This window comes from Oncorhynchus keta, chromosome 15 (genome assembly GCF_023373465.1).
Source record: "Oncorhynchus keta strain PuntledgeMale-10-30-2019 chromosome 15, Oket_V2, whole genome shotgun sequence".
NCBI lineage: Eukaryota > Metazoa > Chordata > Actinopteri > Salmoniformes > Salmonidae > Oncorhynchus > Oncorhynchus keta.
This window is the reverse complement of record NC_068435.1, coordinates 44,570,056-44,693,621: the sequence shown is the minus strand read 5'-3', so window position 1 is coordinate 44,693,621 and position 123,566 is coordinate 44,570,056. Positions and strand designations below refer to the sequence as shown.

Sequence of the window (123,566 nt, the reverse complement as noted above, 5' to 3'; positions counted from 1 at the left end):
AGTCATTTACAACATTAACAATGTCTACACTGTATTTCTGATCAATTTGATGTTATTTTAATGGACCAAAAAAATGTGCTTTTCTTTCAAAAAACAAGGACATTTTTAAGTGACCCCAAACTTTTGAATGGTAGTGTAATATGCCAAGAGCATGATGGCTACAATATTGAAAGATGCAACAAAAGATTCCTCTGAGTCTGGATGGTACTGTGGATAAACAGACAAGTAACATCTTATTGTAGTCTTTTGACTCACACACCCTCACGCTGGTGCCCCTGACATGCACAAGTCCTGGGGTTGCAGGTAACAAGGAACATGGGCCTCTGACTAACCAGCAGCAGCCCACAGGACTTAAAGACACAACATGAAGAGGAAAAATAGAAATAGAAGCGTGTGATCAGCTGTTGTAAATCAATGCTTCCCGCCAGGACCTGGAGAGACACAGCAGCAGGAAGTGCATTCTGACCTGAAATCCAACTTTCTACAGAGCTCACTCATCACTTCAACGTTGACATGATTTTGATGCGTGTCTGATGGAGCTGATGACGTGAAAGAGATTGAAGGCAAGTGATGGAGAGAAAACTCAAATTGGAAATGGATTACTGCAAATCCAATCCTATCTGTTTGGTACGTAGCGTGTTGCTTCTCAGATTTCTTGCACAGGATTGGTTCATATTTTATACTGAAGACTACTGAGAACCAGGTCGACGTTCTTCAGAACCAATCTAAGACCTAGGCCTACCCAGAGGCATTGGTTTCAGTTTCACCAGCTGTATCTGTCTCCCCATAAAAAAAAGTCACCAAAAACCAATCTGGAAGAGAGATGGTTCATGGGAGAAAGCTCCTACTAGAAGTGCAGTACACAGAGTTCTAACATGTAATCTCACTGTAACTGTAAAAACACTTCTCTGTATTACTGTCTGAGTAGGTTTACTTTGTGCGGCTGATGACATCTTCATCTCTTTACAGGGAAATGGAGAAAAAAAAGATTGAGAAAAAAACGCCTAAATATAGCTGGTCATAGTGTCTCATTTGCCAGATGTAAATATTTAGTAAACATCTATCAGTTTAAAATTCAAATCTAATTCAGCATATGAATGGGTGCATGGGTGTGAATTTGCACCAATTAGAGACGTGGAAAGTGGTTGGAATGAACACCAGCCTACATATGATGCCCCTCAAGGGATGAAGAGACCATCTGTTTAAAGAGAAAGGAAGGAGGGGGGTGGGGGACAATTAAACCTAAACTTGGATTTGATATGATAGGATCTATCCAAACTGCTGCCTGAAGGCCTGGTGGTTGCATTGTCTGCAAGGAATTAAAACACCAAGAAAACTATGGTGGCTAGTTTAAGTATTCAAGGTGCGCTTTTTTTTTGTCAATGCAAGCACAGCCTGCGAAAATGTGTCAAGGTAAATCGATGCCAGCATTATATTTCAGAAGCATAGAAGCTTCCTGAATGTGTGGTCGCATTTTTCTGGCCTTATAGGATTTTTTTAAATGGGTCAACACATCATATTAACGTGTGTAAAAATAAAAAAAATCTGTGAATATTTCATGTTTTTTCCAACAATGCTAATGGGAAAAGCAGGTGCCTAATAGGCGAAGCGACCCAATAGTCTGTAGAGTAATCTAAATAGACTATCCGCCCCGCCACCTGGTGTCATGTCATCGCCCGATTTATGGCAATTGGGTGAACTGACGCTCGATATATGCCTATAAAGGAAACAAAAAAAACGAGCATAATATAGGCGCGATTGGTTATTAAGAATAAATAAAGAATACATACGATGACAGACGTGCCGAAAGCACCGGCTGGTGTCAACACAAACTGATGAGGAACAAAGGGGCGACATATCGCCAACCAGCGAGGGGTCCCTTATAAAGCCTCTCCGGTGAACAATGAGGCGCAGGAGAGAAGCTGGGTGGCAAGAATGCTTGGTACCGCCGACGAAAACCTGCAAATTATATTATTCTCAACCAGAAAACCCAAGCTCAACAGTTGCATGCAAAGTCTAAAGTAACCCAAAACAACACAAAACATTGTATTATTGTTTGAAGGAGAAATTATCCAAATTGACCCATATGTTTTAAAATCGAGTCGGTAAACAGCAGCCGAGCACACGACAGCCAAACTGCCTACCGAGCTCCACCGATCAGGGCGCGGTGTTTAATAATAAATAAAGGAAACGAATCCCTCGCGCATATGGCAAAACAACCTATTTTTAATCGATTTCATATTTACCTTTATGGAGAAAGTGAGTGCTCCGTCTTGTTTTTGATCGGATAAATTAATGTGCATGGACTTGCAGCTGGCAGCTTCCCTTTAACCCCCGGCAGAAATAATAATCCCATTTGACAGGAGAGATCCTCTGAAAGGTTAGATTTTTCGGAAGTGAACGCATGCATCGCCGGCGTCCTCGGCTGTCCTCTTGCCTCCTCAGAAGCCTTGCACGACCACTATTCTGCGCCCGTGTTTGGGGGGACCATCTCCGGTCGAGCGCCTTTAGACACTGCTGGTTGTCAATTGATACTCACTGTCTTCCTCCTCAATGCCCTTCCTCCCTCTCTATACCCCCCCCCCTCTCTCTCTCCTGTTCGCTCTCTCACACACGGATGAGCTCCCCCTCCCTCCCATCATGACGTGATGGAGTCAAGATCTCCAATAGCAACCGCATCCCCCTCATCACCCAAACCTTTTTTTGTCATCTCAGTGGACCGCTGACTGGTGCTGAAGAGATGGTGCTGGTGCTGAGGTAGCCTGTCTACTGTAACTCGTATGTTAGAGTGAGCTCTTACATGTCATGATGGACTAGATGAGGTTATATAACAATACGAACAAAGGAGAATATTCAGAACTTTAATTTAAGAATCATTAGGGTTACAGTCATGGGAGTAGTATTTAAACTGTCTCATTAGAACAACTCACCTCTCCACTGCAAATCATCCGCAGCTCGTTTCTTTTTTTTGTTGCAAAAGTAGGTCCTTTTGAACTATGAAAATATGCATAGAAGTAGCCTAAGTGTTTTTATAGAATAGAACATTCAGAGTCAAATATATAACACTCAAACCCTATAAACATATTGCCTTCATAAAAAAAGAGAGAATACGTGTTGTCTTGTCTTGACACTGGGCCGGAGGAGATGTAGAGAACCAGGTGGATGTTGAAGCTCGTTAACCCAGAAATAAAGTCTCGTGTAATTGGTCAGCTGCTCGATTAAGTTCTGGATCCATACTTGTTGAGAAAGGGGATCAAGAGATGCTAGATCGAGGAACTGGAACCGGAACGAGGAGCTCCACCCTCTCTATCGTTGCAAATTATCGGCTGAATGTCCCCTCCTCTTCCGAAATTCGAGAGACGCTAACACCTGCTAAATTGTGATTTGTCCAAATAACCAGAGACGAAAAACCCAAACACCGGAATTTACTGCTGCTCGTTAGCCCACGCATCACATTCCATCCCGACAGATTATACGATACCAGGCTTGTTTATGTAGATCTATCCACTAGAGGGAGCGCAAACCTTTCCCGACTTTAGCTGTTTACACGCATACAAACACGCACACAACCTTTCAATTCATGATATGAGTGAGATGCGGAGCACACACACATATTCAAACCTGTATGCCCTGACACAGAATCAACCCAACTAAAACACACATTGTCTTTTCTCCATCATCTAGGCATAATCTGCTTTCACCAGACCAATTCTTTATATGTGTTTATCTCTTCACCTAACCATCATTTATCCATGTAGTCTCTTTAATGTTAGGGACAGAAGGTAATTAGATGAAGAGGGGTTTAGGGGAGCCCTTCAATGCCATATCGCTATCTATCCAGTTCCTTCAGGTCTGCTAACACAGCACGCTTGGGGGCTAGTGAAGATGGTCGGGGCTAGGGCAGGTGGTACCGGGTTGGTTTGTGGACTAGGTCTCTTGTCTGGCATGACTGAATATGACCATCTGAGCTGCTCTCGAACAAAGGAGGCTAAGCGGTATTTCCTTTGTTACTGCTGACACCTTGTGGGTGAAAAGAGAAGTACCACTGTAGTTACATCAGCTTTCCATATTGTCTTACATTAGTCAGTAGTGCTGTACGTTCATAACGTATAATGAATCAAACAAATGTCATTCTAACACATGTAATGGAGAAACGTGTCCGCTCTATATATAATGTACGAAGTGTATACATATTGCCTATAAACAGAAAGGTTTCATCAGAGGTCTTATATGGGTTGTTCCACGAAATGAGTCCCTTTTGCATCCATATTTTAAGTAGAAATTGTGCACCAATATTAATTTTAAACGCCTGTTATATTAAATTAAGTCGTATTTAATATAGACCACACGGGAAATTCAATATTTTGGATTATTGTGGCATAGTGGTCTGTGCGTTCTATGCGACTAGGAATACTTTAGCCCAATTAACCTCAACCTCAATCACTAACCACATTTCTATGCACAGTTGTTATGCGAGTAAAGTATTTTTTGGTAATTTATTCCACATCCCCATATGCTGCTGCCAAGGCAGAAGCTACTCTTCATGCAGTCCAATCACAATTACAAACAATAAAACGATACATAACACATTATTACACACTACCGGTACTCTACCATAACATATCTACAATACAAAATCAATACAGCAAAACAACAATATTTAAAATGTACGTGTGTGCAGTGGAGGAAAAAGTACCCAATTGACATACTTGAGTAAAAGTATAGGTACCTTAATAGAAAGTTACTCAGGAGGGGCCTCCCGGGTGGCGCAGTGGTTAAGGGCGCTGTACTGCAGCGCCAGCTGTGCCATCAGAGTCCCTGGATTCGTGCCTAGGCTCTGTCGTAACCGGCCGCGACCGGGAGTTCCGTGGGGCGACGCACAATTGGCCTAGCGTCACAGTCCACGCTGTTCCATAAATTGTAGTTTTATCCGTTTTTTAAAATCTGATTTTACTGCTTGATTTGGTTTGATTTGGAATAGAATTCCTTGTATTCATGGCTTTGTGTAGTACTTTGCATTTCCCGTAGTCTGTTCTGGAGTGTGAAGAAACCTCTGGTGGCATGTCTTGTGGGGGGTGTCTGAGCTGTGCACTGGTCGCTTCAACAGACAGATCGGTGATTTTAACATTTCAATAACTCTCACAAAGACAAGCAGGCTCCACCCTGAGCCAGGAGAGTTGCTGGCTCTCCGTGTACATCTAAGGGCCAGCCGTACTGTTCTGTACTGTTCTGCCAATTGTAATTGTTCCGTACTGTTCTGCCAATTGTAATTTGCCTGTGTCCCTCTTTGTGGCACTTGACCATATGATTGGACAGTAGTCCAGGTGCGACAAAACTAGGGACAGAAGTACCTTTTTGTCATAGCAACGTCGAGAAAGCAGAGCTGCACTTTATTATGGACAGGCTTCTCCCCATCTTAGCTACCGTGGCAGCAATATGTTTTGATCATCAAGTCTCCTCAACTTGATACTTTTCCACATTATTCATAACATGATTTAGTTGAAGTTTAGGGTTTAAGTGAATGATTTTTCCCAAATACAATGCTTTTATTTATTTATGTATTAGGAACAACTTATTTATCGCCATTCTGAAACTGACTGCAACTCTTTGTTAAGTGTTACAATGATTTCACTTGCTGTGGTAGCTGATGTGTACAGCATACCGTACACAGACAGACAGGCTTTACTCAGTGCCAGCGGCAGGTCATTAGTGAAGATTGAATGAAGTGAAGGGTCCTAGGGAATTCCTGATTCTACCTGACTTCTGTTGGAGAGGCTTCCAAATAAAGAACACCCTCTGTGTTCTGTCAGACAGGCAACTCTCGATCCACAATACAAGGAAGGGATAGAAAGTCATAACACATGCATTTTCCCAGCAAGCAGATAATGATGGATAATGTCAAAAGCTGCACCGAAGTCTAACAAAACAGCTCCCACAAGCTTAGCAATTTCTCTCAGCCAATCATCAGTCATTTGTGTAGGCTAAGTGCCTCGGGCCTACATTTGGAACGCCTTTCCCTATAAGCATGTTGAAAGTTGTTCATTTAGTTACTGTGAAATAGCATTGTATCTGGTCAAACATCATTTTTTTCCAAAAGTTTAGTAAGGGTTGGTAACAGACTGATTGGTCAGCTATTTGAGCCGTGCTTTGCTATTCTTGGGTAGCAGAAGTACTTTTTCTTCCCTCCAGGCCTGAGGACACAAACTTTCCTGTGGACTTAGATTGCCATCTCTTCAAAATCATATCATATAAATAAAAAAATCACAACAGCTGTGATGGAAATTGGAAGTTTCGGTGCAATTGTAGAAATGCCGACAGATAATTTGTTGGTTCAACATGGTGGGATCTTTCTATTTCGGTCAAATTAATTATGAGGGAAATGGCGGTGGAAACGTCTTCATGCACAAATATTGATATAATAACCATCATATCGAAGTCAATTTGGAGTCACGCGATGATATGGTGAGTGGTCCTCCCAATACGACTCAGGAAACCATGTTGTTATTAAGCTACAGATTAAATAAGTTATGAACTTCACAGGGTAGAGAGTGCACAGTGGTGAGCTTGATGCTGCTTTCCAATAGAGCGTTCTGGTGACATGATGATCAATGCTTGACTGCCATTTGACAAAAACAAATATTCTCACTTATCCATAATAAACTCATCATGTAGACTAGACCAGTTGTTCGCAACCTTTTTTGGTTACAGTACCACCAACTGAATTTTGCTCTTCCCGGAGCACCCCTGAAGTACCCTTCATGTCCCATTTGACCAGTAAAGCCTATGGTCTCATAAGTCTTCTCAAGTACCCCCATGACTCCCAGTACCACTGGTTGGGAAGCACTGGGCTAGACAATCTGCACAGTCTACCCACACTGTGTCTGCAAGCTGTTGGCTAGAGTGCAGGTGACAAGACCAGAGTAGCACATTTGCTATTTATTTGTTTTTTTTTTAATGAAAAACTATAGGTAGAGTTGAAAATGTAATGGAAACATATTGAACTTTAGATTTGAATTAGGTACATGAAAAAATGTCCCGAAAAAAAGTACATTTTGTGTGTACTACATCATCACGCACTGATTTTGATCCGCAACAAGTCCATTCCGTGGAAACACACCACTGGTGGGAAAATGTGCATATTTTCTTTTATGCGGATTGTAGAATATTCACATTAAAATCTATTGCCAAATGGATGAACACCTAGCTACTGTAAAGCCCTAGGTAATTTGTTTGGCTTAAAAAAAAAGTATTTTCTGAAGATTATTTCACGTGATTAGTGATTCATTTGAAGGAAAACAAAAAAAAAAATGTCCCTAATTTTAAAGTCAAACCCTGTTACGTGAACTAACTTCTCGATTCAACATGGCAAAACTTCCTTTTTAAAACATGTTTTTCAAAAGGAACATTGAATATCTAATCGTCAAATCGTTGTAAAATCAGGTGAACTGGTTCAATTAAAAAACAAAAACATTTTCAGGTGTTTTGTGGTGGAAAACTGAATGAGTTCAAGCAGAACAAGTCAACCCTGTTACCCATAACAGACAGATCAACCCTGTTACCCATAACAGACAGATCAACCCTGTTACCCATAACAGACAGATCAACCCTGTTACCCATAACAGACAGATCAACCCTGTTACCCATAACAGACAGATCAACCCTGTTACCCATAACAGACAGATCAACCCTGTTACCCATAACAGACAGATCAACCCTGTTACCCATAACAGACAGATCAACCCTGTCACCCATAACAGACAGATCAACCCTGTCACCCATAACAGACAGATCAACCCTGTTATACCCATAACAGACAGATCAACCCTGTTACCCATAACAGACAGATCAACCCTGTTACCCATAACAGACAGATCAAGTCACCCATAACAGACCCTGTCACCCATAACAGACAGATCAACCCTGTTACCCATAACAGACAGATCAACCCTGTTATACAGACAGATCAACCCTGTTACCCATAACAGACAGATCAACCCTGTTATACCCATAACAGACAGATCAACCCTGTCACCCATAACAGACAGATCAACCCTGTTATACCCATAACAGACAGATCAACCCTGTTACCCATAACAGACAGATCAACCCTGTTATACCCATAACAGACAGATCAACCCTGTTACCCATAACAGACAGATCAACCCTGTCACCCATAACAGACAGATCAACCCTGTTATACCCATAACAGACAGATCAACCCTGTTATACCCATAACAGACAGATCAACCCTGTTACCCATAACAGACAGATCAACCCTGTTATACCCATAACAGACAGATCAACCCTAACAGACAGATCAACCCTGTTATACCCATAACAGACAGATCAACCCTGTTACCCATAACAGACAGATCAACCCTGTCACCCATAACAGACAGATCAACCCTGTTACCCATAACAGACAGATCAACCCTGTTATACCCATAACAGACAGATCAACCCTGTTACCCATAACAGACAGATCAACCCTGTTATACCCATAACAGACAGATCAACCCTGTTACCCATAACAGACAGATCAACCCTGTTATACCCATAACAGACAGATCAACCCTGTCACCCATAACAGACAGATCAACCCTGTTATACCCATAACAGACAGATCAACCCTGTTACCCATAACAGACAGATCAACCCTGTTATACCCATAACAGACAGATCAACCCTGTTATACCCATAACAGACAGATCAACCCTGTTACCCATAACAGACAGATCAACCCTAACAGACAGATCAACCCTGTTATACCCATAACAGACAGATCAACCCTGTTACCCATAACAGACAGATCAACCCTGTCACCCATAACAGACAGATCAACCCTGTCACAATCAACCATGTTATTTAATTTAGACAATTACTATGGTCATTTTTTGAATTAACCTCTTGAGATGGGAAAATGTTTTTTTAATAAGCTAAACATTAGCTCTTCAAGACAGAATGTTAAAATTAGTTACACTATATATACCGAGACTTGATGGAATGTATCACAAAATATCAGCCTCGTATTTTTTACTCAAGACGAAGGCCCTCTACAAAACAGTCCCGTCCCACAGCCACTGGTGGAGAGTCAGTCAGGCAAGTGATACTACCTATAACAGTAACCTTCCAGGCTACTGCTGTTTCCTAAATGCGGTCTGAGCAGATATAGTGTGTCCAGTCATAAATGGAAACCCTAGCCCTTCTCCTAAGCCGTAAGGGAGTCAGCAGGCTCGGGGGTGAATTCCATTCCAGATCAACTCAACTCAGGAGGTGAATGCAAATTCCCAATTCAATAAGTCCTTACTGACTGAATTTAACTTGAATATATTGTAACCCCAGGTGTCAGAAATAGGCCTATGGTGGAAACACCTTGCATACCAGAGAGCTAGCTGCAGGAGCAATTAGCATATGGTTTGCCTCGGATTCATTTTCTTTCTCTGCTTTCTAGGGGTTGACTAGACCAGATGGGTCTATGGACAGAGAAGAGCATCAGCTACAGTATCCTGTCCAGTTCCACTAGATCTGCAGACGCCACAGGGGAGCAGGGAGTCAGGGACTGGGGGTTGTTGTTTCAGGCTGGGGTTTATTGACACTCCTGTGACCTCTCTAAAGTTCAACTCCATGGCCTCTGACCTTTCAAAGAAAACAGATACTAACTGTGAATTTAACAAAAACAACAGTTTAACACTGGATAACAATAATAAATCACTAACATGAGGGATAGCCCCATAGCGATTAAACAGTAGGCAGTGGAAGCGCAGAGTCAAATATGGCAGTGTCATAAATGTGATGATCAATAATCATCATTTTCAATAGGCTAATGTGCAGTAGAGTCAAAAATAGATATTTTACAAAATTGGTTCAACAAAGGACCAAACTCAATGGACTGGTTCCGGGACATTGTCCCTGCCAGTCATCCAGTGACCTGACCTGACTGTGTGTATTACCTTAGTGGAAGCCTGTTTACAGGGCAGAGACTGGGGTGAAAGCACCCTAAAATAGCAGGGGAAATAGCCTCGTCTCCACCGCTGCCCGCAGTGATGTCGATTGCTCTCTATTTATACTTTTAAGAGCTTGGCCCACTGGAAGATCCAGATTTGTACACCTCACGTTCTGTAACCACAGAGAGTAAGAAAGAGTATGTTCTGTTTGTCACTTAAAGGGGGAAAAAAATATGAGTAATAAACCGTATAAGGGATTCACTCGTTTTTACTGGAATTTTAGAAACATAATAAAAATAGAGATACTTCAACGCCTAAAAACCACAGGCATTGGACTGCGATGACAACCCAAATATGACACTCAGGTTATTTGCAAAGTGCTGTGATAAAGGGTGGGGGGTATAGAGTCAGGTGTTATTCCTTACCATGTGACCTAACCAAGGGGAAATGCCTAGGACACCTGGCAATAGACTATAACTAGGGCCCTAAGTTTTTCCTGGCCAGGAAAGAAATAACCAAACCAGCACGGAAGGCCCAGAGCTCAAAGGCCTAATGCAGTCATTTTTAACTCGATATCAAATCATTTAAAAAATAAACAAAAATAGCTTCTTAGCAAAAAGCCATTTCTCAAGCAAGAATTTAGCTAGGACTATCTGGGGGTAGGGAGGGGAAAACTGAAAATGAGCAATTATTGGCAGAGAGGTTTGGACATTTTTCTTATTAGTCTAGTAACCAAAACTCCATCCCATCAAAATAGGAAGAAATTTCAGGCGTTCTTTTCAAACAGCTCTTACACTGGAAAGGTCATTATCCTTTTCATAATACTATTCCAACCACAGTGTGGGAAATATATAGAAAACACAGGTAAATCAAGTTAAGGCAAGCTGCGTGGGAACCCGGCGAGCAGGGAGGGATAGTGTGTTCTTCCATCACACCTATTTAAATCCATCTAAGGGCCTCCGTAATATGAGTCAGTGTTATGAGTTAGTCCAGCTGTCTGTTACCCCTTCATATACACTCTGCCCAGCCCTCTCACAGCAGAGCACTGGGGTGGTGCTAGCCTAGCCAGCCCTGTACATGCTGTACACAGTAGAGACAGGAACACAGTGAGGTCTAAAGGTGAGAAAAGATTACAGTCCACTGCTAATGATCAGCGGCTTGGGATTTGTTCTAACAGTGTGAACTAAGCAGTTATCAGAAGCAATTTAAAAAAAATACTGTCATTGAATTGGGACTGGAGTACTGTATCGCACTGAGATTTTGCACTCACGTCAGAGTTTGTAACATTAGCCTAACATCTAAAAGACTCCTATGAAAAATACACCTCTTTTCTCAAAGGCTCAACAACAGGTACAAGAGCAACACAGTGACAGACAGAGAAAAGGAGAGGGAAGAGAGACACAAAAGAGATTCAAAGCATTCCCTAGCCAACACACGAACCCACTTGCTGCAGGGACACTGAATTTTATTCAAGTATCTCAACACAGTTTTGTTCTGAAGTTATCATCATCAGTTAAATTAATCAATCCGTTGAGAGAGAGGCTGCGAGAGTCCATAGCCTGGATGTTGTACAGTGACACTTTAGGATTCATGGAGGTTTTTCAAAGTGCATTCAATTAGGTGTTTTTTTTTGTTTGTTTACATAGGGGACAGACAAACAGAAAACAAAAACAAAAGAAAGCATGTATGAAAACACAAAACTGAAATTGTAAAAAAAAAAGAGAAAAAAAAAACAACTAAAATGCAGTGTGCGATTTGTTCCTCATCACCTGCATCTGTGCTTAATCGGGTCACCCCTGGGTTTTGATATCGTCACACTGAGTGACTGCATAGATTCCAATGGTTCTGCAAGGACTGTAGATAGACGAGAATAGATGATCTGATACTGGGATCAACATAAACTTTCACTCAAGAGGAGATGAAGAGAAATCTCCATCTTTCCTTTCCCACTTTGTCCAAGTTGCCCAGAGGGAAACTTCACGACATTGACCAGGTTGTAAAACACACACAGTCTAAAAATACAGAGTAAACGAAGAGATGTAGGCTAGGCTAAAACAAACTGTATCCTTATGAGAGTTCCCATGCTAGTCTGCGCTCTACAGTTGTGAGTTGCTCCATTTGTAGTAAGCGAGTTCAGTAGGTTCGGGCTAACCTGCAAGATTACACGTGTAGAGAAACGATATAAGGCTGAGTTTTGGCACAAATGGGTTTTCAAACACTCCTTAAAATGTCAAAGTAGGGATTAAATAACGCTAAATGAATTATAAGAAAAATAAAATCCATTGATACCAGGCAGCCAAGCATACAATGTGTACTTTGTTTGTTCAAAGGATGCTTCTGGATAACCTTGCAAAACAAGACCGATTTAACAAATAAGCTATCCTATTCACTCTTAAGCCTCTCATGCAGTTAACTGTCAATATTTGATCATGTACTATCAAGTAATACAGCTTCCATTCCCACCTTAAAACAAGCCACCACCCAATACATATATAGGCACTGCCATACTTTCCTTTCTGTTAGGAGTCTTCCTTGCTTATCAAGAGAAACAGGAGAAGAAAAAGAAAGCTTCAAATCCTAAAATCAAGTCCAAAGGTATTTTTTCCCCCACCTGCAAACAAATAGCAACCTAGCACTTAGAAAGTGTCCATGTCTTAATAACAGATAAGGGCAAATCCACGATACAAGAGCAATGCTGAGACTCAGATTCTTCACTGTTCTTAAGAGTGAATATGTTCTTGTAAGATGTTCTGTGGAAATAGTTAAAACTATTCCTTGTGCAATTGCGTTATATGGATTGTTTAACTTTGCTATCATAGTTTTTTGTTTGACATACATTTTAAAAGTGAAATATCTGAATCTCAGCATCACTCGGTTACCGTGGAATTGCCCATAACCTAAAGAGAGAGCACTGACCGGAGGCATCTAGCCACAGCTAAAATGCTCCCAGTCTGTTGTTAGTGTAACGTTTAGAAACCAGGAGAATTATTGCTGGGATTTGGTCTGAGACAGAGCTAATAGTCTGGTGTTAGAAGGGGTACTGAGAGGGGAAAGGCCATGGGGAAAGGGGGTGGGCTGGGGTATGGTGACAATGAGGGGAGTCGGGTGGGTAGTGGGTGAGGTGGGGTGAAGGGGGTCATTGTTGGGTGGTTTAGAGGGGTCTGAGGGAGAGTGAGGGGACAGGGTGGGGATTTTAAGGGGGAGGGGCGTGTCAGTGCAGCTCAATGAAGGTCTCCATCTCCTCTGAGATGAGGCCCTTGTAGGGCAGTCTGTGCCTCTCAATGGCACGCGCTGCCAGGCACTGCAAAGTGACATAGTTGAGGGGGTAGAGGGCCGGGTGTCCACTGCTCTGATCCTCCAGCAGCTCGTACGCAGTTTTCCTCTGGGCATTGGTGGCATCGAAGTGTGCCCCTGCCCTCACCAGCAGTGCCATGATCTCCGGGCAACCGTTGCTAGCAGCGACGTGCAGGGGCGTGTTGTTGTCGCAGTCCCGGGAGTCCACGTCCGCTCCGCACTCCAGCAGCAGCGAGGCCACGGTCTGAGAGGGGAAGCGACCCACAGGGTAGCGGCCCACCGACGTGGTATCCTTGTCCACAGACATATGCAGGGGGGTGAAGCCACTCCGTGCCCGCGGGTTCAACTTCAGGAGGCGGTACACTGTCTGCTTCTTCTGGTGCTCCTGCTCCGTGGTGCACTCCAGCTTCTCCAGCAGGAACACCAGGTGGAGGATGATGGACAGGGCCTTAGTGAACTGGGGGGCTTCGGGGGGGCTGTCCCTCTGGGCCACCGCCCTCTCCACCTCCCTCACACTCTTCCCCAACACCCCCATCAGGTCGTGAAAGGTGACGCGAGTGGCCAGGGTACCTTTGGCCCGGTCCTGCAGCACGAAGGAGAAGAGCTCAGCGAAGGACAGGAAACTGCTGGCCGTCATGGGGCTGAGGGGGTCCAGGTTACTCTGCTGCATGTCTAGGGCGTACTTCCACAGGCTGATGCAGCGTTCAAAGTTACCAGAGTCGGCGTAGACGGCCCCTCTGTAGCGGATATAGTAGGAGGTGTCGGGGTGCGAGGGCCCCAGGATTCTCTCACGGACCAGCAGGGCCTGCATCCGCATCTCGTCAGGGTCTGTGATCAGAGCCTCCAGCTCCTCGGCTGTGCTCACCTCTCGGGCACAGTCGTAGGCAGGGACAGGTGGACCCGGAGGGGGCTTGGCCAGTAGTCCCACCTTGTCAGCTGGTTGTCTCAGCTCCATGGCTCTCCTCCAGTATCTCATGGCCCCCAGGAGGTCTCTCTTCTTATCTACAAAGGTGGCCCCCAGGAGTTCGAGTGCATCAATGCGTTCTTCTCGTGAAGAGCGGGGCTGGTGGGCGAGGTACTCCACGATGTTGGTGTGCCCCGTGACGCTGGCAGCTAGAAGAGGGGTCATGCCGTATCCATCCCTCTCCATGCGGGCATTACATTTCAGCAGCATCTTCATGATGTCCAGGCTACCGGACTCAGCGCAGTCGTGGAGAGCGGTGTTGCCTTTCACACTCTTACGGTTGACATCGGCACCACGCTCCAGGAGGAACTTTGCTATCTCTTTGTGGCCCTTGTAGCAGGAGATCATCAGGCAGGTATGGCCGTGGCGGTTGGCTACCTCCATATCGGCTCGGTGCTCCACCAGGTAACGGACAATCTCCAGGTGACCATCGAAGCAGGCAGCGCGTAAGGGCGTTGAGTTGGTCAGCGTAGTGTTGTTGACAGAGGCACCGTGTTTGAGGAGTGTGCGGACGACAGGGAGGTGACCAGCCGCCGAAGCCGCCCATAGCGGGGGAGCCCCTTCAATCGTCTCGCCGTCAAAGTTCACCGAGCCTCCTAGTTCCACGTTAGCTTTGCAATGCTCAAGCAAATAGTCCACAACCTCTAAGTGTCCGTGTCGAGAAGCAATGAGGAGAGGTGTGCCTCCCTGCGTTTTCTCCTCGGCGAGAGCTTCCAACTCCTCCGGACTTTTGTTGCTCAGCAACTTCTGGATAAGTTTCAGCTTACCATCTCTGGCCGCGTTGAAAACCGCCGTCGTGATATCCATTTTAACGTATTTCGTCTCTCTCACTGGCCATCAACTCCCTAGCTACGTTTTTAGAAAAACAGGGAAGGGACAGTCTTTTCAAAATAAGAAAATAAACCCTGTCAGTAGTTCGGTTTCTCCCTGGCATTTTTCTGCCATTTTAAGGCTGCTGTCAAGATGGCGTTTGTGTTGTTTGACAGCTCAATGTTGACAATTTACGCTTAGCATCTTGGTTATTGTAGTCTTTAATAAATCATTTCACTAAGATGAAATTGCACTTTCCTTCTGATTATAAATATAATTCCCATGAGGCATTTCGAACACGTGAACTCAGCAATAGTTGAAACGGGAAGAGTAGTTTTTAGGCGAACGTGTGTTCCATTCACTGGAATGCATTACTAGCTTGTAGTTAAACGTATTTAAACTACAATCCCCAACCACCCCGAAACACAATGCGCAGGATCAACGCAAACCTCAAAATGAAAGTGGCATCACTTCTAAATCTTACAGAAATATTAATGGTACTGTATTTCTGTTGCCTGGCTTTTAGGCATAACACCCTTCCCACATCTACACTGATACAAAACATATTTCAATAGAGTGAAAATAGTATCTTGTTCCGTCTGTCAGCGAGTATGTGGGTGTGCATTAGGCCCCCACAGATCATTCCCAAATACTTGTTTTTGTTCATTAACCATGACATGCAAATACAAAAAAATGTATATTTATATATATATACCATCAATTCACGACACTAATGAAAAGCAGCGTGGCATAGCTTGGCTCTAATTTAATGATGTGTGGGTAGTAGATCCCTAGGCGGCACTATAGTCCATTTACATCAAATAACTGGTGCATGTATGACATATATACAATAGGTTGTTGGCTATTACCATACGCTACTTATCCAGTCTGCGCATGTGGTGCAAAACAAGTTATGTAAAAAAAATATGTTCTTATGTTTTCCAAGTTGTGCTATAACTGTGCCATAATAATCCCATAACATACTTTATTTTATGTTGAGAAATTGGTGTCACTGGCCGGTTGTAAATGTAATGCGTTGTAAACTAGCAGATAGTAAACAGCAGAGGGCAGCAAAAACACATTTATTCACTGCTGGGGTTAATGGTCACCGCAGAAAGGATTTTGAGATGAGATATTAAGGTACTATTAGAATATTTTATTGTAAAATTGAAAAAGGAGAAAGAGAAAAAAAGTCCCAGTAAGCAATCTGTATCATTCATATCTGAAGAAAAAAAACATGAAATAAAAATAAATATCATAATAATGATAGGTAATAATAAATAGAAGGACACATTTAATTAAATATGACCTAATAAATAAGTAAATAAATTAAACCATATGAAAATTGTAATTGTCAAAGCAGCAAGTATAGAAGAGACATGGGCAGGATAAGAGAGCTGTGGTTTCTCAGACATCATCATGTCCACCTTTTCTACCCTCAGCATTACCCACAAGTGTCCTTGTCCCTGTCTCTCAATCATCTATACATTTTGTATATTGTGCTAAGAAACCACTGAAGCTAGACACCATCTTCAAATGTCAACCCCACCCACTGACAGTATCTCCTTAAACACCCCACCCCCTCTCCATCCCTCTTCCACTCCTCGCCCCATTACCTGAAAAGATGTGTGTGCTGACAAGATTATGAAATTAAACAGATCTCCTATTTACATCAAGCTATGTTGTATTTTCCCACTGCATTCAAAACACAGTACATGATCATACAGTGTCATTCATAAGAATGTCATGACCCCCTACTCCCTCCTGTCATCCAAGCCTCCAGTTGAGCAGTAAGAATGGACGTAGGTGGATTTTGGCAGTAAACACATCAAAATCCATCATCTTAAAATGAAAATTGAGGTCTTGTTTTTCTTAAAAAGATTTATACACATCCACCTTATAGAGGTAGTGCAGTAGGAATGTTAAGTATACATGTACCCACTGAGAACAGACATCAGTTAAACGTCAAGTTTGGATTTACATTTAGTTGAGTTGTCAACTAACATGAATTCAACCTGAAATCAATAAAAAATGTCACCATGTCATTGGATTTAGGATAAAGGTTGGATGAAAAAAAGACAAGATTCCCTTACTTTGACGACTTTTTCCAAATCCAATCAGATTTTCCGGTTGTTTCAACCTCATCACATTGATTTTTTTTTGGGGGGGGGGGGTGAAATGACGTGGAAACAACGTTGATTCAACCAGTTTTTGCCCAGTGGGGGGTCATTTGATAGAAAGTAACATGGCTTCATTCAGGTAGTTGTTAATAAATGTACATAGAAAAAGCACAGTAAACTATCTTCATGTCCCCCAACACCTGAAAAAGCACATAACACCAGAACCTGAATAGAACATAGAAATATACAAGTACATTTCCAACCAGCTGCTTGGCAATAATAGCATTCGTTTGAACCTTTAGGCTACTGCTTTATGTTTATAGGACAAGCAAAGGTCAAAGGACTTGTCAGGGTTACTGTAGTGCACGGCTTGTCTCTTAGTGCAACTAGGACTATTGCTGTTACCTAAGGATCTAGATCAAACATTAGACTGACTGTCTTCCTGCATCGGTCGCAGGCCAAGCTCTGCTTACCGTAGAAATATCATCCAGAGAAGGGTTAAAGCCTGTCAGACCATAGCAATTTGACAAATGACAAACTCTCGATTTCGATGCTGCTGACAGTGGTGAGAGGCTGCTGGTCAGTAAACATTTCACAGAGGCATCATCAAAACCAACATTGGTGTCTTTACAGTCAATATAGGAATTTAACTACATTCCTATAGAGAAATTATAATGTCCAGTTCAACTGACAAGTGATTGAAATGGAGTTGACCCTTGACTCTAATCAAAATGGCAGTTTCTTCCTTTGAATACATCTGTGTGAGGGGAAACAACATGCAGATAAAAACGAATAGGCTGGCAGTTAGCTAATGAGAAGTAGGCTAAATTTAGGCAATGATTAAAATCCATGAAAATAAATACAAATGTGCATTGGTATATCCATGGTTGGTTTAGGATTCTGTGCACAGTGAATAAACTAATGTCGATAAAACTAAAATAGCCAACTTCATATTTATCGCTCGGCTGCCAACTGGCCTGGAATGTTACAAGATAATTAAATGTACATATTAGAATTCATAGAACGATTAAACATTACTTTTGCAAATTCACTTATATGAGGGTCAGGAATGGTCTGTAAGTAAAACAGGCAGTAATATTCACTAGGAGTTAGTGAAAATATGGTTCACTATTGAATATGTGATGATGACCAAATAAATGAAGGAAACAGAGAGAAAACATCCCTTCCTTCCCTCCCTCCATCCCTGCATTCTAGAGTGTCTCTTGGAATCATCCTCCAATGTATTCTAGAGTGTGTTTTGATGTTCCTCCATTGGTTTCCTGTGTTCCCTGAGGGAGGTACTGTGACAGCATTCCCAACCTGTCCTGCACAGCACAAAGAATGACTCGTGCTCAAGATTTGACCTTGTATAGCTCTTTTAAAAGCAGATTTGAAGTCTACTCCCAGTAAAGTAGTCTCCGCTCCCTCTCTCCATACTGAATAAAACATTCACCCAAATGCAAGTGAGAGGGGGCTGCAGGCACCTCCTTAAAATGTAATGGAGTCAGACTCAAATGGATCAGAAGTCTTTCGACTCTAACGCTGCGCCGCTCTGTGCTGCTGACGATGACGCCTCCCCTCACAAGATAACTGGCTGATATTCAATCAGTCTTCTCCATCAAAATGGCACACATCTACGCGAGGGGAGGCTTTCTAGCATATGAGCATCTATGTGAGAGGAGTCTGACTTACTTGAGAAAAGCTAGTCCTGTTTTAATGTGTGTGAATAGTACTGCAGTGCGGACTCAAATTGATATGAGCCATACAGTTATATATGTTGAAAAGAAAAAGTCACAGTAACGTTATACAATGATAAAATAGCTTGTGCCATAAACAAATTCTAACCTGTGCCATACAGATGTAGGATCTTCATTTCATCACCCTGTTGCAGGAGAACCTTCCTGCAATGCGGTACATTTGACGTTTAAAAAGGCTTCTGAAGTTTGTCATTTCCACTTTGAAATTTCAGACTTGATTTTCTCTTACTACAAATGTTATCAACCCCTACAAAAATGTCCATTAATTACAGTATAATCCACATAATAATTAAAATGTCCTGTTGCTGCAGGACTATTTTCCTGCTGTAGAAAACTGGCTCAAATTAAGATCCTACATCTGTACTAGTGGTTTTTTGTGTTATGGTAAGGTAAAGGAGTTTTTCCGGAGCATGTGACCTGACCAGAAAAATCTCCTGGCCCTCGTTAAAATAATCCCTGAAATGTAAATACACAAATACTTTCTTTGTCACAGAACAGACCCAATGAACGAAGCAATGCATCCTGCTAAATCTACTGGCTAATCAAAGTGGACACACAGATCTTGGATCAGCTGGCCCTCCCCAAATCCTAACTTTAACCATTAACCACCTTAACCAGAAAACTGACTTAAGATCAGTTTCTATGGACAATCTCATCCGAACATTAGGCACACCTGACTCGAGACCTTTTAACCCCTGAGCCGAGAACTGTAGTAAGCTTCTGAAACGGAATGTGAGCCAATGGCCTTGGCTTTATAGGCAGAATATAATTAAGTAGGAAGACATAGCCCCTTCAGACTGATCTAAGTACAGTTTAGCATTTTCTTCCTAATGCTTAAGGTTAGTATTTGGGCAAAGTGAGCTGATCCTACATCTGTGCCTATGGGCAACTTTGAATAGAATGGAGGCTCAGAATGGTTGCTGCACAGAGGGAGACAAAACTAAAAGTTCAAGGGTCAAACTGAGTGCCCAAAGAGGAAGTGTAGCCTATCAGTAAAATTATGATAAAAGGTGGCTTTCAAACAAACAAACAAACACTTCATAATGTATTCCATCCCACAGAAAGAGCTCGGGGCAACATTCTTCTTCACTAACCTCTCCAACTGAATTCTACATGATCCCATTTTACATTGACATACTCCTTAGTAGTCAGCAGTACACTGATGGTGAATAAATCCAATGCCGACCTGAAGTACTTCTCTGTCACTATTATGTGTACTAAACTAAAGGTAGAATACTGCATTTAAGTATTTAATGATTGTTAATTAGTACTAGACTAAACATTATACTGTATTGTATTATATGATTGTTAGTATTTTGTACAAGACTGTTAAAGAGAAAAACATTTGGTCCTCAGATCCCAAGGGGGTGCAGTTTGTTCGGTTGCTATGGAAACTTGAGAAAGAGCAGGTTCAGGACTCACAGAGAAAGAAATATTTTTTTCCCCCCAGATATACTTAGAATCCTCAAATCAAGTTTGAACCCTCATTTGTCCATTTCATGGTAGGAAAAACCTGAAGCCTCTTTTTGTTCACTAGACTCCTCTGAGTTCATCATAAATCCATATTATTTTTTAAACACTGTTTCTCAGTCTGTCTGTGGTGTTCTTCTTCACTCTCAAGTCTCCAAAGATTCTAAATTGTTTTTTTTGTGTGTGTTTGTATCTTTTAAAAAAGTTTTCTGTTTGTTTTTGAAAGTCTTGTTCTATCCTTATGCATCATCCCGTTGCTCTCTCATCTGTGATGCCAAACCTTCACTGGTGCAGAGCTGTGAGTCCTCCCTCTGCCAGTCAGATATGATTGAAGATAAAAAGAGATCCCTTCCCAACTCCCATATGAAGTCTATTTTCCATTGTTTTAAAAACAGAATAACTTTTTCCTTTTTTCCTTTCCCAAAATGTCTTATTCAACACAAAATGCCTTATTCAATCAAAGACGTCCTCCATACCTCTGATTAAACCTATGGAGGAAGAGAAAGGAAGAGGGAGAAAGTGGAAAGAAGAGGGAAGAGAAATACAGATACTGAGAAGGGGAGGGGAAGGGAACAGAGGGAAGTAGAAACATTTGAATCTGACTCGAGAGACTTACTGTGGAGTAGAACTTTGCTATACAGTTTTTGATCAATATAAAATCACGGTGAAACAGCATCGATAACAACACTAATAACTTCATTACATTATGTATAACAGTGGACAGTATCTTACCTGTACTGGGGGGTGTCAGTAGGGGCGGCTGGCGTCTTTGGGACGTTTGAGTTGCACCTTGAGTCTCTTCATACCAATCTGGAAACCATTCATGGCTTGGATGGCAGCCTGGGCACTACCCGGGTTATCAAAGCTCACAAAGCCTGCGTACATACAGACACAGACAGATGCTCTGAATGGTCAGTGGTAGTGTCAATCAGTCAGGTGCTTGCTACGACTGTTTAGAAGTAGTGTCACTCACCGAAACACTTGCTCTGATTGGTCGCTCTGTCCATGAATACCTTGGAGGAGATAACATTGCCGAAGGGCAGGAACATCTGCATCAGTTCGTTATCGCCAAACTCCTGGGGCAGGTGGTAGATGAACAGATTACAGCCCTCTGGTCCTGGAATACAGACACACACAGACAGACACACAGGCACACAGACACACACTGTTGGAGGCACAGACGCTGGAATCATGATGGTGCAGTACATTTTTAATACACACAAAATCACAATGATGACGACACTCATGACGTTGTTGACAATGATGGTCATGATGATAAAGAATTAGTAAATATAGTTCCTCACCCTCACCTTCCCTCTGCTGTTGGCCAATGACCTGAGGGTGCTGTGAAAGTGACTGACCTAGAGGGGTCAGTGTAGTTGCTGGGTAGATGGCTACAGAGGAGAGAAAGTGTGAGAGAGACCGAGAGAGCGAGAGACAAAAGAGAAGAGAGAGAGAGAGAGAGGCATGAAGGGGGGATGAAGTGAAAAAGAAAAGAGAGTGGGGATTGAGTTGATATTTTATGAGTCACATTCAACAGACTCTGGTGAAGACCCGGAGGTATCAAGGTCAGGGGATAGAGATCAGAGATGCGTAGTGTACTGTACCTGTGTATTGCTGTACCCCAGTAAAGGCCTGTTGCAGTGTGTCCGCAGCAGTAGGGCTCTGGGTGGAGTAGGTCGGCAGGCCATTGGTGTAGAGGGTCTCGAGAGGGTGCCCGTTAGCCTGGTGGGTGAGGCCGGTGTACCCGTTCATCATTGGGGCCACCAGGCTGGTCAGGGAGGAGGGCAGGGCGGCTGGAGGAGAGCTCAGACCTGCAGGGGGGGAATAAAAATTCACTACACCGCACAGGGATTGGACTTAATGTCTATGAGAGAGGAAGGGAGAGAGAGAGAGGGATAGACAGAATAGAGAGAAAGAGAGTGTGCATGTGTGTCTCTCGTGTGTGTGTGTGTGTGTGTGTGTGTGTGCGCGTGTACGCGTGCGGGTGTGTGTGTGTGTGTAACAGCAGGCATCTCAAAGCTCACATGATGATAAAATCACTGCGATGTCAGAATAGCAACACAATGACACGCTGCTGTAAGACAGAGCAACCCAGCTCTGCTCACTAAAGGCAGCAGCAGGGCCATTTTACTGTGCTCACTGCTCACTGCCTTATCTACAGCTGGGACAAATAAAGACATTCTCCCACAGTGAAGGGGATTGGATGTTTGCCTGTCCTAAACTGATACAGCCTCGGGAGGGAGATAAGGGCCTACAATTTGCATTATAATTTCGCCTGCACGATTCTGTGTGTACTGTGTAGGCATCCCAAATACTGTATTTGTGATAGGATAATCTTTAGCGATGTGTGTGTAAGAGAGAGGGAAAGACAGAGTGAAAGCAATACAGTAGAGTATAGGGAGGAAGGGACAGAGAGAGAGAGAATGATAGAAAGCGTTAACGAGATACAGTATCTGTTCATTAATGGACTATAAAACATGATACACTTTCAAGGACCACAGAGATTCCCCCACAGTAATTCGAACCATGTGATCTATAAAACCAGACTAGAGAGAGAGAGAGAGAGAGAGAGAGAGAGAGAGAGAGAGAGAGAGAGAGAGAGAGAGAGAGAGAGAGAGAGAGAGAGAGAGAGAGAGAGAGAGAGAGAGAGAGAGAGTAGGCTGTAACAACCATAGTAGAATACATTTCACTAAAGGTATTTTCCTCGACATAGTTTATAGACCACACAGAAACTGATTTAAACCTAGAAACCAGGTGTGAACACTCTCTCAAGCAATTCATTGATCACAACTGACTTGAGGGAGAAATCTCAAACTGTCACACCCTGGTCTGTTTCACCTCATTGTTATTCTCCACCCCCTACAGATGTCACTTGTTTTCCCCAGTGTATTTATCCCTGTGTTTCCTGTCTTTCTGTGCCAGTTTGTCTTGTATGTTCCAAGTCAACCAGCTTTCCCCCCCCCATTCTCCTGCTTTTTTTCTATTCTCCTTATTCTAGTCCTCCCGGTTTTGACCCTTGCCTGTTTCTGGACTCTGTACTCGCCTGCCTGACCATTCTGCCTGCCTTGATCACGAGCTTGTCTGCCACTCTGTACCTCCTGGACTCTGATCTGGTTTTGACCTTTCACCTGTCCACGACCCTTCTCTTTCCTACCCCTTTTGGATTAACAAACATTGTAAGACTCCAACCATCTGCATCTGGGTCTCGCCTTGTGCCATGATACAAACATCTACAGTACACTAAGTAGGAATACAAAAGCAGTCTGTCTATAATGTGTCTCCAGTGCAGAATTACACTGTATTGATGCTGTGGGATCAATGGTGAATTGTAAAACTACTAGGGTTTGATGGTATCTAGATTTTTAGACCGTTTCTGTGCCTTACTAGGGTTTATGGTGTTACTGGAAGTGCACACAAAGGGGCCTTTTTTTTAAAGCAACAGGAAGCTTGATTCAGGAGGGGATTGAATTTCTCTGCTGTAACCAAGAAGCTTGATCTTGACATCGAGCCACTTAGCTAGCCAGTTAGCAAACCACATGCATAGCTGGACCCCTGAGCTGGATATCAGTTATTTGATACATCTTAGATTTCTTATAGTTATAAGCAGTAGCATAGCACGCACCCCCCAACCCCTAATTTTGTATTATATATTTTGAAATATACTGTACAAACGGTATATCGCCCAAGCCTAAAAACGACCCCCAGTCAGAGCGATAGATCCCAGTACTGCGCAGTGAAATGTGATATCACATATTTCCAAGACTCATATGTAACTGACCAGGTATTGAACCCAGGTTGTCTGAGCAACTCAAGACTGTTAGCCCACCGAGCTACAGCCTAGCACTAGCTCTGGGAGCTAACATGAGTTTCCAGGTCTCCCACCTTACTCATCATGAATATTGCTGATTTATCCGACATGACTGACCTGACACGAGATTGAGGGGGTTGGGCGGCAGACCGTTCATTGCTAGCGCCCCCACCTGGTGGATCTGGGCAGAGGGGAAGGAGAGGCTGGGGGCCAGGTAGCCCCCCTGAGACATGGCCATCACCGCAGCCTGCTGCTGCTGCTGCATCAACTGACAGGGAGAGGAGGTGGATCAGGGGAGGAAGGGGGGGAGAGGGAGGGAGAAGTGGAATGAGAGCAAGCTGTCAGTGAGGCGTCAGAGTGACAGATACCAAATTGCGTGTATGTGTGTGTGTATGTGCTTACGGCGTGTGCATAGCTACTGTAGCTGCTGAACGTAGGAAGGGCGACAGAGGGGTTGAAGATGCCAAACTGTCCAGCCATCTGCTGCATGCGCCGTATGGTCCTCTCCTTATCTGTGTCTGCAAACTTCACGACGAGGCTGGACGACGCTCCCTAGAGAGGAGAGGAACACAGCATGGATGTGTGTGTGTGTGTGTGTGTGTGTGTGTGTGTGTGTGTGTGTGTGTGTGTGTGTGTGTGTGTGTGTGTGTGTGTGTGTGTGTGTGTGTGTGTGTGTGTGTGTGTCTGTTTTCGTGTATTGTACTTACCGGCATGGTCTGACTCCCATGAAGGGAACTGATGGCAGACTGCGCTTCTGAATGAGTAGAGAACTTCACAAATGCACAACCTAGAGAGAGAGAGAGAGAGAGCAAGATAAATCCAATAATTACAAGCAGATAACCTATGAAAATGAACATCAATGACAAATGAAGAATGATGAATGACAGATGACAGATGAAGAATGCAAAAACCCAAGAAAGAAATTGAGAAACCTGTCTAACCAAAAACATAGAGACCCAGAAAACCTGAGCCTTACGCCTTCATTATGGTGAATCACTAAAACAATACAGAAATACACTACGGAAAAAGAAGGAACAGCAGGTCAGAAATCTGCTCAATGTAATTGAAGATTCTATAGAATCGAACCACTTCTAGGAAAATTGGAAAACACTAAACTAACAACAACAACACGAAGAGTTATCTATCCAAAACAGAGATCTATGGATAAGTCACTTCTCTGATCGGTTTGGCTCTATAACAAAGAACAAAGAACTAACAGCAAAAACATATACATGATCAAATGCAAATCTTAGAACCGACTATTAAAGACTACCACAATTCACTGGATTCTCCAATTACATTGAATGAACTACAGGACAAAATACAAAAAACCCTCCAACCCAAAAAGGCGTGTGGTATTGATGGTATTGATGGTATCCTAAATTAAATGATAAAATATACAGACCACAAATTCCAATTGGCTATACTTTTTAAAAACTTTTTTCATCCTCAACTCTGGCATCTTCCCCAATATTTGGAACTACATTTACATTTTTACATTTAAGTCATTTAGCAGACGCTCTTATCCAGAGCGACTTACAAATTGGTGCATTCACCTGATGACATCCAGTGGAACAGCCACTTTACAATAGTGCATCTAAATCTTTTAAGGGGGGGGGTGAGAAGGATTACTTTATCCTATCCTAGGTATTCCTTAAAGAGGTGGGGTTTCAGGTGTCTCCGGAAGGTGGTGATTGACTCCGCTGTCCTGGCGTCGTGGGGGGGTTTGTTCCACCATTGGGGGGCCAGAGCAGCGAACAGTTTTGACTGGGCTGAGCGTGAACTGTACTTCCTCAGTGGTAGGGAGGCGAGCAGGCCAGAGGTGGATGAACGCAGTGCCCTTGTTTGGGTGTAGGGCCTGATCAGAGCCTGGAGGTACTGAGGTGCCGTTCCCCTCACAGCTCCGTAGGCAAGCACCATGGTCTTGTAGCGGATGCGAGCTTCAACTGGAAGCCAGTGGAGAGAGCGGAGGAGCGGGGTGACGTGAGAGAACTTGGGAAGGTTGAACACCAGACGGGCTGCGGCGTTCTGGATGAGTTGTAGGGGTTTAATGGCACAGGCAGGGAGCCCAGCCAACAGCGAGTTGCAGTAATCCAGACGGGAGATGACAAGTGCCTGGATTAGGACCTGCGCCGCTTCCTGTGTGAGGCAGGGTCGTACTCTGCGGATGTTGTAGAGCATGAACCTACAGGAACGGGCCACCGCCTTGATGTTAGTTGAGAATGACAGGGTGTTGTCCAGGATCACGCCAAGGTTCTTAGCGCTCTGGGAGGAGGACACAATGGAGTTGTCAACCGTGATGGCGAGATCATGGAACGGGCAGTCCTTCCCCGGGAGGAAGAGCAGCTCCGTCTTGCCGAGGTTCAGCTTGAGGTGGTGATCCGTCATCCACACTGATATGTCTGCCAGACATGCAGAGATGCGATTCGCCACCTGGTCATCAGAAGGGGGAAAGGAGAAGATTAATTGTGTGTCGTCTGCATAGCAATGATAGGAGAGACCATGTGAGGTTATGACAGAGCCAAGTGACTTGGTGTATAGCGAGAATAGGAGAGGGCCTAGAACAGAGCCCTGGGGGACACCAGTGGTGAGAGCGCGTGGTGAGGAGACAGATTCTCGCCACGCCACCTGGTAGGAGCGACCTGTCAGGTAGGACGCAATCCAAGCGTGGGCCGCGCCGGAGATGCCCAACTCGGAGAGGGTGGAGAGGAGGATCTGATGGTTCACAGTATCGAAGGCAGCCGATAGGTCTAGAAGGATGAGAGCAGAGGAGAGAGAGTTAGCTTTAGCAGTGCGGAGCGCCTCCGTGATACAGAGAAGAGCAGTCTCAGTTGAATGACTAGTCTTGAAACCTGACTGATTTGGATCAAGAAGGTCATTCTGAGAGAGATAGCGGGAGAGCTGGCCAAGGACGGCACGTTCAAGAGTTTTGGAGAGAAAAGAAAGAAGGGATACTGGTCTGTAGTTGTTGACATCGGAGGGATCGAGTGTTTTTTCAGAAGGGGTGCAACTCTCGCTCTCTTGAAGACGGAAGGGACGTAGCCAGCGGTCAGGGATGAGTTGATGAGCGAGGTGAGGTAAGGGAGAAGGTCTCCGGAAATGGTCTGGAGAAGAGAGGAGGGGATAGGGTCAAGCGGGCAGGTTGTTGGGCGGCCGGCCGTCACAAGACGCGAGATTTCATCTGGAGAGAGGGGAGAAAGAGGTCAGAGCACAGGGTAGGGCAGTGTGAGCAGAACCAGCGTTGTCGTTTGACTTAGCAAACGAGGATCGGATGTCGTCGACCTTCTTTTCAAAATGGTTGACGAAGTCATCTGCAGAGAGGGAGGAGGGGGGAGGATTCAGGAGGGAGGAGAAGGTGGCAAAGAGCTTCCTAGGGTTAGAGGCAGATGCTTGGAATTTAGAGTGGTAGAAAGTGGCTTTAGCAGCAGGGACAGAGGAGGAAAATGTAGAGAGGAGGGAGTGAAAGGATGCCAGGTCCGCAGGGAGGCGAGTTTTCCTCCATTTCCGCTCGGCTGCCCGGAGCCCTGTTCTGTGAGCTCGCAATGAGTCGTCGAGCCACGGAGCGGGAGGGGAGGACCGAGCCGGCCTGGAGGATAGGGGACATAGAGAGTCAAAGGATGCAGAAAGGGAGGAGAGGAGGGTTGAGGAGGCAGAATCAGGAGATAGGTTGGAGAAGGTTTGAGCAGAGGGAAGAGATGATAGGATGGACGAGGAGAGAGTAGCGGGGGAGAGAGAGCGAAGGTTGGGACGGCGCGATACCATCCGAGTAGGGGCAGTGTGGGAAGTGTTGGATGAGAGCGAGAGGGAAAAGGATACAAGGTAGTGGTCGGAGACTTGGAGGGGAGTTGCAATGAGGTTAGTGGAAGAACAGCATCTAGTAAAGATGAGGTTGAGCGTATTGCCTGCCTTGTGAGTAGGGGGGGAAGGTGAGAGGGTGAGGTCAAAAGAGGAGAGGAGTGGAAAGAAGGAGGCAGAGAGGAATGAGTCAAAGGTAGACGTGGGGAGGTTAAAGTCGCCCAGAACTGTGAGAGGTGAGCCGTCCTCAGGAAAGGAGCTTATCAAGGCATCAAGCTCATTGATGAACTCTCAGAGGGGACCTGGAGGGCGATAAATGATAAGGATGTTAAGCTTGAAAGGGCTGGTAACTGTGACAGCATGAAATTCAAAGGAGGCGATAGACAGATGGGTAAGGGGAGAAAGAGAGAATGACCACTTGGGAGAGATGAGGATCCCGGTGCCACCACTCCGCTGACCAGAAGCTCTCGGGGTGTGCGAGAACACGTGGGCGGGCGAAGAGAGAGCAGTAGGAGTAGCAGTGTTATCTGTGGTGATCCATGTTTCCGTCAGTGCCAAGAAGTCGAGGGACTGGAGGGAGGCATAGGCTGAGATGAACTCTGCCTTGTTGGCCGCAGATCGGCAGTTCCAGAGGCTACCGGAGACCTGGAACTCCACGTGGGTCGTGCGCGCTGGGACCACCAGATTAGGGTGGCCGCGGCCACGCGGTGTGGAGCGTTTGTATGGTCTGTGCAGAGAGGAGAGAACAGGGATAGACAGACACATAGTTGACAGGCTACAGAAGAGGCTACGCTAATGCAAGGAGATTGGAATGACAAGTGGACTACACGTCTCGAATGTTCAGAAAGTTAAAATGATTAAAATGATACAGTACTGCTGAAGTAGGCTAGCTGGCAGTGGCTGCGTTGTTGACTTTGTAGGCTAGCTGGCAGTGGCTGCGTTGTTGACACTACACTAATCAAGTCGTTCCGTTGAGTGTAATAGTTTCTACAGTGCTGCTATTCGGGGGCTAGCTGGCTAGCTAGCAGTGTTGATTACGTTACGTTGCGTTAAAAGAACGACAATAGCTGGCTAGCTAACCTAGAAAATCGCTCTAGACTACACAATTATCTTTGATACACAGACGGCTATGTAGCTAGCTATGTAGCTAGCTACGATCAAACAAATCAAACCGTTGTGCTGTAATGAAATGAAATGAAAATGTGATACTACCTGTGGAGCGAAGCGGAATGCGACCGGGTTGTTGAGTGCGGAAGTTCTATTCAGTAGACGTTGGCTAGCTGTTGGCTAGCTAGCAGTGTCTCCTACGTTAAGGACGACAAATAGCTGGCTAGCTAACCTCGGTAAATTAAGATAATCACTCTAAGACTACACGCTCTAAACTACACAATTATCTTGGATACGAAGACAGCAAAGACAACTATGTAGCTAGCTAACACTAAACTAATCAAGTCGTTCAGTTGAGTGTAATAGTTTCTACAGTGCTGCTATTCGGTAGACGGTGGACGTTTGCTAGCTGGCTAGCTGCTGGGCAGATAGCAGTGTAGACGACGTTAGGACGACGAAATACGAAGTTGCAATAGAAGTGCTGACTGTTTCACTTTGTTGTCCTCTTTCTTTTCCTTTTTCTTCTGTCCTTCTTTTGTCCTTATTTTGTCTTCCTTTCTTCTGTTAACTAGATATTTTTTGTTGTTATTCTTTGTAAGCTAGCTAGCTTCTTCCAGGAGAGTCCCTAGCAACTGCTTAGCAACAAGTAAACAATTCTGCTAGCAATTCAGCTAGCTAAGATAACTGTACAATTTTATGAAAAATAGTTACTTTTTCAAAAGCCTGTCTTTTTTGGTTTGTTCCTTGTTTTGTCTTCTATTGAGTCTTGCAGTTTTCTCTTGATTTTTTTCGATGTACTTCACTCTAAAAAAACATTTAAATCTCAATATATACAGGAGCTAATTTTTCAGCAGGTGCTCAATTTAGAACTCCGGAACTAAGGAGTGATCACCCCAATCCATAAAAGTGGAGACAAATTTGACCCAAATAACTACCGTGGGATACGCGTCAACAGCAACCGTGGGAAAATCCTCTGCATTATCATTAACAGCAGACTCGTACATTTCCTCAGTGACAACAATGTACTGAGCAAATGTCAAATTGGCTTTTTACCAAATGGCCATATGACAGACCTCGTATTCACCCTGCACTCCCTAATTGACAAACAAAGAAAATAAAACAAAGGCAAAGTCTTCTCATGCTTTGTAAATTTCAAAAAAGCTTTTGACTCAATTTGGCATGAGACTCTGCTATACAAATTGATGGAAAGCGGTGTTGGGGCAAAAACATATGTCCAAACAGTTTGCAGTTAAAATTGGCAAAAAAAACACACACATTTCTTTCCACAGGGCCGTGGGGAGAGACAGGGATGCAGCTTGAGCCCCACCCTCTTCAACATGTATATCAACGAATTGGCAGGACACTAGAACAGTCTGTAGCACCCGGCCTCATCCTACTAGAATCTGAAGTCAAATGTCTACTGTTTTCTGATGATCTGGTGCTTCTGTCCCCAACCAAGTACAGCCTACAGCAGCACCTAGATCTTCTGCACAAAGTCTGTCAGACCTGGGCCCTGACAGTAAATCTCAGTAAGACAAAATAATTGTTTTCCAAAAAAGGTCCAGCTGCCAGGATGGCAAATACAAATTCCATCTAGACGCTGTTGCCCTGGAGCACACAAAAAACTATACATACCTCGGCTTAAACGTCAAGGCCACAGGTAACTTCCACAAAGCTGTGAACGATCTGAGATACAAGGCAAGAAGGGCCTTCTATGCCATCAAAAGGAACATCAAATTTGACATACCAATTAGGATCTGGCAAAAATTATTAAATCAGTTATAGAACGTATTGCCCTTTATGGTTTTTCTGGGGTCTGCTTACCAACCAAGAATTAACAAAATGGGACAAACACCAAATTGAGACTGCAATGCAGAATTCTGCAAAAAAATATAATCTGTGTACAATGTAAAACACCAAATAATGCATACAGAGCAAAATTAGGCCGATACTTGCTAATTATCAAAATCCACAAAAGAGCCAATAAATTCTACAACCACCTAAAAGGAAGTGATTCCCAAACCTTCCATAGCAAAGCCATCACCTACAAAGAGATGAACCTGGACAAGAGTCCCCTAAGCAAGCTGGTCCTGGGGCTCTGTTCACAAACACAAACAGAACCCCAGGACAGCAACATAATTAGACCCAACCAAATCATGAGAAAACTAAAATATAATTATTTGACACATTGGAAAGTATTAACAAAAATCAGAGCAAACTAAAATGCTATTTGTCACTGAACAGAGAGTACACAGTGGCAGAAAACCTGACCACTGTGACTGAAAAAAAATTAAGGAAACCATTTGACTATGTACAGACTCAGTGAGCATAGCCTTGCTATTGAGAGAGGCCACCGTAGACAGACCTGGCTCTCAAGAGAAGACAGGTTATGTGCACACCGCCCAGAAAATGAGGTGGAATCTAAGCCTGCACTTCCTAACCTCCTGACAAATATACAGTGGGTTGTGAAAGTATTCACCCCCCTTCACATTTTTCCTAATTTGTCACCTTAAACCCTCAAATTAAAATTACCTACCACTTTGAAGATGCAAAATATTTTTATTGTGAAACAAACAAGAAATAAGACAAAAAAAACAGAATACTTGCATGCATAACTATTCATTCCCCCAAAGTCAATACTTTGTAGAGCCACTTTTATAGCAATTACAGCTGTAAGTCTCTTGGGGTATGTCTCTATAAGCTTGGCACATCTAGCCACTGGGATTTTTGCCCATTCTTCAAGGCAAAACTGCCCCAGCTCCCTCAAGTTGGATGGGTTCCGCTGGTGTACAGCAATCTTTAAGTCATACCACAGATTCTCAATTGGATTGAGGTCTGGGCTATGACTAGGCCATTCCAAGACATTTAAATGTTTCCCCTGAAACCACTCAAGTGTTGCTTTAGCAGTATGCTTAGGGTCATTGTCCTGCTGGAAGGTGAACCTCCGTCCCAGTCTCAAATATCTGGAACACTGAAACAGGTTTCCCTCAAAAATGTCCCTGTATTTAGCACAATCCATGATTCCTTCAATTCTGACCAGTTCCCCAGTTCCTGCCAATGAAAAACATCCCCACAGCATGATGCAGGGATGTTGTTTTCGGGGTGATGAGAGGTGTTGGGTTTGCGCCAGACATAGTGTTTTCCTTGATGGCCAAAAAGCTACATTTTAGTCTCATATGACCAGAGTACCTTCTTCCATATGTTTGGGGAGTCCCCCACATGCATGTTGGTGAACACCAAACATGTTTGCTTCTTTTTTTCTTTAAGCAAAGGCTTTTTTTCTGGCCACTCTTCCGTAAAGCCCAGCTCTGTGAAGTTTATAGCTTACAGTGGTCCTATGGACAGATACTAAAATCTCATCTGTGGAGCTTTGCAGCTCCTTCAGGGTTATCTTTGGTCTTTTTGTTGCCTCCTTGCCTGGTCAGTCAGTTTTGTTGGGCGGCCCTCTCTTGACAGGTTTAACGTGGTGCCATATTCTTTAATTTTTTAAATAATGGATTTAATGTTGCTCCGTGGGATGTTCAAACCCTGATCTGTACTTCTCCACAACTTTTTCTCTGACCTGTTTGGAGAGCTCCTTGGTCTTCATAGGCCGCTTGCTTAGCGGTGTTTCAGACTCTGGGTCTTTCAAAACAGGTGTATATATACTGAGATCATGTGACAGATCATGTGACACTTAGATTGCACACAGGTGGACTTTATTTATCTAATTATGTGACTTCTGAAAGTAATTGCTTTCACCAGATCTTATTTAGGGGCTTCATAGCAAAGGGGGTGAATACATATGCACTCTGTAACATCTCTCACAGAAGGCATAGACCAAAACGCAGCGTGGTAAGTGTTCATGATCATTTATTACTCAAAAACACAAACAACAAAGAACAACATAACAAAGTGAAAAAAACGAAACAGTTCTGTCTGGTGCAGACACTAAACAGAAAATAACTACCCACAAAACACATGTGGGAAAAAGGCTGCCTAAGTATGATTCCCAATCAGATCGTTGTCTCTGATTGGGAATCATCCTTAGGCAGCCTTTTTCCCACCTGTGTTTTGTGGGTAGTTGTTTTTTGTATAGTTGATTTGCCTTACAGAACTGTTCGTTTTTCTCTTTGTTATTTCGTTTGAGTGTTTTGAGTAATAAATTATCATGAACACTTACCACGCTGCGCTTTGGTCCGATCCTCATTCTGACGAGACACATTACACACGCACCACTTTTCTTTTCTTTTCTTTTTTTAAACAAGTCATTTTTTAAATTTCACTTCACCAATTTGGACTATTTTGTGTATGTCCAATACATGACATCCAAATAAAAATCTATTTAAAGGACGCAACAAAATAGGAAAAGGCCAAGGAGGGTGAATACTTTTGCCAGGCACTGTATGACCATATTGGAGACACATTTCCCTCAGATTACACAGACCCACAAAGAATTCTAAAACAAATCCAATTTTGTTTAACTCCCATATCTATTGAGTGAAATACCACAGTGTCATCAACAGCAGCTAGATTTATGACCATTATAACACTGTACAGTATATAGCCATAATACGACATTTGAAATATCTCTATTCCTTTGTAACTTTGTGAGTGTAATAATGTTCTATTTTTATTGTTCATTTCACTTTGGTTTATTTTACATTTAACTTGCTTTGTCAATGTAAACATATGTTTCCAATGCCAAGAAATTGAGAGAGAAAGAGAGAGCGAGAGAACGAGAGAGCGAGAGAACGAGAGAGCGAGAGAACGAGAGAGCGAGAGAGAGAAAGAAAGAAAGAGACAGAGCAAGAGAGAGAGAGTGAGAGAGAGAGAAAGAGAGAAAGACAGAGGGGTTAGTGGGAGGGAGAGAGACGGAGAGACAGAGAGAGAGAGAGAGAGACAGAGAGAGACAGAGAAAGGCAGAGGGGTTAGTGGGAGGGAACGAGAGAGAGAGAGAAAGGCAGAGGGATTAGTGAGTGAGAGAGAGAGAGAGAGAGAGGAGAGAGAGAGAGAGAGAAGAGAGAGAGAGAGAGAGAGACAGAGAAAGACAGAGAAAGACAGAGGGTTAGTGGGAGGGAGAGAGAGAGAGAGACAGAGAAAGACAGAGGGGACGGAGTGGGAGGAGAGAGAGAGAGACAGAGAGAAGAGAGAGAAAGAGAGAGAGAGACAGAGAAAGACAGAGGGGTTAGTGGGAGGGAGAGAGAGAGAGAGAGACAGAGAAAGACAGAGGGGTCCCATCCTCGGATGGGGCGACAGTGTCTCCTGTCCCCTCCTGTCTCAGCCTCCAGTATTTATGCTGCAGTAGTTTGTGTCGGGGGGCTAGGGTCAGTTTGTTATATCTGGAGTACTTCTCCTGTCCTATTCGGTGTCCTGTGTGAATCTAAGTATGCTCTCTCTAATTCTCTCCTTCTTTATTTCTCTCTCTCGGAGGACCTGAGCCCTAGGACCATGCCCCAGGACTACCTGACATGATGACTCCTTGCTGTCCCCAGTCCACCTGGCCATGCTGCTGCTCCAGTTTCAACTGACCTGAGCCCTAGGACCATGCCCCAGGACTACCTGACATGATGACTCCTTGCTGTCGCCAGTCCACCTGGCCATGCTGCTGCTCCAGTTTCTGTTCTGCCTTACTATTATTCGACCATGCTGGTCATTTATGAACATTTGAACATCTTGGCCATGTTCTGTTATAATCTCCACCCGGCACAGTCAGAAGAGGACTGGCCACCCCACATAGCCTGGTTCCTCTCTAGGTTTCTTCCTAGGTTTCTTCCTAGGTTTTTTGCCACCATGCCATTTTGCTGTTTGGGGTTTTAGGCTGGGTTTCTGTACAGCAGAGAGTCTGTATATAAATATTTGATTTATTCACAGAGAGAGAGAGAGGAGACAGAGAGACAGAGAGACAGAGGGGTTAGTGGGAGGGAGAGAGAAAGACAGAGGGGTTTTCCTCACAGTGGCAATATGTTTCCCATGTTTTGCTTCTTTGAAGTTGAGAGAGTCTGTAGTGTATTCACACTCTTTTCTTTTCCTCACACAGTTTTCCTGACTAGAATATTGCTGTGGTATGTGACCAGTGTGTGTGTGTGTGTGTGTGTACGTATGCTCTCATGCGATGCCTGTCAGGTATATATCTCAGTGTGGTGTGTGAAATGACTTCTGTCACTGCAGAGTCAAGCCATTGTGTCAGCTGTCACGCAGACGGAACATCACTCTGACCTGGGAGATGCAGGTATGACACATCGGGAGAATGTGTGTGTGTGTGTGTGTGTGTGTGTGTGTGTGTGTGTGTGTGTGTGTGTGTGTGTGTGTGTGTGTGTGTGTGTGTGTGTGTGTGTGTGTGTGTGTGTGTGTGTGTGTGTGTGTGTGTGTGTGTGTGTGTGTGTGTGTGTGTGTGTGTGTGTGTGTATACAGGCAGAACAACATCATTGTGACATGAGAGACAGGTATGAGACAGGCAGTAAATTGAATATGTCAAACGTTTCTGTCCTGGAATACATCGGCAGATCATCCTAGTCTATCAATAAGTTTGGTGTTAGACTGACTACAAGATGTTGCTAGAATGATGGATGAAGAGAAAGTAGTTAGTCCTTTTTTGCATCTTCGACCCAACAACCCTAGCTAATGCCATGGAATCTACTAGAGTATCCCCTACAAGTGTGTTTGAAAGCGATAAAGTAATAGAGTATAAGAAAGAAAGCTTCATATACCTTTGCTGTTTCCGTCAGGACCTCTTAGTACGGTACACTCATCGATGGCGCCATAGGGCTCAAATAGGCGGTACACATCCTCCTCTGTCTGCTGCTTGTTCAGCATCCCCACAAACAGCTTCCTGTCCTCTGGAGGGACAAGAGGAAGAGCCGTATGGTCAGAGGCACAGCCCAAAAATACTGTAGTCTGTACTGTCAACAAGGGGATGAGAAATTAAGAGAGAGAAGGAAATGAGCCTAGGAGAAGGAAAGAGAGGAAACTACCAGAGTGAAGGAGAAGGAGTGTTTGTTTGCTCTATCCCAGCAGCACCCAGAGTTGTCTCTGCCATGACAGCTCTCTGTAAAGATTCACACCGTAACTGGGGTATAGGCAAGAGGGCTGTACCATAGCCTGCTTTGATACACACATACTAACCCCACATATGCAAACACACAATGCAGAGGACTAGGCACACATACATGAATTTACTTTCATATTTAATCAGTGGATAAACCCAACATTAGGCCTAGAGCCTTTGTCATGTGCGGGGGTGGCAGACATGTGTGTGTGCATGTGTTTTGGGGGTCGGAAGGGGTGAGGGAGGGGGTTATTTGTGTGTGGTAAAAGGGGGGCGGTGGGAGTTGGTGTATGTGTGTGTGGTAGGGTTTTGAATAAGGTGACATGAAAGCGGAGGCCTGCTGTGCTTTGTGTTTTTTTGATGACTTCAGGGATCCGTGTTATCAGACCAACAGAAAGTGATGGGCTGGCACATTAAAGTTTGAAGCGCGAACAAGCTCACACACACACACACACACACACACACACACACACACACACACACACACACACACACACACACACACACACACACACACACACACACACACACACACACACACACACACACACACACACACACACACACACACACACACACACACACAATAGTGTGACATCATCCGCCCCCTCACTCCACTGCTGCTATCAGCACGCCTGCTGACTTCACTGAACACATAAATCAGACTATTCACAAACCGAAGATAGAGAGAGAAATTGACACACACATACGCTGGTTGTGGCAAGTGTTGCATCAGGAGTGTGGAACACACAAATACACCCAGTGCAAGGCGTTGCATCAGTAAAGTAAATCACACGGAGGGTCTATGGGGGCAAGAGTGATTAGATGAGAGTAGAGAGCTATTGGAGCCTAGACTCTTCTACAGCGTTATTACCAACTCTTCAGGAGAATTAGTTTCTCTCTCTTCCACTTTCTCTCTCTCTCTCTCTCTCTCTCTCTCTCTCTCTCTCTCTTTTTGTGGTAATATCTATCTGTATTGGTCACTCCTTTCTCTATATCACTCTTCTATTTATCGCATACTCACTCTCTCTCTCTCTCTCTCTCTCTCTCTCTTTCTCTCTCTCTCTCTTCCTCTGTCCCTGACTTTCTCTATTTCCCTGCATCCCTTTCTCTCTCTCTATCATAAACATATGCGGTAGATAGGATAATGCCCCTCAACACTCCACTGCAATCATTAGCTGCTTCTCATCAATTCATTCATTAAACGCTTTACTAGTAAATCCAGGCCCTAGGGGCTCAGGGCCGCGCGTGTGTGTGTGTGTGTGTGTGTGTGTGTGTGTGTGTGTGTGTGTGTGTGTGTGTGTGTGTGTGTGTGTGTGTGTGTGTGTGTGTGTGTGTGTGTGTGTGTGTGTGTGTGTGTGTGTGTGTGTGTGTGTGTGTGTGTGTGTGTGTGTGTGTGTGTGTGTGTGTGTGTGTGTGTGTGTGTGTGTGTGTGTGTGTGTGTGTGTGTGTGTGTGTGGGTGTGTGTGTGTGTGTAGGCAAGTGTGTCTGTGTTCTCGCCTGCTCTGTCCTAGAAACTAAAAACAGACTGTGAAATGCTCCTCTCCCCCACCAGAGCTCAGAGCGCATCAGAGAGCATCAGACGAGTGTAGAGAACAGGATTAAAGATTCATACGCACAATTCAAGTCAGATCATCCACTCACCCCTCCCCTATCCAAACACACACACACACACACACACACACACACACACACACACACACACACACACACACACACACACAAACACACACACCCACCACTGACCCCAAAAGCACAATTCGAGTGAGATCTTCCATTTTCCAGTCTCGCTCATATTCACATCACCCCTCTTCCTTTTCCTTACAAAGCCTCCCCCTTCCCACACACACACCGCTCTCTCTCCCCCAACCTCTTTTTATCCTCCCCCACCCCCGCAGTAGCAGTGCACACTTAGCTAACTCCAATCTCCCATCTCAGACTCTAGCATCTCATTTAGTGTTGGCACATTCGGTCTCAGCGTGTGACTGTGTATGTTTGTGTATGTGTGTGTGTGTGTGTGTGTGTGTGTGTGTGTGTGTGTGTGTGTGTGTGTGTGTGTGTGTGTGTGTGTGTGTGTGTGTGTGTGTGTGTGTGTGTGTGTGTGTGTGTGTGTGTGTGTGTGTGTGTGTGTGTGTGTGTGTGTGTCTGTGCGTGTGTGTGTGTGTGTGTGCATGCATGTGTGCTTTCATCTCCACACAGGGCTTAGGGCCATCTGGTATCAGTGCAGAGGCCAGGGAGATGAGTCCCTGTTCCAAAGGCCTGGGAGAAACTGATAGCGATGGAGCAGAGAGGGAACGTAAGCGGAGCAGAAGAGAGGAGTAGAGGAGCTTCCAAAGGCCTAACCACCACGAATCTCTCATCTCTCTCATCTCTCCTACAATATCTGGGTCTGGTATTAAGTGTAACTATTAGCCAAACTAGTGTGATGAGTAAGCTTGGGAGAATCTCAACTGCATTTCCTTGATTCCTTTCCGTCCTCTATCCTCACCTCCTTCTCAAAATCCATTGGATGATAAGGTCAAAAGGTCCCTCCCCTCTGACCTTTTCGTCTAATCGGAATCAGGAGAGGAACAAGGAAATGCAGTTGAGATTCTCCCCTTTGGCTGAGATCTGTCTATGTTAGCTCCCAGAGCAAACGCCTAGGCTTCTGCTCAGCGGACTAATGCATGCGTGCAGTACAGGCGGGCAAGGCAGTTAGGTGCTGTCATGATGGACATGGATACTCATGTACTGAATAATTAAGGACTGGCTTGTGCTAAATCAGAAGCTATGCGTCAAATTCTCTGCCAAACAAAATCAAGCAAAACATCTGAAAAGTAACGGAAAAACATCAGCACTTTGAGTTGCAGACAGTGCTTGCTTAGATGTCTTAAAAGCAACACACTTCCCTCCCACTCCAAATGCCATTACTGACCATTTCCATAAATTTATCCTAGGTTCAAAGGTGGTTTGGTGTTTGAAGTGTGTATGGGGTGTGGGGAAGACATCAAAGGGAGATGGGGATGCTGTGTCTGTGTGTGTTTGTGTGTGTGTGTATGCGTATGTGTGTATGCGTACGTGCACGCACGCATGTTTGTGTATGTGTGTTACTGTGCACGTACATGCATATGTGTGTGTGAGTATGTGTGTTGTGGCCTTAGGCTGGTTGGTATCTAAGGACGGTGGTGTAGCAGTAAACACCTTGCCCTCCATCTCTCTGACGGTGTGGAGCAACAACAGTGTCTGCTGCCTTCGGGTATTATCATAACATTTGAACTTCTTGGGGTAAAATAAGTTAGAAAGCTATGAGACAGGTTAAAAGTGACTTTGTGTTGGCGGGGGACAGGTTGTACATGCAAAACAGGTGCCTTTGCTGTGATAATGTCGAAGTAGTTCTCTGGATGAGCTGAAAATATAGGCACACATGATGGAAAGCAACTATCAAAGGCCTATGCGGTACTGATACACAGCGGAATCCTATGGAATGTCTTATTCCCCTTCCATCTGGTGTTATGCTCACATTTGAATGCATACTGGCACTTTACATGTACAGTAACAGTGCCTTCGGAAAGTATTTGTTCCTTTCGGCTTACTCCACACTTTGTTGTATTACAGTCTGAATTCAAAATGGATTCAATAGTTGTCTTCTTCTCACCCATCTACACACAACATCCCATAATGATGAAGTGAAAACATGTTTTAAGACATTTTTGCTAATTTATTGAAAATGAAATACAGAAATATCTCATTTGCATAATAATCATACCCCTGAGTCAATACATGTTAGCATCACCTTAATCAGCGATTACAGCTGTGAGTTTTTCTGGGTGCGTCTCTAAGAGCTTTACACACCTGGATTGTACAATATTTGCACATCATTCTTTTTTTAAACTAAGTTGGTTGTTGATCATTGCTAGACAGCCATTTCTATGTCTTGCCATAGAGCTTCAAGATGATTTATGTCAAAACTGTACATTCAACGTCGTCTTGGTAGACAACTCCAGTGTAGATTTGGCCTTGTCTTTTAGGTTATTGTCCTGCTGAAAGGTGAATTTGTCTCATAGTATCTGTTGGAAAGCAGACTGAACCAGGTTCTCCTCTAGGAATTTGCCTGTGCTTATTTCTATTCCATTTCTTTTTATACAAAAAACTCCCTAGTCCTTGCCAATGACAAGCATACCCACAACATTGATGCAGCCACCACCATGCTTGGAAATACGATGAGTGGTAGGTACTCAGTGGTGTGTTGTGTTGGATTTACCCCAAACATAACGCTATCCATTGCCCCCCCCACCCACCCACATTTTTACACTGCTGCTACTCTCTGTTTATTATCCATGCATTGTCACCTCTACCTACATGTACATATTACCTCAATTATCTTGACAAACCGGTGCCCCCGCACATTGACTCTGTACTGGTACCCCCCGGTACCCCCCGGTACCCCCACACATTGACTCTGTACTGGTACCCCCCGGTACCCCCACACATTGACTCTGTACTGGTACCCCCCGGTACCCCCCGGTACCCCCACACATTGACTCTGTACTGGTACCCCCCGGTACCCCCACACATTGACTCTGTACTGGTACCCCCCGGTACCCCCACACATTGACTCCGTACTGGTACCCCCCGGTTCCCCCCGGTACCCCCACGCTATTGTTATTTTATTGTTGCTCCTTAATTATTTATTATTTTTACATTTACATTTTAAATGTTTTAATTGTTATTTTATTTATTGAGAAGCTTGGTTGAATACGGTGCCCAGAGGTGTCCAGATTAGACTGCCTGCTCCTCAGTCCTAGTTGCTAATATATGCATATTATTAGTATATTTGGATAGAAAACACTCTGAAGTTTCTAAAACTGTTTGAATGATATCTGTGAGTATAACAGAACTCATATGGCAGGCAAAAACCTGAGACAAAAATCCAACCAGGAAGTGGGAAATCTGAGGTTGGTCAACTTTCAACTCAGCTCCTATTGAATATACAGTGTGATATTGATCATGTCGCACTTCCTAATGCTTCCACTAGATGTCAACCATCTTTAGAAACTTGTTTGATGCTTCTACTATGAATGGGGGCTGAATGAGAGGGGAATGAGTCAGAGGTCTGCCAGCAGGTCACGCGCATTTCACATGAGAGGTATCTCCCATTCCTTTGCTTTTCTGAAGACAAAGGAATTCTCCAGTTGGAATATTATTGAAGTTTTATGTTAAAAACATCCTAAAGATTCATTCCATTCATCTTTTGACAAGTTTCTACAGACTGCCACGGAACGTTTTTACATTTTATCTGCAACTAGTGAACAGGCTTCGTGAGTTTTGATTTGTTTACCAAAGGCGCTAACAAAAGTAGCTATTTGGACATAAATTATGGACATTATCAAACAAATCAAACATTTATTGTGAGAGACAGAGACGGTCTCCAGGATGTGGGTAGGTTTCTGCGGTCCTATTGCCAGGACCGACTGGCGTTCGTGCCCTGGGCTGAGATGGCACAGAACTCGCTCCGCCACTTCTCCACGAACCTCTCTCCCTTCCAGTGTGTACTGGGGTACCAGCCGGTTCTGGTGCCTTGGCATCAGGGTCAGACCGAGGTTCCTGGGGTGGACAACTGGTTCAGGCGCGCAGAGGAGACATGGGAAGCCATCCGTGTCCACCTTCAGCAGGCCGTGACGCGCCAAAAGAGGAATGCAGATCGCCACCACAGTGAGACCCCGGTGTTCACACAGACACGGTCTGGCCCTCGACCCGAAACCTGCCCCTCCACCTGCCCTGCCAGAAGCTGGGTCCGCGGTTTGTGGGGCCATTTAAAGTCCTGAGGAGAGTGAACGAGGTTTGTTTTTGGTTACAGCTTCCACTCGATTACCGTATTAACCCCTCGTTCCATGTGTCTGTCCTCAGGCCGGTGGTGGCTGGCCCGCTCCAGGAGTCTGAGGTGCGGGAGGTTCCTCCGCCCTCTGGACATCGGGGGAGCCCCGGCGTACTCTGTTCGCTCCATACTGGATTCGAGGCGAGGGGCCTTCAGTGTCTTGTGGAGTGGGAGGGGTACGGCCCGGAGGAGAGGTGCTGGGTTCCGGTCGAGGACGTGTTGGAGCCATCTATGCTGCAGAGGTTCCACCGTCTTTGTCCGGATCGCCCTGAGCCTCGCCCTCCGGGTCGTCCCAGAGGCTGGTGTCTACACGCTGGGGGGGAAAGGGGGAGGGGTACTACTGTCACGACTTCCGCCGAAGTTGGTCCCCCTCCTTGTTCGGGCGGCCGTCGCTGATCCTCTTTTCATTTCCCTTTGGTTTTGTCTTGTCTTCCATCACACCTGGTTCCAATCCCATCAATTACATGTTGTGTATTTAAGCCTCTGTACCCCCTCATGTCCTTGTTGGTGATTGTTTATTGTAAAGTGCTTGTGCACGTCTGTCCTGGTGTGTGACGGGTTATGTACCCATTATTTGATTGTTCTGTTTTCTGGTGTTTTTTTTGTTATTAAACTGCACAGGAAACACTGTTTTTGCTCTCCTGCGTCTGACTTCCCTGCCACCAGTACGCACTCCTTACATCCTTCTTTTCCCCCTGTCATTTAGTTCAATATTGTGGAGTAACTACAATGTTGTTGATCCATCCTCAATTTTCTCCTATCACAGCCATTTAACTCTGTAACCGCTTTAAAGTAACCATTAGCCTCGTTGAAATCCCTGAGCGATTTCCTTCCTCTCCGGCAACTGAGAGTTAGGAAGGACGCCAGTATCTTCATAGTGACTGGGTGTATTGATGCACCATCCAAAGTGTAATAACTTTACCATGCTCAAAGGATATTCAACGTCTGTTTTTTTTATACTCGTCTACCAATAGGTGCCCTTTACGAGGCATTGAAAAACCTCCTTGGTCTCTGGGTTTGAGATTCACTGCTAGACTGAGGGACCTAATTGTACGCATTGGGTATAGAGATGAGGTAGTCATTAAAAAATCATGTTAAATACTATTATTGCACACAGAGTGATTTCATACAACTTATGTGACTCGTTAATAAAACTATTACTCCTGAACTTGCCACAACTTGCCACAACGGGGTTTACAGTTCTTTTTATAATCGCTAGGACCCATTTCTCAATAGTTAGGTCACTTTTTAAAAACTCTTCACACAGTTATCCTTAACAAACTTTCCACTTGGAACAGCAGTTAATTTCACATCCAAAATGTACTACGACGACCAAAACACCTTATACATGTCTCAAATCAACTCATTCTTCCATAACACTAGCAAAGGTTGTCACCCAACAAGCACGCTTTGTCACTCAAACAAGGACCTAAAAAACACTAACAACAGGTAGAATTACACAATGTTTTCGAATGTAAAATGTCTTTACAAAACAAGAATGACACCTCTCTCCTGTTTAGAATTCACTGCAGTATATGTTACAGGAATGACTTAGACTGACTGACTGAATGACTTATATATTTGTCATTTTTTTGGTATTGAGTGATTCCAAAATACAATCATTTGTATATACACAATCTACCGATACATATACAGTAGCAATGCTCGTCAAGCCTGTCTTCTGCATTTGGCCACAGGTTCTCATCCACATCACATCTTATCTTGGGCAATACACCTAGAAATAACCTTTTGGCATGCCTGGTCCATCCCTGGCAATCTTCTGCAGATATGTCCAGGCATCCAGCGCTCATTGCGTCCAGGAGGGACATTTGATGATGTGGATGGTGGTCATAAACCTTCCACCTCCATGAGGAAAATAATTCCTCAATAGGGTTGAGGAATGGAGAGTAAAGGTGAGAAGAAAAGTGACACCATCCTGGGACGGACTGCAAACCACTCTGACTGCACGGGAGTGGTGAAATGCCATATTGCCCCATACAATTACAAACGTTGGCCGATTTCGCCTCACTTTACAACCCTTTCCTGACCTGACCCAACCCTTCCATAGAGGTCATCCAGGAAAGAAATGAGATGCTCGGTGTTGTATGGCCCAATTAGAGGTTTGTGTAACAGCCATCCATCAGAGGACATTGCTTCACATATTGTGATGTTGGCACACCTCTGGCCCGGGACATCCACTGTGGCTCTTTTCCCCAATCACATTCCTTCCTCGCCGCCGTGTTTTGGCCAAGTTGAAACCAGCCTCATCCACAAAGATGAATATGCGGGGTGTTTGCCCGGCTTCAATCACCACGATTCTCTCAAATAAATCCACAAGGAAACATAAGAGTTAGGCTATTACATTATAGTTAGGCTGTTAGTTTACATTATACCTGAAAACATGCCGCAGTCTGCCTCTGCACTGTTTGGTTTAGTTCAAAACCAGTTCTGTATTTTATAGTCCTTTTACCTGGACATAGTGGTTCCTGAGTTGCTTGACTCGTTCAGAGTTCCTCTCAAAGGGGGACAGTGTACAACTGCTTCATCCTGACTTGATGTTATTTCAGGACTCTAGAAATAGTTGATATGCTTACATTGTGAATATTTCAAAATGTAATGTTGTCTGCCAACACTCTGTCCCAAATCTCTGTGAGTTTTATGCCGTTGTTTCTGATGACCATATCAACGATTGCAGTTTCCTGCACAGCAGTGAAAGTCCTACCTCTCCCGCCTGTGGGAGGTAACCGTTGGGTCCTAAGCAGAAACACAAAAACAATTACACACAAGTGGGTTTGGAGGCTTTGCTCAATTTATTTCTGTAATGTGCAGTTCAGTCAGATGCCCTTGCAGAATGCACATCTTACCCGTTTTGCCGGCAATTTCTCACAATAGATGCCACTGTTGAGCGTTGCAGATTTGTCTGCACTCTTAGACCAGCCTCTCTCATTGATAGACCATGATTTATTACATGATCAATCATAGTGGCCCTAGTCTCATCTGAGACGAAAGCTCTTGATCTTCCTCTCAGTCTTCTTCCACCACGCATTCATACTCCTCTCCCTCTCCCTCTCCCAGCCACTCTTCTTCCTCTGTCAGCCACTTCTCTATCTCTGGCTGGGTCCATGTTTACATTACTGTACGGCATTATTCCTAAGATGTCCCCTTTTGTATAGATGGCAATGAATTTGAAAGACTAACACCTGGGTAGGTGTTCAGCTACAATGGGAATCAGCTTTGGTTGGTCTCATTGTTTTGATAGAATTACATTTTTTAGATTTTGAATATATTTCAATACATATTACTATAGAAATGTAGAAAATTGCTGTCTTATTCAATTTTGTGTCATGTTAGGTTTTGACCTTAAGTTTAACAGTTTTGAAAAGAGTATGTGCAAATTGGCCTGTAGGTACATAGAGTTTTGGTGGTGGTTGTGTCTGAGTGAGAAAATAATCCATGAAATTTGACAGATGTCTGTTGTTGTGTATGCATATTCACTTCAATAACTCTACCTACATGTACATGTTACCTCAACTAACCGGTGCCCCGGCACATTGACTCTGTACCGGTACCCCCCTGTATATAGTCTCGCTATTGTTGTTTTACTGCTGATCTTTAATTACTTGTTACTTTTATCTCTTATTCGTGTCCGTATTTTCTTGAAACTGCATTGTTGGTTCGGGGCTCGTAAGTAATCATTTCACTGTAAGGCTCGTAAGTAATCATTTCACTGTAAGGCTCGTAAGTAATCATTTCACTGTTGTATTCAGCGCATGTGACTAATACAATTAGATTTGATGTAGTCATTGAATGAATTTTGTGCCGAAGCAATGACAAATGATCCACAGTTTAGCCCACATAGACTGCTGCCGTGCTCACTGTGTGAAGAGTTTTGAAAAAGTGACCTAAGTATTGAGAAATGGGTCCTCGCGATTGTAAAAAAAAAAAAAAAGTTTTAAAAAAAGAAGAGCTGTAATACTTATTGACTCAAGACCTTTAAACATCTCATTTTTGATTCATTTGTAATCATTTCTAAAAACATAATTCCACGTTGACATGATGGGATATTGTGTGTAGATCAGTGACACAGCATCTCAGTTTAATCCATTTTTGAATTGAGACTGTAACACAACAAATTGGGTAAAAAGTCAACAGGTGTGAATACTTTCTGAAGGCACTGTTTTTAATGTCACATGGTAACCAATCATTTCCCCAAGCCAATGAATCAAGTGCAACTATATTCAACACAGATATAGCTGCGTTCACACACACACACACATCTGATCATATTTGATATGGATAGTGTCAGTGGTGTGGTGCTATTTTTTTTTTAGGTGAGGGAGTGCAATTGTTTTGAAATAAAATGATGTTATCATTACTCAATCAAAGTTTGTGCTGACAGATTAAATATCATTATAAAATAGGTGCATAAAATGCATCATCCAATTGCAACGTCTGCCTATGCCCACTCGTATTCCGTGTTCTATTTTTAACATCTTAAACGTTCTATTTTTAATACCCTCAAACACCAAAATGGGCCATTATCACTTTCAATCATAAATTAAAATTCTTCACGTTTTACCCGTGAAATGTCCAAACTGTATGCGGACTAATAGCCTTTCTTATAGGTCTATTTTGTTTCAATCAAAGCATATAGCCTGCAGTGCGCACTGTTGACTTGTGGCCGCATGACGAAATAAATGTGATTATTCAGCATCAGATAAGAAATGACTGCGGAGGTGTTTTTGGTGTAAAATATTATAGTCATACTATGCTACAGTAGGCTTATATGCTATTATATCCGGGTCTGTTATGTAAAATATGAATTATTCATTAGCCTATATGCCTACGTATCTTGCGAGACATTGATTTCAGCTTTGCTCTTAACTTTACTAAACGAGCACCATTGTGATAAGTGCTAATCTTCTATTTGTAATAATACTAGTAAGTGATGAGTAGGATTATTAGGCAGATAAAACATCTGGATGTGGATTATTTTAAGAGATTTGAGCGCCCTTTGAATCATGTTGCTGAAAGGACAACACCATAACCAGGTGGTCACATATCATTTTGGGTTCAACTGCGCAAGAGGCCTCCGTGGAGTTTTATGAACATCAAGGCAGACACGGTGAATTTGGATGCTAGATCTCGTTGGCGTGATCAGTTTGTCTGCATACGCAATAGAGGCGGTACGTTTCTGTAAACTAAGCACTCAGACAGTAGGGCGAGTTCAAATGCGTATTACAAGAGCCCCAAGTCCATAACAAAATGTTTTGAGGACACATGCTTTAGCAATCCCTAGTAGAGTACCGTCTGTCTGTTCTTGTTACGTCGGATTTGGCCCGATCAAAGTGGTCGGCAAAGTGGTCAAGCCTCCGACCAATGGGCTTCTTTCTGCACACATGCCAACAGTTATTCATCATTCCTCCCACCGCCAGAGAAAACGACAGGGAAGAAACCACCATCTAGCTACCTATAGGCTGCTATAGCCTACATATGTATTTCGTTTGTCATTTTATAATTTTAATGGAATTTTAGTGGTACTTTAATATCATTTATTTAGAATTTATCTGTGTTTTCTCAAATTGTAAAAAGTGAGTGAGCACCTTGGACGGTGGATGAGGTCATTTAATAATATAATAATAATAATAATATAATAATAATAATATATGCCATTTAGCAGACGCTTTTATCCAAAGCGACTTACAGTCATGTGTGCATACATTCTACGTATGGGTGGTCCCGGGGATCGAACCCACTACCCTGGCGTTACAAGCGCCATGCTCTACCAACTGAGCTACAGAAGGACCACCCTCTCAACCACAGGGGTGCATCTCTTACTTATTCCCCCTGACACCTGGAGAATCCCTCACTACGATCAAAGGTTCCACCCGGTGTATATACACTCCCAGGGTTAGGAATATACTGTATCTGTGTTCATCTGAATATCTGTCCTGAGGGGGAACCTTTTACGGTCTCCTAACCAATTGTGCTAGTATGTGTTTTTTTGTGGAGATATTTGTAAATTATTTTGTACGTAATGTTTCTGCAACCGTATCTAACGGAAGAAAGGAGCTTCTGGATATCAGGAGAGCGTTCACTCACCTCGGATTAGACAACGATTTCTTCAACAACAACAACAGCAGCAAGCAGGACTCACACGATATTCTCCAAACACCCCTCAGGTCAGAAATACAAATTAATCGCAATAGGAAGCGACGCAGAAGAGGGCACGACAAACGACAGTCATGAAGAGGGCACGACAAAACGACAGTCATGAAGAGGGCACGACAAACGACAGTCATGAAGAGGGCACGACAAACGACAGTCATGAAGAGGGCACGACAAACGACAGTCATGAAGAGGGCACGACAAACGACAGTCATGAAGAGGGCACGACAAACGACAGTCATGAAGAGGGCACGACAAACGACAGTCATGAAGAGGGCACGACAAACGACAGTCATGAAGAGGGCACGACAAACGACAGTCATGAAGAGGGCACGACAAACGACAGTCATGAAGAGGGCACGACAAACGACAGTCATGAAGAGGGCACGACAAACGACAGTCATGAAAAGGGCACGACAAACGACAGTCATGAAGAGGGCACGACAAACGACAGTCATGAAGAGGGCACGACAAACGACAGTCATGAAGAGGGCACGACAAACGACAGTCATGAAAGGGCGACAAGCGACAGTCATGAAGAGGCACGACAAACGACAGTCATGAAGAGGGCACGACAAACGACAGTCATGAAGAGGGCACGACAAAACGACAGTCATGAAGAGGGCACGACATGCGACAGTCATGAAGAGGGCACGACAAACGACAGTCATGAAAGGGCACGACAAAGCGACAGTCATGAAGAGGGCACGACAAACGACAGTCATGAAAGATACCACGACAACGACAGTCATGAAGAGGGCACGACAAAGCGACAGTCATGAAGAGGGCACGACAAACGACAGTCATGAAGAGGGCACGACAAACGACAGTCATGAAGAGGGCACGACAAACGACAGTCATGAAGAGGGCACGACAAACGACAGTCATGAAGAGGGCACGACAAACGACAGTCATGAAGAGGGCACGACAAACGACAGTCATGAAGAGGGCACGACAAAACGACAGTCATGAAGAGGGCACGACAAACGACAGTCATGAAGAGGGCACGACAAAGCCTATTCCCCCTCAGGAAACTAAAAAGATTTGGCATGGGTCCTGAGATCCTCAAAAGGTTCTACAGCTGCAACATCGAGAGCATCCTGACAGGTTGCATCACTGCCCGGTACGGCAATTGCTCGGCCTCCAACCGCAGGGCACTACAGAGGGTAGTGCGTACGGCCCAGTACATCACTGGGGCAAAGCTGCCTGCCATCCAGGACCTCTACACCAGGCGGTGTCAGAGGAAGGCCCTAAAAATGGTCAAAGACCCCAGCCACCCCAGTCATAGACTGTTCTCTCTACTACCGCATGGCAAGCGGTACCGGAGTGCCAAGTCGAGGACAAAAAGGCTTCTCAACAGTTTTTACCCCCAAGCCATAAGACTCCTGAACAGGTAACCAAATGGTTACCCGGACTATTTGCATTGTGTGTGTCCCCCCAACCACTCTTTTACACTGCTGCTACTCTCTGTTTATCTTATATACATAGTCACTTTAACTATACATTCATGTATATACTACCGAAATTGGCCCGACCAACCAGTGCTCCCACACATTGGCTAACCGAGCTATCTGCATTGTGTCCCACCACCCACACTCTTTTACGCTACTGCTACTCTCTGTTTATCTTATATGCATAGTCACTTTAACGATACCTACATGTACATACTACCTCAAATAAGCCTGACTAACAGGTGTCTGTATATAGCCTCGCGACTCTTTTTTCAAATGTCTTTTTACTGTTGTTTCATTTCTTTACTTACCTACACACACACATACCTTTTTTTCCTTCACACCATTGGTTAGAGCCTGTAAGTAAGCATTTTACTGTAAGGTTTACACCTGTTGTATTTGGAGCACGTGACAAATAAACTTTGATTTGATTTGAGCGATAGAGTGAGGGAGTATAGCGTGAGGTTACAAATGAAGCAATGTGTGTCTTTGTGCGCACACGCACACTCGCACACATTCAAGCACTCACTTGTGCAGGCACACATTGTCAGGGAAAGGGTAGGCTGTAGTACACAGAAATATGGGAATGTGTAACCCACACATAGAGATGAATGAGTATATGGGCAACATGATTGTAACATGAAAACGAGACTACAGCAAATGAAAATTTGGCCCAAAGAGCTACAATAAATTTGCCTGGCTACCCAGACTCCTTGGTCCGGCCAAACGCTATGCCACGCCCGCAGATGTGAGTTTCTTCAAACGTCAGAGCAACGGATTGGAAGAATTGAGTCGTCAAGCAAACAAGAAATGTGAGGTTCCCCGACAGTATGGAGATGTAATCCAGCTTGAAATATAAAGGTCCTGTGGGGGAGATATTTCTTTAGATGAATCTCATAGCAGCAGTCTAATAATGGATGCATTTGTGCGCATATCCACCATTGGTGTTCATAGATAAAGACCCATGATGGCTGAATGGTTGCTGCATTACAGTAACCTCTGGAAGCATCTAGACAGTGCATGTATCCTGCTGCCTCCCCAGGGTCTCTCCAGTGTTCAGGTACAGATAATCACAGTCTAAGAGCTCAGAGGAGAGGAGAACAGCTCAGTGCATCGACCTATATTCATCTGTTCTGCTCCTCTCTCCCCCTAAGCCCTGCTACTGTGGACTCGATGTTCCAGCACCAAAGAGAGAAGAGACAGACCCCCCCCCCACAGAGAGAGAGAGAGAGAGAGAGAGAGAGAGAGAGAGAGAGAGAGAGAGAGAGAGAGAATGACAAATCCATGCACATATACACAGAATAGGACATACTAAAGCACAAGGCAGAAGTGAATGAATACACACACACGCATGTGCACACGCGCAAGCATGCATGCACAAACCCACACACACCCACACCTTCAGCTACAAGGTTTGTGCCACACACCATGTGTGTGTCCATGCCCGCATGAAAAAAAAAGATGACCGTTTACTAAAGAATACAACAGTACTTACTGTAGAATTCTAGAATGAACTGTAGTCTACCGTGGAATACTATACTACACACTGTAGTAATCCTTGAGTAAGTGGTACTTACTATAGAATGTTGCAGTATACCGCTAAAAACACTGTAGTAAATACTGCAGTAATGTCAGCAAAAACACCACAGTCCGCTAAAACGCTCGCAATTTGTGCCACCCATAATTGAGAGACTTACATGCCAAGTATTGACTAAATATTGTGTTTCCTATCCGTTCAGACCCCAGTCCTACCTACATACCGGCAGTAGCGGTGCGTGGGTAAAATCACCGGGGGAGCCAGTAATTGCGTTGTTTGCTCTATAACCTGTTAAATGCATATGCCTTGCGACCGTGATATACAGGCCTAAAGGCAAAGAAAAGAACAAGACACAGTGGCAGAATAAATCCAACCAAACCTTTGTTTTATCACAAAACCGGATAGCAACACCTGTCCATTGAAGTCCACAAAGCATATTGCATGTCCAGCAACAGACAGTTCCATGACCCGCAGCATGGTCAAGCAGGTTAATGTTTCCTACATGTTCAGACCACTAAACAACTGTTGATTTAGAACCAACGAGTGTTATTGCAGGTCGCAAAGAAAACAGGTGCTGCCCACTATTCCAGCACCATTTCAACTTCAACATTTCAACATAATCGAATCACCTCTGCTTTAGTCTGATACGGTGACAACTAAAAGATAACCAAAAACAATTTAGTCCAATCAACTTAAAGCTAAATATGATGTCTCTGTCCATGGTTCTGATTTCTGGATGCAATGTGTGCGTGTTCATGCAAGTAGACAAACATGTTGACTCACCCTACTTGTAGAGAAACACCAATGCCATCCTCCTCTCTTTCACCACTCTATCATACAGTACACGCTTTTAGTTTTTGTTGCCCTAGGCTACCTAGCTAAAATGCTTGTTCGCTAGCCTAATTTCCATTCATGGGCAATGTTAGCTAGTTAACATTAGCCTTCTACATCTGGCTATCGTACATATTTGAACTTCCAACCACTCAGGCCAGGGGCACAACAATGTATGAATTAATGTTTGGGGAAAAATGTCTAATTCAGGAAAGGGCAAATGTTAACAAGCTGGCTACCGGAGGACAACAACACAACAAGATGCAACAATTCATTTTTTTTTCTTCTGTCAATGACATATACGTAGAATGTATGCACACATGACTGTAAGTCGCTTTGGATAAAAGCGTCGGCTAAATGGCATATATTATTATTATTATTATTATTATTATTATATTATTATTATTACATATGCTCTCAATGGGATTTGATAGGGGGGGACGCCAAATCCAAGCTGGTTTCCCTTGACACTTTTGTTTGGTGCGCCAGGACCATTCACAGCTCACTCAGTTTAGCTCGAAGCTGATTGGAAAATGTAGTATACTTTTTTTGTCAATGGAGGCCAGATGCTCGCTGGCTTCCCTTTGCCTTCAACGCTACGGGTGGCAACAATGTCACTCGTCACTCGTTTGGACCAGACAGCATCAGATAGACGGGCTACACGTAAGAGAGACAGAGAGGCACTGTTTTGCTCTCTCGGATGCTTTCTCCTTAATAGATACATTAAGCCTCTTGCGAATTGAAGGAGATTCATGAAACTCAGAGAGACTAAATGACTGTTTAAGATAAATGACTGTTTAAAACATATATATTGGTACTTTTTTTTTGGAAAAGCCTGACTTCCCTTGGCATCCATGAATACACACCACTGCCTACAGGTTATGGAACATTTGGTATTTGAGTATTTCTCCAGTATGTTTCCTGAATGAGAAAGCCTCCACTTCTATGTCAAAGATAATAAAAATCATAAATGATAGCAAATACTACAGTAATGTCTGCAAACACACTACCTTAATTACTATGGTATTAAGCTACAGTTTTCATGCTGTAGTTACTATAAATGCTATGTCCCATTTGGCTCAGTTGGTAGATCGTGGTGCTTGCAATGCCAAGGTTGTGGGTTCGATTCCCATGGGGAAAATGTATGCACTCACTACTGAATGTTGCTCTGGATAAGCACATCTGCTAAATGACTAAAATGTAAATACTTCAATCTGTAAAAACATTAAATACTACAATTTTACTTTACTATAGTTAACTGTAAATACTACAGGAAATACTACAGTTCAGGCTACAATTATGTCATCCATTCCATTTAGCTTAGTACAATACCAATTGCCATTACATCTTGGAAATCAGCACAAAATGATGCATGTGGGTGTGTGTGTGTGCTTCTGTGTGTGTGTGTAACATAAGCTTGCCCAGAATAGCCTCTCCTATTTGGGAAAGCAGAAGTGATGTTGTAATGCTGGATAACTGTCGGATGGAACGAGAGAGCGAGAGAGAGAGAGAGAGAGAGAGAGAGAGAGAGAGAGAGGGAGGGAGGGAGGGAGGGTTAGGAGGGAGAGAGAGAGAGCGAGAGAGAGGGAGGGAGGGAGGGTTAGAGAGAGAGAGAGAGAGAGAGAGAGAGAGAGAGAGAGAGAGAGAGAGAGAGAGCAAAATGGAGAGAAAGCAAAAGAGAGGAGAGGCAGAGACAAAGAAAAAAATTCAATACACAGCATCATAGAGAGAGAGAGAGAAAGAGAGAGAGAGAGAGAGAGAGAGAGAGAGAGAGAGAGAGAGAGAGAAAGAGAGAGAGAGAGAGAGAAAGAGAGAGAGAGAGAGAAATAAGAGAGAGAAAGAGAGAGAGAGAAATAAGAGAGAGAAAGAGAGAGAGAGAAAAAAGAGAGAGAGAGAGAGAGAAATATGAGAGAGAGAGAGAGAGAGAGAGAGAGAGAGAGAGAGAGAGAAAGAGAGAGAGAGAAAGAGAGAGAGAGAGAGAAGAGAGAGAGAGAGAGAGAAAGAGAGAGAGAGAGAGAGAAAGAGAGAGAGAGAGAGAGAGAGAGAGAGAAAGAGAGAGAGAGAGAGAGAGAAAGAGAGAGAGAGAGAGAGAGAGAGAGAGAGAGAGAGAGAGAGAGAGAGAAAGATGAGACAGAGATACGCAACAAGAGACAAAGAGAGAGAGTCAGAGACAGAGTGTAAGACGAAGAGAGAAAGGAGAGATGGACGGAGGAGAGGGTATAGGTTACATAACAGTGTCTAGACACCAATAGCAGTTCATAGGGATTGTCGGAGGCAGAGTTAATTAGCTAGCTTGATTGCTTGAGGTCTGCTCTCTTCATAAATCCAGGAGAGGTTGATTATCTCCTTTTAATTCTTCTCTTTCATCTTCCCCTCTTTCCTGAAGCTTCTCGATCCTAAGCCGCATTGTGTGTGCGAGTGTGTGTATGCGTGCATGCATGTGTGTGTGTGTTTATTTCCAGATAGGATTTACATGCTAATGGAATTTATTTTGGGGTGACAAACCTCTTCATAAAAACAGCCGACTGCGGTTGGTTGGGATTCACATGAACTATTCTAAATGCAGGAACCTGGACACCTTGTAGCTCTGTAGGACCAGTTCTGGTGACCACTGTGGTAAGCTGTTGATACTGAGTGTTTAGCTACAGTTATTGTGAAACTCTCTCTCTCACACGGCTGAGGGAAACAGCTGTTGCCCCTGACAACCTGTCTCTGGGCTCTGATAGGATGTGGAGCTGTGGCTGTGGAGCTGTCCATGATGCTGAACGACCTATCATCTTCTAACAGTCTACTCCTCTGACTATCATTGTTGTGCCATAAATATACAGATACAGACCTGAATCAGGCAGGCATAGCAACTGTGTTCCACTCACTGCTGGCCCGTATTCACAAAGTGTCTCAGAGTAGGAGTACTGATGTAGGATCCGTTTAGCCTTTAAGACAATAATGAAAATGCTTATATAGACAGGGTGGACCTGATCCTATATCACTCCTACTCGGAGACACGTTGTGCATAAATACAAGCTCTGGATTGCATAGTATTGTGTGGTGGGAGTGCACGCAGAACAGAGACATGAATCAATTTGAGAGAAAATCAGGGTTCGTTTTATGATCGTAATAAAATGCCAGTTCATCCACCGAGACCACTAATGACCGCGGTGTGGTGATTCCTTTATAATGAATATGTACAATTGAAAGAGAGACTATAGGGAGAGGTCTAGGACATAGTGTACTGTAGGTTCGGTAACATCTCTTTCAACAAACAACAGCGCTGCGGGCGGTAACACACACGTATGCACACGCACGCACACACAACCCAGCAGAAAGAGAGGCCTGCTGTAAGTGAAACTAGGGCAGAAAGTCGACTGTTGGGCAGGGGCCAAGAACAGCAGAGACAGAGACACTATTATCAGCTAATGTGGTGGACTGGGTTAGAGAACATTTACATAGTTTCAACCTTGCCTCCTGACAACACACACACACACACACACACACACACACACACACACACACACACACACACACACACACACACACACACACACACACACACACACACACACACACACACACACACACACACACACACACACACACACACACACACACACACACACACACACACACACACACACACTTCACAGGAACACTAAAGCCAGGGTATGTAATAAGAGAGAAATGAGAGAGAGAGAGATAAGGAAAATAAAATATAAGTACCTCCACGACACTCACTGTCAGCTGGTTTCACTTGGATGGGACGAGTCATCTGCAGAGAGAGAGAGAGAGAGAGAGAGAGAGAGAGAGAGAGAGAGAGAGAGAGAGAGAGAGAGAGAGAGAGAGAGAGAGAGAGAGAGAGAGAGAGAGAGGGCAGAGTGATATGGTTAATCTCATGTATTATTATCATTATATTTTGTAACTTTATTTCACTGGGCAAGTCATTTAAGAACAAATTCTTATTTACAATGACAGCCTTTGTCTGTGGAGATAGCATCCTTTCTGTCTTTTTCTCTCTTTCATTCATCTCTCCATTCCTCCACTAGATTGATAAGGACCAACCACCACCTCGCTATAAACCTTCCCCAAACGTGTCTCAGATTCATAGACTTGGAACTGAGCATGGAGAAAATGTTGACGTAGTAAAACGAAGGAGGACCCCGGGCCATGAAGGTTTCCCTGCAGAGCACGTCGGGTTGGTTCTTTCACACTGCTAAATCACACATAACCATGTTATTCTTCCTAGTTATAGTCACATGGAGTCAAGTAGGGTTAAGTGGATTGTACATCCTTATACAGAATACTGTCAGGTTCCTGAGAGAACTGGTAGTGTGAGGAGAGAACCCTGTCTGCTGACCGAGAGAGAGGGAGAGAGAGAGAGAGAGAGAGAGAGAGAGAGAGAGAGAGAGAGTGTGTGAGAGAGCGAGAGAGAGAGAGAGTGTGAGAGTGAGAGAGAGAGAGAGAGAGAGGAGAGAGAGGGAGAGAGAGGGAGAGCGAGTGACAGAGAGAGTGTGTGTGAGAGAGAGAGAGAGAGTGAGAGAGAGAGAGAGAGAGAGAGAGAGAGAGAGAGAGAGAGAGAGAGAGAGAGAGAGAGAGAGAGAGAGAGAGAGAGAGAGAGAAAGAGGGAGTGAGAGTGTGAGAGAGTGTGAGAGAGAGAGTGTGAGAGAGAGAGAGAGAGAGAGAGAGAGAGAGAGAGAGAGAGAGAGAGAGAGAGAGAGAGTGGGTGTGTGTTTCTCTGTGTCTGTGTGTGGGAGTGATCTTGTGTGTGCATGAAAAATCACTTGTGCGCATGTCTGTGTGTGTGTTGGCATGAATATGACACGGCTGTCACAAGAGATTCCACAGTCAGGCATCTCTGCCATAAGAATATGCCAAGCCGTGATATGCAGTGAAAGCTCCGAACTGAGGAAAAAGTAGAGCCTTATATAATCGGTTTTATTTTTTGCCTGATTCCTTACATTTTTCCCCCCTAATTCCATTTTCTTCGTTTTTGTTGTTCCAGGTTTCAGTTTTTCCCATTTTTTTTTTTTTTTTTGGGGGTTCCCTCTCAGAATCACACTTTATTGTCATAACATAAGCATCATTGCTAACGGCTACACAAAGTGGTATACAAACACGCACACAGACAGGGACATTCCTGTGAATCACTGATGCATTTTGTTAATGTTTAATGATAATCTTGGGCAGATTACTGAATTTTCGAATAAATACATTTGGTTGATTTCCTGCTAAATTCATTACATTTTTGAATATTGTTCAATTCCGTTTTAATGTCTGGATTCCGTGATTCCGTCCATGTTCTCTGCAACACCGATCTACTTTTATAGCCTTGCTACTGTATATAGCCTGTCTTTTTACTGTTGTTTTATCTCTTTACCTACCTATTGTTCACCTAAAACCTTTTTTGCACTATTGGTTAGAGCCTGTAACTAAGCATTTCACTGTACACCTGTTGTATTCGGCACACATGACAAATAAACTTTGATTTGATTTGACTACCACGCCACCCTTCTATAACACAGCACACTACCACTCCACCCTTCTATAACACAGCATACTACCACTCCACCCTTCCATAACACAACACAACACAACACACTACCACTCCTACCTTCAATAACACAGCACACTACCACTCCACCCTTCCATAACACAGCATACTAGCCCTCCACCCTTCCATAACACAGCACACTACCCCTCCACCCTTCCATAACACAGCTCACTACCCCTCCACCCTTTCATAACACAGCTCACTACCCCTCCACCCTTTCATAACACAGCTCACTACCCCTCCATAACCCTTCTATAACACAGCTCACTACCACTCCACCCTTCCATAACACAGCACACTACCACATCCTACCTTCAATAACACAGCACACTACCACTCCACCCTTCCATAACACAGCATACTAGCCCTCCACCCTTCCATAACACAGCACACTACCCCTCCACCCTTCCATAACACAGCTCACTACCCCTCCACCCTTTCATAACACAGCTCACTACCCCTCCACCCTTTCATAACACAGCTCACTACCCCTCCACCCTTCTATAACACAGCTCACTACCACTCCACCCTTCCATAACACAGCACACTACCACTCCTACCTTCTATAACACAGCACACTACCACTCCACCCTTCCATAACACAGCATACTACCACTCCACCCTTCCATAACACAGCATACTACCCCTCCACCCTTCCATAACACAGCTCACTACCCCTCCACCCTTTCATAACACAGCTCACTACCCCTCCACCCTTTCATAACACAGCTCACTACCCCTCCACCCTTTCATAACACAGCTCACTACCCCTCCACCCTTTCATAACACAGCTCACTACCCCTCCACCCTTCCATAACACAGCTCACTACCCCTCCACCCTTCCATAACACAGCTCACTACCCCTCCACCCTTTCATAACACAGCTCACTACCCCTCCACCCTTCCATAACACAGCTCACTACCCCTCCACCCTTCCATAACACAGCTCACTACCCCTCCACCCTTTCATAACACAGCTCACTACCCCTCCACCCTTCCATAACACAGCTCACTACCCCTCCACCCTTCCATAACACAGCTCACTACCCCTCCACCCTTTCATAACACAGCTCACTACCCCTCCACCCTTCTATAACACAGCTCACTACCCCTCCACCCTTTCATAACACAGCTCACTACCCCTCCACCCTTTCATAACACAGCTCACTACCCCTCCACCCTTTCATAACACAGCTCACTACCCCTCCACCCTTTCATAACACAGCTCACTACCCCTCCACCCTTTCATAACACAGCTCACTACCCCTCCACCCTTACATAACACACCTCACTACCCTCCACCCTTTCATAACACAGCTCACTACCCTCCACCCTTCCATAACACAGCTCACTACCCCTCCACCCTTTCATAACACAGCTCACTACCCCTCCACCCTTTCATAACACAGCTCACTACCCCTCCACCCTTTCATAACACAGCTCACTACCCCTCCACCCTTTCATAACACAGCTCACTACCCCTCCACTAGAGCCATATAAAATCAGTTATATTTTTTGCCTGATTCCGTTTACTCTTTCCCCAAATTCCCTTTTCTCTATTTTGTTAATCCAGGTTTCAGTTTTCATTTCTGTTTCAGTCGTTCGCCCTCAAAATCACACTTTAGTACTAGGAAAACAACAACATTTGATCATAATCATGCTTAAATCACATCAGGAGACAACTTTTGAGGACTGGGAAAAAAAACAGGAAATGTAGATTTTTGGGTGTGGACCAGCCAGAGACCGTTGTTTGGTTAGCTATGCTTCTGTAGCGCTCATGTGGTTGCAGAGTTTGCAAAACAAATTACCGCTGGATTGATGCAAATAATCATGATATCATTCTGCCAGGTCAAATGAATGCAAGTTCAATACTTTTAGTTGATTTCCTACTAAGTTCAATAAAAACAAAATTAATTCTGTCTTAATGTCTGGATTCAGTGATTCCGACCGGGATTTTATACAGCCCTACAAATGGAAACAGTGGTTGTAAAACCGTACATACAGACACCACAAGAGTTTGGTGGCACCTTCATTGGTGAGGACGGGCTCGTGGTAATGGCTAGAGTGTTATAGGTGGAATGATATCAAATGCATCAAACACATTCCATTTACCCCGTTCCAGCCATTATTATGAGCCGTCCTCCCCTCGGCAGCCTCGACTGGTCGACACACACGCACCACACACATTACACCGTACAGACACACAGCACAGCCCTTAGATACCAACGGGCCTCAGGTTACGACACACACATGAACATACACACGAACACACACATGAACGCACATACACACACTTTGTATTGTCTTCTATGTGTTGACTCCCAAAAAGGGTAACTAAAACCAATGGGGAACCCATGCACGTAAAGAAACCTGGAATTGAACATATTTCTGCATCTCAGGCTGCATGTATTAGCAGTTTGTTTAACTGTGAGCAGCCTGTTGCAAACACAGTTGTTGTGAGGCTGATCTAAAGCCCTCTGGGGTCTTAATACTTCTGGTTTAACTTTGTTAAATAATAGATGTGGGCTGACTCTTCCACCGAAGGTTCTGCTGCTGCCGGACTTCGGGGAGTGTTCTCCTAGCGAGATAAAACGCTCTCACAGAAAAATATAGAGCACATTAATACACAGGCTTTCTGAGAAAGACTAAACATGCCTGTGTGTAAGTGTGTCCTACTATGACGTCTTCATGTGTTCTTGGCAGGCACCTCTCTCTACTAGGAAACATGGACGAGATGAATAATGTGTTTGTTGCATCTCAGCAAAGCACTGTAGCAATTAAAACCAACGAAGACAGGCAGTGTAGACCGACATATACTGCAGTTGGACATGGTCAGAGGGAGAAAGAAGGATGAGAAAGAGAGGCATAGGGGAGTGACTGTGAGATAATGAGAGACTCAGCAGTGACAGAGAAGGTCATGGTCATCAACCTGAGGAACGCACGCACACACACACGCACGCACGCACGCACGCACGCACGCACGCACGCACGCACGCACGCACGCACGCACGCACACACACACACACACACACACACACACACACACACACACACACACACACACACACACACACACACACACACACACACACACAAACACACACACACGGCATATCCCTGTGTCATCACCTGTGTCTCTTGAGAATGATTCCGTCACAGTGAGGATCACCATGTGGAACAACACTATCTAATCGGTTTCTGTGCACTGGGTTAATGAGAGCACAAGTCGCAAGGGGAGCGTAAACCACAATGGTACCGCTCATGGGGCTCTACTATAGCCTAGTGGCCTGGCTCAGGTTGTGAATCCATAAAGGTGAGGCAGAAATGTCACGGCCAAGCGCATAATAGATTGTGAACAATGTATCAACAATACACAAGCATTCGCTAAGACACAGACATAGAATTTCTGGTGGCACATTGTTCAAAGGAATCTGTGTGTACTGCATGTGTGTTTGTGTGTCTGTGCATGCGCGTGTGTTAATCTTCATTTCAAAAACTTATCCGCTGTTTTGAGAAGGCTATTTGAAATGATACCTCCCCTAGTCTATCTATGCCATAAAATAAAAATCTATTTAAAAAAAACTTCCCCACGCCTTTTCATTGGCTAAACATGGACGTCAATCGTCACACTAAACACTTGTTTTAATGGCAGTCTGTCTGTCTAACCTACACCCTACCAAATCTATTATTAAGCCTAATTAATTTTGCATTACAACATCGCAGATGAATAATAGATCAGAAGTGAGGGATAAGAGAGAGAGGGGAGGGGGAGAGGGAGAGACATGCAGAGAGACATGCAGCTGCACAGTGCAAGCAGCCAATTATTTCTGATGAAGCTGTCACTCCTCCAGTAAAAGGAGAGAAGGGTGAGAAAGAAAGAGAGGGATGTGAGAGGAAGGGAAACGGCAATTAGAGACGAGTGAAAACCTCCTCTGCGCACACACACACACACACGCGCGCACACGCACACACACACACACACACACACACGAAAGAGAGATCTAGGATTCAAAAGAAAGAGTGGGGTGAGAAATAACTAGATGAACCATTAGAGGGAGGGAGAGAGACTGTGAGAAAGAGAACGAGAGAGAGAGAGAGAGAGACAGGGAGAGAAAGATTTAGTAAGACAGAAAGAGAGAGGAAGAGACAGAGTGAGAGATAGGGGAAAGAGAGAGTGACAGGGGGAGAGGAGAGTGGCATTAATATGGGTTAGCGGGCATGAGAAGAGCAAGCTGTTATTTTCCATTTCACACTGCTTTGGGGGGTTGGCCCTGTTATAGTATTTTATTCGACACATTCGAACTTCCCATCTTGTATGTCGGCTATGTGTCTGAAACTCAGTGAGTGAGTGAGTCTGTGGATCCCAAACCACCATATAGTCATAGTTAAACATTTCATTTGGGGGATGTTATATCTGTTACATGTGTCACGTCTCGAAATCGGACATGCACGTGAATGTAACAAGGCACACCTCCATTCTTGTGTATAAAATGGAGCAAACTCCTAACATATCGCAGTGCGTGTCGGGATAGCACTTCGCCCTAAAGCCTGATGCCTTGCTGGCTCAGTCGAAGTGGCTATCTGAGGGTCTAATGAGCCCCAACACCCTCAATAATTTTCACTCCCTGTGCTTTGGGACACTTGTGCAACTGGCAGAGGCGTGTGTGAAGGCAAACGGAGGGCCGAAGGGCAAGGGGAAGAGGTGAATAAGGATTCAGTCACAGAGTGCGCTGTCTCTCTGTGTCCTTCCTTTGCTTCTCCACCCCCCTCTCCCTCCTTCGCTCTCTCTCACTATGGATCGATTTCAGTGTATTTGAATTCTTTCATTTATAATTTGTATTAGGATAGAGAATTTGAACATTATATTTTTTAAATTTTGTAATGCAAAATTTGTATCACTTAATTCATGAATAAAAACTTGTATTTCATAATATGAAACTGAATTGAATGCATATTACATTCAGTTTTAAAATTTGAATTGAATTTAAAATTCAATACTTGTATATTCAGTTTCAATATGGTATATATTGCAATCATTGTCTGTGTATCAAGATTACAAACCATAATTTCAAGTTCATCAAAGTTTCATATACTGTATTCAACTTCTCAGATGCATTCAGATTCAGTTTTCAAATTAATTTCTCCAAATTGAAATTCAAAACCAGAGAAAAAAAATGAAAAAAATCTTGAGAACAGAGAGAATCAAACTCTCTAAACAGAAGCTTATGGCGGTTTCTGAATCCAATGTGGCATGCTGAATATATTTTCCCATTTAAGTGCAACAGAGGTGGTTTAGTGATCCATGCATGTGATGAGCAACCTTGCCTGAGACCTAAAGACGTGTTAGTTTGACTGTTGGGGTTCTAACCCAGGTCTCCTGTGTGCCAGACAATGCAACTTTTCAGGTCTCAGACAAGTTACTCGTCACGCGAGCGTGGTCACCAAACGACTTGTGTTACACTTTACCCCCATTTGACCTCCTTGAAAATATTTATCCAAGTCAGAGGACCAATGCCTAGGCTTTAGTTCAGCTAGCTAACATAGGGGCGGAAGGTAGACTAGCGGTTAAGAGCGTTGGACCAGTAATTGAAAGGTCGCTGGTTCGACTCACCGACGAGGTGAGAAATCTGTTTTTGCGTCCTTGAGCAAGGCACTTAACCCTAGCTGATCTGGATAATAATGTCTGCTAAATGACAACTTTAAAAAAAAATTTAGTCAGTCACGTTACCCTTATAATGACTACCCTTGCCAGTGTTTAGATACTGACTGTTTCTTGGAATTGATGGCTTTTACAGTTGTGGCTAGATGGAGTACAGCTACAGACAGAAGTGACTTTACGTAGCAGGTTAGCAGAACTAAACCAGCAGGTTAGACGAAATGAAGGTAAGCAGGTTAAGATAACTAACACATCAGGTTAGGAGAATTAACATAGCAGGCTAGGAGAATTATGTTAAGGTTAGGAAAAGGGTCAGGCTTAGCTGAAATGCCGTCCCTGACGTGACAACTACATGGAGCTATAATCCATCCAGCCACAACCGCACTGTAGAAGCCATCAGTCCAGAGGAACCATCGGTATCACAACACCTGGACACTTGAAACAAACCCGTTTACCGTAAAACTAAGACCTGTCCAAGGAACAGATCTTCAGGTTCCTCATCACATAAGCATGGCTCACCGAACCACGCTCTTCTGATGAGTAAACCTTGCAGGAGCTTGAAGACTTGTATTAGTGTAGCGGATGGGGATGGTGTAAAACTCACTCCTCAGCCTGATGTGTCGCCCCGCAATTGCAGAAGGCCTTTTTTAATAGCACGAGGGGTCGGAATGCTTCAGGAGTGTTGGTCACGTGTGTTTTTGGAGGGAGAAATCCCGAGTTCTAGTCTCCAAATGAGCTGAATCGGGGGGAAGCGGTACTCGCTAAGCGGGCAGCGTGACATCCTTTGCAACGGTGCCACTGGACTGAGATCTGACGTTGCGCTTGTTCAATCACTGGGGTCGCTGTGAAGTGAGTTTGGGGGTGACATCGTGTCGTCCTTTACCTGAACTTATCCCTATGCTTTGTCTAAGTAGGCTAACACAGTCTTGCGACATGCAGGAGACCTGGTTCAAACCTTATAGAGGCCAAATTCCTTTTGTTTTTTTTGTGACACCCCCATCTAACATGTCCTGCCTGGCCTGTGAAATATTAGGGGAACCGAAGACAAGTCCATGTTGCAGAGAGACTTAGCTTTCTTGAATAATAACTTATACCCAACATGGTTCAAATGCTAGAGCCAAATAGGAAGAAAATATATTCAACATGCCACATTGGCTTTAGAAACTGCTAGACGCTTCTGTTTACCACAGTGAGTGTTTGATTCTATCTGTTCTCCTCTACTTTACCTGGCTGGCAATGTACCACCATCTGATGTTGTCTCCGGTTTTGAATCTGAATTTAGAGAACTGAAATTGAAAACTGAATCTGAATTCATATGAGAAGTTGAATATCCAAAACTTTGGATTTGGTCAACTTGAAATTAAGGTTTTTAAACGTGATACACAGACATGAATGCAATATCTACCATATTGAAAATGAATATATAAATGTTGACTTTGAATATTTAATTAAATTGATATTGAATTGTTAAACTGAATGTAATATCAATTCAACACAGTTTCAAAACATGAAATACAAGTTCAATTTATGAATTAAGTAGTTCAATATGTGCATTACACATTTTAAAATATTAAATACAAATTCTAGATCCTAATGCAAATTCAACATTTTGGAATTCAAATGCAATTTCTATTGGCTCTGAAATCGCTCCATAGTCTCCAAACACACACACTCTCTCTCTCCCTCTCTTTGTATGTGTAGTGGGCTGGAAAGAAGAGGAGCAGAATTCGATTATTTTATGTAACGGAATGCTGCTCTCTACACTGCTGCCACTTGGCATTGACCTACAATGAATCTAGACAAACAAACAAACACACACACACGCACACGCACACACACATACACATACAAACACACACACACACACAAACGCGCACACCCATATCCCTCCTTTTCATCTCACTCCCTCTCTCTTTCCTTTCTGCCTCTCCCTTCAGATCGTTCTTTCTCATCTGCTTTCTCTCTCTTTCTGTCTCTATCTGCCTCACTCTTCAGTGTCCCTTCTCTCGCGTTCTATCTCTCTCTCTCTCTCTCTCTCTCTCTCTCTCTCTCTCTCTCTTCTCTCTCTCTCTCTCTCTCTCTCTCTCTCTCTCTCTCTGCCATTCCTGCCCCTGCTATTCCTGCTCATGCATGGCTCACAGAGTGAACAGTCTCAAGCTATCTACATGGCTCTGTTTACTGCTGTTTAATATATAATAATAATATAATAATAATAATATATGCCATTTAGCTGACGCTTTTATCCACAGCGACTTACAGTCATGTGTGCATACATTCTACGTATGGGTGGTCCCGGGAATCGAACCCACTACCCTGGCGTTACAAGCGCCATGCTCTACCAACTGAGCCACAGAAGTACCTTCTCTTTCTCTCTTTCACTCCCCCCTCTCCCTCACTCCTTTCTGTCTCTCTCTCACTCTCCTCTCTCTCATTCTCCCCAATCCTAAAGGAATTGGCAACTCTTCCCCAGATGTCTTTGGGAAAAAGCTTTTATCCCATCTTTCATTCTGTACAAAACCCTGGCAGTATGTAGGCGGCGGAGTACTCACCCCAGGTAGGGTTTTCTGCTCATGCAATGCATTCTGGGCTTTGATGGCAGAATCCCGGGCACAGTAGGTGAGAAACGCACAACCTGTCAATCAAAACAGATCAACACTTTTTAATTTAATTTAATTTAACCTTTATTTAACTATGCACCCTTGCTTTCAAATGCTCTCTCTCTGTCTCTGTCTCTCACACACACACACACACACACACACACACACACACATGCTTGCTCACTCGCACACACTGGTATACACACACACACACACACGCACGCGCACACACACACACACACACACACACACACACACACACACACACACACACACACACACACACACACACACACACACACACACACACACACACACATGCTTGCTCACTCGCACACACTGGTATACACACACACACACACACGCACGCGCACACACACACACGAAGGACACATAGCCTAATCCTGTTGATCATGTATGTAGAGCTTGCCAATGTGATGCAAAGACATGAGCGTTGATAAAAAATACAGAACATTTCGACAATAAACATTGAGATCCTTTTGATTTTTTGCCAGATATTCTAAATGTTTGTTTGCATCACGACACACTAGGATGGCGAGAGTATAAACTGTAGACTTTGCGCGCACCTGGCGCAAAGCGGTTAAGATAGGTGTGTAATAATTAGGACAAGAAAAAAAGAGTTGGGATGCTAGAGTAGCCCTTATAGCAAAGAAAAATGTACATGATATTTACTGAATATCCCACAAGTCACATGGGGTTTTTAGTAGGAGCCTACAAGGTACCTAGGCTAACACACTACTGCTAGAACAGACATCACAAGAGAGAATAGATGATGAGAGACACTATCTATCACAAAAAAGGTACAAACATGGAATGACTATTGCGTTTCATACAGATCATAATTACAGTAATTACAATGTAACGACCAACTGTAGCCTAAGAGGAGGCGCAGACCCGACATAAAACGCTACCTTTATGCATGCCTGTGTATCGGTCCTTCAGAACAGACAGTTCGTGGATTTTCCCAAACTGTTCAAAGAGAGGTTTGAGGTCTTTTTCCTCGAGGTTCCGCGGAATCTGTCCAATGAAGAGCTTGATGGCGTCCTGGTCTTTCATGGCGCCGCAGTCCGTGTGCATGCAGACAGTTTCTGGTCCGTTCATGGGTTTCGGAACCGGGATGTGCGCGAGCTGATTCTGATGAGGGATAAGTAGGAGCGGCTGCTGTAGAAGCAGGTTGACGGGGGCGGGATGAGTCGGCTGGGGATGGTGCTGCTGCTGATCCCTTCTGCTTTCACTTTGCGTAAATCTGGCCATGCTGAGCGGGGAGCAGGTTGGAGGAGAGTGACAACACACACACTGAGACACACACACACTAGTACTGAGATGGAGAGAGGATGCACTCAGATGGAAACGACACGGACTTGAAGATAATCGTTGGTTCTTGAGCGACACCTCCAGGAGATGATGATTTACTGACTCAAGGATAGATATACACTACATGACCAAATGTTTGTGGGCACCTGCTCGTAGAACATCTCATTACAAAATCATGGGCATTACTAGGGAGTTGGTCCCCCTTTGCTGCTATAACAGCATCCACTCCTCTGGGGAGGTTTTCCACTAGATGTTGGAACATTGCTGATGGGACTTGCTTCCATTCAGCCACAAGAGCATTAGTGAAGTTGGACACTGATGTTGGGTGATTAGGCCTGGCTCACAGTCGACATTCCAGTTCATCCCAAAGTTGTTAGATGGGGTTGAGGTCAGGGCTCTGTGCAGGCCAGTCAAGTTCTTCCACACCAGTCTCGACAACCATTTCTGTATGGACCGCGCCACTCGCGAGCCCAGGATTGTCATGCTGAAACAGGAAAGGGCCTTCCCCAAACTGCCACAAAGTTGGAAGCCCAGAATCATCTACAAAGTCATTGAATACTGTAGCATTCAAATTTCCCTTCACTGGAACTAAGGGGCCTAGCCTATACCATGAAAAACAGCCGCAGACAACTATTCCCCCTCCAGCTAATTTTACAGTTGGCGCTATGCATTGGGGCGTGTAGTGTCCTCCTGGCATCCGCCAAACCCAGATTCTTCTGTTGGCTTGCCAGATGGTGAAGTGTGATTCATCAGTCCAGAGAACACGTTTCCACTGCTCCAGAGTCCAATGGCGGCAGGCGTTACACCACTCAATTTTTACGCTGTATGTGCTTCAGAACTCTGCGGGCCAATTCTGTGAGCTTGTGTGGCTTACCACTTCGATGCTGAGCCGTTGTTGCTCCTAGACGCTTCCACTTCCCAATAACAACACTCAGAGTTGACCCGAGCAGCTTTAGCATGGCAGACATTTTCCGAACTGACTTGTTGGAAAGGTGGCATATTATGACGGTGCCACGTTGACAGTTACTGAGCTCTTCGGTTAGGCCATTCTACTGCCAATCTTTGTCTATGGAGATTGCAAAGGGTGTGGCTGAAATAGCCGAATACACTAATTTGAAGGGGTGTTTACATACTTTTGTATATGTAGTGTAGCATAGTAAACGTAAATCCTGGATAATTATACTGAACAAAAATATAAACGCAACATGCAACATTTTCAAAGATTTTACTGAGTTACAGTTCCTATAAGTCAATAACAGTAAATACAAAACAACAACATCCTTCTTGGTACTAACACTTGTCTTTTCCTACTTGCACGGACTTTGTTGATAACTACTTTGAGGAAAAATGTACTTACTAAACTGTGATATGTGGTTGACTCTCACAAACCATCTTAAGATAAATGCACTTAACTGTAAGTCGCTCTAGATAAGAGGGTGTGCTGACAAAAAATTCAAATGTAAATACAGTGCCTTGCAAAAGTATTCAGACCCCTTGGATTTCTTCCAAAAAAAATGTTGTGTTACAAAGTGGGATTAAGATGTATTTAGTTGTCATTTTTGTCAACAATCTACACAAAATACTCTGTAATGTCAAAGAGGAAGAAAAATGTACAACGACAACAAAATACGTTTTTAAAAATTAAATAACTAAAATATAGTTGTTTCATAAGTATTCATAAGTATTTTCGCCCTGAGTCAACACATGTTAGAAACACCTTTTGGCTTCAATTTCAGCTGTGTCTACTTGGGTAAGTCTATAAGAGCTTTGCACACCGGGATTGTCCAACATTGCCCATGATTTTTCTCAAAATTTCTCAAAAGCTGTTTCAAGATGTTGGGGATCATGCTTACAGCTATTTTCAAGTCTTGCCAAAGCTTTAAGTCAAGCAAATTTAAGTCAAAACTGTTACTTGGCCACTCAGGAGCATTAATTGTCTTCTTGGTAAGCAACTCCAGAGTAGATTTGGAGTTGTGTTTTAGGTTATCGTCCTGCTGAAATTTGAATTCCTCTCTCATTCTCTGTTGGAAAGCAGACTGAAGCAGGTTTCCCTCTAAGATTTTTCCTCTGCTTAGCTTCATTCAGTTTATTTTTTTATCCTGGAAAAACTCCCCAGTATTTGCAGATGACAAGCAAACCCATACCATGATGCATCTACCATCATCCTTGAAAATAAGGAGGCAGTAACTCCAGTGTTGTGTTGGATTTGCATTCAGGCCAAAAAGTGTATTCCTTTGCCGTTTTTGTCTTTTTCTCAGTATTACTTTAGTGAATTGTTGCGAACAAGGTGCATGTTTTGGAAAAATGTTATTCTGTATATTTGTATTCCTCTATTCACTCATTATTGTGGAGTCACTAGAATGTTGTTGATCCATCCTCAGTTCTCTCCCATCACTGAACTTGAACTCTGTAGCTGTTTTAACGTCACCAATGGCCTCATAGCAACATCCCTGAGCAGTTTCATTCCTGTCCTGCAGCTCAGTTCAGACGGTCAACTCTATATTTGATGTGTGTCCGAGTGGTTTAATACATAATCCACAGCATACTTATTAGCTCGACCATGCTTAAAGAGATATTCGGTGTGAAATCATCGTTTTTTTTTTTTTCTTCATGTCTAACCATTTCTCTGTCCCCCATATATACAACAGCAATTAGGTATTTCAGCCAAGTGACAAAGACCAGGGAGAATTTCCAAAGCTTAATATAAAAAAGGGCAGTGATTGGTAGATGGGTAACAATAACAAATCAGACATTGAATGAGTCCATGTCATTTATTATGTGATTTGTTAAGTCGTTTAATCATGAAGTCATTTAGGCTTGCCCAAACAAAGGGTCTGAACGGCTATATTTTAGTTATGATTTTTTTTGTTATGTGTGTTCTATGCTCCGAATTTACACACAAATGTCTTCTGTCACCATCAGCAATCATCGTTCAAGCGGCCCAGCTCTGTGGAAGAACGAGTCTGATAAGACGTTCCCTTCCACATGTATCCTTACCTTTCCATCGTCCCACCCTCCAACCCTTCCTCACTCACTCTCGTTCCCCACAATCCCTCCCTCCCTCCCGTCAGTCAAGTTACAGATAGTAAAGTACACAGTCACTCCGTAAAGTTTCAGTGACAGTTGAAGCATAGCTTGATGGAACCACACACATTAGCCCAGCTGGTTGCTGTAAGGTTGTGAAAACATTCGGAAAAGGTTTGTTTTGTGTGTGTAGGCTACCAATAAACGTTTCAAAACATTTTGCAATGTTCCAGGTTGCATTGATACTATTGAATTAAGAAAAAAAAAAATTATGAATATGGGTCAACAAAATGTACTGGATGAAATCATTGTACATTGAACTTTGAGATATTTGGTATGGTCCTCTCTCTGATCCATAGCCCCTGAAACAAAGTCAATACGCAGTTCTATATTTCACTGTGCTTGCTAATGACAGTTTAGTTAGTTAGCTAGCAGGTCTGCGTAATGAAAGTGCATTCCAAAGTAATAAAACAAGCTGTCAAACATATTTCTTCAAATTGACAAAATATTATTTTTCAATTAAAATGGTTTGCTTGCTGGACAGCCATTTTTTTGTCTTCTTAATAATTTTGTGCCAGTTGGTATGACACCACAACCATTTACAATGTTGGAAAATGTTTCAAAAACAGCCATTTGAAAATGTTTTGTGAGGAACATTCTAAACTGTAATTTATACTTTGGTTAATTTTATCATTTGGTTTTCCCAAAACTACAACATTGAGACAATGTCACCAATTAGTAACATTTTGCAACCTAATACAATATAGTAGAAAGTTACCAAAATGTTCTGTGCAAGCTACTTCTGATGTCTGAATATGTAGCTAGCTTTACTGTTGGGAGTGAAATATTCCTTAATGTATACTTCACTCTCCACCCACCTTGCTCCTACTTGCGTTCATATCCATTCTGGTTCCAAATCAGACATGTGGGTTGGAATCTCACACCTCTTAGATATCATCCTTACCAACTTGCCCTCTAAATACACCTCTGCTGTCTTCAACCAGGATATCAGTGATCATTGCCTCATTGCCTGCGTGCGTGATGGGTCCGTGGTCAAACGACCACCCCTCATCACTGTCAAACGCTCCCTAAAACACTTCAACGAGCAGACCTTTCTAATCGACCTGGCCCGGGTATCCTGGAAGGATATTGACCTCATCCTGTCAGTAGAGGATGCCTGATCGTTCTTTTAAAGTGTTTCCTCGCCATCTTAAAAATTGTAGAACTAAGAACAGATATAGCCCTTGGTTCACCACAGACTTGAGTGCCCTTGATCAGCCCCAAAACATCTTGTGGCATTCTCCATTAGCATCGAATAGCCCCCGTGATATGCAACGTTTCAGGGAAGTCAGGAACCAATTTACTCAGTCAGTTAGGAAAGCTAAGGCTAGCTTTTTTAAACAGAAATTTGCATCCCGTAGCACTAACTACAAAACGTTTTGGGACACTGTAAAGTCCATGGAGAATAAGAGCTCCTCCCCCCAGCTGCCTACTGCACTGAGGAAATAAATCTACGATAATTTACTATTTCAATAAATTTTCTACGGCTGGCCATGCTTTCCACCTGGCTAACCCTACCTACCCCGGCCAACAGCTGAGCACCCCCTGCATCATATTGCCCAAGCCTCCCCCACTTCTCCTTCACCCAAATCCAGACAGCTGCTGTTCTGAAAGAGCTGCAAAATCTGGATCCCTACAAATCTAGACAATCTGGACCCTCTCTTTCTAAAATTAACCCCTATTACCAGCCTGTTTAAACTCTCCTTCGTATTGTCTGAGATCCCCAAAGATTGGAAAGCTGCCGCAGTCATTCCCCTCTTCAAAGGGGGAGACACTCTAGACCCAAAATGTTATAGACCTATATGCATCCTGCCCTGCCTTTGTAAAATCTTCGAAATCCAAGTTAACAAACAGATCACCGACCATTTTGAATCCCACCGTACCTTCTCCACTATGCAATCTGGTTTCCGAGCTGGTCATGAGCGCACCTCAGCCACGCTCAAGGTCCTAAACGATATCATAACCACCATCGATAAAAGCCAGTACTGTGCAGCCGTCTTCATCGACTTGGCCAAGGCTTTCGACTCTGGCAATCACTGCATTCTTATCGGCAGACTCAATAGCCTTGGCTTCTCAAATGACTGCCTCACCTGGTTCACAAACTACTTCTCTGATAGAGTTCAGTGTGTCAAATTGGAGGGCCTGTTGTCCGGACCTCTGGCAGTTTCTATGGAGGTGCCACAGGGTTCAATTCCCGGGCCAACTCTTTTCTCTTCATATATCAATGATGTCGCTCTTGCTGCTGGTAATTCTCTAATCCACCTCTATGCAGACGACACCATTCTGCATACTTCTGGCCCTTATTTGGACACTGTTAACTATCTTCCAAACAAGCTTCAATGCCATACAATAGTCATTCCATGGCCTCCAACTGATTTTAAATGCTAGTAAAACTAAATGCATGCTCTTTAACCAATTGTTGCCCGCACCCGCCCGCCCGACTTGCATCACTACTCTGGACGGTTCTGAATTAGAATATGTGGACAATTACAAATACCTAGGTGTCTGGTTAGACTGTAAACTCTCCTTCCAGACTCACATTAAGCATTTCCAATCAAAAAATGGAATCTAGAATAGGCTTCCTATTTCGCAACAAAGTCTCCTTCACTCATGCTGCCAAACATACCCTTGTAAAACTGACTGTCCTACCAATCATTGACTTCTGCGATGTTATTTACAAAATAGCCTACATCCAGTTTGCTGAGTAGAGTGTTGGAGTCTATCACAGTGCAATCCGTTTTGTCACCAAAGCCCCATGTACTACCCACCACTGTAACCTGTATGCTTTCATTGGCTGGCCCTCACTACATATTCGTCGCCAAACCCACTGGCTCCAGGTCATCTATAAGTCTTTGCTAGGTAAAGCCCCGCCATATCTCAGCTCACTGGTCACCATAGCAACACCCACCCATAGCACACACTCCAGCAGGTATATATCACTGGTCATCCCCAAAGCCAACACTTCCTTTGGCCGCCTTTCCTTCCAGTTCTCTGCTGCCAATGATTGGAATGAATTGCAAAAATCACTGAAGCTGGAGTCTTATATCTCCCTCTCTAACTTTAAGCATCAGCTGTCAGAGCAGCTTACCGATCACTGTACCTGTGCACAGCCAATCTGTAAATAGCACACCCAACTACCTCATCCCCATTTTGTTATTTATCCTCTTGCTCTTTTGCACCCCAGTATCTCTACTTGCACATCATCATCTGCACATCTGTCACGCCAGTGTAAATGTTAAATGTAAATTATTTAGCCTCTATGCAATGATCATGGCCTATTTATTGCCTTTACCTCCCTACTTTTCTACATTTGCACACGCTGTACATAGATTTTTCAAGAAGAAGAAAATAATTACGAAGTGGACTAAAATAAAAAGTAATAATAAAAGGTAACACAATAAGAATAACGAGGTTATATACAGGGGGCACCGGTACCGAGTCAGTGTGCAGGGGCACAGGCTAGTTGAGGTAATCTGTACATGTAGGTGGGGGCGAAGTGACTATGCGTAGGTAACAAACAAACAGCGAGTAGCAGCAGTGTACAAAAGGGAGGGGGACAATGTAAATTGTCCCGTGGCGATTTTATGAATTGTTTAGCAGTCTTAGGGCTTGGGGGTAGAAGCTGTTGACGAGCCTTTTGGTCCTAGACTTGGCGCTCCGGTACCGCAGCAGAGAAAACAGTCTCTGGAGTCTCTGACAATTTTATGGGCTTTCATCTGACATTATTATATAGGTCCTATTATATATTCTGGCATTCATTTGTGTCACATATCAGTTTGCAAACAATGTAAAAAAATATATAATTTTCCTTGAGTTAACACTTTCATGCGTGAGTTCCAAATATCTCTAATGGTCAACACCAGTGTGAGTTTTTTTTTACGTGGGTGATGTTAGAGCGTTTTTCTCCGTTCCAGAATGTGATTGTTACGCAACACTACAAACCAAGGCACGCAGCCTGTTTTTATTCATAGGCTTTTTTCAACTTGTCAATTAAAAAAAAAAAATCTAACAACTTTTTTATTTTCTAAGAACAGTTTGAATTGAGGTGTGTTCCGCCTCATTCATTCACATAAAAGTAGTAACTGTAACTTTTGCGGACCAATTAATTTCTTAGACATTTCTGACCAGGACAAAATTCCCCAAGCACTTCCCAATTGTTTGTGAAAATCTGCATACAAACATGGTCTCTTTCTTGAGTAAGGCAACTCCGAAATGCATGTGTTCCAGCCTCGCTCAGTGCTTTCTGTGGTGGATGGGCAGCCAGTGAAAGCACAGAGCTTAGGCGTTGGTAATCTTCTCTAGTTGCGCCGTGATTGCCTCAGTGTTCAGTCACTTATCTGAACATTACATCACCACAGAATCTACAGGGAGAGCTAGGCAGTTCAATCCCCCTTGGGTGATGCCATAGATTTACAGTAGAAGTGCCCATCCAAGAAGGCCCAAGGTCATTGGCCACAGATAAAATTAGGTCAATTCACATTATATCTAGCGTAGCTTTGACTGCAATGATCATGCCAACGCCATACTTTCCAAATCTTAGCTAGCGAGCAAGATAAGCAGTCATCATCATGAATCACATAGACAATCTCGTGGCAAATCATTTTCAATCATTCTCATATGAAGAGAAATGTACAGATAAAACGTATCGGTCCTCATCGGCCATTGGACATAAACATTACACAACAATTTTCGCAAATTTCACAATGAGTGGTTTTCGGAAGGAATCAGTGGCTATAACTGTGAGTGTCGCAAAGCGTTCACTATTTTTGCTTCCCCTGCCTGCCATACGGTGGAGAGGGCGTGTGGTCCAAATCTGAGTTGAAGGATTTGAAACATCTGTCCACGAGGACAGTCGCACCACCTTCCTGTTGTAGTGAGCACAGCACAACAGCGAGTCCAAAAATGTATTGTATGCTGTTGCGTAAATCATGTAACAGCAACTACATTTCGAACAACTACATTTGCCAAACTGTAGAATAACCACAATTCCATGTGTTCCACATGTGAGCACTCACAGCATATAGCCTATGCTACTAAGCACAGACTAAAAACATAATACAATGTAAAAGATGCTTAAATATTTAATCTGTTTCGAAAAACATTGCACTGCTATGAAGATTTTTACTGTAGGAGCATTTGGTTTGAAGAGAATTCTGTTGACTGCTTGGAGGGGGTGACTAAGGCCAGTCTTTTTACTGCAGGAGCATTTGGTTTGAAGAGAATTCTGTTGACTGCTTGGAGGGGGTGACTAAGGCCAGTCTTTTTACTGTAGGAGCATTTGGTTTGAAGAGAATTCTGTTGACTGCTTGGAGGGGGTGACTAAGGCCAGTCTTTTTACTGTAGGAGCATTTGGTTTGAAGAGAATTCTGTTGACTGCTTGGAGGGGGTGACTAAGGCCAGTCTTTTTACTGTAGGAGCATTTGGTTTGAAGAGAATTCTGTTGACTGCTTGGAGGGGGTGACTAAGGCCAGTCTTTTTACTGTAGGAGCATTTGGTTTGAAGAGAATTCTGTTGACTGCTTGGAGGGGGTGACTAAGGCCAGTCTTTTTACTGTAGGAGCATTTGGTTTGAAGAGAATTCTGTTGACTGCTTGGAGGGGGTGACTAAGGCCAGTCTTTTTACTGTAGGAGCATTTGGTTTGAAGAGAATTCTGTTGACTGCTTGGAGGGGGTGACTAAGGCCAGTCTTTTTACTGTTGGAGCATTTGGTTTGAAGAGAATTCTGTTGACTGCTTGGAGGGGGTGACTAAGGCCAGTCTTTTTACTGTAGGAGCATTTGGTTTGAAGAGAATTCTGTTGACTGCTTGGAGGGGGGGTGACTAAGGCCAGTCTTTTTACCGTAGGAGCATTTGGTTTGAAGAGAATTCTGTTGACTGCTTGGAGGGGGTGACTTAAGGCCAGTCTTTTTACTGTAGGAGCATTTGGTTTGAAGAGAATTCTGTTGACTGCTTGGAGGGGGTGACTAAGGCCAGTCTTTTTACTGTAGGAGCATTTGGTTTGAAGAGAATTCTGTTGACTGCTTGGAGGGGGTGACTAAAGGCCAGTCTTTTTACTGTTGGACGTGATCATTTGGTTTAAATTAGGCATACTGTCATTGTTGACTGTCTTGGCTTTAAATTAGGCATACTGTACATTGTCTGGCCGTGGGTCATTTTTTGATAACTCTCAAGAATCTATCATAGTATAAAAACGGTTTTATTTATTCTCCACTATTATCAACAAAGTCATTTATCAAAGACAAGTGACTAATATCAGTCATTTTTAGCTTCATTGTTGCTTCAAGCGTTTGTTGTTTCACCATCAAAAGTTCTGTTGACTCCGACCATTTTGATGCTTGATGAGGGTGAATGACTAAGGTCCCGTGCTTTATAGTGCCAGAAAGTCCTATTTGTGGTGTCTCCACTCCCACTCTCTTAGCAGAGCTGACTTGAAGTGTCGGGTTTCAGCCCCGACATTTGCATAGGGCGTGATGTGTCACATTTTCTTGCCAATCCAGACAAAGGAACGATTTCCTGTGCCTGTGAAAGTCACAGCTCCACTTGAATAAGAAACGGGAGAGTCTAGAGGAAGCAACAATAGTGATTTCATCTCGCTCTGCTATTCTCAGCTGGATTTAGAGCTCCCGACATGAAAACAATATATAATAATTAATCTCTCCGGAGAAGTGAGTTGGTATCAACCAATCCAGATATGAGCATCGCCAACCGGTAGTTATATTATGTCTGAAACAGACAGACGCCGACAGGCAGTCAAACAAACATACAGACAGACTCAAAGAGACAGACTGACAGACAGAGAGAGAAACAGAGCTAGAGAGACGGAGATAGATACTGAGCCATTCCCGTGCAGATTTGTTTTATTTGACTGAGTTCAACCAATGACAGCTCCCCCTCCACAAGTGCAATCTTTCAGCCATTTCGGGTAGGTATAATAACAGAAGATCTACTGTCATCTCTCTCCCTGATGAGACTGTTATTACCTGCTATTTGACTCCTTCAAATGAGAGCTGGTGAAAAGGAAACGAAAGTTTGAAAAAATATAAATGGATGCTCCGAAAGCAGTGAGAAACAATGCACGCTGCAAAAAGTCTTGTTTCTTAGAACCAATTTAGATACTGTTCGATAAGATCAAAAGATGGTGAAATTAAAACGCCGATAGATGGTATAGTGCATCTAAACAATAGTGCATCTATCTTTGAGTATAGTGCATCTAATAAAGCATCTAGTGCTGATCTAGGATCAGTTTATCCTCTTAGATGATAATAAATATGAGTATGTAGACAGGGGGGGACCTGATCCTAGATTAGCACTCTGACTGAGACGCTTTATGAATACAGGCGCTGGTCATTTAGCAGTTGATCTTTGTTTGCTGAGCTCATTGTCCCAAAATATGTTGAGACAAAACAAGGTCTAGCTACAGTATCACTGAAAGGGTTAATATTAGTTTAAGCTCTTTAATGGGCATTCCAACATGTCACACCAATCATATTAACATTAACGTTCCAACAAAACCACTCCCGTTTCCCGGGAAAAATAACTGAGAAATCGGTCAATTATAATAAATGATTTACAGTATCAGTCAAAAGTTTGGACACACCTACTCATTCAAGGGTTTTTCTTTTTGACTATTTTCTACATTGTAGAATAATAGTGAAGACATCAAAATGATGAAGTAACTCAAATGGAATCATGTAGTAACCAACAAAAAAAAGCGCTTAAACATATCCAAATATATTTTCGATTTGGCATTCTTCTTGCCTTGATGACAGCTTTGCACACTCTTGGCATTCTCTCAACCAGCTTCGTGAGGTAGTCACCTGGAATGCATTTCAATTAACAGGTGCCTCCTTAAAAGTTCATTTGTGGAATTTCTTTCCTTAATGCGCTTGAGCCAATCAGTTGTATTGTGACAAGTTATTACATTTTTAAAAAAGTATTTAAATAAAGGTTAACTAGGCAAGTCAGTTAAGAACAAATTCCTATTTACAATGACGGCCTACCAAAAGGCAAAAGGCCTCCTGCGGGGACGGAGGCTGGGATTAAAAATTATAATATATATAGGACAAAACACACATCATGACAAGAGAGACAACATTACATAGAGAGAGACCTAAGACAACAACATAGCATTGCAGCAAAACCATGACAACACAGCATGGTAGCGCACAACATGACAACATGGTAGCAACACAACATGGCTGCAGCGCAACACATGGTACAAACATTATTGGACACAAACAACAGCACAAAGGGCATGAAGGTAGAGACAACATTACATCACACAAAACATCCACAAACATCAGTAAGAGTGTCCATGATTGAGTTTTTGAATGAAAATTTTAAAAAAATTCCTGTTTCAGTGTTTGCTGCAGGTAGGGGTGGTATACAGAAGATAGCCCTATTTGGCAAAATACAAAGTCCATGTTATGGCAAAAACAGCTAAAATCAAATCAAAATCAAATCAAATGTTATTGGTCACATACACATGGTTAGCAGATGTTATTGCGATGGTAGTGAAATGCTTGTGCTTCTAGTTCCGGCAGTGCAGTAATATCTAACAATTCCACAACAACTACCTACTGCACACAAATCTAAGTAAAGAGATGGAATAAGAATATATAAATATATGGATGAGCGATGACAGAATGGCATAGGCAAGATGCAGTAGATGGTATAAAAATACAGTATAACAGTGAGCACCATAATTCATTGGACAGTGACCATTTTTTTGAGTTTGAAAGGATACAATGACAAATGAGGGTGAAGTGCAGACTGTCAGCTTTAATTTGAGGGTATTTTCATACATATCGGATGAACCGTTTAGAAATGACAGCACCTTTTGTACATGGTCCCCCCATTTTAAGGTACTACAAGTATTTGTTGAATTGGCTTCACAGATGTGTTTCGTTAGGCAGGTGTATTCATTTGTCTCGTTAGTGAATGCAGGAGAGCTGTTGGTGAATAGTATTGATTCTAGACTTTGCTATTGCCTTTGGAGGTTGTTGTTGGGGTGTGACAACATGAGGAACACAGCAGTGTCGATGCAAATGAAGCTGGCCATCATAAGGCTCAGAAATGAAAATCAATCAATCAGGAACATTGCAAAAACCCTTGGCATGCCCAAGTCAACAATTTGGTTCTTCAATTATGCCAAATCTTCAATTTGGAACTCAATTATGTCAAAAGACCCGATAGACTGAGGAAGACCAGTGCAGTGGATAACCACAGAATACTCTCTATGGTGAAGAAAACCCCCTGACAACAGCCCAACAGATCAAAAACACTCTCCTGGATGCAGGTGTAGATGTGTCAAAGTCTACCATACATAGAAGACTACACCAGCAGGACTACAGAGGGTACACTACAAGATGCAAACCACTGATAAGCCTGAAGAACAGAAAGGCCAGATTACAGTTTGCTAAAAAAAAAAACACATAAAAGAGCCCCAAGAGTTCTGGAAAAAAAAGTATTGTGGACAGATGAGAAAGATTAACATGTACCAGAGTGATGGAAAGAGGAAAGTGTGGAGAGAAAAAAAGACATGCCCATGATCCAAAGCATACCACCTCATCCGTGAAACATGGTGGAGGGGGTGTTATGGCTTGGGACTGTATGGCTGCCAGTGGAACAGGCTCACTTGTCTTCATCGATGATGTGACTGCAGATAGAAGTAGAACAATTCATTTTGAAGTCTACAGAAATGTTTTACCTGCTCAGATAAAACAAATGCCTCCAAACTCATTGGAAGGCACATCATCATGCAACAAGACAATGACCCTAAACTGCTAGAGCAACGAAGGCGGTTTTGATGGCCAAAAAGTGGAAAATCCTTGACTGGCCGAGTCAATCACCGGATCTGGTTCCAATTGAACATACATTTTACATGCTGAAGAGGAGACTGAAGGCAATAAGTCCCCAAAACAAGCAAGAACTGAAGATGGCTGCAGTACAGGCCTGGCAGAGCATCACCAGGGAAGATAACCAGCGTCTGGTGATGTCGATGCATCTCAGACTTCAAGCAGTAATTGCATGCAAAGGATATGCAACCGAATATTAACAATGATTACTTTATTCTACATTATGCTAAACTGTCCAATGTTTTTTGATGCCCGAAAATAGGGGGGACTATGTACAAAAGCTTCTATAATTTCTAAACGGTTCATCTGATATGTATGAAAATACCTTCAAATTAAAGCTGAGAGTCTGCACTTCACCCTCATTGTCATTGTATCCTTTCAAACTCAAAGTTCTAGAATACAGAACCAAAATAACAAAAAAATGGTCACTGTCCAATGAATTATGGTGCTCACTGTATACATATGGGATGAGTAATGCAAGATATGTAAACATTATTAAAGTGGCATTATTAAAGTGACTGTGGCCAATGATTTCAAGTCTGTATGTAGGCTGTGTTAGTGACGGATGTTTAACTGCCTGTTGGCCTCGAGATAAAAGCAATTTTTTGTCTCTCTGTCCCAGCTTTGATGCACCTGTACTGACCTCACCTTCTGGATAGTAGCGCGGTGAACAGGCTGTGGCTCAGGTGGTTGTTGTTCTTGATGATCTTTTGGCCTTCCTGTGACAACGGGTGCTGATGGTGTCCTGGAAGCAGGTAGTTTGCCCCCAGTGATCCGTTGTGCATACCGCAGCACCCTCTGGAGAGCCCGGTAGGATGCTCTTAATTGTGCATCTGTAAACGTTTGTGAGGGTTTCAGGTAACAAGACACATTTTTTCAGCCTCCTGAGGTTTCCTGAAGTCCACGATCATCTCCTTTGTTTTGTTGACTTTGATTGAGCGGTTGTTTTCCTGACACCACACTCTGAGTGCCCTCACCGTCCCTATAGGCTATCTCGCCATTGATGGTGATCAAGCCTACTACTGTTGTGTTGTCTGCAAACTTCATGATTGAGTTGGAGGCATGCATGGCCACGCAGTCATGGGTGAACAGGGAGTACAGGAGGGGGCTGAGCACACACCCTTGTGTTTGGCCCCAGTGTTGAGGATCAGCGAAGTGGAGATGTTGTTTCCTACCTTCACCACCTGGGGGCGGCCCGTCAGGAAATCCAAGAGCCAATTGCACAGGGCCGGCAGCCTTTCGGGGGTTAATGTCTTACTCATTATCCTCAAAGCGGGAAAAGATATTTAGGTTGTCTTGAAGCAAGACGTCGGTGTCCGTGACGTGGCTGGGTTTCTTTTTGTAGTCCGTGATTTCCTGTAGACCCTGCCATATAAGCAAAGAGAAATGACAGTCCATCGTTACTTTAAGACATGAAGGTCAGTCAATCCGCAAAACGTCAAGACACATCTCAACATCAACTGTTCTGAAGAGACAGCATGAATCAGGCCTTCATTGTCGAATTGCTGAAAAGAAACCACTACTAAAGAAAACCAAGAAGAAGAAGAGACTTGCTCGGGCCAAGAAACACGATCAACTTGTTTGGTTACTACATGATTCCATATGTGTTATTTCATAGTTATGTCTTCACTATTATTCTACAATGTAGAAAATAGTAAAGAAAAACCCTTGAATGAGTTGGTCTATCCAAAGTTTTGACTGGTACTGTAAATGAACAGCATGCAGTGAAATAGAATTGTTAAAATATTGTATATGCGATGTATAAATCTGGCTTCTCTACGGCCTCTGCATGACGAATCAACGCTCAGGGTAGGGACATACTGTACCGCCCATCTCAGTATGGAGCGTAGTTCACAATGTATGTAGACCTAGCATCTATCTCATCATGGTAACTTTTTAAACATTGGTTTACACAAATTGGTAGTTACAGTCTTGTCCCATCGCTGCAACTCCCGTACGGACTCGGGAGAGGCGAGGCTGGTCAAGAGCCGTGCATCCTCCGAAACACAACCCCGCCAAGACGCACTGCTTATTGACAGAGGAAACAACGTAGAAGCTGGCGACCGAAGTCAGCGTGCATGCGCCCAGCCCGCCATAAGGAGTCACTAGAGCGTGAGGACATCCCAGCCGGGCCAAACCCTCCCTAAACCGGACGGCGCTGGGCCAATTGCGACACAGCCCAGGACTGCGATGCAGTGCCTTCGACCATTGCGCCACGCTGGAGGCCATTTACCACTAGTTTAGCAACCTACTCTAATTACCTGGCTCCATCTGCACCTTTATTTTAGAAACGCAATATCTTGTCTATTTACGACATTAAAATAAGCCCATTATGCACTTTCATCTACAAATAATCACACTTCCTAGACAGTTCACCTAAACCCTTCAATAGATAATTTTAGGTTCATTCTGAAATCCATCTATATAACCCAAGACACTGCGATAACCTTGTCTTCACATCACCAAATACCTCATCATCCCTCAATAACTTCAAGCAAACACTGGGGTCAGCCTGATAAACCAAACTACCCAGTAACCCCCTCCATGTAGCCCATTAGCTTCTGAAACTAGTTTCATTTATTTACCTAAGAGAGCATTTAGCTAGCTATATCTATGGGCTTTTATGGTTTTCGGTTGTGCGTAAGGTGCAGTAGCCTGTATGTATTAGATAATGGCAGAATCATTTCGGCTTTTTGGGCTTGGGCATTTTAAATGTTGTTTATTTAGGGTTCATAACATCTATTTAATATATGGCCCATCAGGCTCAGGTAGCATCAGGTTTGAATTTTCATGTTGATCAAAGCTACAATCAAATCCAGACATACTGTATTTATATGCTTTATTATGCGTTTGAATGGCACTACTGGGTTACCTGTTAGAAAAGGGATTTATTCACGGGATTGAACATTTGGAAAACATCAGGAAAATATTCAACCCTAAAACGCACACAAACATACACACACCCACACATCACACACCTCCTCACTCTGATTTGCTACAGTGCTGGGTGTCCAAGGTGACCAATCCAACTAGTTCCACTAAGGGACACAATTTCAAAAAAAGAGCTCCACCTCAGGGTTCGATCTCAGTCAATCCAAACAGAACCCAAAGAAAGCTTGAATCTCTAGATGCCTGGCAGCAGCTCGCTCAGCAGCACCTCCCTCTCCCCCAGCAGCACATCTCTCTTCAGACTGGTTCCCTTGTTCACCACCTTCATCTTCATGGCCAGGCTCTTGACCTGGGCGGCTGGCACCGCGTCAAAGAAGAAGTCCTCGTTGAACACGGGGTTCCTGCTGTTATTGATGATGCTGCTCCTCTGCTTCTGCTGCTTGCCCGGGTTCAGGTACAGAGACACGCAGCAGTTGATGCTCTTCACGTCCGTCTGTTTCTCGTACAGGTCCTCGGCGGCGAGCACTCGGACCCCCAGCCGGGCCGCCTCGGCATCATAGTGAGTGCTGAGCCTCAGCGTGCCACCTTTGTTGAGGTTGACCGAGCGCTCACGCTGGAGGAGGTCTGAACTCGCCCCCCGGAGCCGGTCCCCTTGCGTCCGCGGAAGGTAGGGGAAGGAGGGCAGCGTAGGCGGCGGCGCTGCAGGCTGGGGCTGGTGTCGGGCGAGCTGCACTCGTTTGTGGACAGGGATCTGCGGCGTGCCAGGGTATGCTTGGCACGAGATACCTGAGAGGGAGAAAAAAATCTGTGAAGGGAAGGGATGATTCTATAATATATCATATAGGGCCATATACACGAAATTCTGAGCTAAATGTATTTTAAAAACATGTACTTAAAGTGATCATCCTTAGATGTTAACATCCTTACTGTTTACCTTGGCCTGCGTCTCCTGTGTGATGGATCGGAGGAGGGAGGCGGAGCGGGTGAGGAGGGGGGGAGGTAATGGGGGAGGACTCGGCCGAAGAGCACGTGTCGCTCTCACCCCCACTGAAGTAGCGGAAGGGGTTGGGGACAGACGGGGTCAGGTGGTCCCCCGCCCGTTTGTGTCTCTGGGAGCACGGGGAGGTGCTGGTGTCTCTGTGGAAGATGGACTCCTTGCGGTGGCTGTGGGGGCTCTCCACCAGTGTGGAGAACCCATACGAGGTCTGGGCCTTGGGGACGTAAGACGTACACATGTCTGTCTGGGACTGTGGCTCTGCGTTGGTGTCTCCCCCCTCCCCTACCCTGCTCCCTGGATCGTCTGTGTTCTCAATCTGGATGATGTGGCGGTTAGCGGCCCTCAAAAGGATGCGGGTGTCCTCAGCAAGACGAGAGAGCAGGTGCGGGCTGCGGGGGTTCAGGTTGCAGCTGCCCTGGGTCTGGCTGCAGATGGTGTGCTCGGAGGTGTAGGGGCGCAAGGTGGAGTGGGGCTGGGGCTCCGACGTGAGGGACTCTGTCTCTGGGGGGCAGCAGATGAGTTTGTGGGGGATGAAGAAGTCGGGGATCTTACCGGGGGTGATGATGTTGGTGTGGATGGAGACGGGGTCTGTCTGGTTCTGCTGCTTGTCCCCCGCCAACGCAGAGTGACCGCCATGAGAACCACGGAACTTCTCCAGGAGCCACATGCTTCCCCCAGAGCCTGAAGTTAGCTCGCTGCAGACACAGAAGGAGAAAAAGTGATGATGTCATACAGTCACAGGTCGGTAGGAAACGACATCCCCTTGTGTCAACATGTAATTCAAACTGTGCATACAGAAAGATAAGAGTGGGAGAGGTCATAAAGGCAAATGTGGAAAAGTGGGTGGTTCTCAATAGCAAACAGGGGAAGTCGAAAACAACATTAGGCAACGTTCTCATTAGGTCCATTTAAGGGTTTCGGCGAGACCTTATCCAACTGACTTCTTGAGAACATTCTAGGAGCCGTAAAACATGCATTAACCCCGGGATCATTAGACAATGTTCAGTACAGGTCACGGTTTGGTCTCAGTATGACGTTATATAGTAATAAGGCATTTTGATGTCCATTAGGTAACATTACGAATAGGTTCCTATTTGGTTCTGTTAGGACGTTATCCCTGGGACATTCAATGACCACAATGGGACGTTTCATGCTAGTCAAGGGGATGTCACGTAAACGTTCCCTGGGGGACTTTTGTGTAGCTCCCTGTAAAAGTTACCAGGACTTCATTGAGGACCATGTCAAGACTTTTTTAGGACGTTCTCAGTACTTTAATTTTACTAGTCATTGGGAGGTCTTATGATGGTCCCCTGGGAACATTCTCTGGGGAACATTGTTTTTAAGTTTTTTAAGTGGGATGCTTTTCAGCTGAAATAGTGTAAAAAAATGTAATCAATAACCACGTTTCCATAAAACCATTTCATGCCGGTGAATTACCTGATGCATGAAAAAAAGTCAAGACCGGGCTCATGGAAACATGAAATGTCGGTACAATTTTATAAACGCAGACAAACAATTTGTTCGTTCGACATGGTGGGATCTTTCTGTGTCTAACTTGAAGTCAAGTGATGATATGTTGTGTGGTCTTCCTACTACGACTGTAAGAAAGCATGCACTTTATTAGGCTACAGATCAGTTAGGAACTTCACAGGGTGGTGAATATGCAAGGTGACGAGCTTGAAGCTCCTTTCCAATAAATATCCAGGATCTTATTCTCGTGATCGATGCTTGGCTGCCGTTTGACAATTACAAATAATTCCGCTCTTGTCCATAATAATCTCATAATATAGGTAGCCTACCCGCACTGTATCTGCGAGCTGTTGGCAAATCATGCAGTCTAATTAAAATGTGTCTGGCTAATAGGTCCAGGTGGACTAATGAGAACATGATAAGACTTTATTGATGTTATCCGGTCCTAAATAACAAAACAGTAATAAAACAAAGAATGAAGCATTTAGGTTTATTTGCTATAATTAGTGTAGGTCTCTGAAATATCTTAACATTAAACAAATCATGTTTTAAAATAAGTAAACTTAGAGTGTTTAGTTTTGAATGTTTTCCCCCTCCAGGCACTGACTTTCATCAACGAGAAGTTTCCCGTAAGTGCACATAACCTATCCAAGAGAGCGGCGTAATGGCCTGTAATTGTGCCCATCTGTTTAATGATTGCTTCCACCAAACGAAGAAACATGTGCATATCTAGTGAAATGTACACGGTTGCCTATAAGCCAGGATAAAATGTAACCATTCAGTTTGTAGCCTATTTCACATTATGCACCGTTGAACAACTTTTACGCGCTAAACAGAATACCTAGATTTAAGCGGGACGGTCCCTGATAGCAGAACAACTTGTAAAATAGACACAGACCGACTCACAGTGTCACTGATCGAAAAGCGGCGATGAGCCGACCGGTAGGCTGCAAGACAAACGAAGAACCTGTTGGATCACAGGAATTCACCGTTGGGCTGAAGTGTTTCCCTCCCACTCCTCCCGATAGAAATAGAAATTTGTTCAACTTCGCTCACATGCGTCTGTCCCTGTCCCCTTAATACTTTCCGTGATTCGCTTCACACGGGTTGCCTAACTAACCTACCTTCCGTCAGACAGAGTAACTGTGGGGGAAACAAACAATAATTGGGGCTCTAATGAGTCCACGTCTGGTTTACATATGGACCCTGCCCGCTGCCGCGCTCTCCATGGTGACGATAAGCCAATGGGAGGTTCCCAAAAAAACAAAAAAAGAGTCAGTAGAAACCATATTTATTCAAGCAAGTCAGCCATATCAGCTATACCTGTGATTACTGTATGCCTCGCTGTATGTCTCTCCCAAATGTCAATATGCCTTGTATACTGTTGTTCAGGTTAGTTATCATTGTTTTAGTTCACAATGGAGCCCCTAGATCCACTCTGCATACCCCTGTTACCTCCTTTGTCCCACCCCCACACATGCGGTGACCTCACCCATTACAACCAGCATGTCCAGAGATACAACCTCTCTCATCATCACCCAGTGCCTGGGCTCGCTGTACCCGCACCCCACCATACCCCTGTCTGCGCATTATGCCCTGAATATATTCTACCATGCCCAGAAACCTGCTCCTCTTATCCTCTGCCCCCAACGCTCTAGGCGACCAGTTTTGATAGCCTTTAGCCGCACCCTCATACTACTCCTTCTCTGTTCCGCGGGTGATGTGGAGGTAAACCCAGGCCCTGCATGTCCCCAGGTACCCTCATTTGTTGACTTCTGTGATCGAAAAAGTCTTGGTTTTATGCATGTCAACATCAGAAGCCTCCTCCCTAAGTTTGTTTTACTCACTGCTTTAGCACACTCTGCTAACCCTGATGTCCTTGCCGTGTCTGAATCCTGGCTCAGGAAGGCCACCAAAAATTCAGAGATTTCCATACCCAACTATAACATCTTCCGTCAAGATAGAACTGCCAAAGGGGGCGGAGTCGCAGTCTACTGCAGAGATAGCCTGCAAAGTAATGTCATACTTTCCAGGTCCATACCCAAACAGTTTGAACTACTAATTTTGAAAATTACTCTCTCCAGAAACAAGTCTCTCACTGTTGCCGCCTGCTACCGACCCCGTCAGCTCCCAGCTTTGCCCTGGACACCATTTGTGAATTGATCGCCCCCATCTAGCTTCAGAGTTTGTTCTGTTAGGTGACCTAAACTGGGATATGCTTAACACCCCGGCAGTCCTACAATCTAAGCTAGATGCCCTCAATCTCACGCAAATCATCAAGGAACCCACTAGGTACAACCCTAACTCTGTAAACAAGGGCACCCTCATAGACGTCATCCTGACCAACTGGCCCTCCAAATATACCTCGCGCTGTCTTCAACCAGGATCTCAGCGATCACTGCCTCATCGCCTGTATCCGCCACGGAGCCGCAGTCAAACGACCACCCCTCATCACTGTCAAACGCTCCCTAAAACACTTCTGTGAGCAGGCCTTTCTAATCGACCTGGCCCGTGTATCCTGGAAGGACATTGACCTCATCCCGTCAGTTGAGGATGCCTGGTCATTCTTTAAAAGTAACTTCCTCACCATTTTGGATAAGCTTGCTCCGTTCAAAAAATGCAGAACCAAGAACAGATACAGCCCTTGGTTCACTCCAGACCTGACTGCCCTCGACCAGCACAAAAACATCCTGTGGCGGACTGCAATAGCATCGAATAGCCCCGTGATATGCAACTGTTCAGGGAAGTCAGGAACCAATACACGCAGTCAGTCAGGAAAGCTAAGGCCAGCTTCTTCAGGCAGAAGTTTGCATCCTGTAGCTCCAACTCCAAAAAGTTCTGGGACACTGTGAAGTCCATGGAGAACAAGAGCACCTCCTCCCAGCTCCCATCCATGATTATCGAAAACTTCAATAAGCACTTCTCAACGGCTGGCCATGCCTTCCGCCTGGCTACTCCAACCTCGGCCAACAGCTCCGCCCCCCCCCCGTAGTTCCTCACCCAAGCCTCTCCAGGTTCTCCTTTACCCAAATCCAGATAGCAGATGTTCTGAAAGAGCTGCAAAACCTGGACCCGTACAAATCAGCTGGGCTTGACAATCTGGACCCGCTATTTCTGAAACTATCTGCCGCCATTGTCGCAACCCCTATTACCAGCCTGTTCAACCTCTCTTTCATATCGTCTGAGATCCCCAAGGATTGGAAAGCTGCCGCAGTCATCCCCCTCTTCAAAGGGGGAGACACCCTGGACCCAAACTGCTATAGACCTATATCCATCCTGCCCTGCCTATCTAAGGTCTTCGAAAGCCAAGTCAACAAACAGGTCACTGACCATCTCGAATCCCACCGTACCTTCTCCGCTGTGCAATCTGGTTTCCGAGCCGGTCACGGGTGCACCTCAGCCACACTCAAGGTACTAAATGATATCATAACCGCCATCGATAAAAGACAGTACTGTGCAGCCGTCTTCATCGACCTCGCCAAGGCTTTCGACTCTGTCAATCACCAAATTCTTATCGGCAGACTCAACAGCCTCGGTTTTTCGGATGACTGCCTTGCCTGGTTCACCAATTACTTTGCAGACAGAGTTCAGTGTGTCAAATCAGAGGGCATGCTGTCCGGTCCTCTGGCAGTCTCTATGGGGGTGCCACAGGGTTCAATTCTCGGGCCGACTCTTTTCTCTGTATATATCAATGATGTTGCTCTTGCTGCGGGCGATTCCCTGATCCACCTCTACGCAGACGACACCATTCTATATACTTTCGGCCCGTCATTGGACACTGTGCTATCAAACCTCAAACGAGCTTCAATGCCATACAGCACTCCTTCCGTGGCCTCCAACTGCTCTTAAACGCGAGTAAAACCAAATGCATGCTTTTCAACCGATCGCTGCCTGCACCCGCATGCCCGACTAGCATCACCACCCTGGATGGTTCCAACCTTGAATATGTGGACATCTATAAGTACCTAGGTGTCTGGCTAGACTGCAAACTCTCCTTCCAGACTCACATCAAACATCTCCAATCAAAAATCAAATCCAGAGTCGGCTTTCTATTCCGCAACAAAGCCTCCCTCACTCACGCTGCCAAGCTTACCCTAGTAAAACTGACTATCCTACCGATCCTCGACTTCGGCGACGTCATCTACAAAATGGCTTCCAACACCATACTCAGCAAACTGGATGCAGTCTATCACAGTGCCATCCGTTTTGTCACTAAAGCACCTTATACCACCCACCACTGCGACTTGTATGCTCTAGTCGGCTGGCCCTCACTACATATTCGTCGCCAGACCCACTGGCTCCAGGTCATCTACAAGTCCATGCTAGGTAAAGCTCCGCCTTATCTCAGTTCACTGGTCACGATGGCAACACCCATCCGTAGCACGCGCTCCAGCAGGTGTATCTCACTGATCATCCCTAAAGCCAACACCTCATTTGGCCGCCTTTCGTTCCAGTACTCTGCTGCCTGTGACTGGAACGAATTGCAAAATCGCTGAAGTTGGAGACTTTTATCTCCCTCACCAACTTCAAACATCAGCTATCCGAGCAGCTAACCGATCGCTGTAGCTGTACATAGTCTATAGGTAAATAGCTCACCCTTTTTCACCTACCTCATTCCCATACTGTTTTTATACTGTTTTTATTTATTTACTTTTCTGCTCTTTTGCACACCAATATCTCTACCTGTACATGCCCATCTGATCATTTATCACTCCAGTGTTAATCTGCAAAAATGTATTATTCGCCTACCTCCTCATGCCTTTTGCACACATTGTATATAGACTGCCCATTTTTTTCTACTGTGTTATTGACTTGCTAATTGTTTACTCCATGTGTAACTCTGTGTTGTCTGTTCACACTGCTATGCTTTATCTTGGCCAGGTCGCAGTTGCAAATGAGAACTTGTTCTCAACTAGCCTACCTGGTTAAATAAAGGTGAAATAAAAAAATAAAAAAATAAAAGATTGTAAAAAGGCAGCACTAAATAAGGCTGAATGCACTGTTTTGCTGACAGACAAGGCTCTGCTGATAGCCAGGTGTAGTATTGATTCACTCCATGGTGCTGAAAGGAAAGCTCAGCTGTCGGGGACAGCTTTATGGAGGCCCTAACCGTTTGTGGGCATAGTTTGTCACCGTTATAGTGCAATCAATGTAGTGTTATGTTTTGTAGTGGCTTTGCTGGCATGCGTCTAAAAAAAAAATGCAAATGTGTATGCACGGTTTCTAAATGAGGTCTCTGAAGAGTACAGAGAAAGATGACAGCGATAATGATTCTCATTCCACTTTTTCATATCTCAAGGAAATATACATGAGTATACTTTAACAAAAAGGCATATTTAACTTAGATGTCCACACAATTTACTTAAATATACTTTCCAAAAAGTATATGCTAAAAAAAAATGCATATTTACACAGCATCCTTTTCTGCAGGTACATTTTTGAAATATGTTTATCCTCATATTGACCTTACGTAAAATGTTCATGTTCCAACTGTACAACATTGTACTTTTAATGACATATCACACATTACACATTTATTTGAAATGTTCAATTATTACTTTCATGTAAACAACTAAAGTGTGGAATGTGAGTGGTGAACGTGAGGACCACGTGCGACAATCCCTCCCAGTAATTGGGGGACTTGTTTGTTGTCGAAGTGAGGAAAATGCTGTAAATGAAGAAGACTGTATTGTTTTTTTTTTATGAGCTGTTGAATATAATAAATACCCCTTTGATATCATACAAGCAAGCCAAAAACCTGTGAGTACAAATATGCACTTCACATCATAAAACTCATGTCATATACAGTGTCAGTGTTTAGGATCACTATGTTTGATGTACAGTCAGCAGATGACATAGGGTCATACCCTGGGTTTTTCTGAACAGAATGAGCATATTGTGAAGAAAAACATATCACCGCGGCACACGCAACAGAATGCACTTTCTGTGCGCACCGAAATGATGTGTTTCCCGGGAATTGCTTTGCCAATGCCTAACACTGTAGTATCATGTTTTATAACCTAGCTGGCCACGTTGGCAGTAGAACAAGGTTTCAAATGATGCCCACCTCACCCAGATTGCGATTTATAAATGGACCATTTTTGGATTGAGTAAACAACAGTCATTTGTGTGATTGCAGGGATGCGGGGTTGTGTTCCAAACAAAATAACCACAAGTGTGCTTGCTCTAGTTCCTCAACAACAGCTAGGAGAGTAAACTGCCTGTAGCTCAGGACCTGAAGTGAGGATATATGCATATACATTTGAAACGAAACACTTGTTTGTGGCAACGTTAAATTAATATAGGAGAATGTTACACATTTATTCTGGTAAAAGATGATACCAAGAAAAAAACATGTGTTTTTGTGTATTTTGTACCTTCATCTTTGAAATGCAAGAGAAAGGCCATAATGTATTGTTCCAGCCCAGGTGCAATTTTGGCCACTAGATGGCAGCAGTGTGTGTGCAAAGTTTTAGACTGATCCATTGAACCATTGCATTTCTGTTCAAATATTTTGTATCAAGACTGGCCAAATGTGTCTAATTGGTTTATTAATAGCTACTGTAAATTGGACAGTGCAGTTATATGAACAATAATGGAAGCTTTCTGCCAATATCAGATATTTCTATGTCCTGGGAAATGTTCTTGTTACTTATGCTCGTGCTAATCACATTAGCCTACATTATCTCAACTGTCCCGCTGGGGACCCACCGATTCTGTAGGGGTGCTCTTTTACAAGCATTCATTTTAGGATTGTCCAGGATCAATCAACTTGGGATTTTAGTAAAGGAAATATTCAAATTTGTTTAAGCAAAAAGTAGCTCTAAGATAGTTTGAAAACATTTACACTATTTACACTCTCTTTCTCTTATTGGAAAGGTTAACGTCATTAAAATTAATGTGTGGCCCAAATGTTTATATTTACTTCAATGTTTACCTATTTTTATTCCATAATCTTTTTTCAAATCACTGAACCAAGCATTCATGTATTTTATTTGGGATAGCAAGGTACCGTGGATTTGTAGACAATAATTTACAGAAGCCTAAGGCATTGGGTGGTTTAACTCTACCAACTTTTCAGACATTCTATTGGGCTGCAAATTTCAGAGCCCTTTTGTACTAGCTACAGACTGATACTAATAGCCCAAGACCACTCTGGATCCTGATCGAGTCTGAATCACGTAAACCTGCTGCACTTTCCTCTGTCCCGAGGCAAAAGGTGTGTCAACCCAATTGTAAAGCAGTCTCTTCAAATTTGGAATCATTTACATTTACATTTAAGTCATTTAGCAGACGCTCTTATCCAGAGCGACTTACAACGGAATCAGTTCCGTTTAGCCTTAGAGGCTTTCCCTATCAGGTCCAATCAGAACATTTGATTTCCTCCATCTTTAAATGATGAGGCTTTTGGCATCTGGCACTCACTAGGCCTCTCTTCACTGGCCCAATTATTCTTTGACAATACATTTGCCTCTTTTGCTCAGCTACAGGAAAAGTTCAGCCTCCCCAATCCCACTTCTTCCGCTATCTCCAGACTAGGAACTTTGTTAGATCCAACACCTCTTCATTTCCCAATAGGCCCGTGAGTCCAGCTATGGAGAGCATGTTTTTTAGCTAAACAAGCTTCCTAAGGGTGCAAATTCAGATATATACTGTATGCAATCATTTAATGACTTACACAACCCTTCTTTGGTGCATTGGGAAGACTCAATGGGAAAAGGATTTGAGGGAGGGACTTGGCGAAGACAGCTGGGAATCTGTGCTGCACATGGTGCATTAGTCCTCTTTTAGCACTAGACACAGCCTCATTCAATTCAAGGTGGTTCACCGTATCCACTGGTCCGGGGCCAAACTCTGAAGATTATTCTTTGATTTTGATCCTACCTGTGTTCAATGTAAAACGGAGGCAGCCACACTGTTTCATGTGTTTTGGGACTGTCATAAAACTGTCTGGTTTCTGGGAATTCTTATTTCAAATGTTTCTATGATATATATGGCGCTGTTCTAGATCCGTCTCCCCTTACAGCCCTTTTTGGAGTACGGCCCATAGGCAGCCCTCTGTCAAGAGTTCAGTCGGACACTGTTGCTTAACTCTTTTAGCTAGACGGCTAACACTCCAGAACTGGAAGATGGCGGATCCCCGATCTTATAACTATTGGGTGGGAGATGTGTTGTGCTCTCAGAAATTAGATTTTTTTTTTAAATGCAATACCCGAGTGGTGCAGTGGTCTAAGGTACTGCATCTCGGTGTAAGAGGTGTCACTACAGTCCCCGGTTCAAATCCAGGCTATATATCACATCTGGCTGTGATTGGGAGTTCCATAGGGCAGCACACAATTGGCCCAGCATCATCTGGATTTGGCTGTCAATGTAAATACAAATTTGTTCTTAATTAAAGGACTTGCCTAGTTAAATAAAGGTTGAATATAACACATGTAAATACTCTAGACTTTGGACTTGGGACTCCATTCCAGTTTTACTTTCTAAAATCCACTCTCTGATGGCATTGTTATTAAAACGAAAATAAATCTGTATTTAACACCCCTGTGATTTGCTGGTTGAAGGAGCATTTATTGTGTGTGTTTTTTTGGGGGGAGGTCATTGAGATCGGTGCCCATTGATTCTTATTGGATTTAACTTGTGGATGCCTTGTTCCTCTTTCCCTGTCAGAGACTAAACAATCATTTGTTTTGCTCTGTTTGGGAACAATGTAATTTTTTAAAAACGAAGAAAAAAAATGAAAACAAGCATTGTAAACTTTATTGTAAAATGTTGGTCTGGTGGATGGTCAGTCTGTGGCCATGACTGACTGAATGTGTGAGTGGTTGCATCCCTCGGCTGTTTACAGGAACAATGGCGAGGTGACCACTCAGTTCCAGTATTGCTCTTTAACCTCTGTACCCTTCTTCCCACTGTATTTAACTTGTCTAAATTATGGTCTCTTTATACTTATTCTTTATTTTTAATAAAACACATTCTAGTAAAGCATATCATATTATTCATATTGTGTTGTCTTATTATGTGTGTAAAACTGAACAAAACTTTTCCCCATGGCACATTTTCTGGCTGGCACCTGCATTGCCTTCATTGTTGTTTTCCGCACAAATAATAACTTTGAACATGTGTGTGTTCCTATCAAAGTAAGTGCCTTATTTTCTGTATATTGTCTTGTCGTTTCTACTGTAGCATACCGCATGCACTGTATGGAGCATAATGTATTTACTGTTTTATTCACGTTTTCAAGAACTGGTAGCAATTCATACATTCCAATTCTTACGTAGATTGTAATGGACACATATGATGTGTGTAAAATACTTTTTTTGAAGGTTTTTCCAGGTTGATAAGCTAATGCTAAGCTATTTGCCATTATGTTTTTATTGACATCATACAATGCACTCTGGTGATCACGTTAAGTGTCTAGCAGAACAAAGATCTTATAAGAAAATGAGGTGAAGGGATAGTTCACTCGACTCACTTATTGTGCTTTTCAAGAAAACTGGTCAAAGATCATTGATGTCAAAATCATGACATCAGTGATCTTCAGTTCAGAAAATCCGGGCTCTAGAAAGAACCCAGACTTCCCGAGCTGGAATGAACCCACTGAAATCTGAGATCTCCGACTTTCCAGTTCCCAGTTGTTTTGAAAATGGCATCAGATTGTAACTATGGTACCTTTTTAGCAAACTAGCTACCAAGCAAGAATTTTGCTATAGACTGTCTAGGAGTGGTCTGAGTGGGGAGGGGAAGACTGAAAATGAGCTGTTTTTGGCAGAGAGGTTTGGAACTCTCTTTGTTATTGGTCTATTAACCAATCTGCATGGTGATATCACCATGGAAACCAGAAACTCCCGCTCATGCACATCTGCTGATTAGAAGGTCCTGTGTGGATTGCATTTTCAACCAGCAACTATCAGGAAATAACAGTGATCCAATGTTTTCACACTTTTACAGCGGTAGTTTCATCAGCTGTTGTACAATGTGACATAAAACACAGGAGAAACCATATTTTTTTTATTGTACTGGGCCTTTGAGAAACAACGTTCTTCTGTGGGAATTTCAGTAATTCAGCATAACAATTGCTACAGATTTCCTCATGGTTCCATTTGAAGTCATGTTCTCAAATGTTTCAAAGAATGTTTCTTAACAATGTTCTTCTGTGGGAATTTCAGTACTTCAGCATCATGTTTCCTACATGTTTCCTGTGTTGTTCTATTTAAAGTCATGTTCTCAAATTGTTCAGAGAACAATAACAAAACTTCCCATGAAAACCACAACACTTTTGGGAACCCAGTTGGTGTCGCAACTGACTGTTGAGAGTTAGAAAAGCGTAATACACAAGGTGCAATTTTGAAAATGGGTCGTGCATCAGCAGTTTTCCACTTGTTATGTCAGTCTCTGACAGTCACTCAATTAGCCCACGTCAGCAGTGCTCTGCCTATACACAGAGGGGTCCCCGATAAACAGAGGGGGCCTATACACAGAGGGGTCCCCGATAAACAGAGGGGGCCTATACACAGAGGGGTCCCTGATAAACAGAGGGGGCCTATACACAGAGGGGTCCCCGATAAACAGAGGGGGCCTATACACAGAGGGGTCCCCGATAAACAGAGGGGGCCTATACACAGAGGGGTCCCTGATAAACAGAGGGGGCCTATACACAGAGGGGTCCCTGATAAACAGAGGGGGCCTATACACAGAGGGGTCCCTGATAAACAGAGGGGGCCTATACACAGAGGGGTCCCCGATAAACAGAGGGGGCCTATACACAGAGGGGTCCCTGATAAACAGAGGGGGCCTATACACAGAGGGGTCCCCGATAAACAGAGGGGGCCTATACACAGAGGGGTCCCTGATAAACAGAGGGGGCCTATACACAGAGGGGTCCCTGATAAACAGAGGGGGCCTATACACAGAGGGGTCCCCGATAAACAGAGGGGGCCTATACACAGAGGGGTCCCTGATAAACAGAGGGGGCCTATACACAGAGGGGTCCCCGATAAACAGAGGGGGCCTATACACAGAGGGGTCCCTGATAAACAGAGGGGGCCTATACACAGAGGGGTCCCCGATAAACAGAGGGGGCCTATACACAGAGGGGTCCCCGATAAAACAGAGGGGGCCTATACACAGAGGGGTCCCTGATAAACAGAGGGGGCCTATACACAGAGGGATCCCTGATAAACAGAGGGGGCCTATACACAGAGGGGTCCCTGATAAACAGAGGGGGCCTATACACAGAGGGGTCCCCGATAAACAGAGGGGGCCTATACACAGAGGGGTCCCTGATAAAACAGAGGGGGCCTATACACAGAGGGGTCCCTGATAAACAGAGGGGGCCTATACACAGAGGGGTCCCTGATAAACAGAGGGGGCCTATACACAGAGGGGTCCCTGATAAACAGAGGGGGCCTATACACAGAGGGGTCCCCGATAAACAGAGGGGGCCTATACACAGAGGGGTTCCCGATAAACAGAGGGGGCCTATACACAGAGGGGTCCCCGATAAACAGAGGGGGCCTATACACAGAGGGGTCCCTGATAAACAGAGGGGTCCTATACACAGAGGGGTCCCCGATAAACAGAGGGGGCCTATACACAGAGGGGTCCCCGATAAACAGAGGGGGCCTATACACAGAGGGGTCCCCGATAAACAGAGGGGGCCTATACACAGAGGGGTCCCTGATAAACAGAGGGGGCCTATACACAGAGGGGTCCCCGATAAACAGAGGGGGCCTATACACAGAGGGGTCCCTGATAAACAGAGGGGGCCTATACACAGAGGGGTCCCCGATAAACAGAGGGGGCCTATACACAGAGGGGTCCCTGATAAACAGAGGGGTCCTATACACAGAGATAAACAGAGGGGGCCTATACACAGAGGGGTCCCTGATAAACAGAGGGGGCCTATACACAGAGGGGTCCCTGATAAACAGAGGGGGCCTATACACAGAGGGGTCCCTGATAAACAGAGGGGGCCTATACACAGAGGGGTCCCCGATAAACAGAGGGGGCCTATACACAGAGGGGTCCCTGATAAAACAGAGGGGGCCTATACACAGAGGGGTCCCTGATAAACAGAGGGGGCCTATACACAGAGGGGTCCCTGATAAACAGAGGGGGCCTATACACAGAGGGATCCCTGATAAACAGAGGCCTATACACAGGGGGTCCCTGATAAACGGAACAGAGGGGTCCCCGATAAACAGAGGGGGCCTATACACAGAGGGGTCCCTGATAAAACAGAGGGGGCCTATACACAGAGGGGTCCCTGATAAACAGAGGGGGCCTATACACAGAGGGGTCCCTGATAAACAGAGGGGGCCTATACACAGAGGGGTCCCTGATAAACAGAGGGGGCCTATACACAGAGGGGTCCCCGATAAACAGAGGGGGCCTATACACAGAGGGGTTCCCGATAAACAGAGGGGGCCTATACACAGCTTGATGCCTTGATAAGCTCCTTTCCTGAGGACGGCTCACCTCTCACAGTTCTGGGCGACTTTAACCTCCCCACGTCTACCTTTGACTCATTCCTCTCTGCCTCCTTCTTTCCACTCCTCTCCTCTTTTGACCTCACCCTCTCACCTTCCCCCCCTACTCACAAGGCAGGCAATACGCTTGACCTCATCTTTACTAGATGCTGTTCTTCCACTAACCTCATTGCAACTCCCCTCCAAGTCTCCGACCACTACCTTGTATCCTTTTCCCTCTCGCTCTCATCCAACACTTCCCACACTGCCCCTACTCGGATGGTATCGCGCCGTCCCAACCTTCGCTCTCTCTCCCCCGCTTCTCTCTCCTCTTCCATCCTATCATCTCTTCCCTCTGCTCAAACCTTCTCCAACCTATCTCCTGATTCTGCCTCCTCAACCCTCCTCTCCTCCCTTTCTGCATCCTTTGACTCTCTATGTCCCCTATCCTCCAGGCCGGCTCGGTCCTCCCCTCCCGCTCCGTGGCTCGACGACTCATTGCGAGCTCACAGAACAGGGCTCCGGGCAGCCGAGCGGAAATGAAGGAAAACTCGCCTCCCTGCGGACCTGGCATCCTTTCACTCCCTCCTCTCTACATTTTCCTCCTCTGTCTCTGCTGCTAAAGCCACTTTCTACCATTCTAAATTCCAAGCATCTGCCTCTAACCCTAGGAAGCTCTTTGCCACCTTCTCCTCCCTCCTGAATCCCGCCCCCCCCCTCCTCCCTCTCTGCAGATGACTTCGTCAACCATTTTGAAAAGAAGGTCGACGACATCCGATCCTCGTTTGCTAAGTCAAACGACACCGCTGGTTCTGCTCACACTGCCCTACCCTATGCTCTGACCTCTTTCTCCCCTCTCTCTCCAGATGAAATCTCGCGTCTTGTGACGGCCGGCCGCCCAACAACCTGCCCGCTTGACCCTATCCCCTCCTCTCTTCTCCAGACCATTTCCGAGACCTTCTCCCTTACCTCACCTCGCTCATCAACTCATCCCTGACCGCTGGCTACGTCCCTTCCGTCTTCAAGAGAGCGAGAGTTGCACCCCTTCTGAAAAAACCTACACTCGATCCCTCCGATGTCAACAACTACAGACCAGTATCCCTTCTCTCTTTTCTCTCCAAAACTCTTGAGCGTGCCGTCCTTGGCCAGCTCTACCGCTATCTCTCTCAGAATGACCTTCTTGATCCAAATCAGTCAGGTTTCAAGACTAGTCATTCAACTGAGACTGCTCTTCTCTGCATTACGGAGGCGCTCCGCACTGCTAAAGCTTACTCTCTCTCCTCTGCTCTCATCCTTCTAGACCTATCGGCTGCCTTCGATACTGTGAACGATCAGATCCTCCTCTCCACCCTCTCCGAGTTGGGCATCTCCGGCGCGGCCCACGCTTGGATTGCGTCCTACCTGACAGGTCGCTCCTACCAGGTGGCGTGGCGAGAATCTGTCTCCTCACCACGCGCTCTCACCACTGGTGTCCCCCAGGGCTCTGTTCTAGGCCCTCTCTTATTCTCGCTATACACCAAGTCACTTGGCTCTGTCATAACCTCACATGGTCTCTCCTATCATTGCTATGCAGACGACACACAATTAATCTTCTCCTTTCCCCCTTCTGATGACCAGGTGGCAAATCGCATCTCTGCATGTCTGGCAGACATATCAGTGTGGATGACGGATCACCACCTCAAGCTGAACCTCAGCAAGACGGAGCTCCTCTTCCTCCCGGGGAAGGACTGCCCGTTCGTTCCATGATCTCGCCATCACGGTTGACAACTTCATTGTGTCCTCCTCCCAGAGCGCTAAGAACCTTGGCGTGATCCTGGACAACACCCTGTCGTTCTCAACTAACATCAAGGCGGTGTCCCGTTCCTGTAGGTTCATGCTCTACAACATCCGCAGAGTACGACCCTGCCTCACACAGGAAGCGGCGCAGGTCCTAATCCAGGCACTTGTCATCTCCCGTCTGGATTACTGCAACTCGCTGTTGGCTGGGCTCCCTGCCTGTGCCATTAAACCCCTACAACTCATCCAGAACGCGCAGCCCGTCTGGTGTTCAACCTTCCCAAGTTCTCTCACGTCACCCCGCTCCTCCGCTCTCTCCACTGGCTTCCAGTTGAAGCTCGCATCCGCTACAAGACCATGGTGCTTGCCTACGGAGCTGTGAGGGGAACGGCACCTCAGTACCTCCAGGCTCTGATCAGGCCCTACACCCAAACAAGGGCACTGCGTTCATCCACCTCTGGCCTGCTCGCCTCCCTACCACTGAGGAAGTACAGTTCCCGCTCAGCCCAGTCAAAACTGTTCGCTGCTCTGGCCCCCCAATGGTGGAACAAACTCCCTCACTACGCCAGGACAGCGGAGTCAATCACCACCTTCCGGAGACACCTGAAACCCCACCTCTTTAAGGAATACCTAGGATAGGATAAGTAATCCTTCTCACCCCCCAAAAAGATTTAGATGCACTATTGTAAAGTGGCTGTTCCACTGGATGTCATAATATATGCCATTTATCAGACGCTTTTATCCAAAGCGACTTACAGTCATGTGTGCATACATTCTACGCTGTTTCACGCCACCTTCTCTCTGCCCCTCTCTCTCTGACTCATGTCCTCTCCTCTGTTTCACACCACCTTCTCTCTGTACCTCTCTCTCTGACTCATGTCCTCTCCTCTGTTTCACGCCACCTTCTCTCTGCCCCTCTCTCTCTGACTCATGTCCTCTCCTCTGTTTCACACCACCTTCTCTCTGCCCTCTCTCTCTGACTCATGTCCTCTCCTCTGTTTCACGCCACCTTCTCTCTGCCCCTCTCTCTCTGACTCATGTCCTCCCCTCTGTTTCACACCACCTTCTCTCTGCCCCTCTCTCTCTGACTCATGTCCTCCCCTCTGTTTCACGCCACCTTCTCTCTGCCCCTCTCTCTCTGACTCATGTCCTCCCCTCTGTTTCACGCCACCTTCTCTCTGCCCATCTCTCTCTGACTCATGTCCTCTCCTCTGTTTCACACCACCTTCTCTCTGCCCCTCTCTCTCTGACTCATGTCCTCCCCTCTGTTTCACGCCACCTTCTCTCTGCCCCTCTCTCTCTGACTCATGTCCTCCTCCTCTGTTTCACGCCACCTTCTCTCTGCCCATCTCTCTCTGACTCATGTCCTCCCCTCTGTTTCACACCACCTTCTCTCTGCCCCTCTCTCTCTGACTCATGTCCTCCCCTCTGTTTCACGCCACCTTCTCTCTGTCCCTCTCTCTCTGACTCATGTCCTCCCCTCTGTTTCACGCCACCTTCTCTCTGCCCCTCTCTCTCTGACTCATGTCCTCTCCTCTGTTTCACGCCACCTTCTCTCTGCCCCTCTCTCTCTGACTCATGTCCTCCCCTCTGTTTCACGCCACCTTCTCTCTGCCCCTCTCTCTCTGACTCATGTCCTCCCCTCTGTTTCACGCCACCTTCTCTCTGTACCTCTCTCTCTGACTCATGTCCTCCCCTCTGTTTCACGCCACCTTCTCTCTGTACCTCTCCCCCCTTGTCTGTGTGTCTCCCTCTTCATCTAACTGTAATCCCTTTGCTGTATCCTTCCACCTCCCCAAAATCTGATTATTCATACCTCTTTCTCGTCTAACTCTTTTCTCACTCAGTGGAAAAATAAAGAAATAACTGTCTCTCCATGAATAAAATCAAATAAATCTCATTGGTACAGGACAAGTGGCCAATTATGGACTGTTTTTTTCACCCCCTGTTGCTATGTAAAGTCCAGGGGTTTGTGAGGCGACTGCTGCCTCCCACTAAGCACCATAGACTGGCGCTGGGGACAGATGAGAGAAAATGCCTTGATAAAGAACAAAAGGGAAGATGGATCTATGAAATTCTATAATTTGTTTCGTGGCCACATCCATAGATCTCTCTGTCTCTTGTAAGATCCACACAGATACAGAGCGTTTACACACAAACTACCTGTAGGCAAGCGCACACACAGAAGCGCTTATTTACATTCCTTTGTGAAACAAGACCGGCAAAATGTTCCAGGGGTATTTTCTTTCAGGACTCCTCCGTGCAACCTTTATAAGAAAGCATCTAAATTCAGTCCACCGTATCTGGATAAACATAATCCTTTCATTAGCAACCCAGTTATCTTTTTACTTCAGAAGCACAGGCCATAGGTTACTATCTACACTATATATACACACAAAAGTATGTGGACACCCCTTCAAAATGAGTGGATTCAGCCATTTCAGCCACGCACGTGGCTGACAAGTCTAGATAATCGAGCACACCGCCATGCAATCTCCATAGACAAACATTTGCAGGAGAATGGCCTTTACTGAACAGCTCAGCGACTTTCAACATGACACCATCATAGGATGCCACCTTTCGAACAAGTCAGTTGGTCAGATTTCTGCCAAGCGTTGGCTGGAGAGGTGTAAAGCTCACCGCCATTGGACTCTGGAGTGGAGGTACTATGAAACATGTTCTCTAGATTGATGAATCACGCTTCACCATCTGGCAGTCCGACAGACAAATCTGGGTTTGGCGGATACCAAGAAAACGCTACCTGCCCCAATGCATTGTGCTAACTGTAAAGTTTGATGGAGGAGGAATAATGGTCTGCGTTTTTTCATGGTTTGGGCCCCTTAGTTCCAGTGAAGAGAAATATTAACGCTACAGCATACAATGACATTCTGGATGATTCTGTGCTTCCAACTTTGTTGGCAACAGTTTGGGGAAGGCCCTTTCTTGTTTCATGACAATGCCCCTGTGCACAAAGCGAGGTCCATACAGAAATGGTTTGTGGTGATCAGTGTGGAAGAACTTGACTGGCCTGCACAGAGCTCTGACCTCAACTCCAATCAAACACCTTTGGGATGAATTGTAATGCCGACTGCGAGCCAGGCCTAATCGACCTCACTAATGCTATTGTGGCTGAATGGAAGTCCCCACAGCAATGTTCCAACATCTACAGTTGTTGGGCACTTACCAGAAGAGTGGATGCTGTAATAGCAGCAAAGGAGGGACCAACTCCATATTAATGCCCATGATTTTGGAATGAGATGTTTGACGAGCAGGCATCCACAGACTTTTGGTCATGTAGTGTACATCTAAGGCTATATACCTTAAAGATTGAATCGGCCTTAGAGGAAACTGCTCCACTGTTCGCTCCCAGCACTTTTGTTATCGTTTTTGTTTTGTTGCTGAAACTAAGGTGAAAGAGAAGATTCCGCTGTTCTATCACGTGTGCGATGAAGTCGGAGAGGGAAAAAAGTTGTCCGCTGTTTATGCAGTAACTTCTTCGTTGTTGCAATATCACAGAACAGATGTGGCCGTTTCACCAAGTAAGGATTCCAGATTTAAGAGAAAACACAACACTTTATCTGGTTGCTTGAATCACTTTATTGCCAACATAGTTGTTCTTGCCATTGGTGTTTACATAGTTAGTTCATTATTAACGATCAGCTCCGTCTCATTCTGTGTGTTTGTGTGCCATCGACGCAGGCAATCCTTGGACTTGTTTAATTCATCTCAGAGATCAACATGTAGATTATTTCAAGAGACAATTAAAAGTTTGTTGACAACTGGAACACCAGACAAAATCGAATGCTGATCTGGTTTACTTTTTCAAGTGGGTTGTCTTGACTTTAGGCTGCCACATGACTCGACTTTAGGCTGCCACATGACTTGACTTAGGCTGCCACATGACTCGACTTTAGGCTGCCACATGACTTGACTTTAGGCTGCCACATGACTTGACTTTAGGCTGCCACATGACTTGACTTTAGGCTGCCACATGACTTGACTTTAGGCTGCCACATGACTTGACTTTAGGCTGCCACATGACTCGACTTTAGGCTGCCACATGACTTGACTTAGGCTGCCACATGACTTGACTTTAGGCTGCCACATGACTTGACTTTAGGCTGCCACATGACTTGACTTTAGGCTGCCACATGACTCGACTTTAGGCTGCCACATGACTTGACTTTAGGCTGCCACATGACTTGACTTTAGGCTGCCACATGACTTGACTTTAGGCTGCCACATGACTTGACTTTAGGCTGCCACATGACTTGACTTTAGGCTGCCACATGACTTGACTTTAGGCTGCCACATGACTTGACTTTAGGCTGCCACATGACTCGACTTTAGGCTGCCACATGACTCGACTTTAGGCTGCCACATGACTCGACTTTAGGCTGCCACATGACTCGACTTTAGGCTGCCACATGACTCGACTTTAGGCTGCCACATGACTCGACTTTAGGCTGCCACATGACTTGACTTTAGGCTGCCACATGACTCGACTTTAGGCTGCCACATGACTCGACTTTAGGCTGCCACATGACTTGACTTTAGGCTGCCACATGACTTGACTTTAGGCTGCCACATGACTCGACTTTAGGCTGCCACATGACTCGACTTTAGGCTGCCACATGACTTGACTTTAGGCTGCCACATGACTCGACTTTAGGCTGCCACATGACTCGACTTTAGGCTGCCACATGACTTGACTTTAGGCTGCCACATGACTTGACTTTAGGCTGCCACATGACTTGACTTTAGGCTGCCACATGGGTGAACACTGAGTGTTCCTTCCCTGCTCCGGACTCCTCCAGACATCTCCTCTGGGTCCATACTTATTCTGTGTGTTCTCTGTATTTGCTTTGGGCTGTACAGATTTATCACCGCAGCTCTGCTAGCACAGCACTGAGCTATCCTTAATTTACTAGTGTGTGTGTGTGTGTGTGTGCGTGTGTGCGTGTGTGCGTGTGTGCGTGTGCGTGTGTGTGTGTGTGTGTGTGTGTGTGTGTGTGTGTGTGTGTGTGTGTGTGTGTGTGTGTGTGTGTGTGTGTGTGTGTGTGTGTGTGTGTGTGTGTGTGTGTGTGTGTGTGTGTTATACACCTCTGTTTCCTACAGGCCCTTCCCAGCTGGACTTGTTTTCACATGGCTATAAAGGAGCTATAAACTCTGTCAAGGATGTTTCCATTCCCTTTCAAATATAATTTGATACAATATCTCCCTTCTCATTGCCTTGGAAAATACTACACCCCTGGGCGGCAGCGTAGCCTAATGGTTAGAGTGTTGGACTTGTAACCAAAAGGTTGCGCGTTCAAATCCCTGAGCTGACAAGGTACAAATCTGTCATTCTGACCCTGAACACTGTTCCTAGGCCAGTCATTGAAAATAAGAATGTGTTCTTTAACTGACTTGCCTAGTTAAATAAAGGTTAAATAAAAAAAACATAGGAATGCTCATGAAACAATGCCATTAATACTATTCATTAAAGGTAAATGTAGTAGTCTGTGATACCTTCCCTTTATAAGAGACTCCTCATTGACAGGGCTGGATATTGCACTGGAGCACTGGGAGAAGACGACATCCCCGCCATAAACCATTCTGATCCCTCAACATCTACATGAACAAAACGCCTGCTGCAGTTGCTTGATCCTTGGAAAAATCTATTTTCATTCATTCACAGACAAACCAGAGCTCAAGCAGAAAACCTGTGAAGCTCAAATATTTAAACACATTCATACCGACCCGAAAGCTGTGCAGAGGAAATATAACTTCTCTGCCTGTCATATACTTTAACCGAGGTTTCAGATGAACATAATTATCTTTATCTCCCATATCCCGTCTAATTGTCTCTCTCTATCCTCCTGCACCTACTTCTCTCTCTCCAGTCGCTGTGTTGATTTGACAGACATAATGAAGTCGTCTAGTTAGTATCCGTTTTCCCCCGTCGTCTTCTAGGCATCTGTTACGGTGTGTGTTTCTCCCAGTTATCTCTGGTCAGTGTAAGCTTCCCTAATGAGTAAGGACAGAACACTGCATCTATTGTGGCTATGGATTTGTAATCAACACCAGTTCCCTCTTCAATATCTAATATAATAATAATAATATATGCCATTTAGCAGACGCTTTTATCCAAAGCGACTTACAGTCATGTGTGCATACATTCTACGTATGGGTGGTCCCGGGAATCGAACCCACTAACCTGGCGTTACAAGCGCCATGCTCTACCAACTGAGCTACAGAAGGACCACAGAAGGACCACAATATCTCAAACCATTCTCACACAAAGAATACAGTGAAGTGCATCTTTCATTTTCAGTTATTTAAGTGGAGTTTTCACGCAATTTCGGGTAGAGAGCTTTAAGCTTCAGACGACACATCTAATCCACAAAAGGAACATGACTTCTGTATTGGAATGCAGCCTTAGAGCAAGAACTCCATATATGGGCACAGACTTTCATATTAGACCTATTAGCCCAGAGCAGGAATTCCATACATGGGCACCGACATTCGGCCCTGGAGTTGAAAGTCCCATATTGGAACGTTGCCTACTAGCAAGGAACTCCATATTTGATCATAGAGCCGTGATCATGCCAATTTGCTCAACTGCATCACATTTTCATTAGCCACAAAACCTACCTGACCTACCCGTCATGATGTCTCACCGCCAGGGTTCATTGTCATGGTTCCGTCTTTGGGTTCCCCCGAAGTGGAGCTCCTGGGCTTTGCCCCATTTACTTGCAAACTCTTCCTCTCTCCCCTTCCTCTAGGAGAAATGAATGACAAAACAAAACATCACTTTGTCACTCCTCTTGCCTTCTCAGACACTATCTCCTCTTCCTCCCTCACCGGCCCGGCCTCACCTCCGGCTGCCTCTGCTCAACCAGGGCCCTTCCTCCTCTCTCGCCGCTGCTGCCTTCTGGCAGTCCCTGGCTCCTCCAGATGAGCCATCCTGGCATCCACACCCTGTACCATTTGTTTGCCTTAACCTTTCAGAACCAACTTTAGCCCTTTGTGCAAGTCTTAACACTCATTCGATCAACATGGTAATCCTTTGAAAGATGCACCAAACTGGGAAATAAAACCACAATCATGAAAGCAACCCACGAACAAGATGATGGTAAAGATGGTGTAAGATGGCGTGGACAGATATGGCAACTCTGCTCCTCCGTTTTTTTGTCTGTTATTTCTTACATTATTAGCCCAGAATTGTTCTTGTGTTATTACATACAGCCGGAAATAACTTTTGGATATCAGAGCGTCTGTAACTCACCAGCATTTGCAGGAATACGACTTTCCCCGAATTAGATCCTTTGTTCGTACCCCCCAGGGCAATTTATTTTATTCCAGAGGCTGTTCCAAATCACTGCCTGTGGAGAAGAGGTGTTTTGAGTGGACTTCTAGTCCGACTCAGGAGGCATGCACTCCATCCACCGCTTCAGAGTATTTTACTCGCTAATGTTCAGTCTAGATAATAAAGTAGACAAGGATCTCCTTCCAGAGAGACTTCAGGGATTGTAAAATACTCTTTCCTGGAAACATGGCTCTCTCGGGATATATTGTCCCCATCCATACAGCCAACTGGGTTCTCAGTACATCGCGCAGACAGGAATAAAGAACTCTCCAGGAAGAATAAATGTGGGGGTGTTTGTTTCATGATTTACTACTCATGATGTGATTGTGATAACATACAGAAACTCAAGTCTTTTTGTCACCTGACCTGGAATACCTCAATCAAATGCCGACCGTATTACCTCTCAAGTGAATTCACTTCGGTTATAGTAACAGCCTTGTATATTCCCACTCAAGGCAATACCACAATGGTCCTCAAGGAACTACACTGGACTTTATGCCAACTGGAAACCACATATCTTCAGGCCGCATTTATTGTAGCTGCTACTGCTACTCAACTTCGAAGTGCCAACAAGGCCCTCACCTGCCCTCCCTGCCCTCTGATCACGACTCCATTTTGCTCCTCACTTCCTATAGGCAGAAACTCAGACAGGAAGTACCCGTACTAAGGAATATTCAACGATGGTCTGACCAATCTCAATCCATGCTTCAAGACTGTTTTGATCACGCGGACTGGAATATGTTCCGGGTAGCCTCAGAATAACATTGACGAATAAACTGATATGGTGCCTGAGTTCATCAGGAAGTGTATAGGATATGTTGTATACTGTGACTATTAAAACTCTCCCAAACCAGAAACCGTGGATGGATGTCAGCATTCACGCAAAACTGAAAGCACGAAACACCTCATTTAACCAAGGTGACTGGTAAGATGGCAGAATACAAACAGTGTAGTTATTCACTCCGTAAGGCAATCAATTAGCCGAAATGTCAGTACAGAGACAAAGTGGAGTCGCAAATCATGGGCAGACAATCCCGGATTACAAAGGGAAAACCAGTTATGTCTTGCTACCGGACAAGCTAAACACCTTCTTCGCCCGCTTTGAGGATAACACAGTGCCACCGACGCGGTCTGCTACCAAGGACTGTGGGCTCTCCTTCTCCGTGGCCGACGTGAGTAAGACATTTAAGCGTGTTAACCCTCGCAAGGCTGCCAGCCCAGACGGCATCCCTAGCTGCATCCTCAGAGCATGCATAGACCCGCTGGCTGGAGTATTTACGGACATATTCAATCTCTCCCTGTCCCAGTCTGCTGTCCCCACTTGCTTCAAGATGTCAACTATTGTTCCTGTACCCAAGAAAGCAAAGGCAACTGAAGTAAATGACTATCGCCCCTTAGCCCTCACTTCTGTCATCATGAAGTGCTTTGAGAGACTAGTCAAGGATCATATCACCTCTACTGTACCCGATACCCTAGACCCTGTTCAATTTGCTTACCGCCCCAATAGATCCACAGATGATGCAATTGATGCAATTGCAATCGCCATCACACTGCCCTATCCCATCTGGACAAGATGAATACCTTATGTAAGAATGCTGGTCATTGACTATAGTTCAGCATTCAACACCATAGTACCCTCCAAGCTCATCATTAAGATCGGGACCCTGGGTCTGAACTCCGCCCTGTGCAACTGGGTCCTGGACTTCCTGACGGGCCGCCCCCAGGTGGTGAAGATAGGAAACACCTCCACTTCGCTGATCCTCAACACAGGGGACCCCACAAGGGTGCTTGCTCAGACCCCTCCTGTACTCCCTGTTCACCCATGACTGTGTGGCCACGCACGACTCCAACTCAATCATGAAGTTTGCAGACGACAACAGTAGTAGGCCTGATTACCAACAATGACGAGATGAGGGCAATGGGAGAGTGGTGCCAGGAAAATAGCCTCTCACTCAATGTCGACAAAACAAAGGAGCTGATCGTGTAATTCAGGAAACAGCAGAGGGAGAACGCCCCTATCCACATGGACGGGACCGCAGTGGAGAAGGTGGAAAGCTTCAAGTTCCTCGGCATACACATCAGTGAAGATTTGAAATGGTCCACCCACACAGACAGTGTGGTGACAAAGACGCAACACGGCATCTTCAACCTCAGGAGGCTGAAGAAATTTGGCTTGGCCGCAAAAGCTCTCAAACTTTTACAGATGCACAATTGAGATCATCCTGTCGGGCTGTAAACATTGCCTGATTACGGCAACCGCAGGGCTCTCCAGAGGGTGGTGCGGTCTGCACAACGTATCACCGGGAGCAAACTACCTGCCCTCCAGGACACCTACAGCACCCCATGTCACAGAAGGCCAAAAAGGTCATCATGGACCTCAACCACCCGTTCCACAGCCTGTTAACCCCGCTATCCTCCAGAAAGTGAGGTCAGTACAGGTGCATCACAGCTGGGACAGAGAGACTGAAAAACAGCTTCTATCTCAAGGACATCAGACTTAAATAGCCATCACTACCCGGTAACGCAACCAGTCGCCTTAAAGGCTCCCGCCAATATATTGTACATAGACTTGGAATCTCTGGCCACTTTAATAATGGAACTCTAGTCACTTTAATAATGTTTACATACTTCTTTACTCATATGTATATACTGTATTCTATTCCACTGTATTTTAGTCAATGCCACTCCAACATTATTTTTATTTTTTTATTTAACCTTTTATTTAACTAGGCAAGTCAGTTAAGAACAAATTCTTATTTACAATGACGGCCTACCCCGGCCAATCATCGATGACGCTGGGCCAATTGTGCGCTGCCCTATGGGACTCCCAATCACGGCCGGATGTGATTCAGCCTGGATTCAATCCAGGGACTGTAGTGTCGCCTCTTGCACTGAGATGCAGTGCCTTAGACCTCTGTGCCACTTGGGAGGCCAAAACATTGCTAGATCTAATATTTATATATTTCTTAATTCCATTTTACTTGCATTGTTGTGAATCGTTTTAGATACTTTTGCACTGTTAAATACTACTGCACTGTTGGAGCTAGGAACACAAGCATTTCGCAACACCCGCAATAACATCTGCTAAATATGTGTATGTGTCCAATAACATTCGATTTGATTTGACAGAGCGCTAGTTCCAGAGGATAACCTGGTTAAAGACTTTGTGCATATTCATTGGCTCCTGTAAGAACTACCATAATATAACTAAGATACCTCTCTCTCCACTTCTACCATTCCCTGGGGTGTGTAGTCCAGCACAACACCAGTCAACAATTGGGGGTTTACCCTACCAGGAAGTGGGGTTCAGCACAACCTTGGTCCAGGATTGGGGGGTTGGCCTTACTTACACTAGCTTATTGCTTCTTCCACCCCCTTCAGCTCTTTTCATCTCCTCTGTGCCAAATGCTCTATCGATGTCCTCCACTCTAGTGCAAGTCTACAAGCAAAAACTTCAACCAGGTCGAGTGGATGACTCAGCATTTTCACCGTAGTGCAACTTGGCCAGTCCAACTTGGCACCCTCCTGGAGCTCTGTTACTTTGCCTGAACCAAACCCTGGACCTCCTGAACTTCCTCACGTCTAGGTTCTCTTCTTTCAGCATGCTACAAAGGCCCAGATGGACCAGAGTGTTGTGGAAATTCTTCCACGGGGACACTCAAAGTCAATCTTAAATGAATCATTGTTTATTGTCAAACTCGATGCACCATAGTGAACCTTTGTCAGCAGCCCTGTTGGTGCAGTCCCAGCAGTTGTCTTATATTCGGCCATACACAGACAAGTTATATTTGCATGATTTAGCATAATTAATAATTACTGGTTCATAACATGTGACCTTGAAACTGAGATATCTTTGTTCTCAAAACAAGGTCTGGGCGTACTGCCGAATTGCAGATACTGATAAGTGAGGATTCATTAAATCAGTCACATGCATGAACACATAAATTAGTTATTAGAACAGAACATGAATAGAACACAGAAATGAATTAGAAGAAAAGCAGATTTATAACATTTCCATCACAAGAGTTTCACATGGCCTTGCCCACACGTGCCTCGCCACGCTGAGACAGGAAAGAGCCTCCCACTTCCACCGTACTGCCATCACGTGGCCTTCCTAACACGTCTCGCAACACAGAGATTGAGCAGAGACTCCCGCTTCTACCTCAGAGCCATCACATGGCCTACCCCACATGGTTCTCGCCCAGGCCGAGACGGAACAGATCCTCCCGTTGCGCCAGGGCAGCCTTCCCCACGTGTTTCGTCCCAACCCAGGATGGGGCTGAACCACCTGCATGTTCCCATCTTTTCTCCGAAAGTCCAGCAAGTACCCATCTTTTCCCTAGCAGTTAGGACCAAGCTCCCACGCAGTGACTCAACTTAGACCTGACTAGTGGGGACTTGGCCTTGAACCAGTGACGACTTGTCAGAAAGTCTCTCTTTCCTGCATAATTTAATCTACTAGCTACAACAGCCAATGTCAGATAGCTATTGCTCGTACTGAGAGATTAGTGCTTTTTGACGTTGGTTACGTTTTGTCTGATTTAAAAAAAAATATTCACCGTTTTCAACAACAACAAAAACGTTAATGCACCTCTTGCATTGTTTTGAATGCTGTAACACAACAACAAGTCCCATGATAGTAGTGACTGCCCATTATTGCTTATCACTTATGGCTCTTCAACCGATCGCTGCCTGCACCTGCCCGCCAGTCCAACATCACTACTCTGAACGGCACGGACTTCGAATACGTGGACAACTACAAATACCTAGGTGTCTGGTTAGACTGTAAACTCTCCTTCCAGACCCACATCAAACATCTCCAATCCAAAGTTAAATCTAGAATTGACTTCCTATTTCGCAACAAAGCATCCTTCACTCATGCTGCCAAACATACCCTTGTAGAACTGACCATCCTACCAATCCTCGACTTCAGCGATGTCATTTACAAAATAGCCTCCAATACCCTACTCAACTAATTGGCTGCAGTCTATCACAGTGACATTGTAACTGTATAACTTTAGACCGTCTCCTCGCCCATACCCGGGCGCGAACCAGGGACCCTCTGCACACATCATCAACAGTCACCCACGAAGCATCGTTACCCATCGCTCCTTGCAGAGCAAGGGGAACTACTACTTCAAGGTCTCAGAGCAAGTGACGTCACCGATTGAAACGCTATTTAGCGCGCACCGCTAACCGTTTCACATCCGTTACACCATCCGTTTTGTCACCAAAGCCCCATATACTACCCACCACTGGACCTGTACACTTTCATTGGCTGGAACAAACTGCCTCTGAAACTGGAAACACTTATCTCCCTCACTAAACCCAGCTGGCTCCAGGTCATCTATAATTTAGCCCAAACAACTACCCTTTCCCTACTGTATTTATTTTATTTATTTATTTAGTCCCCCATTATTTTTATTTCTACTTTCCAGCAGGTATTTACTTTGCCACTATTCTCTGAGTCACCCATGGAAAAAACTTTTCTTGAATGAATATTTCTTTGTGAAACTGCAAAATACAGAAAATCCTTCCAGTTCTCTGCTGACAACTGACTGTACATTAAACATTTGAACTGCAAAAATCTCTGAAACTGATGCCAAACATATAGCTTATCTCCCTTTCACTAATAATGTACAACCATCTATGTTGAATAACAAAGCATATTCCAGCTAGAAACAGTAGCAAAGCTCACAGATTTTACTGCACCTGTACATAGCCCCACATTAAAGGCATTGCAATTTGTGAGTAAATGCAACCAACATTGATATGTAAGTAACTCTATCAATAACAAGATTATCATCATTAGCTAAATGCTTGAATCGAACTTACAAACAAATATTTTCCAAGGATGAAGCGTGACAAGAAATAACTACATTGAAAGACCTGCACCGTAGCGTTGTTTGTAGCTGCTTCTATGCGTACAGAACAAATTCTCTACTTCCTGTTTGCGTAGTCTTTCTAAGTACCAGAAAGCGCCACTAGGGGGCAAATAACACCATTGAACACAATGAAAATCCAATTTAACCATTGTAATAAAATAATCTGTTACCTTCTAACAGGATGGCAGCACAGCCACCATTGCCTTTTTTTGCCTTTACCTCCCTTATCTCACCTCATTTGCTCACATCGTATATAGACTTGTTTGTACTGTATTATTGACTGTATGTTTGTTTTACTCCATGTGTAACTGTGTTGTTGTATATGTCGAACTGCCTTGCTTTATCTTGGCCAGGTCGCAATTGTAAATGATAAAGATGATTTTTTTTTTAATTAACCATTTATTCACATTACTTTACTTTAATAAAATATTTCAGTTGTGTATATCATTTTAGTTTTTGGCCTATTTCATTACTTTATTTCATTCCAAGTCATCTCATCTCTAAAGAGCTGCTGCCTATGATGCCTAACAACATCAGTAGTTCTTCAAAAGAAATGAGGCAAACTTTTATGACTGCTGAATACCAACTAACATTCTCAGATCATGATGTATTTTCAGATAGAGATACCTCACGAAGCAGCTGCTCTCAATAATGTGTTCTTCCGTCTCTTCTCTCCGTCTCAGACCGGACAAGTAAACTCACAATGGATTATGATCGTTGTAGTTTAATAACCTCATTTTCTGTGCTAAACTACAGTATGTAGAATAATGGCCTGTTGGAAACTACAACTCCCTACTACATCGCACAATTCTCATTGCGCTCACAGGAGATAAAAAAACGACATGCAATTCAAATAATTTAACCAATGTTTGGTTAATTGCTCAGCAGTAGCTACTGCTTTACCTAGCTAGCCTTCATAATGTGCAACACATGACCAAATGTAGCTTTAAATGAATAAACCACAGCTTTAGCACTACCAAGGGACTCGACTTGGACAAGAGTTTACAGGAATCGGACTGGGACTCAAACAGCAGGGACTTGGGATTCGACTCGAGGTTTAGTGACGTGACTACATCACTGTTCCCACGTCCTCCCCACAGCCATTGTATGGCTTCTCCACACAGAGATTGGACAGAGCCTCCTCCCACGGCCTTCGGCAAATGAGCCCACCAACGCTGAGACAGGACTGAGGCTCCTGCGTGCACCTTCTCTCAATCAGCCGCCCTAGCTCCCGCTTCAACCTCACACCCACCTACCTCGCTGCATCCATGCTGAGCCCGAACTGGGCCCACTGCCTTCACTCATCGTCTCTCCTGCAGCCGGTACTCAGCTCCCATCTCCACCCCACAGACATGACCCACGTCGAGCCCCGACCCTGCACCCTCCGTTGCTGTTGACCGGGCCTTCCCTTTTTTTAGGGTCCTTGTCCTTAACTGCAACCTTCCTATTGTCACAAAGTTACATCACCTACGGCCACCAGCACCTCCGCTTCTACTACACCACCATCAGGACATACCTCAGCGGCCTTGAATTCATGCAGAACATGCAGGTAACCACCTTCCAGCGCACTCGCCCGGTTCTTCATCACTTTCAATATCCTCTCCATCAGCATCGCCACCCTCAGGACCCGACTCTGCTCTTCCCGAACCCTAGAAGCCATCCTCACACTCAGCATCTTCAGGTTCCTTCGCTGCACCACTTCCACTGCAGAGCCCTTTGTAGTCTGTTTATCTTGGCAGAGAACACCCCACCAATAGCCATTGGTTCTAATCACACCCGATGGCCCTCTTTCTGGATAGGAGCAGCCACGGCAGCACACGTCTACTTCGTCTACTTCGCCACTAGGGGCGATAAAGTTCCAGACCATTGTTACTCTACCCACAAGCTAGCATACAAAGTCCTCACTCGCCTGCCATTTGGCAAATATGATCATGACTCCATACTGCTTCCTGTTCACTTGCAGAAGCTCAAACATGAAGTACCCATGACTCGCTCCTTTGAACACAGCATTAACCATGGCAAAATGCAAACTAGCTTTATAACTGCAAAATGTTCTTTCAGCTCCCTGGCAGAATATGTAGAATCACAGGAAATGTGCTTTGAATCTGTAACATTTTCTCTCAGCTGCATGGCAAAATGTGTAGATCTGAAGGAAAGTAGCTGTAATTGCAAAAAAAAAAAATGAAACTCCAATGAATGTATTTTTTGAGTTGCAGGAAATTGTATAGCTGGTGACTGAAATCAGTGTGCATGCGCCTGGCTGCAACAAGGAATCGCTAGTGCGTGAAGGGACAAGGACATCCCAGCTGGCCAAACCCTCCCCTAACCCAGATGACGCTGAGCCAATTGTGCGCTGCCTCATGGGTCTCCCGGTCGCAGCCTGATGCGACGCAGCCCGGGATCGAACCCAGTTCTGTAGTGACACCTCTAAGCACTGTGATGCAGTGCCTTGGACCGCTGTGCCACTCGGGAGGCCCCCTAAGCCCCTTTTTGATCCAGAGAAAAACCGGCAACCCTGAAGTCCTGCTATAACCTCCGCACAGTCATCAAATGAGCAAAGGGACAATATAGCATCGTGTGTGGCAGGGCTACAGTCCATTACAGATTACAAAGGAAGACATAGCCATGATCTGCCCAACGATGCCTCTCTTCCAGACGAACCCAATGCATTTTATGCACGCTTCGACAAAATCACCACTGTACTGTGCCTAACCAGAAGACTGGGTGATCTCACTCACCAAGGTCGAAGTGAGTAAGGTCTTTAATCAGGTCAACACTCGCAAGGACAGACAGTATTCCAGGGCATGTTCACAGAGCATGCGCAGATCAGATGGCATTCGTGTTCATGGTCATTTTCAACCTCTCCTTGTCCCATTCTGTGATGCCGAAATGTCTTAACCTCCTAAAAGTCTGAGCTGTTGGGGGTGGGTTCAACGAAGGGAACAATTTTTTTTTTTAAGATAGTCATACCATGGATAATTTAGCTATTTAATTTAAAATGTTAAGACTGCTTTAGGTATAACAGAAAATAAGATGTAAAAAAGATGATAAAATATAGAATTTAGCCTTTACTGTAGCTCATAGAAAGGTATTGAATAATACATTCATAAATGGCAAAAAAAAGTAATTCCTTATGATACATTTTTGAACGAAGGTTTTGAAGTGTCTGTCCTATATCTAGGAGATATGAGAAAGCTCAGGGAATATGTACACTACCGTTCATAAGTTGATAATTCATAGGTTTTTGTCCATTAAAATAACATCAAATTGATCAGAAATACAGTGTCGACATTGTTAATGTTGTAAATTACTATTGTAGCTGGAATCGGCAGATTTTTTAAATGGAATATCTACATAGGCGTACAGAGGCCCACTATCAGCAACCATCACTTCTGTGTTCCAATGCCACAGATACAATTATGTTAAATCACGTTATATCTACAGTAGCTTTGATTGGACTTTACATTATACTTTCAAACTTTTAGCTAGCGAGCTAACAGACATCATTATGAATTAAGTCAAATATCTACTGGCATATCCTTTTCAATCATTGTCCTATGAAGAGAAATTACAGATCAAATGTATCATGCTCATCAGCCATTGGACATGAACATTACACAACAATATGGATATCACAATATGGATATCACAAATTCAACAATGAGTGGTTTGGAAGCATTCAGTGGAACTGCAAACATTGCAGAGCATTCACTCGCTTGCTATTCAGTGGAGTAGGTGTGTGGTCCATGTCTGGGTTTAAGGGTCTCTTTTTCAAGCTTAAAAGGATAAACATTCAACATTGGCCATGCTGTTCAATCCAGCATGACTTCTACCGCGTTCACAACAACTGGAAACTCGAGAACTTCAGTGAGTTCAAGACAACTGGGAACTCAGAAAAATGTACCTCTGACTTGGAAAATACGTTTTTAACAGTCATCCAACTCAGCACTCCAAGTCGGGAACGGGCCTCTTTCTGGAGCTCCATTCTGAAGATCACCGACGCATTGATTCAACCTTCTTTTTGCCCACAAGAAGGACCGCCCTTTCACCTTCCTGTTCAAGTGAGCACAGCACAACAAGGTGAGTCCAAAAATGTCTTGTATGCTCCTGCATAAATGATGTAATATGCCAGGGAGATATGTATACCCTCCAGATTCTGCAGAGGGGGAGACAGACGGAAGCCCAGCTGGCTTGGCGGTCTCAAATGCAGGTCGCTATTGAATGGACCGCGCTGACTTTCAATGCAGCAACTGCAAGCTTGCGGAGGACTACATGAGTGAAGTGGCTACTCTTAGCAAACCCTAACCCTAACCTACACAATCTACTGGGGAATCCACACCCGCCTACTTTTTATTTTCCTTCCACCCCAGCAGCCGGACGCCGCTCTGGTCTGGTGTAAGTGTTGCGGCCATGTCGGCTCTCCACAGCCGACAGGCCGGTGCTCAGCGGGGTTCCATCCCCGAAGGGGTCTCCCTCTACCCTGGAGAACGGAGCTGTTTCTCAACCCAACCAACCAGCCATGGAGATTACGCCACTCGCCGTGGAGGTTGAAGAAAGCGTCTTCTGGCAACGGGTGTCTCCTTGGAAATGTTGAGCCCGGACCGGACACAGACCAGAAACAGCTTTGCCAACCAGGATCCAGAGGTTCCAGCGCCTTCTTCCTTGGGTGCTTCCCATTCAAGATCAGATCCGGACGTACCTGAGTCTTCCTCCTTTGATCGGTCTCCCTCTCCGGTGGATTCTGCATCGGGTTCAGATCCTCGGAGCTCCCACCATTAGACCGTGAGGCTGCCTGAGAGACCGGCCCATTAACATCGCCAGCTGTCATCATAGGCAGCTCTATGGTGAGAAACATCTCGGTTCCCTAGGCAAAAAGGCCTATCATTTCAGGTCCAGTACCGTCATTGGGTCGCGGGTGTGAAAGATTCAGCAGGCTACTGGCATTACACATCTGCTAAAATAATATTGTAGCTCTGCTGGAGTCACTATTATAGATCACTTTGACACCTTCTGGAATCAGAAGATACTCTACAGTTATGATGGAGTCCAAATCATCTTGGCTCCTGGACTCGCATTTCAAGGATGTGTTGAAACAACGACTTATCAATGATCCAAGACAAACTCAGTTAATCCCTACCATTGTGACAATGAGTTGTGATGATGCTGCATCAAATGTACATTATCCTATGGGCAATGGCAGACACAATGTAAGTAACTTAATTTTATGTCCCCCCTAATTTTCCTGAATACCTTTCTAAATCCTACAGCTATTGGATGCAGTAATGAGCCAATGAACCAGAGTTACACTGTTACCACTGAGGCGGTGTGCTCTAGTAGGAAGACCACTTTGTGCAGCTTAGCCTGCACTATCTAGTCTACTTCTGATAAGCTTCCCAGGAAAGCATGAAAAACAATGGAGCAACCCTGAAAGGTGCCACAAAAAATGCCCGTATTTACACATGCAGCCTGAGAAACAAGGTCCATGAAGTCAATGACTTGCTTGTAAACAGATGACATTCATATTCTGACAATCTCTGAAACTCATTGACCTTTTATGATACAGCGATAGAAATACATGGCATTTATAGCATTTACCGAAAAGACAGAAATGTCAACGGGGGCGGTGTTGCTGTCTATATAAAGAACCACATTCCTGCAAAGCTTAGAGACGATTCAATGTTAAATACTGTTGAAGTAATATGCTACAGGTTCATCTGCCTCACCTAAAGCCCATTCTTGTGGGAAGCTGCTATAGACCACCAAGTGCTAACAGTCAGTATCTGGATAATGTGTGTGAAATGCTTGATAATGTATGTGACATCAACAGAGAAGTATATTTTCTGGGTGATTTAAATATTGACTGGGTATCATCAAGCTGCCCACTCAAGAAAAAACTTCAAACTGTAACCAGTGCCTGCAACTTGGTTCAGGTTGTTAGTCATCCTACCAGGGTATTTAAAACAGTACAGGAATTAAATCATCAACATGTAATGACAACATCTTTACTAATGTTTCAGAAATTTGTTTTAAAGCAGTATCCAAATCCATAGGATGTAGTGAACACAATATAATAGCCATATCTAGGAAAGCCAAAGTTCCAAAGGCTGAGCCTAATATAGTGTATAAGAGGTCATTATAATACGTTTTGTAATGATTCATATGTTGATGATGTAAGAATATTTGCTGCTCTGTGGTGTGTAATGAGGAGCAACCAGATGCTGCACTTGACACATTTATGAAATGTCTCCTTCCAGTTCCTAATAAGCACGCACCCGTTAAGAAAATAACTAAACACTGTTAAATCCCCTTGGATTGATGAGGAATTGAAAAAGTGTATGGTTGAGAGGGATGAGTCAAAACGTATGACAAATAAGTCTGGCAGCCCAACTGATTGGCAAACGTACTGCAAATTAAGAAATCATGTGACGAAGCTAAATAAAAATAAACTATACTATGAAACAAAGATACATGATATAAAGAATGATAGCAAAATATTTGGAGCACCTGAAATTAAATTTGGGGGAAAAAGCCAACTCGGCTCAATCATTAATTGAATCAGATGGCTCATTTATTACAAAACCCACTGATATTGCCAACTACTTTAATTACTTTTTCATTAGCAAGATAAACAAACGTAGGGATGACATGCCAGCAACAAACACTGACACTACACATCCAAGTATATCTGACCAAATTATGAAAGACAAGAATTGTACATTTGAATTCCAAAAAGTCAGTGTTGAAGAGGTGCCATTTTTTGTTGTTGTCCATCAACAATGACAAGCCAGCAGGGATTGACAATCTGGATGGAAAATTACTGACCATAACAGTGGACGATATTGCCACATCTTCAATTTAAGCCTACTAGAAAATGTGTGCCCTCAGGCCTGGAGGAAGCTAAAGTCATTCCGCTAGCCAAGAATAGTGAAGCTCAAATAGCTGACCAATCAGCCTGTTACCAACCCTTAGTAAACTTCTGGAAAAATTGTGCTTGACAAGATACAATGGTATTTCACAGTAAACAAATTGAGAACAGACTTTCAGCACGCATATAGAGGACACTCAACAAGCACAGCACTTACACAAATTACTGATGATTGGCTGATTGAAATTAATGATAAAATGATTGGGGGCTGTCTTGTTAGACTTGAGTGCAGCTTTTGACATTATCGAAAAACTGATGTGTTATGGCTTCACACCCCTTGCTATAATGTGGATAAAGAGTTACTTGGGCCTCCCGGGTGGCGCAGTGGTTAACTGCTACTTCCGGGTTGGAGCGAGCGGTCGCATCGGCATTTCGCTCCGCAGGTAGTATAACTTTTTCATTACATTTCATTACATTTCATTATAGTACAACGGTTTGATTTGTCTAATCTTAGCAATTTCTTCTTAGCTAGCTACATAGCCGTCTTTGTATCAAAGATAATTGCATAATTATCGTATTTCGTCGTCCTAACGTAGTCTTCACTGCTATTTGCCCAGCAAACGCCCACCGATTAGCAGCACTGTAGTAACTATTACACTCAACTGAACGACTTGATTAGTGTAGTGTTGGCTAGCTACATAGTTGTCTTTGCTGTCTTCGTATCCAAGATAATTGTGTAGTTTAGAGTGTGTAGTCTTAGAGTGATTATCTTAATTTACCGAGGTTAGCTAGCCAGCTATTTGTCGTCCTTAACGTAGGAGACACTGCTAGCCGCGGCCACCCTAATCTGGTGGTCCCAGCGCGCACGACCCACGTGGAGTTCCAGGTCTCCGGTAGCCTCTGGAACTGCCGATCTGCGGCCAACAAGGCAGAATTCATCTCAGCCTATGCCTCCCTCCAGTCCCTCGACTTCTTGGCACTGACGGAAACATGGATCACCACAGATAACACTGCTACTCCTACTGCTCTCTCTTCGTCCGCCCACGTGTTCTCGCACACCCCGAGAGCTTCTGGTCAGCGGGGTGGTGGCACCGGGATCCTCATCTCTCCCAAGTGGTCATTCTCTCTTTCTCCCTTACCCATCTGTCTATCGCCTCCTTTGAATTCCATGCTGTCACAGTTACCAGCCCTTTCAAGCTTAACATCCTTATCATTTATCGCCCTCCAGGTTCCTCGGAGAGTTCATCAATGACCTTGATACCTTGATAAGCTCCTTTCCTGAGGACGGCTCACCTCTCACAGTGCTGGGCGACTTTAACCTCCCCACGTCTACCTTTGACTCATTCCTCTCTGCCTCCTTCTTTCCACTCCTCTCCTCTTTTGACCTCACCCTCTCACCTTCCCCCCTACTCACAAGGCAGGCAATACGCTCGACCTCATCTTTACTAGATGCTGTTCTTCCACTAACCTCATTGCAACTCCCTCCAAGTCTCCGACCACTACCTTGTATCCTTTTCCCTCTCGCTCTCATCCAACACCTCCCACACTGCCCCTACTAGGATGGTATCGCGCCGTCCCAACCTTCGCTCTCTCTCCCCGCTACTCTCTCCTCTTCCATCCTATCATCTCTTCCTCTGCTCAAACCTTCTCCAACCTATCTCCTGATTCTGCCTCCTCAACCCTCCTCTCCTCCCTTTCTGCATCCTTTGACTCTCTATGTCCCCTATCCTCCAGGCCGGCTCGGTCCTCCCCTCCCGCCCGTGGCTCGACGACTCATTGCGAGCTCACAGAACAGGGCTCCGGGCAGCCGAGCGGAAATGGAGGAAAACCCGCCTCCCTGCGGACCTGGCATCCTTTCACTCCCTCCTCTCTACATTTTCCTCCTCTGTCTCTGCTGCTAAAGCCATTTTCTACCACTCTAAATTCCAAGCATCTGCCTCTAACCCTAGGAAGCTCTTTGCCACCTTCTCCTCCCTCCTGAATCCTCCTCCCCCCTCCTCCCTCTCTGCAGATGACTTCGTCAACCATTTTGAAAAGAAGGTCGACGACATCCGATCCTCGTTTGCTAAGTCAAACGGCACCGCTGGTTCTGCTCACACTGCCCTACCCTGTGCTCTGACCTCTTTCTCCCCTCTCTCTCCAGATGAAATCTCGCGTCTTGTGACGGCCGGCTGCCCAACAACCTGCCCGCTTGACCCTATCCCCTCCTCTCTTCTCCAGACCATTTCCGGAGACCTTCTCAATTACCTCACCTCGCTCATCAACTCATCCCTGACCGCTGGCTACGTCCCTTCCGTCTTCAAGAGAGCGAGAGTTGCACCCCTTCTGAAAAAACCTACACTCGATCCCTCCGATGTCAACAACTACAGACCAGTATCTCTTCTTTCTTTTCTCTCCAAAACTCTTGAACGTGCCGTCCTTGGCCAGCTCTCCCGCTATCTCTCTCTGAATGACCTTCTTGATCCAAATCAGTCAGGTTTCAAGACTAGTCATTCAACTGAGACTGCTCTTCTCTCTGTATCACGGAGGCGCTCCTCACTGCTAAAGCTAACTCTCTCTCCTCTGCTCTCATCCTTCTAGACCTATCGGCTGCCTTCGATACTGTGAACCATCAGATCCTCCTCTCCACCCTCTCCGAGTTGGGCATCTCCGGCGCCGCCCACGCTTGGATTGCGTCCTACCTGACAGGTCGCTCCTACCAGGTGACGTGGCGAGAATCTGTCTCCTCACCACGCGCTCTCACCACTGGTGTCCCCAGGGCTCTGTTCTAGGCCCTCTCCTATTCTCGCTATACACCAAGTCAATTGGCTCTGTCATAACCTCACATGGTCTCTCCTATCATTGCTATGCAGAAGACACACAATTAATCTTCTCCTTTCCCCCTTCTGATGACCAGGTGGCGAATCGCATCTCTGCATGTCTGGCAGACATATCAGTGTGGATGACGGATCACCACCTCAAGCTGAACCTCGGCAAGACGGAGCTGCTCTTCCTCCCGGGAAGGACTGCCCGTTCCATGATCTCGCCATCACGGTTGACAACTCCATTGTGTCCTCCTCCCAGAGCGCTAAGAACCTTGGCGTGATCCTGGACAACACCCTGTCGTTCTCAACTAACATCAAGGCGGTGGCCCGTTCCTGTAGGTTCATACTCTACAACATCCGCAGAGTACGACCCTGCCTCACACAGGAAGTGGCGCAGGTCCTAATCCAAGCACTTGTCATCTCCCGTCTGGATTACTGCAACTCGCTGTTGGCTGGGCTCCCTGCCTGTGCCATTAAACCCCTACAACTCATCCAGAACGCCGCAGCCCGTCTGGTGTTCAACCTTCCCAAGTTCTCTCACGTCACCCCGCTCCTCCGCTCTCTCCACTGGCTTCCAGTTGAAGCTCGCATCCGCTACAAGACCATGGTGCTTGCCTACGGAGCTGTGAGGGGAACGGCACCTCACCCCAATGGTGGAACAAACTCCCTCATGACGCCAGGACAGCGGAGTCAATCACCACCTTCCGGAGACACCTGAAACCCCACCTCTTTAAGGAATACCTAGGATAGGATAAGTAATCCCTCTCACCCCCCTTTAAGATTTAGATTCACTATTGTAAAGTGACTGTTCCACTGGATGTCATAAGGTGAATGCACCAATTTGTAAGTCGCTCTGGATAAGAGCGTCTGCTAAATGACTTAAATGTAAATGTAATGTAAATGTACTGCAGTGCCAGCTGCACCACCAGAGACTCTGGGTTTGCGCCCATGCTCTGTCGTGACCGGCCACGACCAGGAGGTCCGTGGGGTGATGCACAATTGGCCAAGCGTTGTCCTTGTCTCATCGCGCACCAGCAACTCCTGTGG

The 123,566-nt window shown here is 44.6% G+C and overlaps 2 protein-coding genes and 1 pseudogene across 4 annotated transcripts; all 3 read right to left on the bottom strand.

Moving 5' to 3' along the window:
* Window positions 1–11,392: 11,392 nt before the first annotated feature.
* Window positions 11,393–15,238, bottom strand: LOC118395039 (protein fem-1 homolog A). The gene has a single exon (XM_035788817.2). The coding sequence runs from the start codon at window positions 15,007–15,009 to the stop codon at window positions 13,156–13,158; it is 1,854 nt and encodes a 617-aa protein (XP_035644710.1). The 5' UTR covers window positions 15,010–15,238; the 3' UTR covers window positions 11,393–13,155.
* Window positions 15,239–16,171: 933 nt separating this feature from the next.
* Window positions 16,172–67,066, bottom strand: LOC118395072 (CUGBP Elav-like family member 5). Of its 3 annotated transcripts, none has more exons than XM_052464241.1 (12): window positions 66,671–67,066; window positions 65,691–65,773; window positions 55,658–55,706; window positions 35,762–35,890; window positions 24,878–24,957; window positions 24,573–24,722; window positions 24,288–24,438; window positions 21,967–22,173; window positions 21,664–21,753; window positions 21,333–21,476; window positions 21,092–21,234; window positions 16,172–20,909 (listed from the first exon to the last, which is right to left on the bottom strand). In XM_052464241.1, exons 1-11 carry the CDS (start codon window positions 67,011–67,013, stop codon window positions 21,107–21,109), a joined length of 1,554 nt encoding a protein of 517 aa, XP_052320201.1. In that variant the 5' UTR covers window positions 67,014–67,066; the 3' UTR covers window positions 16,172–20,909; window positions 21,092–21,106. The 3 variants fall into 3 exon arrangements, with proteins under 3 accessions (XP_052320201.1, XP_052320200.1, XP_052320202.1); XM_052464240.1 differs by having other exon boundaries at window positions 16,172–20,847; XM_052464242.1 differs by having other exon boundaries at window positions 16,172–20,847; window positions 21,670–21,753.
* A 15,768-nt stretch (window positions 67,067–82,834) lies between these two features.
* Window positions 82,835–86,599, bottom strand: LOC118395154 (C2 calcium-dependent domain-containing protein 4C-like; annotated as a pseudogene).
* Between the last annotated feature and the right edge of the window lie 36,967 nt (window positions 86,600–123,566).

What these genes read in the sequence shown, in the direction of transcription:
- LOC118395072 (XM_052464241.1), bottom strand. Translation starts at nt 67,013, where the DNA reads ATGGCCAGATTTACGCAAAGTGAAAGCAGAAGGGATCAGCAGCAGCAC. An exon ending in AGCAGAAAACCCTACCTGGG is followed by an intron (nt 55,707 to 65,690) that starts GTGAGTACTCCG and finishes CTCTCTCTGCAG; the next exon opens with ATGACTCGTCCCATCCAAGT. An exon ending in TGACAGTGAGTGTCGTGGAG is followed by an intron (nt 35,891 to 55,657) that starts GTACTTATATTT and finishes TTGTCCCTCCAG; the next exon opens with AGGACAGGAAGCTGTTTGTG.
- LOC118395039 (XM_035788817.2), bottom strand. Translation starts at nt 15,009, where the DNA reads ATGGATATCACGACGGCGGTTTTCAACGCGGCCAGAGATGGTAAGCTG.